At 38.4% G+C, this 144,179-nt stretch overlaps 1 protein-coding gene across 2 annotated transcripts; it reads right to left on the reverse strand.

Annotated features, from left to right (window-relative positions):
• Nucleotides 1-5,483: 5,483 nt before the first annotated feature.
• MMP16 (matrix metallopeptidase 16) lies at nucleotides 5,484-85,425 on the reverse strand. 2 transcript variants are annotated; one of them, XM_053467211.1, is made up of 11 exons: nucleotides 85,026-85,425; nucleotides 42,330-42,478; nucleotides 39,569-39,583; nucleotides 38,464-38,586; nucleotides 34,274-34,578; nucleotides 28,236-28,397; nucleotides 25,545-25,762; nucleotides 11,524-11,662; nucleotides 10,655-10,805; nucleotides 7,629-7,744; nucleotides 5,484-6,914 (listed from the first exon to the last, which is right to left on the reverse strand). In XM_053467211.1, the coding sequence occupies exons 1-11, from the start codon at nucleotides 85,149-85,151 to the stop codon at nucleotides 6,580-6,582; spliced, it is 1,839 nt and encodes a 612-aa protein (XP_053323186.1). In that variant the 5' UTR covers nucleotides 85,152-85,425; the 3' UTR covers nucleotides 5,484-6,579. The 2 variants fall into 2 exon arrangements, with proteins under 2 accessions (XP_053323186.1, XP_053323187.1); XM_053467212.1 differs by lacking the exon at nucleotides 39,569-39,583.
• Between the last annotated feature and the right edge of the window lie 58,754 nt (nucleotides 85,426-144,179).

Raw genomic sequence — 144,179 nt, forward strand, 5'->3', positions numbered from 1 at the left:
CTGTAGTGGAGAGAGTCGAGACGAATGCCAACCAGAAGTGTGTTGCAGTAGTCAAGACGGGAAATGATAAGTGAATGAACCAGAGTTTTTGTGGATTCTTGGGTGAGGAATGGGCGGATACGAGAGATGTTTTTTAGGAATTAAACTGTTTGTGCAAAATGGACTTCTGTATAGCAGGAGATGTGCACTTGGGCTACATATAATCTTTCCTGGTGTGGCAGCCTTTAAAATGATAGCTTTTTCATATATGTTATCACAGCTTCAAAAAAAGTTCGAAATTTCATTCATCTTGGGAAGCATAATAGAATATTGGACAGATTGCTTAGGTTCCTGATCTTTATGAGAGGACTGGGTCCTCCAGATTTATGTCTTTATCAACAGGTGACAACATTATCTTACTCAATACTAAACCGGGTCAAATGAGTTGGTAGATATACAGTAGAAAATAATACGAGAAGCACACACAGGATAGATGAGTTGCTGTGGCACCCAAAACAGTTCCAACCAGCTTAATTTGATAACATTGAACCTATCAATATAATTATGGGATGAAGCTGATTTATCTAAACTACAAAAGGATACACACCATTCAGAACTTCGAGAAACCTAATACCATATGTAGATCTACCCATATGGCTGGAGAAGTGGATATGAAGAATTGGCAAGCTATTCATGGTAAATAATTTTATTCAGTTGATCATCAATGAATGACTCATTAACAAGAAAATTATATTTCAATGGTACTGAATCCCAGACAACTTACATTGTATGTTTCCAGCTATACCATCTACATGTTGGAGGGAATGTGGAGAAAAGGGTACACTTTTACAGATTCTTTGGACTTGCCACAAGATTAGACCAATACGGGATACTATGCTTCAATTAATTTCTATGGATCCTCCTGGCTACACCAAAGGTGGCTTTACTAGGGTATATATACCAGATAATATTTCTTACAGATTTCCTAAATGATTAGGGTACATCTTTTTTTTGCTGCTAAAACATCATTAGTTAGAGAATGGAAGCAAATTATGAGTCCAGCCATCACTGTTAATAAATGCATTTTATTAGACATTAAAAATATGGAATACACGACACATTCAATTAATAACACATTGAAAATACAACTATTGCTGACGGAAAGCAAATAATTTAAGTGGTGATTCATCTCGTGTTCCTTCAATTTACCTGGAATCAGAAAGAATATATTAAGGGGGAGACTTCTTGGAATACGTTTTTATGTTAATGTACCCATGTCCGGGTTACCAGCTGATTAAGTCACCCAATTTAACTGCATATCTGTGACCAGTAGTTTCTTGATTTATGTACGTGTTTGTTGTATCTTCTTGCTTTCTTTTCTCCTTCGTGTTACTTATACAATTTTCTAAGTATTTTGACAATATGACCAGGAAATGAATGCATGCTCTTCTTGTTTAGGAAAAGATAACATTTTCTTAATATATGTAGAGTTGTATTCTATTCTTCTCTGTATGAACTCAACTGAAGATATTTCAACTTTGTAAATAATTTCATTGTATATTTATACATTTTGTTTTCTCAAAAAAAATCGGACTAAAAAATAGAACATTTAGGGCTGTTTCTTTCATTCGGTACATACTGCTTCAAGGCTGTTCATATATACACTCAGAGCAAATTGACATACCATAGGACTCTTTTAACAGTAAATTTCATTTAAATGAATAAACATAGACAGGGTGGGATGGAAAGGCTGGTTACATTCATTTTATCTTACCTAACTTTATTTTATATGTTTTTGTGAATCACTATGCACCCAAAAACCTGAATGTCATTGTATGCCTAAGAGAATAAGGTTAACTAAAACCAATTTGATTATACTGCTGAAATCAATGAATAATCAGGTGGTTTTTCAAATAACTTATTACAATCTTGAAAGGTCTGCAGATGTAGCTGCAGAAACACATGCATTCTTAATGCAGGTGGCATAAATCTTATGTTTTAGAATGGCTGAACGGTATTTTTTGTTATGATAACACAATATTAATAGTGTAATAAATGATGATGTAGGTGTCTTTTTCTTTGCATTGGTAAAGGAACTAGAGAACTAATTTGCTATTCATTCATATGAGAATGAACATACACAAGTTAGGCAGTTTTAATATATCTTCTCAAAAAAGAATGACAAGAATTCAGATGCAAACATAAAAAATGAAAGTAATATCTTATCATAGTAATCATAGTAAGTCATTTTTTACATTAGACAATCACCAAGTCATATGGTGACTTTTTAGAACTATATGAAAGGCCAACAACAGTAAATGTAAATGTAAATACATTTTGGCAAATAGGTATATATATATATATATATATATATATTGATTGTTGCTCTATGAAAAATACAAAAATCTGCCATCTTAGAATTAAGTCGCTTTCCCTATCTCTTGAAGGTGAAATGAAATAAAATCACTATTATGTTATCCCATCCTCTGCATCAAGGTGGTGATGAGCTTACTTTCAAGTGTTCAGTTTTACGCGGGACAGCTGTAGATAATGGACCCGTTAGCTATCAGACTATCTCCCTTTTCATGTCCACTGAGTTGTGAAATGATCGAGGTCTGTGCTTTTGATTCTCAGCACCATGGCCACCTCTTGGTGTACTGGAGCAGGGCACTACAATAGGACATTATATCTTGGCTTTGTACTTCAATACATCAATACGCAGGTGGCTGGACAGCTAAGGTAGGTAGGTAGCCCTGATTCTAACCACTCCCCAGATAAAGAGATATAATACACCAACGATCACCACCAGGAAATGTAAATATTTCTTCTTTATTTTTGATCCATATTCAAAGTAATACATGACCGGCCCCCCAGGACTCCTACAGCCTCACGAGCTTTACGCTACAGCCCTTAATCATAGGCAGTTTATTTGGATTCTAATTACAACACAACAATGGAAATTACATAAGATGCAATAGTATAAAAAAGCCATTAGACCCTTCCTTCAGTTAACACCCTTATAGCTGACATTTTCCCCGCCCCAAATAACACCCTTAAAAGAAACATAAAATAAATATAATAAATAGAACCAAGTCACTGTACAGACTTTTCCGCTTTGCTGTGTAAAAACAAACACTTTCAGCTTCTTTAAATGTTCCCAAAGGAAACTCACAGCATAAGATTCAAAGAATCAGACCTTTGAGTGCCAAACGAAAGTGCACTTCTGACTTCATCTTCTGACTATGAAATGGTTAAAACATTGTAAACATTGCACTTGAAATGGTAAATCATGTTTTACATTAAATTGAATGAATCCATGACCCCTGGACCATGATATAATATGACGACTACAGTTGACATAGATATTTATTGTATAGTATTTTTGTATTAATTTACCCATGCAATGACTTTAGTTAATAAAATACCACTTTTGCGTGAATAACATACTGTTTTATGCATCGATTAAAAAGTCCGATGTAAATAAACTCAGTCTAAGCACCACAAACCCAGTTAGAACTCACAGTCATGAAACGATTAGCACCATTTATTCAGCCTTGCATTTGCACACAAATACGTTTTGTGTTTGTCCGTAGAAGAAAAAATAGATTATATCTAATGGACCTTAGAAGGTGAATATAAGACATGTCTTATGCTGGAAATTTTCCTGCCTGTTTATTACACTACAAACAAAAAGAGTGAATATTATTCCCCCTACTATATGTGTGTGTGTGTGTGTGTGTATATATATATATATATATATATATATATATATATATATATATATATATATATATATATATATAATCTATCTATCTATCTACACACGTATATATAATATATATATTTTTTTAATTTCCTTTTAAAATACCACTTTTTTATATTGAAAACTTGATCTAAATACCTTGGCTGTTCGCACATAAAAATGGTTAACATTTTCCCAAATCCTTTTTTTCAATATATATATATATATATATATGTTAGTGAAACAATTAATTATCATATAGAAATGGATGAATAGCAGATTGGTATAATAGGGCCACATAATAATTTCACTTTTACCCATCTCCCGACATGGCTGCAATCAAAAAGCAACATTTGCGCTATAGGAAAGAATAATATTCCTTAATATATCTCTACAAGCCTGAAACATTTCTTTACAACTATCATATTGGACTGTATGCTTGGCATTCAAATTTAAACAATAAATATATGGGGTTTTGTATTGTTTATGTTTACAAAATACTTTTGTAAAGTATTACATAGTTTTTTTTTTTAAATAATTTTTAAAATGAACAGTATTCTTAACATAAAAAGTACATGTCCCCCAAATGGTTATAATGTATTATTTTAATTATGTACATTCGTGTTTCTGTAAATTTGAAACTTTATTTAAAATATGTGTTCAACAGTAATGAGCGAGTTATTTGCATTTCACCTAAAGAACAAATGTTAAACAATTTTACAGAATAAAATGTGAAAAAACTACACTTTTACGTTCAGCAAAATAAAACATGGGGTACCCTTACTACTAATTACTCAATATACATAATAAAAAAAAAAAACATCGACATGTTTGTGATCAGATGCATCACTTTGTCTAAAAAATTTGCTCTAAAAATTCAAGTACTTTTGTAGTTTGTTTAATAAACACATGACAAAAGAAAACGTTATGTTTTATTAAACTCATTTTTAAGTTAATGAAAAAATGGTTCTTTATTTATACTATTTAAAGAAATTGCTAGTTATAGACAATATCTTGTTAATTTAAGTTCTGCATAACACCATAAGTATACTCTGTGAATTATTTTTTTAATAGTTAACTGACTCTCATCAGAACAAATGCAATGTACAGACAAAATTATCTGCCAACTTCGTAAAGTTACTCTCTCTCATACTGACTTGCAAAAGAAGTCGGCCTAAATAACCTCGGGCCTGCATTCTGTTCGGGACTGCATTCGGTTTTGACCGCCTCGACGTTTTTATAGCACTGTGCCTATAAAATCCTAACCGCAAAAGGCAGTTTTTTAGGTTTAATAAAGAGCTCTGTCAACTTTTCTTTAAGGAAAAAAAGGCTCCTGCTTTGCAGGTCACACAAAGAAGACAACAGCACTTTCAGTACATAATACGCTTGACAAGAAAATGCTTTGGTGGTCCTTTGACTCCATAACTGTTCTCGAGAATCTGTCACGTGTCAAAACACTAACTCTCCCCTTTGACAATTATAGCAAACATGCATAGGGGTGACAAATAATGTTCGCTACACGCAGCGGACAGATTGTGGGCTGACATTATGCCGACCTGGATGTACTCATATAAGGCAATTAGTGCTATCGAGGAACGTAATCTGAGATAACAGCAGACACATTTTATAAAATGGTGAAGATATTTTTTTCGGTATCCAGTCTTTTCTTTTTTTTTTTTTGTATACCCATTATCTGAAACCAGCTGAGAAGAAAAATAATACAGACGCTTGGAACTTACATCTGGTACAGAATTAAAGCCACTTCTGGAAGCAGATGAATATTTATTTTATGAAACGTACTGTATTCTGTGTACTTCAATTCTTGTCTACTATTTCTCAACATTCATATAATCTAGAAACAAGCAAGCTGAGAGTTAGTTCAGAGTCTGAAAACCGGTACAGTTGCACTCAAAGGGTTACAAAAAGGTAATACTTTTTAGAAATTTTCTTCACAACATGACAGCCATTTCGCAGGCGCTCTTTGCAATCCACTTCAGAGACATACAGATTCCCGCTAGGCTTACAAATGAGTGTTCCTGATAGACCTGCTAAGGGCCCCAGGCAAATTGGATACAGCTTGTTTAAATATGATTCAAACAGAAAACAAACAAAATAAAACTTATATTAAAAAAAAGTTCGCTTTCAGTATATTAATGACTATAAATGTTTTTCAAACATTTTGGACAAAGCTCAGAAAAAAGTTGTAGAAAACACAAGATGACAGTATTATTAAGGCTGTTACTATATTGCAGATATTTTGGCCCCTTGTAAGCTGGAAAAAGGCTATCCAAACAGTCTCAAGGTCCTGCGTGACAATGCTTCCCCACGTATCCATGGTGGGTATCTATCCATAGCAAACAGAGAAACAATCCTCTTTGGAAACAAAGCTGTTTGGGGTCTTCACACTCTCCTGGAGCTTAATTTTGGGTGTTTTTGTTTCTTTTGTATGCTGTGTAATATTGAATTATTTAGTTCTATTTGTACTTGCAGCACATGACTTCTCAGAGGATCTGGAGTAATATATATATATTTTTTTGGAACGAAAACAAAACTTTATTATCACCGGGCAATGTATGTTTTTCCTCTTCGTTGTTCACTCGTGAAAGCAATTCAGAGTAGAGAGGAGAGGCCTCAAACCGAATGACAAAATAATACAAAAGGGGTGGAGGAACAGCAGAAACCGCATTTCATGGAAGCTTCCCAGGTGATTGAATCCCCACTCAGGTGCAGGACACGAAAAACCTCTTTTAAAGGTCAGCCATGACCCTAGCTTGCAGATACCTGCCTCTAGCTGGAGAACAGCGTAATAGCTCTGATGTTTGAATCTCAAGTAACCGCATCAATCTCAAGAGTTTGAATCACACCCACTCTTGCATAGAGCGTTTACAATACAGTATGTGGCGGGGTGTTCCTTTTCTTTTGAATTGAAACACAGTGTAAACCAAGACAAGGAGGCACAATGCCAGGATACAGGGTATAACAATAGCTATGGCTTTCACAGTGCTGGCAGTGTTATCCAACTTGATGACAATGTCTACATCATCTTGAGGACTGGTTCTGTCCTTGTCCTTATCGGCTGAATCGTCACATCCCATGAAATCCTTAAGGATAGATCTGGGGTAACCAGATTCCACCCTTAGTCTCTGATTGTGGAATTTCCAGTATTCTTTTCCTTTATAAAAGTAAGTAAAGCCTGAAAAATATAATTAGGATTTTTATTTCTAAGCATTTGTGATAAATAAGAACTAAAATTGCAAATATTTTATACAATGATTAATAATTGCAGAAACACTTACTGTATATATGTTTAATTTTGTAAAATCCATAATGAGGTTTTATGATATAGTTAAATATATTTCTTAAATAATACAGTTATATTTATTTTGATGATAAATTTAAGAAAATGACATACTAGCATTTTTAACAATGATCATACGTATAAAAAAATTAAAAAAAGGAAGTGACCTTTCTTCTTTGGAAAAAAAGAAGCTTTTGCATATAGTATATAGTATATAAAAATATAGTATTTGTTGAAAAACTAGAGGGAAATGAAACTTTACAAGGGAAGTTTGATAATTGTTTGTGCTATATAAATTAAAAATGATAATATTAATAGGAAAATTAATATAACGGTATTGGTCCAAGGAAAGATGGCGTCTTCAGTTGACTTTAAAATCATTCGAAAACACACTGAACAAATGTGTGCCTAGATTAATTCAACCTGTCATGATGCAATTCCTACTAGTTTGTCTTATTTGAATTAACAATTGACAGAACCCCACAAGATGTTGGTATTTTTTTGCCATTGAAGTGATTGAGACGACCACTTGAAACCGAAACCAATATCAAAGCTTTTTATGGACTAGGAACTATTTCTGCTAGAATGAAATCTTTAGTTTTTGCTTACCGTTCTCCTTGTCAACAAAAGCTCCTTGTGGAGATTCAGGTATCCCTCTCCAGATTGAGATTAACTTTGGATAACCAGGATCCATTACTCTCATGTCCTCACTATAACGCCAGTATCTGCAGAAAAAAATAGAATCAGGAGTTGAGTTAAGCTTTCAACCTGAGTTATATCTAGTAGATGTACAACAAACAATATTCAGTATTTTAAGCAAAATTACTTTTAGATGGGTTTGGTCATCTTTTGTACATATTTTATTGGTGTGCAAAAATCCGTGAAGCATTTATGTACAAAATGCACCCGTTTCCTAGTCCGAGATATCTATAAATTACCTATATGCTGCACAGAATGGCATAGGAACCGAAGGGCTTATTGGGGTGAAAGCTTCCAATTAGTTACTGCCTGCTTCCTTTGCCTTGCAATAGATTTACTAAAGAATCCTCGCCGATGACAGATTGTCTAGACTAGAATTATTACCAAATTCATGGTCTGATTAGTGGCATATTATTAAATACTTAGAACGAATGTCAGACGAAATTTAACAAATCTATTTGTAACAGTGGAAGTCATGTTTTTTTTCTGTACCGATTCTCTTAATATTATTTCTGTGGATTAATAAAAGAATGTAGCTCAATTATCAGCGGTACCACTAATGACTTGAATATGTTCTTTGAAACCTCGTGCGCTACCGTCGATTCTATTTTTGGAAGAGCATGATTGCCGATATGATAATTATGGCTGGAGAATGATTATGTTCACCTTAATGACTCTTCAAAACATCTACATAGATAGCTACTTCATATGCCAATAAATGCTTATTACTTTAGATGAAAATTAAATTTGAGACATCTGTGTAAAGCGTAGAACATCTTGATTTAATGAAGAGATTTAATATTATCTTGTCCCATATGTCATTCTTGGAGTGCAGCACAACATGTTGCAACACGCTGCAGTGACACGGACCTCTGTAAATCGTTGAGCATCCATAACATTTTTATGATCACACCTGAATAATTATATATGAAAACATTCACAAAATATAAAGTGCTTTATAGAACAAAAAACCTAAATCTTATATATTGTTTGGATTTAGTTTAGTATTTTTATTATACTTCACTGTCAATGATATGATGAAAACATACACATAATGTGAGCATAATGTTGTGTAGAAGGTCCAGTCTGTACTGTCGAACAAGTAGGTAAGAATCAGATAAGATAAGTGTTCTTTCTTGGCATGACTGTCCCTTTAAGGCACAACCTTATGCATGTTTAAAGCTTGACGAAATAAGTGAAAGCTCTAGTCACACCTGTTTCCTTCCTAGATAATAACTACAGACCCAGGTGACTTAAAATGTATTTTATGGTGAGCTGCTAAACAAATTAAAAACCGGCTGCAATGATCAGCACTGGGGCTATCTGTCCTTTGACATCCACGTTGAAGGATCTGTTGGCACTGCATGCTGTGGTGTTGCTGTGGAATAAACTAAACAGATGATCTGTCAATTCCAGCATAATTAACCCCTTAAGGACAATGGGTGGTCCCTAAACCCATTGAAAACAATGCATTTTGAGCCCGTACATGTACGGGCTTTGTCATTAAGGGGTTAAAATTGGTTGACCTTTGTAGAATAACTGTGTCCCTCATCCATAATCACTGTCCTTTGGCATTAAACACAAACCCTGTCATTCTATCTTGACTATAAAGATAATGCAGTGATTATTATACTTTTAACGTCCAAGCCACCTACAATCTTCATATATTTGTGGTATACATGTACCACGGGACAAATTACTAACAAGAAAGGGATCAGGCAATTAAAAATCTTTTCAATGCCGTACAATTGGACTACAGTGTTTTATTTAACATATTTACCAAGTGCTATAACCCCCTCCTCCTCATTATGTCAAAGAACTCCCTCTTATAAGAATGATTAACTAAGGTTTGTACCTGGTTATAAAGGTTTTCAATAAAGCCTAGATGTTCACTATAAAAACTTAGGGAAGGTCTCCTTATCCAAATTGGATGATCGGGTCACTTGGCTAACCATGGCTTCTCAGAAGGTGACGCTGTAGTTGATCCAGCTAAAACTCCATACCCCCATTCCGTCTTTGGAATATCCAGCGGGCTCAGAAAGAAGCCTGGCTCTGTGTGAATCTGGCTTCTGACCACCATGATCAGTTCTCTTACATCATTCGGCAAAGTAACTACTGCAACCTAATACTTATTTAATGTAATTGCTCATAATTTGTCCTATAATGTGTAGTTAATGAATCTTGACAACAAGTAAGGAAATCCAACATAATCTGGATAATCTGGATAATGGAACCTCTGTAATTAGCTAGAAGTGAGTTTAGTGGCACTATAGTGATAGAAAACCTAAAACCTCTTCACATCTAGTCCTGAGAGGCTGCAAAGTGGCCAAGAGGTCTGTGTGAACAAGTAGTTTAATAACTGAAGTGTGTGTACTCTAGACAGTAGAATGTCCAAAATTGTGGCCTGTTTGTGGCCCTCAAGGACTGTCTATTGGCTGATTTAATCCTTAATAGGACCATCTTGTAAACCTTTGGTGTACACACCAAATGTATTATCATGCAAAGAAAACCATAACTGAAGTAGAAAAAGCTGACATGAGTCAGGCTTCAAATGTACAATTTTCTAAATTTCAGGAAAGCCAAGCATGCATACCCAAACTTCTTCCAAATGTAATACCTCAATTTAAATGATATCAGCTGCCTTCCATCACACAGACTGTTCTTTTACCTTGGGCGTGAAACATGAGAGATTCGCTTTCCATCAGTGAAACTCTCTGTACTTCACAGTAAGTAATGGGTGAAAAATGTTGCACGTTTGATTTAATAACATAAAGTTTCAGAATAGAAACAGCAAGAACGTTCCAATGCTTTGATGCTCTTTTTCCCTATAGTTGTGACTCCGCTACAATATTGCAATCTGTTCTTAGAAGTACCATGTTTTAAATATATAGCCTTTTGGAAACACGGCTATGGATTTTTATGGGGGGGGTTCTTACCTGTCACCTTTGAAAAAGTACGTTTTCCCAACATCTTCCCACCAAACAGCTGTATCTATTCCATGAGGGGGGATACCATACCCCAGGTGAACTAAGTCATCAGGGTAACCAGGCTGAAGGGTTGTGTCTTTAAAGACCCAATATTTGTTACCTATAAAAGGAAGTCATGTCATGTTATTTTCTCATGCTATAATATTTTGGAATATAAAGTGTAAAATATGGTTTTTGTACATAATATGTTTTCACAAGAGGCATAAATATTCAGACAAAATCTACAATTGAACAGTTGAAATATGCCTATTTGGTCTGATTGTTTGCCGTCTAAAATTCTCCTTATAGCATAATCTTTTCCATAGATGTGTATTCATGCTTACCCCACGCAGTTCATAAATAGCATGTATGTTAAATAACAAGTGAATAGGAATTAGCAAATGCTTAGAATCAAATGCACATTATCCTTATTTTGGAAAAAATGGCAGATTTATCGTATACACATTTTCCAGACGCAGGAGACATTGTTGATCGCCTCCCAACAGTTTTTTTAAGCAATGGTCGTTGGCACGTACGGTGAATACTATTGCTCCTAGAAGTGGTCTTTCAGGATCCCTACATTTTTTTCTGGTGTTGTCGATGCCAAGGCATTAGAGCAATACTAGCTCAGTAAGGTAATTGTTGATTGCTTTCTATGCTCGTTTAACCCCATGACGCAAGGATTTGAGAGCCATCGAGCACCCGCGATGGCCTGAGGAATTGGGGTGGTTCTTTCTCAGTGTTGGACTTTACCTGATGTGGACACCAACTTCTTGACAGATGGGAGAATAAGCTACAGCTCTTTAATATATTCTATGTTAGTATTAACAATATCTTACCTTTAAAGAAGACAAAGTTTCCCTCACTGTTTTCATAAACTGCATCTATACCAGTCGGCAATCCTCTCCAGAAGTAGGTGATCTGCATTGGATATCCATCCATAACTTTGTTGTTTTTGACACGCCAAAACCATTGATCCTATGGAAGTAGAAAAAAAAGCCTTCAGTGCCTGGTGGTTGCAATCAAGAACCGGTTGTGCAGTTGTAGAGTTTGCTGATGGACATAGGTGGAAGTTTGGGGCACCCAAAAGTCAAGTTCTGGGGCTCCAATAATTAAGTCATTCTGGGCCTCCTACCCTGCTCATAACCACCAAACTTTTTTGAGTTCACAGACAAAAAGGACACCAGGAGTGGACAGAGGGATTTGGGTCCCAAACAGGGCCCCTAAGGGAGGAGTGCATAACATTGATCTCTGACGATATGCCTGGAGGAATAAAATATTCTTCAACACATTAAATACTTTGAACCTGTAGAAGGGAGATGTGGCAATATAACATAGGCACAGGGGTTTAGAGGAAACGGTTACTACAAACATATTTGTTTTGAGTATTTTTCAAGGTAAGGGCAAACATGTTGAGTCAACCATTCCATCTTAATACATTTCCCAGAGCTGTTGCAATATGCATTACTATGATTACAGTGTTGTCTTTAAAATGTCACACAGCACTAGCTGCAAACATCCTAACCTTTGAATGAATTAAGGTCAGATGTAACTAGTTAATATAGTGCAATATAGATTTTGCTTGATTTTCCATCAGTTTGTATATAATCTATAACGCAGCGGAAAGAGCAGTAGGTCACATTTCCTGGTTTATAAACTACAGGAATAAAAAGGTCGCGGTTTCAACAATAAAAGGAAGTGTTCTGTGGAAGGGTGAGACAACCAAATTAAATGACATCCTTTAAGTGAAAATGGAAACATAACAAAAACAGGTATGCCCTTTACATACCATATTTATAACAGCTGAAGCTACCAATGTACCACCCTTTACTTGCCCTTTTCCAAGTTTATATAGTTTTCATCCAGTTTAATTCACTATGCAGAATGCAAGACTACATAAATAAGTATGGGTGTTTATATGGCCAGCTATCAAATTCCCCCCATGCTGGTAATAGTCAGAAACACTGACAAGTATTCCGGTCAGCAACTATATAAAACAAAGGGAACAAGCGGGATAGTTGATAGAGTTAATCCAAAAGCTTTAACTCCTTAATGACAAAGCCCGTACATGTACGGGCTCAAAATGCATTGTTTTCAATGGTTTTAGGGACTGCCCATTGTCCTTAAGGGGTTAAAGTGTGTGTAAGTAATTTCATTTAGGACAGATGTACTTTGAGATCAATGCTTTTTTCAGAAGAGCCGGGATTGACCAAAGTACACTACGTGCGCATTACATGGTGTCATCAAGTTTTGTTTTCTGGGTTTGTTGTACCCCATAGGCATGTGAATATAATTAATAATTATAATTAGTAAGGGATGCTGGATAGCTAAGCAAAATCTTGGTCATGTCAAAAGGGACCTCCCAGGAGTTTATGTGAGACCTTATTATAGGAATGCATTGGCCTTCTAAGACACTATCTCCTTTGGCACCAATCCAGCACTATTTATTTCCATAGCATAATAGCTAAATCTAATCAAGAACACATCCAGCAGCATGGATATTCAGGTTTGTGTTTATAAAAACTGTTAATTTAGTACAGCAGTTTAGCACTTGAGAGTATAATCCAATTTTCATAGTTCACTGGCCTGCAAGAAACAGTACATCTAATCCATGCTGTTAATAAATGTGCCAGAACCTTTCCAGTGACATTTAACCTGTAGAAAAGAACAATTTATTTGAAGGCATAAAATGTTACCATCCAGGAATGTGATTGTAGTAATAGATCTTGCTCATTTCTAATCAGAGCTGCGTTAGCTACCTCTTTACATTGATTTGTTTTGGACCATCTGATTCGAAACGTTAACATGGTTTACTGGTACTGATTAAATGACCCGCAAACTAATGTGTCAAGCCATGCAAACACCGAAACACTTCAAGGAGGGTGCGATCTCATGGTCACAAATGGCTGTTTTAAATCAAATGCTGATGTTAATAGAGGTCATATTATTCGCACTTCACTTGTATAATTCAATTGTTCATTCTATAGAATTGTTTTTTTCTCACCTTTATGAAAGAACAAATCAAAACAAATTTTATTGATAGTGGAAACTATCATGTTTACTATTGTGAAAATGTTTTGCTTGAAGCAGCCAATCAGTGGCAGGAAAATTATCATTAGACCTCCTTCCACCAGAAATCTCACCAAACCAGTGCCGGAGTTACCTGGCGGTAAGTATATCACATAGGAGGAAATGTGCTCGACAGGACATAGTTCCTGCAACCTAAACAACTGGATGGAGGAAAAGGGTCAAATGCTTAGAGGGGAAATTCTGCATAAAGCCTCCATCCATTTGGAAGAGGGACACCTTGAGGGACCATTCATTCAAGTCCATATGATGGATGGAGTGTAACTATTACATGACAAGAAATGTTTCAAATATGTTTCTCCATTATATTTAACCCCTTAATGACAAAGCCCGTACATGTACGGGCTCAAAATGCATTGTTTTCAATGGGTTTAGGGACTGCCCATTGTCCTTAAGGGGATAACATTTAATGAGATTTAACAAAGTACATAAGAGATTTTAATAAAGTTTACTTGAAAGGAGGAGAAATGGGCAGACTAGATGGGACGAAGGGTTCTGATCTGCCGTCATATTCTTTGTTTCTATGTCCAGCACCATCAAAATTCCTCGTTTAGTCTACAGAAATTTGTCTACTTAAAATCATTTATACAAATTAGTCAGAAAGGCATTTGGGAATGTCAGCCACTCTGTCGGGGACCTTCACTATGAAAGGCAATCAGTTATAATTTGGTTTGAAATCCATGACTTTAATTCGTGTAACTGCCTGCATGTCATGAGTTCAGTTCGATCATAAAATAATGAAGTCGTTTTAGAAATGTAAACATACCTCCCTATGGAGCTGCTTTATTTGGTTTCAAAGACATTTAAGTAGTCATAAGTGCATGTTAGCAAACATTAGTTTTTAATTAGCTGTGGGTGGTTTACTTTTTGTCACTTGCAGGTAGGGATCTTTTAATAACCTTCATCTTTGTAGACCAGGAACGCTATAGTCCAGGTCATTCAATGGAAGAACCGTTCTTCACAATGGGACAGTCTATCAGTTTGCATGCCCCTTTCCTTCAATATTTAGTGAGGCTTTTCTTCAAGCTGACATTTGTAACTTGGGTATGTCTACATACAAAATATCCAACATGTTGCTTATGGAAATTTGTATGACATTTTGCTAGCCAAAGGTACATTCTTTTTTTATAATATAATCGGTGTGTTGGCTTGCATAAATTATTTTCAAATTGTGCTCGAGGGGGCCACCGGTAGTCTTAAGGACCATTAGGTTTCTCCTCAACATAACAAAGAAGTGTGACGGAGAAGGTATTTGCTTTGAACAAAGTCTTTATATTGAACCTTCAGGTATCTGAAATATTGGAATAGATAAAAGACAAAATAGATTTTTCACAGCACAGATGGCAGAAAAAAAAAATTCACCACCGATATGCAACTCCCATGCAATTTGAATAAATTTTAGCCTTCAGAATTTCCGCGTTAGTTGTTAAATTGAAAGAATTCAAGGATGGGAAGGTAAAGCTTATACAGACAATGGTTAGGAGTAAAGAGTAGTTTACATGTCAGAAAGCATTCATTTTATTAAATTCAAATTTTCTCCACAAAAATGATACCCAAGAAAGTGTTTTAACAGTCTATGTTGGTTTTACTTCGTGAAAAGATGGGGTTAACATTTTAATCACCGCTGCAAGCTTTTAGTCAACATTAGTATGGCTTACAACAGTAAAATTACAATGGATTTTTGTCCCTGCCTTATGTGCGGCTGAATAATATATATTTTGTTGGCTAGGGGTTTATTTAATTGGTGCAGGTTTTAATAGCTCAGTGGGTATAAATTATGTTTGTTCTGTAGAAATTCACACACAGTGGCTTTAGTTGTCATGCCATAAAAACAAATGGTCCATTCTTGTTCTTGATCAAGTAAGAACAATTAATGAACATAGCAGCAAAAATATCTTTAAGGGTACAAAGCAGAATGTATATAAGTGTAATTTAGTACTGAATTTTCTTTATTTAATGGAGTATTTCACACTTTCAAAAAAATATATAAAACTGCAAAATAAATTACTCTAGTATATTTGTTAAAATAAAACATATTTTCCAACAACATGGCTCAGAAAACAACTCCATTTTTAAATATAATGCATCTATTGAAACAAGAAGGGTTTCAAATCATCACACACAGCACACAAATAGAGAATGTGCATATAGTCACAACCTAATTTACAGCAGTAAACAAATAATCCATACAGAATAGAAGAACACGACTACTTAGAATAACTTATCATTGTCTATACACATTTAACTCTCCTCTATTGTCCAGTTGTGTTTTGTAGTCCAAGGCAAACCTCCCCGTTGCTCTTGGAATTTTCAGGCACTGTCCTTCATTCTAGGTAGCTGCCCCACCATCCAACTTTTATAATCATGGGGCGATGCCCGCTTCTGGTGGCCCATTGAAGGGGCCAGGTCTGCCCCTCCTCACCTCTTGACATACACCCTGATTTGGACACCGAAAATGTTGACATGGTTACATTTTGTTGGGACCAACAATCTTTTGGGTAAAAGTGTGGTGTTAACTAGGATGGAGACTGATGAGATAATGAAACTTGGGAAATAAAGTTATTATTATTATTTATTGTTTTACATAGCGCCATTATATTCCGCAGCACTGTACAATGGGTAAACAGGACATAACAAGTACTGTATAAAAATAAGGAGGTTAGGAGGACCCTGCTGAAACTAGCTTACAACCAAATCATTTACTTACTTAAAGTGTTGATCCTTCAATGAAGTTACATTACAAGGCTTATTGCGTACATAATTTTTCAGGCAATTCACATACATGTTTCATAGGATTCGTATGTTTGCCAAGTGTGTAAAATAAGAAATTTGTTTGCATATATAAGGAAAAAAAACATTGCTTATGTATTTCACTGTAATTTGTGTGTACATGACAATATTTTCAGAAACAAATCCTCTGGGGTCTCATTCAGCTTCCATAGAGCTTGACCTTTAACGACAAAGGAAATGCCAAAAATATTATGACGCTATCGTCTGATAACTTAGAACGACTCGCTCATGCACTACACAAATGCCTGTAAGTGCCACAACACATTATCATGTCATGTCTATTAATGTAAGCAATTCATCCAGTAAACGGCTGCAAATGTAATGTCAACAAAAGGTTATCCGGAAACGCTCGTGGCACTATCAGGATATTCCGTATTATATGTGTTAGTTATCGGGACAAATGTTACAACGTCAGTGAATCATCTTCATTGATTGTGACATGGGAAGCAAAAAAAACTGCATTTTTGTTGCAGGTTGGGGCGCAAAAACAAATTGCTATTCACAATCTACGTTGTGAAATATGGTTGCAGCACATGGCTACCTTGTCTAAGGCAGGCCCGGTCCCTCCACATCATCGCCGGAACGTCTCTTTAATGTATTGTAAGCCAAGTGTGACCTTTTCTATTCGGCATACTTACGGCATCCTAGATTTCGTAGTCATTTTGTGTGATAATATATTTCAGTATAGCTGACTTACTAAATATTAACTCTCTTTACACATCATGCAAAATCATTATTGAGAGAAAAGCAAACGAATCAGCAAATTATTCCGGGTAAAATAACGCAACTTAAAAAATTTGTGCCAATGGGTACTTATGGGCTCATTGTCCTTTGGGAACATAAGACGTAATTACATAATAACATTCCCATAGAGTGATGGACTGATGACTTTCTGATATGGAGTGCTGCAGTAACAATTAGAACAGTTTGAGGGCAGGTGATATATTAATAAAACACATTGGTTATTACAGTGTTAGTGAAGTTACAGGAACATGGGTCAATATATGCCATCTATATGCAACTAAGACACTGTGTACAGGAAGTATATATATATATATATATATATATATATATATATATATATATATATATATATATATATATTGTGCACCCTGTAGCATGAGGGCCATACATGTCACATTTAGGGGTCATAAGCACAGCTTGTTGCAAAACTCAAACCATAAAAAGAAACACCTAGCTCCCAATTGGAGCCCTCTCTAACTGAACTATGCTGGTCCACACTGACCAGCCTAATCACCCACTACCCACCCTCAACCTCCCAGCCAGACCCAGCTACGCCAGGCTCTGGAAAACCTTCCCCAGACAACACACAAAATGTCCAGGCAGGTATTGCCTCACTTGGCTCAGGGATGGTCTTCTTGTTCAGGGCCTCTCCTTGCCCTGGGAGCGCAGGGAAACTTCCTCTTCCCCCAACAGTCTCTCTGAGTATCAGGCTCCAGGGGTTTTTAATGTCCAGCACCTGTGCCCAAATGCCACACTAAGCATCTCCCTGGGGTTTACTCAATATATATATATATATATATATATATATATATATAAACACACACACATGTGTCTCGTGGATTTTAGTAAAACTTGTATAACCTAACTAAAGCTTACTAAAGGTGAAATTAGACTTGGAAGGCAGAACGTGTAATACAAAATATGAGTATAGCAGTTTATCAGGACCTCTTACACTGCGGGCAGCCTCCATGGGCTCATGCCTGCCATTTAAGAGCGGCGCTGACGAACGTGACCTCACGGTAAAAGCTAGGCTGCACGCTTTTCTACGTGTGACCGTGACCGGGCTGCCAATGTAGCTACAGAGACAAAATCTATTTTGATTCTGCACCTTCACTGGTGGCTGCACAGGCCCACAGGCACACATTTAATTAAATGGCCCACGGGAGGCGGCCTACCGGGAAATCTACCAGTACCCCGGTAGGCCAGCCTGGTCCTGGTTTTATGGAAGGATCCGGGATTTGACAAAGCAAGACTATATTCTGGCTGAACTTTATATGTTCACTTAAATCAAGGACTCTCTGTGGCCCAGAACCTCCCCACTGAGAAATGGTCTGAGTTAGTAAATTGGCGCCTAAAGTCTTCAATATCCTGTTATAATCTGCTTTCTGGTTTTTTTTTGCATGTTTATCTCACTAAATCTCCACCTCTATGAAAGTGTCTACACACTCATTTAATGTATGCATCTACTATTAACAGTTAACAATTTAATAAATGGCAGGTACAATATGTGCAGTCATAGTGCAGTAGTCCACAGACATTTTGATCGGGGTGCAATAGGTATGACTAGGAAAGGCGGCCCCTGCCCAGTAGAGCCTATAGTCTAAGTAGTATTAAGGAACTGATTGAGATACTGATATAACCTGGTGATGGAGGCGGTATAATGAACAAAAAAAGGGGTTAACTTAATCGCATTAATTCCACTTGATATGTCAGGCCACATATTAAAGAACGTATTTGCAGCATCTGTAGGATTATGGCTACGCGAATAGGTTTGAAGATAAATTTTCAGTCTGAAAAGTTATGGTAATATTTGGAAGAGACTATTCTAACTTCTGGAGGTTATAAAAAATACATCCTATCCTGTCAGCACAGTAGCCCATGTCAAGGATAAATATCTGGGATTCCATCATACTACATGTCCAGCCCTATCCAATTCTTCTTGGCTATATTGCTTACAAAGGAGTTTTAATAGGACACAAATGAGTTCCAGAAGCAGCCAGGCCATTATTGACAAGCCTGACCATTATTGACAATGCACCAGATGAAGCGATAAGCGAAACGCGTAGTGCGTGTTGACGACATTGGGAGAAGGAGTAGAAGTAGATCAGAGGACTAAGACGGCGTCTCTTTGTGGTAGCGCTGCTACAAAGTTTGAAGCCTGGACTCATCCAAAACAGAGGAAGACAAGTTTGCCTTTCTTTTATACATTAAAATTATCGTTTTTATCTACTCCCCTCCATCTTCTTTATCTACAAGTACCGGTGTGCGATAAAGAAACTCCTAAGGAGATCACCATACTCTATGTATGGGCATATTTATGCCCTTTAAATTGTAAGGGTCCGATCTGCTTAATACCATTTTTTTTGAGACCTACTTTGAGATACTATACCATAATTGTTTTTCTTTCTTTTTTCTCTTCCTTTTATATATGAGCCTTTTTGATACCGTGTGTGGGAACTCTCGCTGGAAGGGCATCTTTGTACATATTATTTTTGTGTTGCACATATAATTTACTCCCTTATTATTTGGGTGGGCAGACACTTTTGTGGTTTTGATTGTATTTAATTTGGAACATTTTGGGGAGTTTGTTCCGGTGTCTTTGCGGCACCACCTCACTATAAGGTGTAATACTTATATTTAATTAGAATATTGCGCTTCACTTTTTTGTATTTTGAGTATTATTGACAAGTCGTCCAACAGGATCCAAAGCTCTTGCACTCAATGAACTAATGTGATGTCTATATACTGTATTGCTTAGATGCACTTGCCCTGACTGTTCTGCCTCAAGTTTTTATATTGGAAAGATATTAAATACATTGTTTTAAAGTAACTGATCAAATATTATAAAATAACAATACTGGTACGCATTACCTAGCTAGAATCCCAATAAAATTCCTAGATTTATTTATTTTTTCATTTTCTTGCAAAAATAAAAGGTACTTATTTTTACCAGTTAGCCATGAACTTGAATGTTTTTAATCTCTGCTAGAAGATTTCAGAGCGTGTGTGAAATTAAATAGGTCTGTGTTTCATTATTTATAAAATGGCATATTCAGAAGTCAGGAATATAAAAAGTCCCCACCATCAAGATGAAATGGCATACCGAGTTAAGCTTTACTGCGTTACAAATTTAGCAGTGAAAATTTAATGCACAGACCCAGAGCAACACATCAATATTCTTAATTAATCTAAAATATTGCAACCATAAGTAATTGAATATTGATTTCAAAAAATTCAGCATGCTTTATCCACACAGCTAAAACCCTGGTGTCTGTATATAGTCTTAAATCAAAAGACGAAACTTGCTCAAAACTCTGCCTTGTTATGAAATATTGCAGGAGTTATTAACTTTTTCATCAGAACGTGTCCTTAGCCAAATAATAATTCACCCGCAATACATTTTGTAGCCTTTAGCGAATGCAAATTAATTTACAAATGCAAATAAATTAGAAATGCTTCCTGGACACACAACGTATAAAATGATTGAGCACATGATGGTCATGTTTTGTGGTTAGCTCCTCGTGTATTACTTAAAGAGTTCAAATGATGTAACATATTTCATCATCTGTCAACTATACATGTTAACATACTGTATCGAGGAGCACCTTTAATATAGAAAGGTAAAGGGATGTGCCATTCACCTGGATTCATTGGACTTTGAGAGCTGTAAGGTGCTAAAGCAGCTTTTAAAATTGTTTGCAATGCCAGAATGATTTAAGTTTCCACAACATGCTCCTCCTGTGAAAGGAGGATATTTTTGTGCTTGATTTAATTGCTGGTTTTAAATGTGGGCAAAAGGGGCAGCTGCTCAGGGCCCAGGCTTACGGTAAGACCCCTTTAACAGCCATCTAAGCTGGGGAGCTCTCCTAATGCTTCCTCCCTTGAGTCCTGCACACCACCTGATGTAGGATAGCACATGGCTATGATGTCATTTCCTGGTGCCCTAGGATTAGATGACACGCAAACCATGTATAAAGTGTAAGAGGAGGGGTCTGTGCCCGTAGCTATACAGACCTCTGCCTGGGAGATTTTCTCCAAGTTCTTTCATGTTCAAGAACAGCCTTGGCATACAGAAATGGCCAAAGGAGGACACTTGTTTCAGCAGGTGTGGTACATATAGAAATGGGGCTGACCTGTTGAGTAAGGTATTGAGCATAATACTGATGCATACAGTGGGCTGTAGAATACACTAATACCCACCAAACATTCAGAGTTGCGAGCAAACAGGGGATCAGTGCAGGAAACATGGACAGAGTTATTAAGGTCCCGAAGACAGACACTCATCCTTAAATGGGACACTATGGAGGTATAAAGACCTCTCAGAGTTTGCCTCCATTCTCATTATTATAAACTGGGAAACTGGTGTACCCAAATACCAGCCCAGTGTAGACTTGGTGTCTCTAGTAGGCGACACAGCACTTCTGGTCTCATGAGGACCATTTAACCAGTTGAAGAACTTGAATTATGCAATGACTCTAAAAAGAATAATACAAAATATATGTATTTAAGAAATACTACAACTACTTAGTCAAACCTCTAATATGAATATGAAATATATGGAATTTATCAAAACACAGCAAATATGTTGTCCACTATGTAGTCACTGCTGGGAGTGCCATATTAAACCTAAACCATAAAAGCATCAAACTAACTTTTATATTTTTCCTGACCCATACATTTTGTTCATGCTTAGCTACAACGTGAACCTTGGGTCTCGCAAGAATTAAAAGTAAAGGAGCCTAGGTTCATTTTATAAAGCTATAGACCAGAGGGTCTCCAACATCCCATTTAATAGGAGCTTCTAGAAAAACTAGAAAAATGTAAAGGGAAAATGTGACTTTTAAGTTCTTTTAAGTATATATTCTAGTGCTATTTTACTCTTTGATTGTATTTTTTTTCTCATGGTTAGTTGCTCTAGAACACCATTCCTCCAGATGCGAAGTGTGCCAGTCACTTGATAAATATTTAGAGGCAACCAGAGAGCTATCAATACTTTATGGGCTGCCCGTAAGAGACACCCGCTGCAGAAATTTACACCTTATAATTGCACTCTATATTAATGTAGAGAATGTTAAAATGATTTGAATAAAAGTCTCATTTTATTTTTATTAAAAGTGCAACCTTTCCAGGTTCTTGTAAACATTTTCCATTTATGCTCCACGCAGCTCCGTCTGGCACATTTTAAGTATTTTCATCTGAGTCTTGTGAATGTTTGCTAGTTTTAATTTACTTCCTTAAGGGATCTGCCTCGCCAGATCTGGACTCTCACTTAAAGTCTCAGAAAATAAGCCAAAAGGGAAGAAGCTCATTGCTGAAAACATCAAATCCTAAAATGATTTCACTCTTCTCCAGTAATATACCCCCAAGACTATTTTCCTTCAAGGACAGATATTTTTTTTTCTTCATATTGTATAACTGAAAAAATGCATCTTGTTTAAATTAGGTCTAGCTGGAAAAAAGAACGGAAAAACTATGAAATCCATTATTTATTGATAATATGATTTTAAAATACTACCAAAAGAAGCTATTGTTCTAAAGTACAGAATAATTGGCCGCAGTAGCATTGCACATACTAATAAATAAAATAGGTTTTTAATAATAGGTCGTTGGTATCAGTGCCACATTGATGAACCTCTTTTAGGTCGATGACTAGTATTGGGGTACCGGATGGAAATGCTCATCTCAGTCTATATCTATCTATATCTTTACATACTTCATTTCCACATATAAAAATGCTCATAAATGTCCAAGTTATATATATATATACTGGCTGTGGAATTAGACACGCATAAAGCTGTCATTCTGGATTACCAGGAAAAAAGAATTATATATTTTTCATCAGAGCAAACGAGTATGTTACTCTTGACTTTCTTTGAGCCTAACTTTGGAAAAAACTAAAACTAACTGCATTGCTTTTTACCTAGACCTCTGTTGGTTTTTTTACAGTTCACCTCCATTGGCCTCTGTAACGTGCTATTTGATTTTTATTTATCGCCTTTTCTCTTTTAAATTCCCATGACTTTGACCTTTAGGAACACATCATTTTTCTGCTGTCATAAATACACTGTCATGGCACAAATACAAATGAGAATAAGAACAAAAGTAAAAAAAAACAAAACAAAAACAAACAACAAACTAGTAAAAAGCTAAGAAAAGGGGAATAAAACATGATTACGGCGATTTTTCGATAAATTATAAGACAGTTTTTATCAATGTAAACATACATATGATACAAGGTATCTCTTTTTGACAATGGCTTTTTTGTAAACTCACGTTACATGTGCTTCATTGTTTGAATATGCCCTCACTGACCATTGGCACTTAATTTTGTGTTTTAAAGCTTTGTCTAAAACAGCAGGTAAGGGATTAAAAAAACATATACCGTGTATTTTAGACATGTCCAGATTATCGTAAATTATATTTTGCATACTCTGCTTTGTACAGTGGAGGTTTTTGTCACTGTTGACCCACCTTAAGAACATAGAGTTGTTGGTTTGATAAAACAATGGGGTTCCAAAAAGGTATTTGGTTACTTTATAGCACAATTCTCTTTGCCATATGTAAATTCACAAATTTAAACTCTTTTAAGTCCATACTGTAAAAAGTCATACTGATACAATTACTCTACTGCGCTATGGATTGTATTAAATTAAACCGAATCCCCCAAATCCTTTATCCACCAAATGCTCAAATCTAATCCGTATTTCTTTCAACTGAGTAGCGGAATAAACACCAAACCGTGGACAAATATTAAAAAGGAAGAAAAAAAGATCAAATTCATCAACTCTGGAGTCCTCACAAAGAGATGTCACAAAGCAGAGATTAATTGTAAGTACATCACAGTTTCAAAGGCAAAAGAGATATTCTTATTGTGTGCGTATGTAAGAACTTTATCTCAGCATAACACACAAAATATGCTGTTTCTTATATTTCTGTATTAGGCAGTTTACATTTAAATAATGGCTTTTTAGATACCCTAGACAAGTGGAATTCTTCAGTTGTGCATCAGAAATTCATGGGGATTGTGTATAAAAAGACATCCTGGTGCGAAGTGGCAAAAATGGTAGACTCAACATCAGAATCAATGGAATATACACGAAGACTACATGGAGATTTTTCCTGGATACCTACTTGTACATTTTGTTGTTTTGTGCACCATTTCAAATGTTCTATCTATTATTTTAAGAAATAGTAATCTTTCACCAAGACCAGTCCTCCATGTCAACTATACTAGAAGGATCAGACAAACTGAATTAGCACATGGTCACTCCATCATTGAATTAACGCCCCACCAAGGCTTCAACCACTTTTACTGTACATTCACACATTTTGCACCATTCACACAAGACATTGCCAGAGTAGATATCAATAACTCCAGTCTTGTATACTAAATGGCTGAGCACAATAGGAACTGTAGTCCACAGTAGCTAGAGCAAAGTCAGCCATTAGGGTTGCCACCTTTTCTTTAAAATAATACTCGCCATAGTCACAGGTCATGATCAGTCCATAGAGGGGAGAGTCAATCAGCATTAGGTGTCTGGAGCTCAATTCCTGCCCGTTTAGACAGTGTATGTAAACATTCATATCTTAAACTCAATCCAGACTGTGCATAGATGGCAGTACTGATAAACTGACAAACAGTTTATCAGTGCCATATTTATACCCAAACAGCTTGTCAGTGCTATCTTTAGTCCACAATGAGTCAGTTTTGTCCCCAAACAGTTTAACAGTGCAATGTGTTTCCTCAGTTCCACAGTGCCATCGTTGTCTCCAAACAGCTTGTCTCTACCATCGTTGTCCCCAAACAGCTTAACAGTGCCATTTTTTCTCAACAAACAACTTTCCAGTACCATCTTTATCCACAAACAGCATTTAAGTGACATATTTGCATTAACACAGTGTATCAATAAACAGCTTGCCAGTGCCATATTTATCCACGAACAACTGTATCTGTCATTTTTGTCCCCAAACAGCTTAACAATGCATTTTTTCCCCTCACTTTAATAGTGCCATTGTTTTCCCCAATCAGCTTGTCTCTGCCATCTTCATCCCAAACAGCTAAACAGTGCCATCTTTGTCCCCAATCAGCTTAACAGCATGGCACAGGCCACGTATTTCTGATAGTCAAGTACAGGATATAATCAGCAGTTATTCCAGGGATTTGCCCAGTATGTCTAAAGGACAGTCCCTACATGGGAATATATACAACCATACATGAATAACAATACCAAAAGCATACCTTAAAGACAAACATTTCCCTGCGCAGGATAGCCAGTGTGTTAAAATTCCCATCACAGATGTTAGGTTTGGTTCCTGGATAAGATGGCTTATCTCCAGTAGGGTTTCTGGGAGGTTTGGGATATCTGTCGTTCTTACGGGGGTCAGCTGGTGGGATGGACCGGTGTGGTGGCACTGTAGAAAGAGGCTTTGTTGGTGTTGGTATCTTCTCAGGTGGACCTAACCAAATTATGTAAGAAAACAAAAGTATTAGAGTGACAATGTTGGTAATGATACGATTAATAATTTGTGAAATATTGATAGGTGCAAACAAATACACAGACTAGTAGAAAGTACCCATCTAGATACAAAACCCCCATAAGATTATGTTAACAAAATGCTATAGCACAAATAAGCTCACCACCACACAACGGAAGTCCTCATTTGTGTCCATGTGGATCAAAATACTTAGCAACAGGAGGTGTATGAGTTGGCTTTGATTAGGCAACATAATCATTAGAAGGAGCCCTAAGCAAAAAAAAGAGTCCTATTGTCAGGACTTCAGGTACTGGGTCTGGTAGGAGTCTCTGTGCAGGGATAGCTTCAGGATCAGGACCCTATGTGCGGCAGGCAGGTGTAGATACACCTGGATGCAGATGGCTGTCTGCTGCAGCTTCACTGGTCTTCCCAGCCGCCATCTACAGGCACTGAGCAGGGAACCCAGGAGACTGAGGAGACTGGCAGCAGAGTCTGGGGAGACTGGCAGCAGAGTCTGGGGAGACTGGCAGCAGAGTCTGGGGAGACTGGGTCAGGCAAGCCAAGGTCATTACACAATAAGAAACAATAGCGTGGTACCAAAGGATAATCCAAAGAATAATCACAGTCCAAACCAAGATCAGGTGAAGTACAAAGGGAACCAAGTCAGAATTGGCTTGGGGGTCAAAACCAGGAGATTCACAGCACAATGTCACGGTGTAAGGTAGATGAGGTGGATCCGACTATGCAGATAAGCAATGTTCAGAGAAGTCCAGTAAACAGTCCGTGGTCAAGGGCAAATAACAGGCAGCGAGGTCAAACTAATCTGAGGTCAGGGCAGGTAGATCAGGTGCAAAAACGATTAAACAAGTCCGGGTTTGTAGGCAGGCAGAGTAGAATCGAGGTCGGTTAACAGGGAAAAGGTCGGTACACAAGGCAAAGATATACAAAGGTCAAGAAACAGCACACCCAATAAGCTAAATAACGCTTAGAATGGGAAAGATAGCGAATACAAATGGGGTTTATATAGGAGACAGGTACTCACGTCACAGGCCGCGCCGCTGCGTGGACCGTGTGCGTCGGGTGTCGTCGGGTGTCATCGGGTGCGTTGTTAGGTCGCGCGTGCACGGCAGTGGTTGAGGGGGCAGGACCGCAACGCTGGCGTGCGGTCGCGGCGGAAGCGGGGGCGCGACGCAGACGTGCGTGCGCGGTGTAAGAGGCAGAGGCGGAGCTGACGGCAGCGGGCGATGCGGTGTGAGCGGCAAAGGTGAGAGCCGCGGCGGCGCGCGTGACACACACAATCAATCAAGATCAGTGTATAATGATGGCTGTTATTCTGTACCATTGTCAGTGTTTGGCTCGCTATATAGTGACAGGAGTTATGCTGTATCGTATATGTTCAGTAAATGTTATTTATTTAAACTCATTTAATTCATTTTTTCAGATTTCTAGTTTTTTTTCCAGTTGACATACTGTTTACACATTTGTGCATTTGTAAGGTGCTATAAAAATAAATGGTAGTAATAATAATAATAAAATGCATGATACAAAAGTTTAATGGAGTATATAATTAGTGATAACATTAATATGAATTAATTCATATTATTTAATTCATATCTACAGGCCTGGAGCAGTTGGCATATTACATACCTGTCAGCAAAATGTTTTTCTTTATTTCCAAAGACTACAAATTACACTTTCACTCACAAGAGGGGGAGGGGGCTGATGGCTTTTAACCCCTGTGGCAAGAATAACACATTATAAAGACTAAAGGAACTAATAAAATTCTAGGAGATGGAAATCATTAAGGCCTTTAAGTGAATTGTTTTAGAATTTGACACAAAACAGAGAGAGGCAGAGCTCTGTGTTTTGCTTTGGTATCTTCAGTATTTTGGGTTTACTTAGGAACACTGCAGATTTAAAGTCTACAGGTATCACAGCCTGTTACTAAGTCTCTGGGTGGGCAGTGGCATCTATTTGTCCATTCTTAAGCACCCACCCATGCCACACATTTGTACGTAATCACACTTTTTGGTTGATTGTGTCCCCCTTACAAATGCATTGGGGTATTTGCCGGTTTCTCCACTTACTAGATGTGTTTAGTGTTTACAACTCCTAATACGTGATATACTTGGTGCCAGTCAGCTTTAGAGCTGCCTCATCAAATGCTCCATAAAGGGGTACATGCTACAAGCATGGCCTGAAAGTACTACCATTGACCTAAATGGGAGAGCTTTCTTGCTATTGACTGGCTGCTTCAAGCCGTCAATCAGTGGCGTAAAACATCAGACCACAAAAGGTGCAGGAAGCTGCCGCTTTGGAGCTGTAACTTCTCCTGAAGCTACTTACAAAGTTCTGTTTAGGGGCTCCCTGGTACGGTTCGGTGTCCATTTAATGTAATCCCTCAATAGCTACTAAAACAAATAATGAAAATAATAAACAATAATATAAAAAGTACCATATATTTTCTGGATTCCCTGTAAATCATCTGTAGGTAGTTTGAAATTGTCAGTTTCCATGTACTGGTAAAATGGAGCCATGATCGCAGTCGGGTCATTGGAATGTTCTAAACCCAGCGCGTGGCCCAGTTCATGCACCGCAACCAAAAATAGATCATTACCTAAAAAAAAAAGAGGGAAACATGTCAGAGAATGTTATGAGCATGAAGCAAAAAAAGTTATCTAAGAAACTGTTAAAAACTTATATTATTTTAAGTTGTGTTAAAAATACATTATTAATAATAAGTGTTGTCTAGCCTGAAGAAAAAACATTCTTTCTAAATTTCTTTCAGGACCTTTAAAAAAACCCTTATTCTAGCATTTTTAAAGTACTGGTTTTCAAAAAGCATCATGGTGCATTAACTGTACACATTTTATGGATCTCTCTAAAAGTAAGCAGGCTGTTCTTTCATTAACACAAACAATTCTTTCAATCCAAGTTCATAGGATTGCATTTTAAAATCCATGCTGTAACACTGAGTCTCCAAGATCAATATGAGAAGGGGTCTTCCAGGGGTAAAAAGGCTATGTAAAAAGTAATAGAATCATATTGCATACCAGGTTACGCAAAAAAAAACACTGCGTTACATGATTATTATTAATATAATTAAACTTCATTGACTAGGAGTTAATATGTTGCTCAGTGCTGTACAATTTAAATATAAGATGATTAACAAGAACATAACAAAAATAAACACATACAGATACATCAGAAACGTAGGTCTCTACAACCAAGTGAGCTTACAATCTAGTCTCATTTCTATCTTCATTCTAAAATGAGCTAAGGATCACTGTTCATTACACTAGAATATCTCCCACACGTCGGAGTAAAGGAGGCACAGTCCCTCTTTCCTCCCGTTTATTGTAGTTTTTGGGTTTGAGTGCATCGGGGCTTTACAATAATGTCTATAAAATATCAAAAACCACATCCATACATTCAATTGAGCAAGTAAAATGAATTAATCTATAAAAATAATTATAAAATTCCTGCCCAAATAGTTATCAATAGATGATACTCTAGTATGCTAGAGTGCTCCTCTCTATCATGTTACAATTTCCCTTTTTTAAGTTAATGAGAACACTGTATCGAACACATAATTCGTGTTATTGTTTAAATATTTACACTCCATATTAAAATCCAAGGTGTTTAACAGATAAATATTCCTAAATAACTTTAACTAGTTAATGTCCACAATATTCAGTTTCCAATGCACCTAATTAGAGTTGTGTCAGTAGGTATGCTCAAGCAACAGCTAACCTGCATTACAAGTGGGCAGAACAGTATGAAATATTTGTGTTAAATACATTTCTAGCTTTTCTCCTTGATCCAAAATGAAGTTTCATATATTGGAATATAAAAAAAAAATGAAATTAGCAGTTGGAATACAGAGACAGGCACTTATGCCCAGGTGAATGACAGGCACTACTTGTAATCAAAAGACTGTCCTTAAAACCTCCAGGTAATTACCAGTTTTCAGATGATTGGCAATCAAGTAATTAAACTGTACTCGCTGTGTTTCATCAACATAAAATGTGTTAGTTGTTGAGAAGAGAACGGTTGTGAGTATTCTTTCCACTGGGAGCTAAAGTTGTCAGCATATAGTGAGAGCCAAGCAATTAAAAGGCATCAAACTGTAACAAGGCATGAAGCTGTGACATTAAGAATTGTCAGTCTACTTCATTGTGACTTCCCAGTGATAATAGTTTATTCTTTTTTGGTGGTTTAATCCCTCCAGTACTTTGTATGCAGAAAACCGGAGCAACCGTATACAATTATAAAACATATATCACATGTTCACACTGTGAATAGTAATACATGTATTCAAAAACATCAGTCTACGGAAAAAAACAGGTTTTGTGCGGTTTTAAAAATGTAAAAATAGATGGCATTTTCTAAAATTGAATGACCTTATCTTGTCTGACAGATACAATTATTTTGAATACTAGGGAGTGAGTGAACTACTCTAATTTGCCTCTCAGAGAAGAAGACAAAGCGTACTTTTGGCAGTCAGAAGCATGGTTAAACTAAGCATGAAATATCATTTAAAGCGGTTTCTATTGAGTGAGGACTCATATCGGTCTGGAGGCCTCTTTTTCAAGATGGTTTGAAAGGACTTTCTTACTTATCTGGGTCTCATAGCTTATGTCTCAGCAACTAACAGCATGGGGGGTCCAATGTAAATTCTTCTCCTTCTATATCAGTAGGTCTTAGCGCTGTCCATGTTATTGATAACAATGTATACTGTTAATTGTAATGTTATTATTGGTCAGGGTCCGTCCAGCCCTATTATAATGTTAAATGCATACTGGAGCACATTTTGCGTGGACATCGATGGATGTAACTACATGCAAACAGGTGCAGACATCCTTTAGTTATTGGGCCTAGAAAATGAGGCTTCTGTCTTAGTACACGTCTTCCCTGGCTGCTTTTACTAAAAGCAAGAAGCATGTGAATCACTCAATATTATCAATAGAATCGAGTAACAGGCCTGACCATAATGGTAGAATATTCAGAAGTTCCTAAAAAATATATCATATATTAAAAAAATATCAGTGAAAAAACTTGAAATGATCTAAATAGCACCAGCCTGTGTAATGTAATGTAATAAATCTTGTATAGATATTATATTAAACATTTATACATCAAAAAGACAATAAGCTAAGAGCCTAACACTAGCTAGATTGCAAGAGAGAGCGTTCTTTGTACTTTATTAAGTCATTCTACTGTTTGGTGATTTATTGAGCAGGAAAGCTCCAATCAAGCATATGCCATTTTATTTCAACAGACTGCGTGGCAGATGCTCCAAACAAATTGAAAACAATATTAAATGCAGCTGGCTTTTTATTATTTTTTACTTTGCAGAAAATTAAAATGATTCTGGTATGATGTTCTCGATCAATAACTATATCCCACAGAGCATCATAACAGTTGTGCGTTAATGAGTGTGTTTAACCGCCAGTCTACAAGATATGTAATATACACAATACGTAATGACTCAAATCCAAAAATTCTTGTATTTTTATATTAATTGGACAATTCACCAATTCCGTCCATTCAGAAAACGTCAAGACCATTGTTTGTTATTGTGCACCATGACAATTGGATGATGTAATTAAGTATTGGTTCAGGCATGGACAGACGTTATGACATTAAATACAAAGGTGGTTGCGGCCAGCCAGGCACATCAGACACAAACGGTCAGGTAACGACCAATGACGTGTCTGGCACGTCATTTCATTAAACAAGCTTATAAAGTGATTTACGATCACTTTCTTCACTTAAACGGTTTTGCTGGCATTGAGCAACACCGAGATCGGCATCAGGGGCTATGTCCGGCCCCTCCCCGGGGCGTCAACATCCGCCATACACTGTATGGTGTTGAACAGCCGTTTTAACCCCTTCGCGACCTTTGCCGGTTCAGGACCGTCATGACAAGAAGGTCACTAAATGACCTTTGACGGTCCTGAACCGTCAAAAAGTTAAATAAGCTTAGAAAGTGATCAAGGATCACTTTCTTCGCTTAAACGGCCTTGCTGCAATGCCTCGATGTCGAGGCATTCAGCAAGGCCGAGATCGGCATCGGGGGCCATGTCTGGCCCCTCCCCGGGGCGTCAACAGCCGCCATACAGTGTATGGCGGCGGACGCCCGTTTTAAAAGCGTTTAGGAGGCGATCAACGATCGCCTCCTAAACTTAAATGGTGTCGCTGGAATGCCTCGATCAGGAGGCATCCAGCGACACCAAACACTTACCTTTAGGTGGGCTGTGACCGCTCCGGAGAGCGGTCACAGCCGCAGCTGCCGGTGATCTTCGCCATCAAGTAAGATGGCGGCGGCCCGGGAAATAAAACAAGAGAGACGAAAAAGTTCGCTAGAGGGTCTCCAGACCCTCTAGAGAACTGGCTCCACTTGCTGGTTGAATACAGGTACTGCATTCAACCATGCAAGTCAATGGAGCCCAGCTTTCTAATCACTATGTGATTAGTAAAATATTAAAAAAAAAAAAAAAAAATGGAAAAAAAAAAAAAAAAAATGTGCTAACATTTAAAAATAATTATGCAGTGATGTCACTAGATGAACCATCCAGTACCAGCAAAATGTGTAAAAAAAAATATAAAAAAAGTATTAAAAAAATAAAAAAAAATAAAAAAATAAAGTTTATTATTTTGAGCAAGTGCTAAAATTTCTCAAAAATCTCAAAGAGTTAAAATAAAAACACTTCAAATACCCAAGGGGTGTCTAATATATAAAAAAAATGGCTGATGGGGTAAATTGGAGTGGCCTAGCTCACAGATAGGGCATAGGTACAGACTGACCAAAATGGAGAAAAAAAGCGCACTTCCCAAATGTGGCATTTTAAATCTGAAACAACCCGACAAACCCATGCATGTCGGGTATCACTGCACTCAGGAGATGTTCCTGAACACATATTGGGGGGTTGTTTGACAGTGACATATACCAGAACCTGTATATCTATAACTAAAGTACAATTTGTGTGAAAAAAATTACTATTACAAAGTTTGACAAAGTGTAGTTCTATAATTGGTGCATGGAAAGGGTTAAAATAACAGCATTCGGAATACCCTGGGGTGTCTAGTTTTCCAAAATATATGGTTTGAATGGGTTAAATTTAGTTAACCGGCTTCAAAGATATTCCAAAGAGGAGATGGAGGCAGAATGACCAAATGACCACCTGAATTACGCATGCCCCAAAAGTAGCCTTTTACCAGCCAAACAATCTGACAAACCCATGCATGTGGGGTATCGCTGTACTCAGGAGATGTTCCTGAACACACATTGGGGTGTTGTTTGATAGTGACATATACCAGAACCTGTATATCTATAACTAAAGTACAATTTGTGTGGAAAAAAAAATAAAAAAAATTACTATTACAAAGTTTGACAAAGTGTAGTTGTATAATTGGTGCATGGAAAGGGTTAAAATTACAGCATTTGGAATACCCTGGGGTGTCTAGTTTTCAAAAATATATGGTTTGAATGGGTTAAATTGAGTTAACCAGCTTCAAAGATGTTCCAAAGAGGAGATGGAGGCAGACTGACCAGATTTGTTAAAAAAGATTTGGAAATCATAAAACGCTGCTTGTACTTATTGCCCTATAACGTACAAAAAACAGCAAAAAAACATAAAAACATTGGGTATCTCTAAACTCAGGACAAGTAGTAGAATCTATTTAGCTAGTTTTTTTACTTGCTTTTTTAAGTGAGTAAAATATTTTTCAAATAAAAGTCATAAAATGTCTTTTTTTTCAATTTTTCACCATGTTTTTTTTATTTTTTTTATAGTAAATAAGATGATACGATCAAAATAATGGTATCTGAAGAAAGCCCATCTTGTCCTGAAAAAAACAATATATAACTTATGTGGGTACACTAAATGGGTGAGGAGAAAATTACACCTGAACACAAGCACCACGAAAGTGTCAAAACAGCCTCGGTCCCACAGGGTAGAAAACGAAAAATGAGCCCGGTCCTTAAGGGGTTAAAGGAGTTTAGGAGGCGATCAATGATCACCTCCTAAACTTCAATGCTGTCGCTGAAATGCCTCGATAGCGAGGCATTCAGCGACACCGAACACTCACCCCAGGACGCGTCTTTTAAAAAATAACAAAGTTGGGAAAGTTTGCTAGAAGGGTCTCCAGACCCTCTTGAGAACTCTGGTAACCATTAAGGTTGCTGTTCGCCCTGTTTTCTTGAACTTACCACTTTTATAACTAGATGTAGCATTCAAAACATCATCCACAAAAAGCATGGTATACAAAGATGAACAGTACCTTTTCTGCTGTCTAGACTGTTTTTATCTGATAATAATATAAAAATAATATTCACAAGCATCATTAATTTAACCATTATGGTACTTATCTGCTGAATATCTCCAGCACTTTGTGTGATCATTAGTGAAATCGCTATTGTTAATGCAGTTGAAGATAAGACATTGAGTCGATTTGACTATGCATGAAAATAATAGGAATTGTTCTTACCATCATGGTTAGGGTTTCCTAAGGTCCAAGGCTCATCTGAATCAAAATGTGTGTCTCCCCCTATTCCAGGTCCTGGAAAATAAGCGTGTGCTAAAAATCCCCCCTCTCCATCAAACGGAGAACTGTCACCATGAAATCCAGATGCAAATATAATTGTAATGTCTACTTCTCTTTTTCCATTTTCCAATTCATGGTAAGGAACTTCTTCGAATGTCAGTGGAGTTACATTCTGCCAAACATCAAAGGCACGGCGAATGGCTTTACGGGTTTCAGTGTCTCCTACTTTTGGAGTGACGTTCTTTATACTAGAATAAAAATAAAAGTGTCAGGAAGAGTTACTTAATAAAAATAGTAAGCTGGAAAGGCGAAGAACTTTGTTAATTTATCATGAGGAAAATCAGTGTTTGTGATGCAAGCGAATAAAGTAAACTTTAGATAAACGGTTATCATTGTTTCCAAGAAGCAATCACTAGACGCTAAATGTCTTTCTACAAAATTGAATCTTGTTATGTGGCACGATCAATTTCATCAGACTACAGGAATCAACGAATGATCTGTTTGACATAGTTGGTCTGCTGGGCAAATAGATTTCTGGAGATTTTGTGTGTGGCATGCTATTAATCAAGCAAACACATGAGACGATGAGCCTACAAATAAGTAGGAGCACAGATGGACAGGCTGACTAAGAGAGGTCCTTTTTTATTTGGGTATTCTTCAACCGAATCTGGGCAGATATAAAATAGTTAACATATCCGTCTATATGACATTTTAATATTTATAACTGGTCATCAGTTATTAAGGGGACACATAAACATGTAATGAATATGACAGCTCAATGCATGTAGGAGTTTACCCGACCCCAGCCCCTTGGCTTGCAGTAGGTGCCAGATTCTCCTTTTTACAGTGAACAACATCCATGTATATTCCATGTCAGTCAGCTCCAACGCTGGCTCACATGAGAACTCCTGGGTGTCTAAAACCCTGTACCACTTTCCTGCCATTGGTGTTTTTTTCTGCAAAGCACAACTTTATGTAGCCTACATTTCACCGCTTTTTCTGGACCACTAACCCACATGTCCACACTTTGTTTACATGACCCACCTTGGGCACAAATGCATCAACAAGCATGACTTTTAATGTTCCACCAATGTTGAATGCATTTGTAAGTACTTTAAAAGGCATTATTTTACCTAGAAGAAGAACAAAAAAAAACTCATCTTGGTAAAACAATGTAGCTCTGGAGCCCCATGATTTTTAAGGTTACATGTCTGCAATGTGGGTGAAGGATGTGGAGAAGAGGTTTCACAGGTAGTCCAGGAGTCCTCCTTCCTCAACAAATCACTCTCCTAAGAGTTGACTCGCTTAACAAGTGCCGCACCCTGAAGCCCTTCGTATCAAGCCACAAATCATCAAACTCTACGGACTGCATAATCTGTGTTGAAGGCCATGCTTTAATGTCTCATTCTGCATACTGCATAGCTGTGATGAAGATGTCCTCGTGCTGCTGGAAATTTGCAGCGACATTTGCATGTTAACTTTTCACAGCGAAATGAAAGATTAAAAGGCGCTGTTATGCACAGCTTTGCGATGTTCAAACACCATCCTCCGAGCGTGTCTGCCGAAATACATTCAAATCCAAACTCACATGCAAACAAACCATCCTAATCAGTTAATTAGTGAATAATGCATAATTTGTCAGGGTCTTGTAAAAATAAAAAAAGCTAACAATTCGGCATGATTTGTTACACCTGAACCTTTTCATTCCAGCTGGCATCAATCAAAGCTAAGCTGAAAAAAAGCATCTCCCCATTTTGTCTCGCAGTATGGTTTATTGAAATAAATGAATCGCTTCTAGTCAAATATAGATCCCATCTTCTGCTTTTCCTTACTTCGAGACACTTCGCATCGGCGTATTTTATTAATCCGTTTGCGGTTTAAAGCATTCTAGGCTTGCTTTATTGATTTGTCACTTTATCGAACTTTACAAGAGACGTTCTTGTAGTAGGTGACCACGTTATATTGTGGCACATCTCTGCCAGCCAGTTCTTTTGGTGCCCCGCTAGGCGTATCAGCGAACTCTCAAGGTTTAACCAGAAGTCTCTGGTCAAACCTCAAGAGTTCCCTGATACGCCTACCGGCCCAAGGGCAAGCACTGCTTCCCCGGGTTTCCAGATCACTGCTTACTTTCTACGGGCAGGAGGAGAGTTGTTCAAGCCAAGCTCAATCCCCACCTGCTTTCCCTCCTAGCCAAGACTGTCTATCCATTCCTGTCCTTACATAGTTAGCCATACCCCATGCAGGGCTAATCCAGCCTATACAGCTGGTTTATTTCTCCTCCTTGCAAAGTCTCTCCTCCAGAAGAAGGGCTCCAGGTAGCCTACCCAAGGAAGTTCCAAGTTATGTTGGTAGGCCCGTTGGCCCTGACCACCTATGGTCCAATCACACTTTTTAAAATACATTTCTTAACAAGTAAATGTGGGGTGTAATTTGGTTTATAAGGTTAGATAAGTAAGTACAAGGCAAGACAATAAAGAAGGAGATATTCAAAACGGACTTATTTTTTAATTTAACTCGCCGTTTAGTGAATAAACCTTACTGCGTTGATTATTATCCTTGTCACTGGGCTGGAAAATTATGAATAAATACAGTGTCAGTTTTATAATTTTCCTGTCTGAACAAAGCAATTGTGTTTCATCATGCAGAATAATAAAGTCTGTTTCTCTTAACTGTTTCTCAAGGCCGCAGAACATTTAAGTCGCAGGTGAAAATGCTAAAGTTAATGCTAATTCTAGTGGAAAATGTAATTACTGTACCCAGCCTAGATGCATGTTTCTGTTTCACTGGTAGACACCATACTGGCTATACGTGGAATCGCGTCCTGGGAAGAAACTTAAAGAAATCTGGATGAGGGAGCTCTGAGCCAATTATTCAGGATGACTAAAACCTTTACCTAGTTCGTTCTATAAGGGACTGCCCAAACAAAAGCTACAATAATAAATTAGACTGCCAACAGCATTTGTAAAGAACAATGTTTTATCTATTCCTTCATACTATATTGGCTGTTTATGGGCAAGGGGCATAAATATGTCAGTAGGGCCACGTCCCCCGCTATGCCCCAGCGTAAAGGAACAATGTGTGTTATACATGAGTTGTTTAATTAACGTGATTATGCTGCACACTGTGTCATATACATACATTATAAATTTTATATATATATATATATATATATATATATATATATATATATATATATAGTCAAAGTCAAGCATTCCTTACAACTGTAGGACAATAAATATAATATAAAAGTTCCTAGCCAGGGACAGAGAGAATCTGTGAGAATGCATACGGTAATCACACTCGGAAACCTGCATTTGGCACGGTTTAAAAGACTAATATAAATGTGAATAAAGATACGCATATTTCTAATACAAATATTATGTAGGATCTTAGATCACACACAGATCATTGAAATGATTTCTCTGTAAGGTTTTGCATTCCTTTATATTAAATTCCCCTTCCTACCTTTACTTATATGCATTAATATGTAAAAGACCGTTTTATATTCCCAGTAAGCAGGGGACGGTGTTCCCACGCGGGGATATTGGCAGCAGGGCTAACCCCTGGACTGCTCTAATTTAAAGATAATGGGCCTTTGCCAAGCTCTATCGCGGGGAGTTGGAACGATTTACTCATGGGCTGAATTTTTTTTGTGTTCCTGTTATGTGTTTTCATGCAATCCCTTTCTGTTAATGTATTTTGATTGAATAGTACCCCACGGCATGTTGTCTTTCACATGAGCTACGGGCTGCTTTGTTACTGGGCCAGCTTTCTGGACTTGCCCTTGGGCTGAATGTTCTCAATGCTCCCCTGCCAATGAGGGACCAACATATAGCATATTTATGAAACTGAGTAATGTATTTTATTCTTTAAAGCTCATTTAAAGAATTTATTTTGTGAAAACATTTTCTTCTGCTTTTTAAAGATATAATTGCATCTTATTTTAGTTCTGTAGAACACCATGGGAGACATATACCCAGCAAACACATATACACTGGGTGATAAAGGTGGAGAAGTTTCCCAATGGAATGATTCTGCTTGCTGCACTTAACACGAGAATTACTCTTTACAAAGAAGACTAATTTGTAATTAAAAAGCAAAAGGAACATTATTAAAGCTTTCTCTTTGTCTACCTGTAAGTGATATGTTTGTGATGCCATTTCTGCCCTGTTAAGGCATATCGCTTCCGTCGAACATTAAATCTTGAACTACCTCTTGCTTGATCGGGTACTCCACATCGCGGCTTCTTCATCCAACTAATTAAAAAAAAAAAAAAGAATTAGCTCGTTTCCAAAGCAACAACATAGTTTAATAAAGAAAAAAAGAGGTAAAAATACACAGACAAAGAAAATGGACATGCATTAAGAAAAAAGTAACACCCTCAACCTCCTGATATCCTCAACTTGTATCTTGAAAGAAGCCATCCATCCTCACTCCTTTGAGATCTACACACCGCTAAACTTCTCCACATCACCAATCATCCCATAATTAAATGTCATCCAAGCAGTCCCTCATCTTCCCCCTCAACTTCATAAAATATTGTAAGCTCACAAGAGTATAGCCCTCTTTTACTTCTGTACCAGTATGTCTTAACATGCAATATGTATGTCACATGTGAAAGCCTTGTTAGAGGATTTATAAAGGGAATCACATGAAAACCAATACCATCTAGTTCAGTGGTGTGAAACTTTTCTTTATATGTGACGAGCATAGGATTATTACCCACCAAGAGACCCCAAAATCAACATGCCATATCCAGAATATTTCCAGGTATGTTTCCTGATATAGCAACACACAGGGCCGGCCCAAGACTTAATGCCGCCTGGGGCGAAGTTTAAAATGCCCCCCCCCCCGCCGACGCCGGGGGGCGGCATTTTAAACTTCGCCGACGCCATTATCTACCCTAACCACCCCCCCCGGTACTTACCTTTAAACAGTCCTGCGGCGAGTCTCCTTGCTCTGCCACGGTGCCGGCTTGTAATGCTGAGCGCCGTAAATTGACATCACTTCCGGCGCTCAGCATTACAAGCCGGCACCGTGACAGAGCACAGAGACTCGCCGCAGAGGAGAGAGAGAGAGAGGGGCGCCGAGCGGGTAAGCGAAAACCACTCGGCGCCCCTCTCTCTCCTCCGCTTAAAAAAAAACGCGCTTGGGGCGGCAAAGTGCCGCCCCTTCAAAAGTTGTAGGGCCAGCCCTGGCAACACAACATGATACTCAATAAAGATATATTTTTCTCACCTCATTGTGTTTTCACTACACCAAACAAATGAAGCATAGGGATAAAACAAAACATGATACTATTATAGTTCAAAACCGCAATATATTTATGCATGAAAAACATTTTAAGATGTAAACGGTGGATTTGCCGTCAGAGACTGTCCATACTTTCCCTCACCAAACAAAACAATACATTTACAGTGACAAGATTTACTGGGTTATGAACTGTTTTACCTCTGCGAAGATGTGCTTTGTAAAATTATTCAAAGAATACATTTAAACAGAAACAGATCTAGATGGATCCAGACTTCAGGGTTTTGGAAGGATCCAGATGCAATTAAGTGTATTATGAACAATTAAGTTAAAAAGTTAGGACCACTTCCATGCACGGCCAGTATAGCTTCAGGCAGGATAGGCTGCTGAAATACATGGCAGTTGGAGATGTAGAACAGTTCAAAAAGACTTAGACCCATGCTAACAGTACGAAGTCACCATCAGCTTCAAGTATTAGCAAAGGTAAATGTAGGGCGTATATACATGTGTGAGAGGGGTGTATGTATGTGTAAGATATTGTACATAAACTTGCATATGTAATTGCTGAAGGACATTTCAGTACACCGTGCTGCATAGTGATCTTTTTAATTTCCACTGAATTCAATTTTAGATTTTAATGCTTAGTTCTTTCACTACCCTCATGTGATGACATCACATTATGGAACAGAACATGAGCATCTGGTGTCCACATGGATATTCCCGGTAAGTTACATATCTTCCTGGTGTCTCCTTTAAGAAAGGTTTTACTGCAGAAACGTTGGGTGAAAGTTTCCATTATCCTAAGCATATGGTAATTTGTTTTTTTCAGTGAACATTTTAATTTTGGATTTAAAAAACTGTTTTATTGCTTCTATATTTCTATGAAATTCTTCAGTGGATACCAAGATCCAGGAAGGTAATGTTCCATAGCTGCCTAAGACCTGCACTCCTTGGCTTTCTCTACGTACTATCACATGTACTTAGTATAAATGAATTTTCGATTAAATGCCAGTTTTTGCCAATACTTTTAAGAACATTTTTGTTTAATAAAAGCTCATCTTGTTAGATGCAAACCCACACAAGCTTGCTTGTTTGGGAACAAAATGTGTATCCGACAAATTATTATTTTTTCTAGCCAGTGATAAATCTGACCATTTATTCAACACTAAATCATCTTTTCCTTAGATAGAAATAAAAGATTTTCCACCTTACAAAAACTGTTTTCATAAAAGCATTTTTTACTGACAAGCTTTGACAAATTAGCCTGGAACAATCTAATGTATTTGTCTACACTGACATAGCAGTAGTTTTGGTAAAGCAGATGGGAACTATTCATCAACTCACTGACCAGCGTGAGGGGAAAAAGTGTTCTTTTTTGTGTTCTATATAAAAAAAAATGCTTACTTACAAGCACCCAAGAGAAATGTTCTTATGTCTGCTAATGAATACAAACACTCAATCACTGGCATAAGTTTTCGTTATGAAAAATAAACAAGCTACATCAGAACTTTAGAAATGCGTAGGGATTAGCTGAATAGCATGGGAATTCTCACGCTGGACAGAGATAAAAGCAAAGTGAACTATAACTGGGACTTTGCAGGATTTCTTGCCCTGGGATGACCAAGAATTTGCACGTTGAAGGGTCTGCAGGGTGAGGGGCTGCCAGTTCGTGCTGAGCACAGTGGGGGTTAGACCAGATATTGTTGTGAGGGGGAGTTCTGCTGGATAGTGTTCCCTGGGTGTGGTGGGCAGTTGAAGGTCCTGCCAGATAGTTGTGTATGGGAGGGGAGGGTGGTGAGAGGTTGCAGGATAATGTGGTGTGCAAAGAAGTGAGAGACTACTGGATAGCAATGTGTGTGGGAAGGAAGCAAAGGGTTTCTGAAAAGTACTGTTGGGGTGGGGGCTGTTGGATACTCTTGCTAAGAGACAGAGAAAGGGAAGAGGAAAAGAGAAAGAGAAGAAAGAAGGGAGAGTAGAATACAGGAAAGAGGAGGAGAAGCAGAAGAAGAGATGCCTGTTTTCATACAATTTTCTCACATTACTGAGTTACAAATAATCATAAAGTGACTGTAGGTGACATTAGCTTTATTTTAAGTGTTTTAAAATTATATATCATACATAATGAACTTTCAATGCACTGTCTGTAATTCAGTAATATTATAGATTTGGTAAGTGGGTTGAATACCATTGCAAGCCACTGCCATTATTCCATTTCTACCTTTGGCAGCTATATTTGCTTTAGCAGGTCGCGACTGGAAGTTTCCAACCTACTTTTGTGCTTATTAGTTCTCATGTGGTAGTTACTAAGAAGCAGGGTTTTCAACTTTCTCCCAACTCTACTTTCCAATATTGCATTATTACCAGCCAAAAAAAACTACAGTAGAATTTCCTGACCATTAAACATTCTAGATACAGGAATTCTAGAACCAGGAAAATATTGGAGATTTAAGATATCATGGCGCCACTGGAGTGACTACAAATGACTACCAAAGCTTTACATTGTCATTGATAATGGCATACTTCTCTACTTATAATATCCTCTTACCTAGGACTCATGTTACCCAATTATACCATTGTCACGTTTAAATAAACAATTTATATAATGAGTGTATGCATTTTTTATTTCAATTAATTACAATCAGGTTTCTAGAAGTTTGTGGTATCTTGAGCTGCATTTTTATAAACACAAGTACATTCAAATTTGACATCGTGACACTAAGTAGCTAATTTATTAATTTAAACTACTTACTCAATCGTGTATTTGTCAGCTGTCCTTGTGATATTGATTCCATAAAATTGCTGCATAGCAGCTATAGCGGATTGCATGGTTTCTGCAGAACGCAATACCGACATTCTGGGGTCAGTTGGTGGAAGGTAGCCGTATTTTTGCAACCACACCTGAAGAGGTAAAGAAACAGATTTAGACATGTGTAATTCATCTCATATAACAAACACATGTATGTACATATTTGTTTATGTTATAAAATCTACATATCAGACGCAAATCCACCGACAGTAAATCTGATAGTTTCAGGTCGAGAAACACTAGGATAAGAGACATATAGACCACGTGTGTTATTCTATTTCATATGAAAGTTTGAGATCACTATACCTGGGAACACTTTGGCCTTAACCTGGCATCACCAGGTCTCCGGGTTATTTTAGGATAAGGAGTGTTGTTTGGGAATAATTACTCTCTGCCCATTCCCTCCTACTAAAGGCTAATTGGGGGGCTAGGCATGCCCCTTCACAAAGTATTTGTTACCTAGGCATGTATGAAGACAGAATGCCCAGGTAACACAAAGGACCATCCCAGCTCCACTCACTAAATGCTTGATTCCAGTTCACATAGAGCTTGTTTTCCTATCCTTATCCTTGTAATATATTGATATTTGTCGCTTAAAAAATTACAGTGCTATGTTGGTCACTTAAAGGAACAATCATCAAGGTTTTTTTGGCTAAGTTCCTAGACTGTTTATTGATCGTTCCTAGATTATTAATAATAATCAGACTCATTCCTTGATCTGCAAACATGTTTCTTGGTCATCGTCACTTTGGGCAGTGCTTGCTCCTAAAAGCCAGCATTTTGCCTGCCTTCTTAGTATAACATTTTTAACAATCTTAGATTGCCAACCTTATAATGGAGGGTATATGCTCGGTCTGATGCAGTGACACGGGATGCTACTCGTTTTAACACAGAAATATCACTAGGCATTGTCTAATACCATTCAAAAGGGTATAAGCGCTCTGCAGGTTACTGGCTGCCTGCCTCTGACTATTACAAATGAGTCTGGTAATTTAGTGACTGGTTTTCACTTCAGCAAAAACTGCCTTGAACAATATTACATTACCTGCTATAAATCTTATTCAGCACTTCCCTACTCCTGCTACACTGACCCAGCAACTATTTTATTACCAAGCACGTGTATAACAGCTATTTATTACAGCTGTTTAATTAATTGCTTTATTGGAAATTCTTAAACAAAAACAATATGATTTATATGTTCATGAACAATAACAGCTGCTTATCCTTCTTCATCCCTATTGTGTTAAAATACTCTTATATCTAAAGATTCCGCTGTAGCAACTTAATACCAATACTCAATACCATATTTTATTGGTGTTCTCAGATTTAATAGAATGGAGAACAACCACTGAGCTACTTATATAAAAATTCACTTAGCAAAAGTTCTTAGCATGATGGGACAGTCATGCAATGTCTGGCTCAGGAGGTCACTATTCACTAAACCAGAGGTTTGTTGTCTCACTGACACATCACTATGCATTAAGAAGAGTAACATCATACATTTCAGAGGTAATCCTGCTCAATGCACAGATCAATGATTGAAATGACCTTCGGGAAAACCTCCCCACTTTAACTATATGCTACGCAAAGACCATGCCACTCCATGCTGCAGGAGACGTTGACCTGGGATGGCCCTTCATAATGAGTGCTAATGGAGGTCAACTTATAGCTCAGGGTTAGGGAATATATCTTACTATGTACTCACAATTTAGACAGGTATAAAGAGTTTCTTGGACAGAGAATAACGTGATGTCTAAATACGGCAACAAAATGGGTGGAGCGTACCATGAGATCACCATGTCCCTCATCATGATACTACCAGCATAGATCTGGCCGCACACTGTAGCAGTGTATGGAGGAATGTTGGCTAATTGCCTGGTGTCGGATGGCCAGTCCGGCTCTGGTGTCCGATGTCCAGCTACATAAAGAGACACTCAACTGTAGGTAAACCACGCTAGGAAAACAGTACCAAAGGAAGCCCTGGGCAAAATTCTATGTATGTTTTCCTGCTCCTCCTACTTAGCCCAAATTGCTAGGTGCCCTACTAACAATACAAATGTGACAAATACAGGAACAATGCATAGAGTTCTACTTGAACACCAGCATATATATGTCAGACATATGATAAGGGCAGTTGACCAAACAAAGAAATGCTGGCACAAGTCAATTCTTATTTCTTACTACCACGTCCAATACACGCAGATCTTTGCATATGAGATAGAAAACCGAAAATGATTTGAAAATACAAACAGCAATTTATTGAGTGAAATATAAGTCCAAGCTCTGCAAAATAAAATATATAAACAAATTCCAGATGCCACACTAACAAATTTCACCTCAGCGGTTGACGTGTGTGCCTTTTGATATATGGCATAAATGGAACAGTATTGTTTGCCAATGTAAATTATTTCCTGACTCAACACTGGTGTATTTAATCTTTGGAATGATGATATGCATATATTGCTCATAAGGCCTATAGAAGCAAGATGATGGATTGCCTTTTCCGAATATCAATTTTCAATAATAAAATGTAACGTGTATTATAAAGACAAATTACAGTCGCACGTTATTTATTGTTGCAAAAGTAAGTTTACGCAAGTTTCTGTGTTTTTTGTCATACAATACATTCATTTTGAAAATAAGAGACATTTCCTGAGAGGTCTTCGGAATTTTGATAAAATATTCATATTGTTGATAATGCATAAACAAGATGCATTTAAAGGGGAACTGCTACCATTTTTTTATTACTAGTAACAGATTAAGAATACATTTTCAAACAAATTGTGCTGTTTTATTTAAAAGAGTCCTAGTTATTGCATGTTTATTTTCAGGCAGCTGCATATTAGTTATTTGTGAGTTCTCTGTCTATGTAAGAATGGACTTCATTGGCATTGCCATAAAGAATAATCTCAGTGCAGTGTTTTAACAGGGAAAGGCACCCAAGATATCACATAAAAACAATGGCAAATATGACAAATGGATAGAGTTCTACTTTTTCATAAGAAATCTTGTGACAAATGTAATCATACTTCTGTAAGACGTGTGTAAGTGTGTAAGTGTGTGTTAGTGTGTCAGTTGGTTACAAGGGGGGCACTCGGCACTCCCTGCTAAACACCACATTGAGCTGAACCTTTATGGCAATGCTGTATGTCCAATGAAATCCTTTCCTCTATAGACTTTCCTTTGGGTGTCAGGCTGGTTGATTAACAATAAGCCATTCTATAGTCAGATTGCCTACTGGCTTGGGCTAAGACAACATAGCTAGAACACATACAAACGGCAGCTGCTGAAAATACTTTATGCAAAAAGCACAATATTTTTGAAAACCTGTCTTTAGTACTACAAAAAGGTGGGAATGGTTCTAAACGCAGTCTTCCCTGTCTGCTCAAGAACACATAGCCCTCTTCTAGCCCCTCATCCTGGTAAGAAGCTCTATGCTGTGAATGAAATGCATTCAGAGACGTCTGATAGGATTTTACGGCAGTAACGATCAAGGTTAAATACTCAGCTATAAACTTACCTCTTTGCCTGATTATAAATTACATGTGGAAGTGACAGGGCTAATATGTCCCCCCACACCCCAGAAAAAAAAGTATTTGGATGCCCATGACTGCAGGGCTGCATTAAAGGCTGAAGAAGCTCAGAGTATGTATTTTATGAAATTGTTAATTTAACAAGTTCTGACAGCCAACCAATGCTTTTGAATGCTGTGTTGTTAAAAAGCCGAGCATTAAATCACTGCCTTAGAACATGTATTCCTGGGAACTGTATCCAAAATATGAATTCAACACAAAAGTACAAAATTCCTCATAAAATAAATAAATAAAAAATAGCTGTTTAATTATTTATACCCTTTGCAGCCTTTAAAGAGTTTCCTATATTTAATTAATATTTATTTACAATGCAAAATTGTGTTTTTTGTATCTTATTTAGTTCAATAATTGTGAAGCAGAATAACATCACATGTGGTAAAACCCACCTCCAACAACCTTCCCTACCAGGATGAACCCTTTCTGTCTTTCTATCTGGATACATGTACTCTGTTCTGGTTTTGCTCAGAGAGCCCTTGAGTCAGCTGGTGTTATTTTAGCTGAACAAACTAACCATGCACCCATAAAGACATTTGTTGTTTATTGGTCATTAAAAGTCCATGACACATTTTGAAAGAAAAAAAGCAACACTGCAGGCAAGACAAAATAACTAAATGAATGCAAACCAAACATGATGAAAACCTTCACTGTTTCTACTGCGTGGAACAAAAACAACACTGCTAAAAGCGCATAGGACATACATTGAAAACACAAATCAGGTTAAAAAATAGATATATAAATGTTATGTACCTAATTAGTTAAAAAATATCTTTTTTATCAAATTTATGATGCACAGCATATGGCAGAGGGTTCATAATTATAGTTATGGGTGCTCAAATCAAGCTTGTTTTTATTTTAAGAATGTTTGGTCCCAAAGAGAAAATGCGACTTTAAGCCACCCTAAGCTGTAATTTGAATGATCAGTCAGCGCCTTGGTGAAAATATATACCCAAAAAATGTATAATTGATTTTGTTAATTGAGAGATAAGCTAAGGATATTAGCAACGCAGATTATATTTGTTATAGTCAACAACCCATAAAGAGCATGCCAGTCAACTGCACATTGAAGATGTTCTGATGTGTGAAGGACCAACAAGGTGCATGCACTGATGTGTAGCAAATACAACGATGGCTTGCATAAAATTGATAATATTTGTAAAGTTGGGTCTATTTCTCTTTTCAGCTACACCTCACAGTTATAACTAAATCCCTCTGTTGCATCATCGAGAAAGATGGATCCGCACAATAGTTGTGAAAGCCCCAAGTGATGAGACCTGATGCTATTGAAAAAATTAGTACAAGTAGATGACCTTTCCCTGGCAAACTGGGAATTTTACAGCAGAGCACTGGGTGGGGTAGAAGAGGTTATTGAAGACTTTACGGCAGGTGCCAGAGATACGGTTCACCTAGAGAGCTAGAAATCTCAGGGTCAAGAAGGCACTACAACTTTATTCATGGACTGAAAGGAGGATTACAATGCACCATCACATCTTTTATTAGAATTTCTGTTGATCTCTACACTGTCTAGCAACTTGGCTAGAACATTCTAGAAATAGTTTTTATCTGTGAACCTAACAATTGCAGAATTGCAGTTCCGCTTTAAAAAAATAAAAAGCCTGCCAATTAAAACTGCCATGCTACGGACAAAAGTTAATAACCACAGAAATAAAATAATTTCCCATGAGATTCCCTTTACAGCTAAGCTTTAATTATACCCAATAATAGTAAAGGTGCCGCTAAACTATTTAAACTATTTATTACTGTTAAGAAAACCATTAAGTGAACTTTACGGATATTAAAAGTATCACTTTAATGCTCCTTGGAATGTATTGCAAAAAAAGTGGTTGCATGAAATGGATGATGGTGGGCCAAAAACTGATATTGTTTATATTTTACAAATGAACAATAAAATATTTAAAAATGTTTAAAAAGAAAAAGTTGAAACACATCTAAATACTCATGGGGAGAATACACAGAAACATAGGGCAATTCTCTAAAGTACTGGAAACCTGAGCCATGTTAGTTAGTAACTATGCAGTTTGCAGTTAGCTCATGTGAAGAAATAGGACAAGGTCAGGAAGGAAACTACTTAAAATTGGCCTGTTTCCTACATTTAAGTTTTTTATTCTATTTTTAGAGCAGGCAAGTAACAGTAACCTTTGCATCTAGAGCAGTAAAATCGAGCCCAGTTCATATACTGTTGCCAATTAGGGTTTTGTTACGTTGACATTATTGTAAACTGTGGGATGTCCTGAAGTTAAGATTAAACGATACCTATGTTTCCAGAAACGTCCATGACATATGTGGAAATAAATAATTACTTGGGAGTATAGATATACTATCCTTATGTCTTACATGTACACTATTCTAGCTTGTATCAATGCTTGTCTGTCCACCCAGTGCTCTCCTTAACAAAATGCAACATGGTTTCTCAGAGAATCTTAAAATGTTTTGGATGGTCTCATCAGGGGTGAACACCAGCATCAATGCATCAATGACAGCTTTGTTGCAGTACCATGGCGATTCCGTGGAAGTGTGGGGTAGTTAATGCAGCTGCCTGGCTTGGTTTTGCCAAGGGTTTGGTTCTGCCAAGAGTCTGGCTTGGTTTTTGCCTTTATTAATGGATCCATCTCTTCTACCACTTAAGGCAACTGAAGACATATAAGTTAAAAAAAAATGGGTCACCATCAATAAGAAACAAAACAAATTGTCAAATCCGACAATTAACAGAATTTTACATTGTTTTAGGAGGACTATTATAATCCTTAGCCTGTCTTTCCTGATATTTAATGGTCTTGACGATATTATTTTCATTTTTACTCCCATGGCAATCAAGGGGTTTAAATTAAATTCAAACTCATTTTCGTGCTGGCTGTTTTTAATCAAATAAGACTATTTTTAGAAAAGTAATTTAGGCTGTACCAGGTTATCAGCAACAATGTGGCTGTAAAAGTGTTTTGTATCAAAAATCTTTTTTGATTAAAAGGTACTGGACCAAGGACAAGATTTGCTTAATACAGTTTTCAGTGTTTACTGCCACCATCTTCTTTGTCTATGTACTAGAAGGTAGCAGAAGGAGTTGTTTAAACTGGGCTGGCTTGGCTTTGCCTTGCAGTGCTTCCTTTCTGATGAGCCAGACCTGGCAAGGCATTGGATTTGAAATTAAAAGAGTTTTGCCCACTTAGTGGGACAACAGGCTCAGCCTGTTCTCCAGGTTTGTGGACATTTCTAAGCTGGCAATTATGATACACAGGTTTCTAATACATTGATGATATTCTTAGACTTGACAGACCACCACTATCTGTACTGTCAATAAAAGGAGTGTGAGTACTGTGTGAGTACTTTAAAATGCATACTTACCCGACACAGTGTTGCAACCATGCTGCAAAAGCTGCCCTCTAACCCCATGGGGCATTTCTTGCCACTGATTGGCTGCTTGAAGCTGTCAATCAGTGGCATGAAAGCATTCCCATTGAAATCAATTGAAGAAGTACACATGAACAGACCGGACTGGAGGCGAGAACATCTTGTGGGCATTTAGCTAGAGAGTGGGAAAGGGGTAAAGGCATTTCCAAAAAGGATCACACAAAAAAGTTAAAGGAACCACACAGCTATCATATCAATTTACGTGGATATTATGGCTGAAGTGCCCCTTAAGCACAGTGCAATCTCTGCTGCCGTTGTTGTCTTCAGCAACAAGGTATTCAATTGCATTATTATTTCTAAAATACCTACATATCATTCAGTTGCTCATATCTTTCCATAATAGAAGATTGTTGACCTGGAGTAACCCCATTGAAAATCTCCACTAACTGCTTTACCAGGAAAGGCTCAGGAGACCAGTAGAGTCAAGGTGATACCTTTATTTGCAGCAACATTCACCTGAGGGCAGGAGTGGGGCTGCACTGGTGCCAGAAAATCTATAGCTATTATACTGCGTCTAGAATAGGTTTCACTAAAATGTTTGACTTATACATCATTTGCATCAAAGTGATGCACACCGTGGACAAACAAGGGTCTCCAGTCCACAGCTTTGTTTTGAAACAGTGTGATGGTAGTTAATCGTTACCTGTACGCAATACAATAATAATAATACTATGACTGCAAACAGCAGATGGAGGGAGAATACCTATGGTTTCTTGGGGATGCACAGTCGGACAGTTTCAAAGTACACCAGAGTAATAACGTATTCTCATCACACATCTTAAAAGTATTTCGCCAACAATGCCTTGTCAGCTGCCAACAATGTTTCTCTAAACTACCAGCTGCGCAGATGGTAAAACGTGATTCAGCCTGGCAGCTGTAATAACTGATTTTACCACGGTCAGCACAAGTTCTGAATCACACCACTAGATCTAGGTCAAACCTACAGAGGCCTTGTGATGTTATATGATATATTACAGACAAAATCAATTTTAATTTACAATCGAAAACAGAAATACGATCCCCCACTTATAACTACATTATAAATAATGAAAATGGGATTACCAGTTGAGAATCGGCACTAGAGCATTACATGATACATGATTACTAGATTCCATGATAAAGTTACACAGAATATGGGTAACAACAGAATTTTTTTCTTGGTCAACATTTTAAGTAAATACAAGAAATATTATTTTATATATACACGCACACACACACACACAGAACACACACAGAACACATACCACACAATGCGTCTTCCATCAGACACAACTGCTTCCCTACGTAATACATTGCGTGCAACCTCTGGCCAACAGGGGAGAACTGGCAATGGTGCTGTCATTGATATGGTCCACATTTATTGGGTATATTTATAATAAGGTAAGGCTTGTTAGCTAGACATCATCCTTTTAGCTTGGAGTCCTAGGCGATATGTAGACCTTAGGGTTGCTCTTCAGTGTTATCTGTTATGGACTTAACCTTAAACAATTGTTTAGGCTGTGCATGAAAAGATTGAAAAGCACCCATTAAAATGGTTCCATGGATAAGACCATTTCAAAGTAATGAAGCTTAGCACACAAATCACTTTTCACACATACAACATCTAATTAACATCTAATTAAGTTGAGATACCTTACTAAGAATTCTATGCAACCACTATCTCCTGTGACCTCCAAGTTATTTACCAAGCCAAGAAGAGGAAACCTTGCCGAGTGGGCTGCTGCTATTTATAGGACTATTTATTTGATTGCTGTTTTTATTGCTCTTAGCGCTTTTACCTTCCTATTTTTTGCTGCAAGAATTCTATGTGGCCGCTCATCACATTGGAAGTTGTTGAATTCATTTTATTTTTATAACCACTTTTTATGGTTAAAACATTATAAAACATTATACAAAACATGAATAAAATAACATTATATAACCCAATAGACTATGTCCCATGTTGCCCCCCAAGAGCCAGCTTTCTAATTTAAGATTACAGATTATATATACCAGCCTTCCAGGTGACACTTCCTTACTTCCTTTTCTACCAGGATCAGGACCTGGAACTTTCCCACCATCCCACCTGGAATGGATTGCTAAGAAGACTCATATTGGTATCTCTTGGAGTATTCTTTGGGTGTAACCACCTGGTGTGCTAAATCAGCCATCAGATGGCAGGTTGTTAATGTCCTCCAGTTGGCCTGGCGGTGACTATTTGTCCAATAAAGTTGTGGCCAAGCCCTTGCCCATATATTTGTGTTTGGTGTCTTACTGGGGAAGAGTGAAGTTATTCTACTGATACCTGTATGGATGTCACAGGCAGTCATGTAGATGACACCCTTTGATTTATATAACATTTATGGTAAATCATATAAGTTGGACTACAATTGACATTTTGTCTGCTAGGCTATTTGCTGTCATAATGGTAATTGCTAATGCAAATATTGTCTGCAATATAAAATAAATAACAAAAAAAATTACCAGCCGATTCAAAATAGTCAATGTGGAAAAAACAGGCATAGAAAGAAAAAAGGATAGAATGGTTATTGCTGTTCGTAACACATCTTGATGCAATAGAGGGGGCTCTTATAAACCATTAATAACAAAAGATAACAAAAGCACAGAAACCTTTTTGAGATATTTGATGCTTCATTAAACAGAGCAGGCACTGGCGATATCACACAGTGACGACGTCCAGTCCGCATATCTGCAATGCTTTATGGTATTAGAGTGTAAGCTTGTTTGAGCAGGTCCCTGCTAGCCTTTTGTTTCCATAAGTCGCAATTTTTAGGTGAGACATGACTTGTTTTGTCCTGTTTATCCATTATACAACTCTGCTGCGTATAATGGTGCTACATTAATCAATAAATAAAAATATAATTGCCACAATTATATGCTCAATTTGTTGCATCACATGGGCAATGCCAAAGAATCCACAGGATACCCGAAATCAGCATGGTGTTGCACACCGTCAGTGGCTTCAGAAACCTAGTAATGGTCAATTAAAGAGGCTCACACTGTATAGCGTAGGGACAAAACAAAGAGAATACAGTTGTGCTCAAAGGTTTGCATACCCTGGCGGAAATTGTGAAATGCTGGCATTGATTTTAAAAATATGACTGAACATGCAAAAAAAAGCAGTGTTTTATTTAAGGCTAGTGATCATATGAAGACATTTATCATCACATTGTCAGGCTCCTTTTTAAATCATAATGATAACAGATATCACCCAAATGGCTCTCATCAAAAGTTTACATACTCTTGAATGTTTGGCCTTGTTACAGACACACACGGGTTAAAACGGCAATTAAAGGTTAATTTCCCACACCTGTGGCTTTTTAAATTGCAAGTAGTGTCTGTGTATAAATAGTCAATGAGTTTGTTAGCTCTCGCTTGGATGCACTGAGCAGGCTAGATACTGAGCCATGGGAATCAGAAAAAGAACTGTCAAAAGACCTGCGTAACAAGGTAATGGAACTTTATAAAGATGGAAAAGGATATAAAAAGATAACCAAAGCCTTGAAAATGCCATTCAGTACTGTTCAATACCTTACTAAGAAGTGGAACATTTGGGGGATCTCTTGATACCAAGCCAAGGTCAGGTAGACCAAGAAAGATTTCAGCCACAACTGCCAGAAGAATTGTTTGGGATACAAAGAAAAACCCACAGGTAACCTCAGGAGAAATCCAGGCTGTAAAAAGATGGTGTGGTTGTTTCAAGGAGCCAATACGACAATTCTTTAACAATGACCTGCATGGTCGAGTTGCCAGAAAGAAGCCATTACTGTGCCAATGCCACAAAAGAGCCTGGTAACAATATGCCGACAACACCTTGACACACCTCACAGCTTTTGGCACACTGTAATTTGGAGTGACGAGCCCATAATTTATGTTTATTATGTGTTTATTATATTTATTTATGTTTAGTTATTTTATTTAAAAAAAATAATTTTTTTTACTGTTCATTAGTGTAAATCTTTACCGTAATCTTGTTCAAACGTCTATCTAACCACTGTGATAATTTTTCGAAATTAACAAATAGCAGTTTTATCTGCTCTAAGGAGATAAGGATATTAATATTGCCGGATTACAGTCTTCCCTTGCCACTCTGTCACATGCATTTCTGCATCTTATTAAATACCATATGACTGATTTTTTTTCTTTATTTGCATGTATTTGGATATAAGCTGTAACCTAATTTCTGCGAACTGTTTAATGATGATAATTTTTTTTTTTTACCTCTAAATGAAAGCACAGCTTGTTTCAACATATATTGGCTGGATCTCCACCTTGAGTAACCTTATGGATTCTGGCATCTAGAACTAAAACACTTGGGTACATTCCGTTACAAAATCCAAAATTACGTGCACAGTAGCTCTAATATTCATGAAAATGTACATCTTAAAATCTACATTTTATGCACTAAAATCAGTTGCTGCTCTGTTTTAAATTTGGGTTGCTTGGCTTTTTTTTTTCCAATTGGCTCCACATCAGCATATTTTTTGTTCATTATGCTAAGGGGATGTTGGGCACAAATAACGCCTCTTCTCCATCTCGAGTTCCAGAGCAATAACAACTTATGAAAAAGGCTTACTAATTAACTTATAATATCATCAACCAACTTTACGTTCTTTAGCACAAGAGATAGATGACATAGTAAAGGTAAGTCTGCCTTAGAAATCGAACCATACAATGTATCTATATTTTTATTGCCTAATAAAGTGACTAAACAATAAAAGCCTGGTGTCCAGGTTGTGGTGATGTTCTTTGGTTTGTATTGCTGTCTCATTTGGTTTTCCTGTCCCAATAAGCTTCTGCTGCATAATGTAAAGGTATATCAGCCAGAGATTCTCCTCACCCCTTTAAATTATCCATTATATGCAAAGCCAGCTCAGCCCTGTAATGAATAATTAAGTAAGCGAGTTGGAACCACAACTCTTCTGTCAACTCTCCTCTTAGTGAATAGACTTCAATGATGTGTTCCCCAAGTGATCAATGTCAACTCTCCTCTTAGTGAATAGACGTCAATGATGTGCTAAAAAATGTTCCTTGATTATAGCATGACTTCTAGGAGAGTTTGGACATTCAACAGCACTTGGAATGATGTTTCTCATACAGCATTAAATTACAATATTGTGATATTCAGGTGAAGAACATCTTCAAATTAAAGAAACAATCATGTCTATTTTTATTCCTGGAAAACTAAGTCCTTTTCTGAGGAGTGTTTCTATGTGAAAGGGATGCTTGGCATCAGTCACATATTCTGGACCAGCATGGCCTGGTCTTGTGCACCAGCTCCTGCATATGGCAGCCTCTCTCCTTCCTTACCCTTAGCAGGTGGTGGTCCTCAGCTTAAGTGTCTTGTTGGGGAGAGCAGAGATTTCAATTGTAACCAGTCCATTTATACGGCTGCGGTCTGTGATTTGGCAATACTGCTGCCTAACCTTATGAGGCGGGGAAAAGATATGATATCATGGCCCAGGGCTTTGCCCAAAGAGGATGCGCAACTTTGTCTACAAGGTACAGTTGGTCTAGGAGGGTCAAAGCCCCTCATGAATACTTATTCCTTGGCACCTCTTATTCCATTCCTCACAAATGGCACAGACGAATAAACACAGACGCTAAGGCAAAACTCATTCAGAACTTATGAATGTCTGCTGCCAAAGGCCGTACATGATTTGAGTTTATCGCATGATTTTGTGTCCTGATATTAAAAGGTTTCTATTTATTCAGTTTATACTCGGTGGAACATGTCACAGTGCTAATTGACAGGAACTTGCTGTGCAATATAGGTCTATGTAAGCTCTAACTGGTGTTTCATTTAATAAGGATTACAGAGCAAAGCATTTGACCTGATTATAGCTCAAAAAAGGTCATGTATATTCTTGATCTAAGCAGTCGTTGCACAGCAAGTGTGTTCAAGCTAATTAAATGAGTATCCAAAATGCACATTTTAATGATTTGGAAAATTCCTGCTAGGGATTAGATGAGACCAAACAGGTGCAGATATTTTTCATGACAATAATGTAAGTTGAATACTAATAAGAATGTATTAAATAAATTGGTATTAAAGAACATTTGGGATGTTTCCATAGAATTTGTACATAAACCACTATGCAGTGTATAATGTATAAAAACAGAATTTCATATTATACACATTATACATAATAATATGACATATACTACAATTTAGATTTTATATCCCCATTATATCCTATTACATGTGCTATTCTATTATTCTGCAGTTTTAACATAATTAGGAGGCTTAATGAATATATTTGCACACTCGCTCGTAAATTGGTAATCGCAATGCGTACATCTTTTAAAAAAAACCTAATAGATATACAAATAAATATGTTTTCTGAATCCTTATCCAACCTTTTTCCTGGAATTTTTTAGTATATATATATATATATATATATATATATATATATATATATATATATATATATATATATATATACACCGTATTGGCCCGAATATAGGCCGCACTTTTTTCCTCCACTTTAAGTCTTTAAAGTGGGGGTGCGGCCTATATTCTGCCTGCAGTCCCGGGCGCTGGGCAGGCAGCGGGGTTAGGATACAGATTCCCCGCAGCGGTGCAGGGGACCTGCATCCTACTCTCTGATACGCTCAGACAGCCTCCCCTGCCAGCACTTTCCACGGGGGGGGAGTACCGGCACGGGACATTGTCTAAGCGCCTCCGCTGCCGGCACGTCTGCATGATGTGCTTTAACAACCCCCCCGTGGGAATTCCCGGCAAGGGAGATTTTGAAACACATCTTGCAGACGTGCCGGCAGCAGAGGTTGTTTATGCTCGCATCGCCGCTGCCAGTGAACATCTGCGCGAACAATCTTCCTTGCCGGTACTTCCCACAGCGGAAGTGCCGGCACCGGAAGCTGAATACGCGTTATGCGTAGATGTCCCCCGCCGGCCCCGCAAGACTGGAGTCTGCACCGGTAAGTCTGGTGGGGGGGACATCTTGGGGACAGAGTGGCAGCATATCTCGGGGGGGGTTAGAGTGTCAGCATATCTCGGGGGGGTAGAGTGGTAGCATATCTCGGGGGGGTTAGAGTGGCAGCATATCTCGGGGGGGGGTTGAGTGGCAGCATATCTCAGGGGGGATAGAGTGGCAGCATATCTCGGGGGGGATAGAGTGGCAGCATATCTCGGAGGGGGGATAGAGTGGCAGCATATCTCGGGGGGGGCAGAAACTTTTTTCTTTAAAAAAACACCTAACTTTTAGGGTGCAGCCTATATTCGGGTGCGGCCTATACGGTGTATATAAATACTAGGGCTGCAACTAACGATTATTTTAATAATCGATTAGTTGGCCGATTATTTTTTCGATTAATCGATTAATCGGATAAAAAAAATGAATGTAAGTTTTTCATTTATTTAAAATAATTTACTAAACAAATGATGTTAAATACAAACAGCAGAATAAAAAAACTTTGATAATACATTTCTTGTCTTTATTTCCCAACCAGCCCCCCAATATATGCACATTTGAGCCCAGGCTTGCCACGCTGCCTCCCAGACATGCCATGCTGCCCCCCCCACATATGCCACGCTGCCTATCACAGCACTCCACGCTGCCTCCCACATCTGCCACTCCACGCTGCCTCCCACATCTGCCACGCCACGCTGCCTCCCACATGTGCCACTCCACTCTACCCCCATGCCACTGTGCCTGATACGCCTTATACCCCCTGAAACACCACTCCATCCTCCCCAGACATGCCACCCTGCCCTCCCCACATATGCCACGCCATGCTGCCTCCCACATATGCCACGCTGCCTCCCACATCTGCCACTCCACGCTGCCTCCCACATCTGCCACTGTGCCTGATACGCCTTATATCCCCACTCCATCCTCCCCAGACATGCCACCCTGTCTCCCAGACATGCCACTTCTCTACCCCCAGATATGCCACTCTACCCCCAGATATGCCTTATACACCCTGATACACCACTCCGTCCTCCCCAGACATGCCACACTGCCCTCCCCACATATGCCTTATATACTGTATATGCCTTATACCCCCAGATATGTCACTTCACTGCCCCCAGGATTTAGATTCCCCTAAATTAACCCTAAACTCCCCATTAACCATAACTGCCCCTAAATTAACCCTTAACACCCCCTTAACCACAGCATCCCCTAAATTAACCCTAAAGACCCCATCAACCACAGCATCCCCTAAATTAACCCTAAACACACCATTAACCACAACTGCCTCAAATTAACCCCAAACACCCCATTAACCACAGCTGCTCCTAAATTAACCCTAAACACCCTATTAACATAACTGCCCCTAAATTAACCCTAAACACCCAATTAACCATAACTGCCCCTAAATTAACCCTAAACACCCCACTAACCATAACTGCCCCTAAATTAACCCCCACCTCCCCTAACTTTCAGTAGCCCAAATACATATAATGTGTATGTGTGTATATATATATATATATATATATATATATATATATATATATATATATATATATATATATATACACACATACATACACATATATATATATATATATACACATATACTTACAGTTAGATGAGTGTCACAGCCATGTGGTTCTGGCCTGGAGAAGGAAGGGGCGGGGCCAGTTGTCACAGTGATTACAGGGAGGGGGAGTAAGTAGGAGCTGCTGCTGTGAGACGGTGAGTCAGACTAAACGGATTATATAATGAGGGGGATTTTTCAGAGCGTTTGCTCTGAAAAAACCCTCATTTTATAATCGATAATAATCGATTCAACTAATCGATAATGAAATTCGTTGCCAACGAATTTCATTATCGATTATTATCGATTTTATCGATTAGTTGTTGCAGCCCTAATAAATACATATAAATATGCCAGTTCTCCCAGCCTCCTCTGGCATGTGTTTTGCATCCTAAGCCCATTTGTGTGATGGCAAGAGAGTCTGTTCAGAAGGCTAGTGCATCATTAGCATGAAATAGTGCCATCCGGTTCCCTAATTCCTGTGCGCTATGATGACCAGATCCACCACATTTGTTTCCAGGACACATCTACCCGTTTCTCATGCTGCTGACCAAATCAAACAATGTTTGGTCCTGCAGTGTGTGGAAAGTATAACCTCACAGAGGAGAGTATAATACTATGCTACATACCCTGCGTACTAACTCTATACGCTAGTGAAAAGCATACATTTTCTTTAAAAAAGATCATGGGTTTAGTCAACTGTCACATACAAGCATTCATTCTATAATGGCCTGTCTTGATGGCATACAGGAATTTTGTTTCAGGAGCCTGTAGGCTGATTAAAGCTTGATCATTAGCGTGTAGTGTTCAGATTCATTAAAAATAAATCAATAGTTTGCTTTAAGTGCACTCTGTTTTGAAAAGAAGCATTTTCTCTCTAAAGAATCCTTGTAATATTGGCTTGGCTAATGGCTAAAAACATTTGTTTCTAAATACATGAATACGTGTCAACCCAATATATATATATATATATATATATATATATATATATATATATATATCTAATATGCATTTGACTTAAAAAACATTTTATAGTTGTAGCCCATGAACCTTTAGGACAGATATCTAAAACATGACTAAGGGTTTATTCACCAAAGTAGGAATCAGTCAGCCCTACTAATATATGTGAAATGTATTTCATCAGTTCCCTTAATTCCGGAGCTCAGAAATTTGAATTGCCCACTAACGTGATGTACCACCAAAGCTGTCAGATACTGTATCAATTAATAAATAAGTGCTACGCGCTATGGGGAATACAAATTGCCTCTTTATGGTATTTTTACACAGCAGGTTTTATTTGTCGTCTATATTGAAGACAATTAAACAGATTGAAGACTAGAAGAACATACAAACAAGCAACAAAATAGGCCATCACTTTGACTGTTCGTGAATTAACCTGATTAATGCTTCACGGAATTGTAATGCAATTGAACACACAAGTGCTAAGCTTCAACTATCACCTTGACAAAGTCACACTGGAGAATGTAAATTCAAATGAAAATAAAAATGTTATTACAATATAATAAAATGTACATTAAAATGCCACGGATGCCCCCTTTCCCTCTTCTCTATACAGTGTGATGAGGGTTAGTAGCTATTTCTACATAGATAGATATTTAATAATATGATTCGGCTGTGTACAAATACTGAAAGCCTAAAAAGGATCTTTAGCTGCTATTCTAACTATCTCTAAAACAGAAAGTTTAAATGTAAGCAGTAACGATAACAAATGATATACACTATAGTATACAGAGTGAGGTGATCCCTCAGGAATGTGTGTTTGGAATAACTGCTTCTGAATACATTTCTGGACACACTAACAGTCATGCAGTATTTACAACCGATGTCACTGTTATAATGACCCGGTCATGATGACATCATCAGAAATGAAACAAATCATTACCAGGCCCCTGTGTGAGGAAGAACAGCAAATAAACCAAGATTTGGTAGAAGGGTGAGAACGTTGAAAGGAGAAGAATCTAAGTCTCTATAAATCTTTAGTACATTAATACTCACAAACACCCACGCTTGGATCTTGGTTTTCTTTAAAATAGTATTTCACAAAAATAGATGGCTGTGTTCCTATCATTTTGAAAACCAATTGTAAAATGTATCTAAGCAACAAATTATTTTTCCTTTACCTTAAAGAGCATCACTTTGTATAGCAATTATCAATAGTATGCAATGATACAGTATATAATGTGCCAGTTAACTTGCTAGCATTTAGTTCTTTGAAAGTTTAGAGCTATTCTAATGGTTTGCCATCAGACTCCTCTCTTCGATGTCGGAGGCGATGCTATAGGGGCAAGTGTTTAAATTTGCAACAATGTGTATATATATATATATACACATATATATATATATATATATATATATATATATATACACATATATATATATATATATATATACACACATATATATATATATACACACATATATATATATATATATATATATATATATACACACTACTGTTGAAAACTTTGGGATCACTTAGAAATGTTTGTTTTTTAAAGAAAAGCTAATTTTGTCCATTGAAATAACATGAAATGGATGAGAAATACAGCGCAGATGGTGTTAATGTTGTAAATGACTATTGTAGCTGGAAACGGCTGATTTTAATGGAACATCTTCCGTAGATGTAAAGAGGCCCTTTATCACTCCCATCACTCCTGTGTTCCAATGGCACATTGTGTTCGCTAATCCAAGTTTAAAAGCTAATTGGTCATTAGAAAACCCTTTTGCAATTATGTTACAGCCAGAAATGTGCTTGTTTTCCATGAAAAGTGACCCAAAACCTTTGAACAGTAGTACATTATATATATATATATATATATATATATATATATATATATATATATACACACACACACACACACACACACACACACACACACACACATATACACACATTTTCACATAATTGTGTGTATATGTGTATGCCTCCATCAACGTATGCGGAAATCTTATGTTGGCAAATAATAGGGAACGTTTTTAATTGTGGTTAGAATTAAACAACAGTAACAGTCGTTGGGTGAGGGGGGAAGATAGAGGATAGATATTAGGTAGAAAGTTGAGGGAAAGGGAGTCTAAACACCAATCACAGGTGTGTAGTGTTATTCCTACAATGCCGAGTTTACGCATGTGTCTAAAGATAAACCAAATGCAAACAGACCAACCTATTTTTGTCACTGTATAACCAGTTAAATCTAATCTCTATTATCTCTACCAGTGTGAAACAAATGCTGCAGGGTGCCCTTACCCCCAAGGACACCTATGTTAAATATTTTTCGTTACACAGACACTGCAGTCATTGTATGCACTTTAATGTGTATGATAACGGAGTGCACAATCCCCCCCCCATATGCAGTGTGGCCCTCCCACAGAGATTTGCTGTATTATGTATATATCACCAGTCAGCTGGCCCAGGGGGCGTCCATTTTGAAAAGATGCATGCTTCGTCAGTGTCTCTGACAGGGACATTGTGAGGATAAAGGTGCCATGGATTATTTGTTTCTGCCCTCCAAGGACAACCACAAGAATTATTGAGTTCCAGAACTATATCACCTGATAACTCCATTTATTTCAATGGAATTAGCATTGTCTAGCAATCTCTTAACTAGGGTCACAGTATCTGTAAGTGCGTAAAGCTTAATTTTTTTGATAGCTCCCCCTTAAAAAAAAAAAAAAAATACAATAACAGACTTATGGGGCTATTGTCTTTAAAATAAGGCTAAAACATTTGATGGCATTTGCGAGAGTTGCTTGTATACCGCAGTATTATTGAAGCTGTCAAAAACAAATCTCCTTAAAGCACAAAATCAATGCCTGTCCCATCTGGGATGTGAGTTGTCATTACAGATAAAGTCATATCTAGAACGATCATGAAGGGTGGCTGGAATACCTAAACAATGAAAGCATAGCAAATATATACTACAAAGAAGGGTAGCAAAATATATACAGAGACATTTCAAGTGGTAAAGTCTACCAGCCAAGAGTTACTGGATTTCCAAGTTTAACGTTCACAGATGTATCTGCCCGATATTTTAACATCAAAGAAGGAATCCTACTTTCATAAACAACTAACGCTTTCTGTCAACCGGACCACCATATCTTAGTTTCATGCCCTTGGTACATCCCTTTCTTTTTTTGTGTGTTTTTAGGATAAACACTGCAAAAAATCATCATCAATCCCAAAAAGCAATTAATATGAAACCCCCGAATATGAATATCTCTGGTTAAAGGCAAATGGTTAAAGTTCTCAACTGACACAGCGATGTCTAAATATCATTTCAAAACAATTGAGAAGAATAAAAATAATGATAGGATTTTTCACAGTTAATGTATATTCGATCTAGAAAATAACATTGCTGGATTAAGTGTGTGGGAAGCTCATTCCTCATATCTACTATACTATCAGTGATAAAATACTACCGTACAAAACATTTCATCTAAGCTTTTAGACTCTGTCCTTCTACCCTGTACTTTGTAGAATCACATTATGTATATAAAGGTTACTTTCATACCACTTCTCTCTTTGTCTTTCTGCCAGCCTATACATGTCAAGATTAATTTTTTTTATTATTATTTATTTTTTTTTTAGAATGTATAGTGAATTTCATATACAATTTCGATTTGAACTGATTGAAAAAGCTATGAAATTATGTCTTTTTCATTATGTGCTGCTATCTTGTTCTGAATTATTTGTGTTTCTACCATTGTCTGGGAAGAATACATTTCTGAAGTTATGAAGCTCCATAAAAAAGTTTGACAAGTCAATAATATTCTTTAGAAAATCATATGTTTTAAAGAATGGTGGCAGTAATAAATACATTTTATTATTTATTCAACCGTGTTTGCTGTATTTACTTTTGCCGTATTTCGTTTTTTAATTGTGGTTCGAAAAGGTGAGGAAAAAGCGCTAGTAGAAGTCATACAAATATACTATATATGTAATATATATAAGTAAATATGTCTTTTAGCCAGCAGGCATATATCATTATTATTACGAGGACTGATTCACTAAATCTTGAGTTCCCACATCATATGAGCAGAGTGTTAACATGACAGCATGATGCCACCACATGACATGACATCACATCTTAACCTACAGAACTATACCACAGTTGACATCATCATACAGCACCTCCCAACATTTATATTATATGTCATATTTTGGGGCAAGCTTATAGCCAGACTTATATTTAAGAGAAAGACTAAGAATATTACTAATTTATAAAGAAAATTGCTATTTTTTAAATACTAGTAATCACCGTGATACACTTATATACATAACAAACAAGGAACATGTATATCTGATAAGATAGAGGGACAAAGGAAAGTATGAAACTGGAGGCATTCCGCCTGAGGAGCAACCTTTAGGAAATACGTGTAACAGGATAATAGAAAATAGTATTCTACAATTTTTAGAACATTTTCTTTATAAAATGTTTCAATATTTTTGGCAAAGCAAATCAACATCTTTATAAGGGAGGGGTCACAAGGTTCCAATTACACTTCAGGAAATGCACACTCAGCAAATACTTGTATTAATACAAGTGAATTTCTTTATAGGAGCAGGTTATTTTGTGAAAAGACCGGTCTTTTTGTTTTACATTTTACAAATCACAGAACTACAGCTATAAATGGGAATTACAAATATTTTATTTGATAACTATGCTTTCTTAAGCAGATAAACTTTGATTTTTCCCCATCATCATTAATGATGTACTTCATATATTTCACTTTTGACACTTCAAGGCTGGTGGCATGTGGCTTCCTACTGAATAAGTGGCACGCTGCAAGAGCATGGCACACAGACTTCATTTGGCGGCCACTGCCCTTAAAGTGCCAGGGCCATTTAGGCATCCGCAGTCAGGCCCTGGTCGCTTGTATCAAGTGGCTTCACACTCAAGAACCAGATCATAAGCGAAGAGTAAAGATGGCACTGTCCCAGTGGGTGCATCACTAAACATGAAAAAGGGGAAATCATGACGAATGAATATATAGTAAAAAGAAAAAAAAAGCTATGGTCACTAGGATGTCAGAAGATATATATCGTCTGGCTCATAATACATGTTAATTTGTAATGCTGCAATATAAAAGAAAGTGCTAATAAAAAAGAAAAAAAATTAACTGCACTAAGACAACCATTCATTCAACAGAATGAAATACAGCAGACAAACACAATTACTGCAGCATAATGACAACGTTCTCCATAAGTCAACCTTCACAGCGGCAATATGTAGTCAGCATTACTCTACCAAAAGACTCCCACATATTGGCCTAGCAGAAACAGTACGAAAATAGTCAGTAATCTCATTTAGCTTTAAGCACAAAAGCACTGTTGTGTATTTTTCTTTTCAGAACAATGTCAGAATGCATCTAGTTCTTTCGCTGGAATTTTGTTTGCTTTTTAATGCATTATACTTCTTGTTTCTTGAATAAATTGCTAACTAAATGATAAAAAGAAAAGTATATTTTCATTACAGTTCGACCAGTACATATCAACGTTCCTCAGACTATATAGGAGGTATGTTCTTTAGAAAAAGTCAATTAAAAATATTGGGCATTCTATTGGAGCCATTTAAGAGTATTAGCAGGCCACTATAATCAAATCTCTACTAATGGTCTGTTAATATATATTTATGGCGATCGCTTCCTGGACCTGACTCAAAAGAAAGGTCTCTTTCAGAGTGTCTTGTGTGTAGAACTTTGGGACGTGCCACCATATCCCAGCGTTTCATCTAAGGACAAACAACGCAGAAGAACACGTACAATAAAGGTCTAATTTCCCCATTGAGCAGCGGCACACTAGGGAACCTGATCACTCAATATGCCAATCTGGCCCTGGTAACACAAGGGCTTTCTGGTCAGATTAGGCCAGAATACGTCACTGATTAAAGAGCCAATATTTGAAGAGTCTCAGCTCATCTAGAAAGTTCCCAGTCCTTCACATGGCTAAACATTATCTGATATCAATATTCAATACCATTGTTTTGAAAAATGGTACTGTTTAGCCTTTACAACATAGATACAAATACAAAAACTTAGATACAAATAGTTTGTATCTTAAGGAAGACTGTAATATGAGCTGATGCAGTAGACACCTTTGCTACATTTTGTAGGATTCATTAGTTCATCCATGGGGCGCTCACAGGATTCCATGCTTCTTCCTTATGTAATAAAATTAATTCCATGGTTTCTGCTGTTGATCTTAACACAATTTAAAACGCTCAATGACCCTTCTTAAGTCATTATTAATGGAAAAACATCTTTTTTTTTTAAATCAAATATTTCACTTTAATTCTACTTATTATTACCCTTTAGGAAGGCAGCCCACTTAGTCAACTTTCTCAGGGCTTGAAGGATAAAGTTCCGGCAAGTGCATCGTTTAATACAAATATTTAGAACATCATAATATTTGACATATCACGCAAAGCTTGCAAGTATGGCAGTATCAGACAACATGTCCAAACAATGTCTACAAATAAGAACAGAAGACGCTCAATTCTTAGTTATTTTGGTTATATTAGTTCTAGGTCACTGACGTACGTCTCTGCCCTGCTCGGTTACTCTCTTTGAGCCTGTTGCTATATTTCACTTAACTGCAAATAAATAATTCATGAGGGCATGGTGTTTTGTGAACAGTCCAAGCAGTGGGAACTAGGCCAAAACTAGGGTCGCTATGGAGACTTCTGTGCACCTAGAGATTCATTCTTCTGAGTTGGGTTGAATGAAGCATCCGTGATAACATGAGCATAAAAAAAGATCCCAGACACTTCTCTTATATGGAGCAGAGTAATGAAGAAGACATTAATATTATTTCAGGTAACTGAAGCCATCATATATTAAATAAAAATGTATTTTTCCACTTTAAGGAGTAAACATGGAGAGAGTGAATATTTTCTTCTCTGGCAATGAATTACCTTCTTTGAGATATATGTAAATGATTCATATTTCTTAAAACAGAGAATGTTAACCCCTGTGATCTACACTACATCAGAAATATTGGAGGCTGTGTTGAAAAAGAAATTAGAAAAAATAAAAATAAAAAGTAGAGTGACCAGCAGACATATTCCATTGCACCACTTATACCACTTTACACCAAAACTGCTCTTCATACGTAACTTCTATCATATAGTAATAACCCAGAACAAAGTAGACCCTTTGCAACATCTCTGAAATGACCGTGACACTTGTCCCAATCGTTCTAAGGTTAAAGGGCCAGACTACAAAGGTTCAAGCTGAAGCTTTCTTTATGCACTGGCAGTTATCTTGGCTCATCGCCATCCATGGCTCAGTGTAAGGGGAATAAATTGCTTTATGTTTTTAGCTCAGCTTGTGTTCTGGCTCTAAGAGCAGAGGCTCCTTTAAGTAGGTTTACATCAAGGCTGCATTTAAACCTGGGTTGGCGATTTATTTTTAATAGGCATCCAAGAGCCATATGCTTCCCCTGAGAGTCAAACCCTGACTTGTTAGCTGGCGTTACTCTGCCTGTGAAGCTTGCCTTCCTCTGTTCCACATGTTCAAAAACTCAAATCTTGCATGTTACTCCTACAGGAATAAAAAAAGACACTCCAGGAGTAACACCCGGATTATTGAGCAGTATTCATTTATATGCTCCAGATCTTATCCACTTACTAAACTCCTGCCATCATCAATAGTATAACCCTAGTGTTTACTGTCTAAAGGGTGTGTCTTTTTACATATAATGCATCCTCTATTGTGTGATTTTCTTTCAATGTCTTCAGTACTTAAAATTAAAATACTGCTGCATTTAGTTGAAATTTCAGGCAAACACAGTTTAGCTGTATAAAGGATGATAAATACAATAAACACATAATAGTAAGAAATAGGGTAAGAAAACATATGAAACATATTACAATCCAACATATTTCACTGTTCCCCGGCCAAAACTGGCATGGAAATCAGATGGACGGGGGCGATGTGTTGTTGCTGTGGAGCTGCAGCTTCTTCTAAAGGTAAGTGTTATTTTGAGCTAAAGAATGCATATTAAAGTACTTAAAAAGTAATTTAATATGGTATCTTGTTTGGTGGGTCTGTATGAGGCACTGGAGTGTTCCTTTAAGTACCTAAAAAATTGACATGCTTTACATTACTTAATGTAAAAGCTATGACTAAAACATCCGAATGGAAGAACCAAGTTAAGAAATCTTGTATTGTGGATTAAATATCACAGTTAACCGTTCTTAAAACCCATCCAATCCAGGCTATAATGGGAAATACCTCATTCAATGACCTCCTCTATTTTGAAGGGTATATTTAATTTTCATCCACTGAAGCCAATATTTATCCCGTTGTGTTGATTCACTGAAGTGGAGAAAGGGTGTATCTGTCAATTTTATTATACCTCGGTGACAGCCTTTCCTATTTCACAATGCATTTTATAGCCCAGTGGAACTGTGATAAAATACTAAATGGGTAATGCAGAATTGTGGAAAGTCTAAGGACAAAAATCCCAATGAAAATACGGACACGATGCTTTCACCACGACAACAATATTCAAAAATACACATAACAAAACTACAGATTGTAAAAAAAAAATGCTGTTCTGAAGGCAAAGGGAGGTCACAAAAATATTGATTATTTTAGATTTTTCTTCTCTTCACTTACTTTGCATATTGATAAAAATAAACTATTAACGTGTCTATTTTTGAAAGCATTCTTACTTTACAGTATTTTTCACACCTGCCTAAAACCTTTGCACATTTAAGTATTGAACTGAAGAAGAACAATGCTTTAGGCAGCCTCTCCATTCATTGCTCAGCCTAATTCAAACACAGAAAATATTTTAAGCGGGAGAATCTGTTTAGGTGGTGCCTGCCCTGTACCCTTTCTACTGCGCTGTGGAGTCTTTTCTCAGCTTGCCACGATATACTTTGCCTTCTTTTAAAAGATTAATCAAAAGGGATTTGAAGGAAGGCTGGATTTTTCTTCGTGGATTTATTTTTTGATGGCGAGGACCATAGTTGCTGAGCCTCTGAAATCTCTCACCTGTCATTCAGCTATCAAAAAGGAATCAAATAACAGAAGAGCTGTATGCCTGCTGCACGGAATCCTTTTGTCGGTGTGCAAAATGCTTTAATGGGATACAAAATTCTACTCACAAGGTTTGGCTGGGACACAAAAAAAAACCCTTTTTTCCATCTCATTTCTCTACTGAACCATTAAAGAGCCACACGTATTAATAAATTGAAACCCCCCCACACACACATTTACATATAAATACGAGTTCCCCATGGTTTTGACAGTAAAGCACATTAATGTTCTATGTACAACTGGCATAAAAAAAATGTTGAAAGACAACAGCACTTAAAGACCAAGCTTTAAATTTGTAATGAATGGTTTACAAAGAGAACCATAGTTTAAACGAGTTGCTTGAAAGATTGGAGAGTGAGAGTGGATATGACAGAAACATTTGAAGAGACACTCCAGTGTCCAGGGGAGGGCTGGCACCCTTTGGCCCCGGAGGGGAAAGCTACAGCAAAGTGGCCACACGGCTCCTCCAGTAACACACATATGCATACACACTCATTGTCACACACACTTACACTAAAACATACTCACTCCACAATACCCCACTTTATCAATCATACCCCACACCTCACTCTCTTACACATCAAACCCTTGCTTGGAACTATTCCTTATAGCTGCTCGCATACTGTGCGAGCAGCCAAGGTATTACTGTGGGGGTCATGTAACATCATGTTGCGTAACCCTATTGCTCTACTCCTAGAGAGGGCCAGTTCAACATTGAAGCAGCCAATCAGTAGGAGGAAAGTACTCCCATTGAAATCAATTGGAGCGCTTCCCTCCCATGTGCATGGGGGGTCTCAATATTCCTGCCTTCACTGTTTACAGAGCCAGTGCTGGGGATGACTGGAAGTAAGTATATCAGTTGCAAGGAGATGTGTTTGCCTGAGCATATCTCCTGCATGGAAAGTAGATATGAGATGGCCAAAGGAGCAAATGCATATGGGTTATTCTGCAGTATCCCCCTGTGTATTTGCAATGGGGGTACCATGTAAGTATAAAGGGACTTCTCAGCTATCATATGCATTGAACCCATAGATGGGAGAAGTATATTTCAACGAGTGAGAAAGTTAACTGATTTAAACTTGAATGTCAAAAGTTTTAACTATTAAAATATACTCAGATAAGTTCTGCATCATGTAGAGAGAGAGAGAGAGAGAGAGAGAGGCAAAAAGGTATCTGCCATTTGCTTGTCTCTTTAATGCTCCTTGTCATTTAAAAGATTATTCAAATACTATAGTTAGTTAACAAGAGAACCCCCTCCTATGTATTACATCACAGCAGTCTGAACAGCCACGACCACCTGCTCATTCACGCCAAACTAAAAAACTTTACAGATCCACATTTACACAGTGACGGCCAGTGATTGTGATTGAGTGAGGTGTCCTGTGTGATAGGTGTGATGAGAGCTTAAAGGTAATGCCTCTTCTGTGATGTTAGAGATGGGCAGGTTTAGCAAATTTATAATAATATTTTTAACATGAAAATACAGCAAAATATTTAAGATTAATTCCATATTAGTAGGTAATATTATAAAAATCTAGGAATGTTGGGAAAAAATGTCTATGTGGAATGGCACCTTTAATGTTAGTATTTTTTGACTGAAAGGGTGGTAATAGCTGAGTCAGTGCTCATACTGATCTCCAATATAATGTATAATTCTTTTTGACACCATTATAAGAGTAGTAGAACAGCACCGAAAAAGACCTACTAAACCTTGAAAATAAAATTGCCTTATTTTATAGGAGGTACAATTTTTAAGCTGATCCAGGAATTTTGAGAAAACATCATGTACTTTCTGAGATATATGGGTCTTCCTTCGCTGACCAGATCTCCCTGAAACAGATGAGCAGCGCAGCCGTAACTGTTTTTCACAGCTCCGGCAGCAAGAAAGCCTTATTTTTAGATTTAGTGAATGCGATTTTAAGTATCCCCACTCTGTTGATTATTCGAGAAAATATGGGTCTCTTACTAAGGGGAGCCATGAAAGACTAGCGGCGCACTTTATCCTCTCTGTATTCTTGTCTGTGTGATTATGGTATTAGTATGCCCCTCCGAGAATAAGGGAACAACACCCATTTATCTTGGAAAGCATATGTAGCTTCCTGAAAACTCCATCAAAAAGGACTTCAGATTCCACCTATACTTATATTTAGAGTTGAGTGGTTCTTTAAGGATACTTTACACCTGCCTTTTTATGTTTGGATGGCTATTATGATGTTTTTGAACATATTTCGTACAGGACGTAAGAACTGTATAAAACTGCTGGATTAAAGTACAGAAAGGTAGATTGAAAAGAAAACGAAACATTGTTACACAGTAAATTAGTTGCTGGAATGTAATTACTCTGCGTGTAAGAGTAAATTAAGTACAAATAAAATGAAAGAAAATTTTGGTAAAAATAGATGCTCTGTTTATTCCTTTTGAGCGGGTAAATGGAAGCTTATGTAGCACACGTGATCATCTCAACTTTTATTTGTGTGCCTAATGGCAGAGTAATACTTTATAAACAGATAAAAACACGCTTAGAAATTTGTTCTCATTAACTTTCAGAATCGTAGGCACTTTTACAAATGCGGAACATTATATTTCTGCGATTTTACACAGTGTTAACAATGTTAAGGAAGAGCATGAAAAATAAACTATATGTTTACAAATAGACGGGATAGAGAATAATTTTCAGTAGACAGAGCGCCCTCTTGGGTGATTAGGCCCCCAGTGTCACGCTGCAAAATGGGCTGGTTACAATGGAGATCTTTGATCTCCCCGACCTATTTACACCATGAAGACTGTGGTCGCTCAGACTCCATAGGCTGCATTAAAAGGTGCTGTGAGCCTTTTAGGAGAGCTATGCGCATTTTTAAGGATTCTTGATGTCTACTGCAGGGTGGGGGGCTGCAAAGGTAAATACGCCAGGTTAATTAACTGTGAAAATTCAGCAGATAGTGTGAATGGCAATTTTAATTACTGTATTTGCTTGAATATAAGACATGGCTTTTTTCAGAGCAAATGCTTGGAAAAAAAAATTCTCGTCTTATATTTGAGGTTGTCTTATAATCAGACCTCAAATAGAAGTCTGACTACAAGGCTAAGATCCAGATCCCTGCGGCGCTGCAAGGGACCTGGATCCTGCTCTCTGGCAGCAGGTAGGTGTCTGTGCGATGCGCCAAACAACCTCTGCTGCTGCTGGCAATTCCTCTAGGCTTCTATGATGGACGCCGGTGTGACATGACCTTCCGATGCTCCACCATAGAAGCCCCGGCGGAAGTACCGGGCAGAAGCGGAGGTTGTCTGCTCGCATCGCACAGGGTGCCCCCACTAGACACCAGGGAGTCTGGAGCATGGGGGACAGAGTGGCATATAGGGGGTATAAGGCATATCTGGGGGCAGAGTGGCATATAGGAGGATATAAGGCATATCTGGGGGGCAGGTTGGCAAATAAAAGGAAATAAAAACAAGACATTTTTTTCAATCATAACTTTTATTAAATATAAAAGGATAGTTTACATGTGAATTAATATTTACTAGTAAAACGTTTTTTCCTATAGGAAAGTCTTATATTCAGGCTTTCTTTTTTTTCTAAATTAACATTCAAATTTTGGTGGGTCGTCTTATAATCGAGCAAATACGGTAATTATCAACCTTTGAAGCAGTTAATTTGTATATAGTAACAGACCCAGCCTGGTCATCTGGTACACTGGGCACCTACGCAGCTTTTCATCGTCAGTCTGGTCCTGGTGCTAAACATTTGTATTGTTAAAGGGCCATATATACACACACACACACACACACACACAGCGGGCATTAAGAGTGGCTTCACTCCCTTCACTACAACACCACAAACAAGAACAATATACTGCACCTAAATTATATATTCAAGAAATATAACCCAAAGTGGGCCACTCTGGAATGGCAAAAGAAATGTAAGCAAGTGTTTCTTTTCTAAATATCGAATGTATTTCTTTTCAGCCAAAGAATGTTTATACAAGTTTGCTACTTGCAGGATTGAAATAGCTCTCCCTGCATTGCAAAAATATGAATTTGTTTGGCTATGCATTTTTAAGCGATTTGGCTTTTCTGGATGTGTGTTTGCTGAGCTTGCAAAACGGCAGACTCTTTCATTTGTCAAACAGCAGGCAGTTTGCAATTCATCCAGAACGTTCCACTTCTTCATTTAAGAAATTATTCTATTTAAAAGTAAAAAATATCTTTGAAAGAACAGGCTTTTTCGCAAAACATTTCAACTCCAGCATAAGCAGTATTATAGTAATAGATTGTAAGCTCACAAGAGCAGGGGCCTCTTCATCCGTACCTATATTTTCTTAACGTGGGTCAATATTATCATCATTTTTATATTTTGTCATGTTTAATGTAATTGTTAATTTCAATGTTTCTGTATTGTAATAGCGCTACAGAGTTTGCTGGCACTGCGTAAATAAATATAATTCTAAATATTATAAGCTACTCTCATTGTCTGCTGTGTTGTTTTGTCTACTTAGCCATGAGTTAAGACTTGGTTCCTCTTGAGTGTCAAATTCCCAGTGACTGAACAGCACAGAAGAGTTGTGTTGACTTTGTTGCTTTAAAGCAGTCCTAGACTGGGGATGATGAAGCAGCCCTGGCCCTTTAGGGCCAAAGGCGTCAAATGGCGTACGTGCGGCTGATGGCTGGATGTGAGAGATCATACGTTTTTATGCTTGTGGCCAGACATATCCAGCTGGTGGCCACACTGCAGCACCAGATCTGGGGCAGCAGATCGTGTCAGTATCGGGTGATCCCAGCCAGCGGCCCCCCAGGCATTTCCCCAGTGTGCCAAATGGCATGTCCAGGCCTACTCTAAAGATAAACTCCGGCGTGCAAGTTAATGGTGGGTTTATCCTGATTTTACATTATTCCTCAGAGGCAGACAAGGCAATACAATGTGGCTTTGTGTACAGGATAATATGGGCCTTTATTATTTTTAGAAGGTATAAATTGTTCTGCCAGGACACCAATATAATGTTTGGGTTTGCCATTATGTAACTCAAGGGACATTTTAATGGAAGATGACTTCTTCAAATGTAGGAAATGAATGTAAAGATCTTTAGAATGCAAAAAAATACAACTTTTTTAATACAATTTTTTTCAGGGGATAGAGGTAATGTTTTAAGAGCTTGAATACATTTAAAAAAGCATATAGTTCATTAAGATGCACATGTTGCTTTTCGAAGAAGCACACGTTTCTTATTTCCCCTTCGATGACCCTTTAAATGCCTTAGCGAATAATCAATACTTTTAACTACACTGCATCCCAATGTCATAAATGCTCCTAGAAACAGCAAACTTTAGAATGTTTTCAATCTGATTATGTTACGTATGCTAGATTGAAAGAATTTTACAGCATGTCCTTTTCCTAGCTTTGAGAGGCAGCTTTACTTCCTCTTAAAAATTAGAACAGTTAATTATGCATTTTTTTGACTAGATATACCTTCAAATTGTATTTCATAAAGGAAAGTACAATAAAAAAGATGCACATGGTTCCCTGACTTGTAACATTTCAGTTTCCTCTTTCTTTCCCATCACATCACTGTTCAAGGAGACATAATGGAACATAATGATCGCTGAAGTCTGGGTCTACAACCTTTTTTTCTGAGCCCCCTTACTGATGCTTTTAGATTAAAATCAAAACTCTAAAACTCTTGCTTCTAGTCAACTTTAAAAAAAAATTATAGGAAAAAATATATTTCATGCTCACAATTAGTTTATGGAATATATTAAGCTGTTATACGTGAACAAATCTTCCATACCAGAAAAATAAATGTATCCCGGTCTCTTTTTATTTCTATTTTATTCTAACAAACCCAATGCATCGAAGACGTTGTTTTTAAAACTATGGCCTGTTGACCAACACTGGTTTCCAGGACCTTTCAAGGTTAACCTAAAAACATACAATTTAGAGAAAGAATGTTAAAAAAAACTACACTAAAGTTTATTGGATTCTTCGGTTCATTTTGCTGCATCCTCGCCCTTCAGTTAACTGCATATCTCTAACTCGCAGAAGGATATGGGCATTCAAATTTCATTCCTAGGCTCTACTTCACTACCTGTGACAATACATCCACAAATAATGCAGAGCGGCTACAACTGATAGATGTCACAGAAAGGGCATCTGTGCGAACCTAAAGCTATTAAATGTCGTCTTGATAAATTATTTCTCGTCGTCGCTGTATAATTAGTATCAATTGCTACCCAGACTAAAACATAACTGATGCTACAAAATAAATGTTTGTTAAATGGGGCTAAAATTCAAAACCAATGATATAATGTGCCTTCTACTGGATATACGGTGGGTAGAATGTCTAGTGTCTCGTCTGGCCCAACGGCAGAATACTGGACACTACTACATAGTGTGAGGCCAAATACATAGTCTAATTTATGTGAGCTTTCTGTGATACTTCTAACGCCAACACCAAGGGCATTGATCCATCTGTCAAAGCAAATTTCACATAGGTATCAATGGCTTAGCAGTGTGCACTGTGCTCGACAAACATCCTATACCCATTATAATCAGCTAGTAACTGCCCTACCGGACTGTAGTTTGAAGCCAGTAAATGATTGCCAGAATGGGGATAATACATAAAAAAATTCTGATAAAGAGCATGAAAACAGGAATTATTACAATTTCAACAACTGGAATGTTCCACAGCATCGGGGAATATACAGTATGGGTCTAATGCGTATTATTATCTGCACAGTACAAATCTGTGATAACAGCACCTGTACGTATGTAAGATTCACATCTATTCAGATCAATAAAATAGCTTGATGCGCTTTATTGCAATCCATAAATAACAATCTACGAAAAAAAGGAATTTGACAGCAGATAATAAGCATTGGACCTATCTAGGCTGCCCATTTTTCCTGACGTAGACACTCAAACCTCAGTCTTTGATCTTGTTTTTGATTCAGCACAGCTTTATGTCTAGCCTATGTATGTATTTTGTAATTCACTCACTGTATTAGCCTCTACTGCTTCTCCTGGAAGGCTGTTCCATCTACCTACCACTCTTTTAAAGTAAAACTTCCTTACATTACATCTAAAGCTCTGACCCCCTAGTTTTAGACTATGACCTCTTATCTAGCAACGGTTAAATAAACTTCCCTTCGATACTTTATTAAATCCCTTTATGCATTTAAATGTTTTTATCACATCTCCCCGCTCCCTTTTTTCCACCAAGATATATATTATTCTTCTATTATATTATTATTCTTCTATTATATTATTATTATTATTCTATTATATTATTATTCTTCTATTATATTATAGCTCCTTTAGTCTTTCAGGATAATTTTTAAGCTGCAAAGCATTCATCGTTTTGGTAGCCCTCCTCTTCCGGCTACTAATGCCTGTTCCTATACAACCCAGCACCCTGCTTGCCTTTTCTGATTAGGGTTCCAACAGAATCTTCACCGAGAGAGCACAGGACAAGAGGGGACAGCTGCCGCCAATGTCCTGGCTATGCTTCTGGTGGAGGTGGAAAATGTAAATCTGAATAAACATGCTAAACATAATAATAGCTTTAGATGCGTTTGAGTGTTCTTAGCTCAGAAATAATCCTTTGTGTGATGTTATTAGCAATGGCAAAAGGTTCTTTACAAAGAAAATGTCCTTCTTTAGCAAGACAAGGGGAGTATGAGGAGAGACTACCAGCACTTGGTTGAATGGAAGTGCAATTAGCTTTTAGAAAAGGAAAAAACACACATTGCAGTGAAAGGGTTATGGCTCTCCTCTATTCGCAGTTTGAGTGATTCACAAATGTCACTGATGGTGAGATGTTAAATAGCTTGTTTGTGTTAGATCCATACTTCCTACATCCTAGCTACAAATGTTTCTTTTGAAGTGCAGCATGATGTACCCTTTGTCACCAACTGTTTGGGTGTCAAGTTAATTTGATCCCAGGGTGTTTTATGATCTTCAGACTGAAGGCTGTTGAGTTGCAAAGAGGTGTGAAACAATTTGCAACACAAACATTACATTTCATTTATAGCGGGCCATCCGGCTCCATAGCACGGTTAGAAAAGGTCCTAAACTAACATTAGAACCAACATTCCTAACAAGTAGAATACATACATATTATGAATATACAAAATAATGTCACTGGACCAAAGTAAATGGACTAACATAAGTGAAAATAAAATAGTATGTTTAAGACATGGTCCAAGTTAAAAATATCACAAAATTCCTCCATGTCTGCTACCAACCCTACTGGACAGCTGTCAAAACAAATAATGATGCCCATACAAACATATGTAAAGTAACTGGTGTTATCTCACTGGGAAAACCAACTAGACAAGCTCATGAGATCCAGGAATGGGCAAAGAACAGTTGGGTTTTAAATCTCCCTTTCAACATCCTCAGACAAGCTTGGCCTCCAAAGAAAACATACTTGGAGACCTATAGTTTTAACAGATTTTCAAAATTCTCTTAAAATGACCGGATATTTTAAATGTATGCCCATTTTGAATTGGCTGGAATCAGAACATCAAGGGAACAGAAATGGTCTCAGATTCTTTGGTATTTGGGAACTTGGCAAGTGAACGGAGAGCTAGCAGTGAAATCTGGACGAATACGCCACTGAGTCATCTAGAACATGTTCCTCTCTCAGCTCTCCGAGTCAAAAACCTAAATGAAGTAAGCGTCGATCCAACATGACTGCACTAAGGCAATGCAAACAGAAGCTTGGTGAATAACGAATTTCCACAGTACTCATAGCACGTTCAGTCCAAATCCACCTAAACATAATTAAGCAAAAAACAAGTACAGACAGAAGTAAAACAACTATATTGAATAATCAATGTTGGGTATTGGATATTCACTAAAGAGGTTTTATTAGTTCTAGTCTTTTACCTACTTTTCTTAGTACTGTTTTTAATTAGTGTGATGCACTCTTATATAGTGGTTGGTCTCTAACTAAAAAAAATAAATAATTTAGGGCTCACAAATGACCTGCCTAACCAAATATTAGCTTGCAGATGCTTTCATAGTAATTGTGACTTTAAAACCACCCAGGACCCGGTAAAGGGAGAATTTCAAGGTAACCGTATCAATTGCATTCCCATCCAGCAGGGTTAGAGGAATACAATGAGATAAACCGATATATACACATGGCCATACGCTATACTTAATACAAGATAAGGCCAAGGACTGAATAAGGTTTGGGCAAAAATAGATAGATGGATAGATTAGGCCTCGTCTGCCTTCAAATTCAGTTTCCTTGTTCCGCAAGCTCTAAAACCTAAATAGTATTTCTTATACATCATCATTCTTGTGACATTCTAAACAAATGAATCCTAACCCTTTAATAGATTATATAGCAGACAGGCATTTAATGTTGGTTCTCACGGAAAAGCTAACTTTCTCATACTCGATATCGGAACAATATAACAATGTTGTATTAAAGGAAGTAGACATGTTTTTACATTATTTTGTTTAATAATAAAGAATACATAAATCTCTAGCCGCAATGTGCTCTGCTGAGCGTTCCTATGTGAAACACCCTACTGAGCTACTTCTCTTTCTCACCTTACTAGGGGAACATTGCTTGGAACGCATAGAACTAGGCATCGGTGAAGGATGAAAAACAATATTTTCGACTTAGTTCCTCTAACCACCTATTTAATATATTTTTTTCTTCCTTCGCTTTATATATATATATATATATATATATATATATATATATATATATATATATATATATATATCGTATTTGCTCGATTATAAGACGAGGTTTTTTCCAGAGCAAATGCTCTGAAAAATACCCCTCGTCTTATAATCGAGGTCGTCTTCTAATCAGACCTCATTCTGCTTCGACCGTGCTGCTTACCAGGCTTTGATCGCGAGCAGCGTCTCTGCTATTAGCAGCAGGAAACAGGAAGCTAGCACAGTCCTCACATAACTCTACCTCCCCCTCCTTCCTCTGGGGGCAGGGCCAGAGAAGTTGCTCGCACAGCCGGGACCCTGCAGAAGTCTGCGAGCGGGAGATCTGCAGTTCAGGTAAGGGGGTGGGGGGGTTTGAGCGTGTGTGTGTGTATGTGTGATTAATGGAATGAATGAGTATTTAAATGTTTGTGAATGAGTGTGTGTGTGTGTGTGATAGCATGGATGTGTAAGGGGGGTGGTAGCATGGCATAGGGAGGGTGTAATCACACTTCTAACATCCCCAGGTTCCAGCATGTACAGGCTGCCTTGGCTTGATAGGAGTGTGATTGCTGTTAGCAGTATATATATATATATCTCTCCAGAAATGCATTTTAACCCCCTATATGCCACTCAGCCCCATGATATGCCTTTTAACCACCTATATACCAGAGTGGCATATAGGGTATAAGGCATATCATGGGGCAGAGGGGCATATAGGGGGTTAAAAGGCATATCATGGGGCACAGTGGCATATAGTAGGGTATAAGACATTTCTGGAGGCAGAGTGGCATATAGAGGGTTAAAAGGCACATCATGGGGCAGAGTGGCAAATAGGGGGATATAAGCCATTTCTCGGGCAGAGTGGCAAGCCTGGGGGCAGATGTGCATAACTGGGGGTGGGGCACGTTGGCAAATAAAAGGAAATAATATATATATATTTTTCTCAATCATAGCTTTTATTAAATATGAAAATTAGTTTACATGAATTAATATTTACTGGTAAAACTTTTTTCCTATAGGGTCGTCTTATATTCAGGCTTTTTGTTTTTTTCCTAAATTAATATTTTGATTTTGGGGGGTCGTCTTATAATCAGGGTCGTCTTATAATCGAGCAAATACGGTGTATATATATATATATATATATATATATATATATATATATATATTGTATATATATATATACACACACAATATTTATATATATATATATATATATATATATATATATATTGTATATATACACACACATACACACAGTAGGGAGAAACAGAATCCAAACAAAAATACATGTAAACACCTGATAATAGGTCCAGAAACCAAATATTGAAATAATGTAAAGTTGATGTTCTGAATTGCATAAAATTAAACTAGAAGTCACTAGCAAAATACAAAAAATAAAAGTTGCCGTATGCAATTTTTCATACAATCATGCTTCCCGTCTATTTTATATTAAAATATGCAGAACTTGCACGTGACTGTATCTCTCTTTACATCAAACACACTATTATATACATTATATATATATAAAGGCTACATAGTCTTGTCTCTTCCATCTAATGGTTCTCTATGAAATATCTGGCTTCTGTGCAGCCAACATTCTTTCCGAAGTAAATGTTTTCCTGCTTGAATAAACATCCAATCAGAAAAGATATGTGTGCCCTTACAAATCACAAATTTGAACTACTCTAAACCCATACTCTGTAAAAGCTCACGGGAATAGCTGTAATACGAAGAGAAAACCAGCCTCATTCAGACATCAGCATGAATCCACTAAAGCCCACTAATCTTAAACAAAAGAGCATTTACATCTCCATTAAAAAGGGTTCACTGTCCGTTCCTTATGTACTGGTTCCAGGGACGGTTGAACGAGGACTGTTGAAACATAAGTTGAATATTTAACCTTAATCTGCAACACAGTAACGTACGGTATATACCTATCTGCGCAAAGCCATTTATACCAAGATTTATCAATGACAGAAAGGTACTACAGAGTTTACGAGGCAAAAAATAAACATCAAGGAATATTTTTTTGTAAAAGAAGAAAAGTTGAGAGATTTGCAAATCAGGAAAAACACTTTCAACAAGTTCTAAAAACCAACAGGTACTGTTAATATGATGCCATCAGCAGCAGCTATGTGACTTGCTGGCTGCCCCAAACATTGTCCTGATGTCTGCAGCATGCATGGAGTTTTCCAAAACTAAAAAAAAGACATTTAAGTTAACTCTTTGATAAGTTTTTCACATATAAAATGTGACTACTATTTAACTCCTCGATACTTAAATAGTTGTATTTATTAAATCGTGAGTTTCAAGTGAGTGGAACATTTCAGCATATCTTCAGCCCATGTTGAATGAGAAGTTCACTGAGGTTGGTCTTCCATAATGCATATTAAAATCGGTGAACTCAAATCCTCAGCTCACTTGCACACTCATTATTTATTGAATACACCCTAAGTTCTAAGTATATATTACAAAGTAGACTATAGGCTTTTCTTAATATCCAGGTATTCTATCCTCATGTAGACAACAGAGGCGTATTTGATATTTGTATCCAATTCATGTTTACACAAAAGAAAATAATATTTAGAAAACCTCAAAATATAAACTTCCATAAGAGCTACATGAAGGTTCTGTAGGGTGGTCCATGCTGTGGATGCCACGGGCAGGCAATTATTGCAGCTCAGTGTTAAAATAGGTGTTCAAGAAGTTAAAGAACAAATCACAACATATGTATCTAAAATATAAATGTTGCATGAGCTAAAATCAAGCATCTGTAGTATTTGGGGGGGTCCAGAAATCTTAAACCATGTAAAAATATTTTTGGTTTGAAAAGCTAAGACCAGATAAGGCAGTATTCCAGACATACATTAGAACCCCAGCCACATGCAAGCCAACAGTGTAGATACTAGATAGCAAATGTTCTCCTGTCCTTCTGTGGGCTCCATGTGCTGCTAGCAGCTGTTGCTGGGAACTAAAGACCCAGGAGAATATTCCCTGCCACCTTTTTGTGATATGATGAAGAAGCATTGGTTGTAGCCTTTACAGGGAAGGAGTCTATTCAGTTCTTCTCATTCGATGCATACTGAATCATTTTAAGATGTAAGACAAGCTCAAGGGAGCAGGAGACTGAGTTGTGGTTACAGATTAATCATAGAAGAGGTCTCTACTAATGTCATTTTGTCTCCAAAGGCCTTATAAACAGAGAATAACAGATAAGTGAATAAAATTATAATCAGTTATTCAGTGATCTTAATGTATGCTTTTGTAATATGTTAATATTATATGAAGACAATAACCACCATCTTCTTCCAGGACAATTTGTAATTTGTAAGGGTTCCCAGGTCAACATTAACAGAAACAAAATAATGATTAATGGGTAATGTTCCAAATTATGAGAGCAATTCTGAACCATTTATCGCAGAAGGACTCTTCAGTAGATAATTGTTAATTAAAGTCCTCTGTTGGTTTGAAAAAAAAACGTTCGATCAACCAGTTTCCATAAGTGATATTTTCTCCACATCTGATGTCATCAATCTAATAAATAATCAATTTTCTACCATAAGTGGCAAAAATTAAACCATAGCCTCTTCAGTGCTAAGAGACCATGCGTTATATTCTTCTCACAAATAAACTATCCAATCCATCTGATAAATTATTAAATAAAGAGAAAAAATAATAAGAATAAAACACATAAAATAAAATATATGAATCAGGGCTGGACAAATCCTTAATGCCTAACTTTTAATCCAATTATAGGTTTTAATTAAATTTTTATTTATTGTAGGGAAGGGCTAGAACCTTTTAGCCAAGTGGGCAAATACAGCTAAGTGGCCCTTGGACCCCCCACCGCTCTATATCAGCCTATCTAATCTGTGTTTACACATACAGACACTACCACTCCCATACTGACAATAATTAAAGTTTAATTTATCATGTCTGGTGCCTGCCCAGCTATGTGGACATGCAACCCAGAGGGGTCATCCCAGTGTTAGAGGTCATGTTGGGCCAGCCCTCTTAAAGAATTTGGACCGGTCTGAGGGGCAATTGCCTTCTGCCCCTCTGAACGAGCCCATCCCCTGAATTCTTGACTCCTAAAGATCCTGCTGGTTACTATTTTGCACATAATAATTTCCAAAATAAATATACTGTAACATTCTATATACAATATACTGTAAGGCATACAGGAATCTACAGAGGCTTATTTTCCAGGTCAGAAAATGGTAATCCTTTCCCTTTTTTGCTAGTAGAAGGTCTGGTAAACTTTGTAGAAACTGGACTGAAAATAATCTGGGGTTTTTTTAAACGGCCAATATCCTTAAACTGTATATATATTTTGTATGATTTTATGATATACAGTGTTTTCATGAATAATACTCTTTTTCACCTAAATTAGTGGTGCCTTCACCATCAGTCTCTGGATTTAGAATTGAACCCTGTAGCACTGGAGGTAGACGTGGTCAGTTGGCCATTCAGAGTACATTTTTGGCCACAAGGAGCTGCCATGTAAAATAAAATAAAAAAATGGGGTTCTGGGTGCTGGGTGTCTCACAGCTTCTACACCAGCCACCACAAAAACGAATGACTTTTTCACATAATAAATCATCTTAAAAAATAGTACATAGATTTATTTTATTAAAGACTACACACACATATATATTATAAACAAAGGTCCAGTCATCTACTCTTATCTTTCTAAGTGACACTTTCCAGAAGGCTGATGGATGTATCAGCATCACATGCCTACATTAACTGGTTTGAAAAAAGTATTATGGAACAAATCAATGGTCACAAGCCAAGGTTATGTGATGTGTCAGCTGAAGATGACTGAACCTTTCTCAGCATGCTTAGTGAAAGCTTTAGCAACACAAGTCAACCTCAAAAGTGTCTTTGATTATGAAAAAATAAAGCAATATGGAAAACATCATCCAAACTAAGAACTGTAAATGGGCAGTTTAGTGCTTTACTATTGAAGAAATACAGAAAGAGATGCCTCTTTGTCAAATACAGTAAAATGTATAGACAGAAGCAGTTACATTCACATAAGCCCCAAACCTGCATGAACATCGGGTGTCAACCTCAAACAGAAGCCTTATAAAGAATGAATGGACAAAGGTTGGGAGAAGGAATTGTAAATGTAACCAAACCCTACTATAACAATTTCAAGCTGAGGCACTTCATGTTCAGAGCATCCAGCATTAAATATCCCACTGACTTCAGTGATATGATTACTTAGCCCCAGGTAACAAGGAATAAAGTTGGAGGTCTTGGATGGTTGGTAGCAGATTCATAGCATGGGTAATGTGCAAGTGAAAGGTGATTAGAAGATTTGGGGATAAAGAAACCTAATGGGTTTCATATGACACAGGGTAAGTAATCCTGCTTTATACAAACCCTTATAAGCTTGGTTTACCCATGGAAATAGGCAGTAAACAGTTTTTTTATACCATATCCCCATATAAATGTAAAAGTCAGGTCTTCTTTACAATTTATTTAGGAGAAAATATGCAATCTCTATAATACTACTTAAAAAAAAATATGGACTTCGTGTGTTACCCTTCAGCCACCATTTAACCATATTGATACATGTACGTTTACACTACATACATTTATCAAGGTATATAATTTACATAACTACTAATATATTAGGGATTTTTGCAGTTATATATTTAATATGGTGTCAAAACATGGGACACGTTTCTTTTATCTAAACTGTGCTTCTTAGAAAAAGCACTAGAAGTTGGATTTATTTGTACATGGATGGTTTGCATGGAGTTATGATATGATTTGGTAGTCTTTTCCCATAAAATATCAAGCCATGGAATATTTACTAATGATAATTACACATCTTGCTAAAATCTATTTAACATACCCTCATAAAGGCATAATTACAACCAAACACATTATTAAGATACAATGTATCTAAACAAGGTGATTACGAAGCCCTTGTACCGGTTTTAGGAGAAAGTAAGATATCCATTCCACTAAAACCTTTTCTAAAAATGTGTATTTATTTATTTATTTTTAATTTTATATTTTTTTTAAACATCCAATGTAGTTCAATGTCAGTATATCATTATATTGAGAAAATATTACCTGCTGTTTCTATAAGAATCCTTTTCTCTCTGGTACTGTCACATTGTAGTGTACTGGTATGAAGATACTATAGTGTTCTTAAGTATGCCACAAGTTATTAAACTACCTGCATCAGCACAGAAGCCTCCACTTTCATTCATAAAGCAACCTACAGAAAACCTTTGACTTGTATGTCCTCATCTAGATTCCATGCCAAGCCTATCTGTATGTATCTCAGTAAAGCAAGTGCTTTACAACATATGCATAAAGTGGGATACTATGGTATATGGCAATAACTATTTTTTAATTACAGAATTACTTAATTCTTAATTACTGAATGCCACAATGATGGTACATTTAAACAATTCTGCATTCATTTAGAATGCTAGATTGTTTTTTGTTTCCTTCTGCCAGATAGACTGCCCAAGCTATAGCCTGAAGCTAAAGGGACTCACTGTGCCACACAAAAAAGCCATGTGGCATCATTTATGCCAATGCCAAGATTTCTAAGCACAGGCTGCATGATATAAATATATAACACACATTCAGTATCAATCATGTATCCACAGAATACATCAAATAGAGTACATTTCATGTTTTTTTTAAACTCATAAGAAAGCCCATCAGAGGCACAGGGCAATAACTGAAACCCGCTAGTATCCTAGTGCCTGCTGAACACAAATCCTCCAAATAGCTCAAGTTTCCTTCTTTCTGCTTTTGAGTCTAAACATCTTTTGCAGAACAAAGCCATCTGGAGTAGCAGAGAGTAACTGGAGACAGTGCCATGCTACATATTAAGCTGTTGATCCATCCCCTCTGAAGGATTCAGGCAGAGGGTGAATTACATGCAGAATAAAATGCCTCATTGGGTAGGGGCAGTTTAATTACACAGGCATGCCACCTATGCCAGATGTTGCACAGCATGCATCGTCTGGGGCTATGGCACAAGGGATGGGCCACCGGTTGCCTTGCAGCTGCAAGTGCACTCCAACTCTGATCACCCACATCCAGCCACAGATGGGCGATCGCAGTCTGGCAAACAGCTGCAGGGCCACAGGTTGTAAAGCCCTGTGCAAAAAGCCAACCTTGGAGGGCCATAGCCGTGTAAAGCATCACGCACTCCCATGGCAATAGAAGCGTTATAACACCCATCAGACGAGGGATGCTTTCCTGCTGAAATACGATCCACGGCTGAGGGTTTCCGAAATCCACCGGATCATCCGACCTCCCACTGGCCATAGACAATGCAATAACAACAACAATAATAATAATAATAATAATAATAATAATAATAATAAAAAATCTTACCTCTACATTAAAATACTGCTCCTCTGCACACACAGCACATACAATCCAAAGCAAGGTTTGCCAAAGAAAGAGCAATGAATTAAAGAAATCTACCGGTCTCCTAGTGCCTGGTGCGATCAATACCATCGTGAGCTGTGCTTTTCTTATGCAGGGTTCTATTGGGTTCCTTTAAAAAGTCTCCAGTGTTCGCGGAGAGAAGCCACGCAGGATTATCCAAGCATAAGGGATGCTTTGTTGTGATGGAGAAACAATGTTGCGCTCCGGAATCCCACAGAGGGATGAGATCTTATTCATAACCAGAGGCCAATGCAATCCGATACACAAGTTCAGGCTGCTCCGTGGACTCCGTAGACCCGGTGTCCCCGCTCCTTGCGTGGAGGAGAGAGGCCTGTTTGCTTTCCGTGCCTCTCCTCGTTTTCCCTCTGTGTGCTCTGTCTCCTCTACGGGAATGTCCATCCTTCATCAGCATAAGCCCTCCTCCAGAAGCCAGCCTTCTAGAGCTTAAAGGAGACAGACCCTCAATACGAGCAGAGGAAGGAGATCAATTGATGACAGCAACTGGGAAACAGTTCTAACATTTGCTTTTGTCTCTCAGGGTGTTGTCATATCCTTGCTGAGAAATCCAGACTGAGCAAGGTTCTTAATATATCACTTTCTAGAAACACAGATGATCTTACTGATGTGTTCAGTTAATAAATTACATCATAGCACATCTTACCAGATTCTGGCTGCTGTGACCTAATATTTTCTTTTGATTTAGATGATTTCACACAAAGCAGTGTCCTAGATAGGAACAAGACACCAATCAGCAGAGTATGGTGATTCATTAGTTAATATCACAGTGATTATGAAACAGCAGAGTTTACATTTTCTCTACATTGTTAAATGCTTTCTGAAATGGATTATGTCGGTAATTAAACTCATGCATGTCAGACATTAATGGTTTTTTACCACGTAAGCCTTTAAGTGCCCAAGTTCTCTATATAGATTTCTTCAGTTCTGCTATAGTTTGGGATGACAATCATATAACAGGTTACACATTACCTTTTCAGAACAAGTAAGCTATTTCTATATGTCTAGTTTAAGGCAAGCCATGTATCACCAAGTAAACCATACAAAAAAATAATTAAAACATTAACATTCTTCCACTTAGTAAACGTATCCAATATATACAGTATATGATCAGGGTAGGGTTTAGGAGGGGTTAATTGTTCTCTGGTCTACTGGGATTTTAAGATTTTGAGGCACTGCTAATAGCTTTACAAGTGTTTTCCTTGTACTTCCACTTACAGCCACTAGGGTGCATAGAGTGACAGAAAGAATTCATTGTATCATTTCACTGTTTCCTTTATGGATTTTTATGCAATATTATAATATATTTTTTATATAGTGCTCTACAAAGTGTAGACAGGACATAACGATTAATATATAACATAATAAGATGGCATACAGAAAGTGAGGAAGTTATTTTAATAAAATAATTTTAGGGGGTACCTGTTACATCCTAAAGTCCAGTCTCTGCATATTAACAAGGATCAGACAATTGTCCCCCGAATAATAGATCACTTACCTGCAAGCAGGTACTTTTATTTATGGTTTTTTCTAATAATACATATGGAGAACAGCATTTTTTTGATCTTTTATATCTTGTTCACAGTCTCAGACCCGATCAGTAGCATTCTGTTTTCTCCAATGCTCCTTTAGGATTTTATCTAATACGCAAGGCCTCCTTATATAACAAAAGTCTCCTGTGGGAGATCAATCTACATGAAATACAAGCCAAACATAGTGGAAATCCTGGCTGAATGTATGGCTGCATGCAGGGACGCCATCAGATGCTTTGGGCCCTGGCCCTTACAGAGCAAATGCCCCCCCCCCAATCCCCAAATGACCCTCCCGCCACAACACCAGGATTTTCTCTTCTCCTTGTGCTCCAAAGATGGAGCAGACAGGCTGTTTGGGGGTTCAGACAAGCCCTTTGGGGGCACTGGCAATCCATTTCGGACCGTGACAAGCCATTTGGGCACAAAGATGGCGCAGACAAGCTGTTTGAGCAAACAGACAAGCTGATTTCAGATGTAATTATATATCTATATGATAATATACACACAGCTATTACCAGACAAGAGAAGTCACAGGCAATTCACCCCTCCATTCTCAGACGTGAGTAGTCTCAGACAATTAACCCCCCCATTGCCAGACATGAGCAGTCTCAGACAATAAATCCCCTCCATTACCAGGCAAGAGCAGCCTCAGACAATGAACCTCCTCAATTACCATATATGAGCAGTTTCAGACAATTAACCCTCTCTGTTATCAGATATTACACAGGCATAATGTACACGCACAGTGGGTTTCTCCCCTGTACTGGCAGCAACTCTGTATTGAGGGAAGTTGAGATGTCTCTCCTGATAGGCTGAGACCTTCTTTACCCAAGTGAGTGCTCTTCCTCCTCCTCCTCCTCCTCCTCCTCCAGACCCCTCTAATAAGTGGTCCAGTGCAGAGCTTCTATTTTTCAACCAGAGGAAGACTCTGTCTTCCCCCCAGGACAGTTTAGCACCTTGCAACTATAATAATTGTGCCCCCCGAGATGGCAGCCCTGGCCGCATGTAATTTTCGTATGTCCTCTATACCATAAACCATATGTGGTATTGAAGATGGAAAAAAATCATGCCAAACATGTGGGGGATATTGCCATTCCTTTTTCATATCTTGCCTCCTTTGTATTTTCATACTGTACATATTGAGAAACTTTAGTCTTTCTGGATATTTTTTATGCAAACCATGCACCATTCTAGTAGTTCTTCTTTGGACTTCCACCAGAACATCTATATCCTGATGCAGATAAAGTCTCCAGTAAAGTCTCCAGACCTTTTTAATTAATGCATCTTAAGGGTCCATTCAAGGCTGTTGAAAAGCAACTAGATTAAGTTCGCTGTGACCTTCAGAACGTACATCATTTAAGTAATTAATCTTTGTAAGAGTCTCAGCTGTATCTTGTAAAATTGTGCACAAGTGAGCATTTAGATTGCATGACTACTGCAGAAGAGTATCTCCATGTGTTGCACAAGCCTTTGACACTGCAATGGTTAAACATATTCCAAATAATTTACACTCATATCAGTATATAAATAGACAGAGTTTCAGGATAGAGAGTAATTGATAAATGCTCACTGTTTTTTTCCTTATCCTCATCACAATTTAACAGCAAGCAATAAATCACATCAAATAGAGTCTAACATAGGAATATAAAATCTACAGTGCCCATTGTAGAATTAATTCAGCCACCAGTCAAGAGAAACAATTTACTCAGCCTACACTTCCGATTCAGCCACCTGAACATTCTCACTTAATTCTGTTTTAGTGAGCAGCAGCATTCAGATGAAGGCTGACTAGGCTTGAGGTTGGCAAGTTCCTCGGGCAACAGCTTGTGTCACCAGGCCTACTGGGCCATCAGGCTTCCTGATGCTCTGCTTCTCCATGTGCTGATTGGGTAAATCTCTTGTTATAATTTAATTTACACTGTAGAATAATTGTATAAATTATAATTATTCAATCAGAGCCCATAGTATTTGCAAATATTGTTTCCAAAAGCAGTTCTCTCGTAGTTTTCAATATTATATGAAGCTAAAAAAGCTGGTCCCTGATAGAAATAACCATAGACAATTAAACTACATGACCAAACATATGTGGATACCTGACCATCACACCTATATGAGTTTGTTGGACATCTCATTCCAAAACGGTGGGTATTAATAAAGAGTTGGCTTCCCTTTTCAGCTAGTTGGAAGCATACATGTCTAAACTGTCTTTGTATGCTGTAGTATTAACATTACCCTTCACTGGCACTAAGGGGGCCAAAACCCTGAAAAACAGCCCCAGACCATTATCCGTCCTCCATCAAACTTTACAGTAGGCACTGTGCATTCACCAAAAGATCAGACTCTAGACAGTGAAACGAAATTCATCAATCCAGAGAACAAGTTTCTATTGCTCCAGAGTCCAGTGGCCGTGTGATTTACACTACTCCAGCCGATGCTATTAGCATTGTGGATTGATCGTCGGTTTGTGTGCAGCTGCTCAGCCATGAAAACCTATTTCCTAAGGCTACTGACACATTGTGCTTGTCCTGATGTTGCTTCCAGAGGCATTTTGGATCTCTTTACACCCCACTCAGTGAGTGTGTGTGATCTACCGCTTTGTGGCTGAGCTATTGTTACTCCTAAATGCTTCCACTTCACAATAATAGCACTAACAGTGTACCGGGGCAGATCTGGCAGGGCAGAAATCACTGACTTGTGGCAAAGGTGGATCGTATGACAGCGCCATGTTTAAAGTCACTGAGACCTTCAGTACAGCTCATTCTACTGCCAATGTTTGTCAATGGGGATGGTTGCCTATGTGCTTTTATTTTAATTTACATAATTTTGGCCATATAGTGTATATTATAGACACATTTGGATATATTAATGTTGGGCGTCACTCTAGGCCACTCCCTTGAACTAACCTCTTTTGGCGGAAATTTCTGACACTTGCCACCAGCTAGCGGATGTGCAGTCCGGATCTCTGGGTTATGAGGCACAGAGAGCTCTGCATTCTCACACATGGTTAAAAATATCATATAAGCTTAACAACATTACCATCAAAATATTAGGTATTTAGCATTTACATAGAAAGCTCGATATTACTAATGCATTAAATGATGATTTTTAATGTAGATTAATAATTCATATTTTAGGACAAGCTTTCAAGAGCCTGACAGTTGACAATATGTTCTCTAACTACAGCTGGTACCAAATGACGCCTTCCATCTGCCCATGGATGAGTATTATAGGGCAGCTTTGCAATTATAGAAATAGTGGCAATACGTTATAGACTTGTACTATGTTATTTCTTTATTTGAACCGCCATGGATATATTCTCAAGCTGTTCCCACTGGAGGGGAGAAGACGTCTTGCAAAACTCATTGCAGTTGTAGCCTTCAAAAATGAAGCAGCCATGCAGGAACACACGGGACAAACATTCGGATCTAAATGGGATATTGATATGTAAAACTAACCCGTGTAAATCAGCCCAGGCAAGTCACATCGAAATCCCATAGGCATATGGTAATAATCCATATCAGCTTTATTTTGCAATATTGTAGAAAAACCTACATGCACTAGAAATGCCAAGCTGCCTATATATGTGTGATTTTTGTTTCTACAATTACAATGTGGAAATATTCACCAACAAAGCTGTCTTCCAAGCAGGGCCGGACTGGCGATGTGGAGGCAGCCCTGGCACTTCGGGGTTGAGGGCCACCTGATGTAAGTGATGCAATTGTTAGACATCTGCAAATGGGCCAATACATGATTTAGACAAAATTTTCAGTTTGGTTTTGGCCCATTGGTTTTCGGGCAATGAATTCTGGCTTCCTGCTTTTTGTGGAATATATAATGTAGTTTATGGGTTATTTTGATGTTTAGGGGTAGCTTTACCCCTAAAAGCATGATGGTTCTGCTGTAAACAAAATTTAAACATTTTTGCGCTCTGATGATTTGGGGATGTCTTGTGACCGTGTAACACACGTACATATGTTGTATCTGTGTGCTCAGGAGAAATGACCGATTCATTTCTTATGTTTTCTTTTTTTGTTCCAGGTAGCCAAATGTGAAGCATTCATCCTAAAACAAAACTGAAAGGTGAAAAGTTAGAACAAAAAGTTCAAAATTCTGTGTTCCAGTTAGATGCAGTAGTTGCAGTTGGTCACCTAGAAAGGTAACTGGGGTGTCTTTGAAACCTTCAAGGTGTGCGTTACCTTGAAATATGGGACCTTTATTGTATCTCAAATGAGACATGGGCCTAGTAAAGTGATCTGTCAAAATTCCAAGTTTAAAAATGCACATCTACCAATTTTAACCCTGAAAACATCTGAGAAACATGACTTACACATGCATGTGGGGTATTTCTGTATTTTGGGGGTGTTGCTGAATACAAATCAATAATTCAATTGTTCTTTTACATCTCCACTCAGAAACAAACATGGTGAAACTGCAAAGTGGATGTGAAGAGCGCTTTTTTTTGTCACACAAGTTTAAAAGGCATTGGCGTGGAATCAGCTGCATGGAACATACCTATATTTCCCCCTAATCAGATTCCCTGTGCTGTCTAGTTTTTGAAAATATATATATAGTTTTATGAGGGTTAAATTCACATATGGGACCTCTACTGTACCTCAAATGAGTCATGGACCTGGCAAAGTGATCTGTCAAAATTCCACGTTTGAAAACTAAAAAACGCATGTTCCAGGTTTGGCCCCACAACATCTGAGAAACATGACGTAGCCATGCATTGGAGATATTGCTGTACTCAGAGAGTGTTGCTGTATACAAATCGTAATTGTTTTAGTAATTGCACGCAGCCTAGGAAAGAAATGTACTGTACGTGTTTGTTAAGAATGGGAAAAATATGTTTTTACTGCAGAATGGCCCTAATTGGTTAAATAAGAAGTGGTGTCAAATGTTTGGGTTGTCAAAGATATTTGCTTTTGTTCAACAGTTTTGGTTTCTCTAGTGGCTATTTGGGTCCAACTCCCAGTGTATCACATTTCTAAAACAAATTAGTTTGTTATTTTAAAAGAAAGCCAATATATTTCAGGGGGGTGCACTAAATAAGTTAGTGGGAAATTACAGTTGAATAAAGACACAGAAAATGCTCTGGTTGTTTTTGGAAAACATTGCAAAATAACCCTGGTCCTTAGTGGGTTAATAGGCTTATTTACTGGAGTTTACACATTTAAAAAAACAATGCATATGTAGCATAAAACATAAAAAAAAGTTTATACAATGGGAACAGCAATAGTCATTTCCTGTTCCCTGGATTAAATTATTCCTTCACTTCAGGGAAAGTTGATATTTCTGGAAGTAATTCTAAGGGTGGAGTGAGAAATAAGATTAATGGATGTTACGGAATTATGCTAACTTTACTATCTTTTCCCACGGACCTTAGCTTCACTGCAGAAAAATACTCTAAAATAACCAAAATACACTATGCACGAAATCAGTTTAATGGTGTTAAAATGTATTGATGTACAGTATATCACAGTGAGTACACCCCTCACATTTTTGTAAATATTTTATTAGATTTTTTCATGTGACAACCCTGAAGAAATTACACTCTGCTACAATGCAAAGTAGTGAGTGTACAGCCTGTATAACAGTCTAAATTTGCTGTTCCCTTACTCAATAACTCAACTTTGGCAACACAAGTGAGTACATCCTTAAGTGGAAATGTCTAAATTGTGCCCAAAGTGTCAATATTTTGTGTGGCCACCATTATTTTCCAGCACTGCCTTAACCCTCTTGGGCATGGAGTTTACCAGAGCTTCACAGGTTGCCACTGGAGTCCTCTTCCACTCCTCAATGACGACATCACGGAGCTGGTGGATGTTGCACTCCCCCACCTTCCGTTTGAGGATGCCCCACAGATGCTCACTAGGGTTTAGGTCTGGAGACATGCTTGGCCAGTCCATCACCTTTACCCTCGGCTTTCTTAGCAAGGCAGTGGTCTTCAACCTCTGCAGCAATGCTGGCAGCACTCGTACGTCTATTTCCCAAAGACAACCCCTGCATGTGCACTCAACTACTTTGGTCGACCATGGCGAGGCCTGTTCTCAGTGGAACATGTCCTGTGAAACCACTGTATGGTCTTGCCCACTGTGCTGCAGCTCAGTTTCAGGGTCTTGGCAATCTTCTTATAGCTTAGGCCATCTTTATGTAGAGCAACAATTCTTTTTTCAGATCCTCAGAGAGTTCTTTGCCATGAGGGGCCATTTTGAACTCCCAGTGACCAGTATGAGAGAGTGTGAGAGTGATAACACCACATTTAACACACCTGCTCCCCATTCACATCTGAGACCTTGTAAAACTAATGAGTCACATGACACCGGGGAGGGGAAATGGCTAATTGGACCCAATTTAGACATTTCCACATAGCGGTGTACTCACTTTTGTTGCCAAGGTTTAGACATTAATGGCTGTGTGTTGAGTTATTTTCAGGGGAACAGCAAATTTACACTGTTATACAGGCTGTACACTCACTACTTTACATTGTAGCAGAGTGTCATTTCTTCAGGGTTGTCACATGAAAAGATATAATAAAATATTTACAAAAATTTGAGGGGTGTACTCACTTTTGTGAGATACTGTAATTATCCTCTTGTCAATACATAAAGCATTGTAGTCAGTTCTTTGTAAACTAAGGGTTAAATGCTTTAGAATATTTGCATTGTGAAATAAGTAATATTAACCATTTCTCTTTCAACTTATTCAAATGTCTTTAAGAAGACTTTGTAGAGCAGCCAGATGGTTTGTGGTCTACTTTTTATTGACTGCAAAAAAAATGCATTCATTTAAAACCCTTAAGACTACATGAGTTGTAGCTTTGAAAAATGTGCAGCCTGACCAGCCGCAACCTCATGCCATTTTATATACTCAAAAATAAGCATTTATTTATTATTAATAACCTTTGAACCAACTAATTGTTAATGCATCAGATTACATTTACACACACACCCAATATATGTCATCATGTAATATACCGATGCTGTATGATTCCGCTTGTGCACAGTGATGTATTAACACCTTGAGTGCTGTGCCAAGGCAGCACCCACAATCACACCTTCCACACCTTTATCTTTACTGACAGAATATGATGTCATACCCCGTCTTTTAAGGGTGAGTGTGGTACCTGGTACCTTCGCACTGGTTTTGTTTTCCAGTTTCACTTTGAATTTTGCAGATATATGCAACATTATATATTGGGCTGTTATAAGCAATTTCAGTACAAAAATGCTAATATTTCATTTTCCCTTTTTTATTTATTTTTTTAGAATTTTCAGTGTTTTGTTGCGATGGTGACCAAAATTTCCAAACAATTTAAAACATTCTTTTATTGGTCCTAATTAATACAAATCCCAGGGACATTTATGTCGTTTGTTGTCGAAAAAAAATAGCATATACACATTAGCATATCAAACATGCGAACATTTCCCGGATACCAATAAGTGAGCTTCTTCTTTTTTTTTTCTTTGTTGTCACTGTGGGCTGCAGGTGCATAGAACACTTCGCTTTCACAGTAGTTCAAGGATAGGTAATCTGAAAAAAAAGATTGTATAAGGGGAAAAAAGAAGGATTTTCATCCTGTCTCTCTTCTGGGGCTAAATGGCTCATTGTTTAATGAACTCTTTATGTCATAAGTTTAAAAAAAAACAACTATTACATTCATTTGAATGGCGGTCTCATTTAATTAAATCTATATCTAAACTTTAGACAACAATTTAAATATTATAAAAAATAACTAGAAACACCGCGGTTAGCACTCAACGTTATCTATGATCGAGTGTCAAATTACAAGCTAATTTATAGGCATATTTAATGAGATACATACACCTTAAACTTTGCTGTTCTTTGAGTCCTTGTAATATATATTTTTATCTATTGCATAAACTGACCTACTTAAGTGTGTGTTTTTTAAGAGCGCTCCAAAGAAAGGAGAGCTTAGGATGGTTCTTTTGATATCGCTAATAATAGGAAATGTTGCTATAGCTTCATTTTATTTAAACACATTAAGTACGGTAATCCAGATACTTTCTTACCAAAATCCTCTCTATAAACTAGGTTTTATGAGATCATTATGGTTCTGTATTGATTGGAAAACATCAGGTAAGAAGTAGCAACTGCATATGACATCAATACAGAATGATAAACAAGATAAGGGGAAGAATCGTGTCCTTTGATTACTAGCGCATAAAAGAGCTCTTAGTATCCGGGAATCAAGATTAAGTAACAGGGATAATAGAAGTAAATGAAAATGACTTCACCTTTAAAGCAAGACAAGATGATTGCATGTGTTAAGAGGATAGAATGTCAAATCTGTGAAATCATCACTATGGGAAAACATGGATGTCATTTAAAAACAAAGTTAAGTACACAATAAAGGAAAAAACATTTGTAATCTTATTTTTATTTACAGAGAGAGAAACATGGACCAGATAAATACACAAAAAAACATAATTACTTATTTTTAATCTATTTTTAATTTAGAACAGTGGGGGATTGGTACTTTTTGGCTAGGGTGACCACAACATCTTATCTGGGCTAGTCAGCAATATGTAAAAATTATACATGTCTTAGAAAACATAGCCTTCTGGCCTGTGAGGCAAGTAAAACAAAGCTCCCCCAACAGCTTTCCCTCTTATGTCTAAAACAAGTACTACTACTAACACATACACAAACTAACACACACTCCCTTTGCACAGAGAATATCTTCAGAACAGCTCACACGCAGTGACTTGAGCAGGCTGTCCTATTTGAAGACTCTTACAGTTGCCCATCAGGTACTTGGACCAGCCCACCCCTGTGCACTTATTCGAGACCCCTGATGTTTTTTCTATCCCAATGCCACACAATGTACAAATGGTATTTCTGCCTTTTACACCATGGGTTGTGTTTGTAATGCTTTACTTCATTATTTAATAGTGTATTAACTTGATCAAGGATGGCTGTAAGGTTATTAGTGCCCTGTGTAAGCAATGTGTCTACAGGGCATCTTTTTATTCCCTTGCTTGTTTATGGACCTTATGGCAACAACCTCACCAGCTCAGTGCCCAAGGCTTTGTTTGCCTGTATGATACGACCAACCATAAACTCGATACTACTATCTTAAAGTGGTGTAGTTGTTTCGCAGATGTCTCTGAATAATAATAATAAACAAAATCATTCAGCAACTACAGCATGTTCAACAATACAATATGGAAGAACAGTTTGGAACTTTTTCTGTGGAAAATAAAGACACCAATATCTTTAAGTATTGATGAAGGCTCTATAGCAAATGGGCTTGCTTAAATAGATAATCTCTAAACAGTATCTAAGAAATATGATGGTGTTTGATGCTAGGTAATTTAAATTAAACCATTTAACCAGGTAACCGGTTGGTTGTAATCCTGTCATAGTGGAACCCATGGAGACGTCAAGTCCCATTATGCTAACTTCATGTATTCTAGTGTTCATCCTCTGGTTTTCATTGAAACTAGAGTACTAAAAAGAATTTTATTTACATTTTTTGAAAAATATATGGATATATTTATAAAAATTGAAAATGTCTATGGAGTAATTAGTAATGGAGTCAAAGAATCAAGTAAAGAAGCGAGGAAGACATAATAAACCAAAAATAACAGATCCTTTGGAGAAATGATGATTCCAGCAAGGCTATGCTCAATCTCCTCTTTTTGCTTTAAAATGAGTCATGGGTAGCTTGAAAAAGAATGCTGCAATTATCAATAGGTTTTTCTCTCCACTGTAACAAAATAAATAGGCTGTGACATTTTTAAATCCCTTAAATTGCTGATGCAATTATACCTTAGCAAGCTTCAATGCCAAACAGAACATTTTCGGTAAATGCTAGTCATTCACAAACTCCAAAACAATTTATACCAGACTAGTACTTTAGGTCTTCAAAGGGTGTCATATAATTGTAATTATGCAAAGAGATAAGTTTGTTTAAGTTTAGTAGTAGTTTTAAAGTATAAAATAACTTTAGAGAGCATGGAATGAAAAATCTAATTTAAAATGTGATGATTTGGAAAACCAATAGCTCTCCATAACATTATGCCATATTTGTATGATTCCTTATATACAGTAAATGGTTACTCATTATCAAGGGGAACCCATAAGATTATATATCCCTTACCTCACACCTAGACCTCTGTCATGGTTCCACCCTGCTTGGCAGGCTCTTGTGTATATTATGTATGTTGTGGTGCTGTTTCCACTTTCAGCCTCTAGTGGCCACTCATCTGATTTTGGGAATTACGAATTGAGTCAGCTGGGCCTCGTTATCTGGTGCAGCCCTTCCCTTTAAATACATGTCCAGGAGCTATCCTGGCAAGCACCCTGTCCTCAGGGCTATTGCCTTCAGCCCTGTGTGTGAGTTTTCACTCTGTTCTGCCCGGCTTGCTAAGTCCAGTCCTGTTTGCACTTACCAGCCCAGCTGGTACTCTCCTATCCAGCCCTGTGTGTTTCATCTAGCCTGTCTGTACCTACCTGTTATTTGTCATGCATCGTGGGGTACAGACATTGTGGGAGTCCATCACACCCCCTGCATTTAGGCTCCTCCCTGATTTCCCTGCCCGGGTTGTGGCAAACACTATGTTTTTGTAGTTCTTGGTGATCCCACAACTACTGTCATTAGACTTCATGCTCACGCTAGACATTCTAATGTGGACCACTCAGACCACACCTTAAACCTTAGGGGCCCTGGCATAGTGTCTATGGTGCCAGGTCACATAAAGTGCAGGAGATGGAGTACTCTATGCAAATGTTTATTTGTACCATAAAAATGAAATTCAAATACCATCAAAACACAGATAATATTGATGACAACTCATAATTGCCAAAATTAATTTTCATATATTTCACATATAGACTAATGTCATTGGCAAATGAAACCTGTCTGTGTTGCTATTGTATATTGTTGGACACATGGCTTACTTTTAACAGTGTTATGTAAGAAGCTCTGCTCACCCCCTTTAATAATGTTCTGTTAGTATTTTCTTTCTGGTCTATGTCACCTTGGTCCAATAAGTAGTGACTTCAGATTCATGACTGAGGTAGTGCCCAAACGTGGCCCCCCTACCTTGAAAGAGCACAAAGACACTAACAGTGCTGTTAAATTTATGACGTGTCCTACACGTAAGCCTCAGGTTCTCAGTCACCACACCTATAGATGGTTAACCCCTGCACTGTACCTGCCTTTTAAGCCTGAGCACCAGGATCCAACTGTAGGGTGGGAACGTTTTCCTTTTGAGAAAAAGAGCCTTACTGCCCCCTGAGGCCTCAATTTATACCCCCTCAGAGGAGCACTCACTCACCCCCTCCATATCTGTCCCCATGTTAACCCTTCCCTTGCACTGGCACCCACATTAAATTTATTACATCTATAGTTCGGGTACCTGTTCTGCACATACCTTAGATCTCCGGGTGAAGCTCCGCTTCTCCGGTTCAACCCCCGAATCCTCTGGCCATTTTCCCTTTAAACGGGGTGTTTCCCGTGATGTGAGCGGGAACGCCCCCAACGCCAGCAGGAACGTCAGTGGGCAGTCCTGGTCGCGTCCCGCAAGGGAGCTAAGAAGTTCACAGGTGTGGTCCTGCACCTCAGTCATTGGGCCCCTCTGTCCCATTCTTTTCCTTCTGAGCAATTTTAATCTTGTGTTGCCATTGTTGGTCATGATTGATCTTTTGACTGGGCTGTCCTGGACTACCATCAAAAAACAGAATCCATATGTGGTCATCTTATTAACACTAAACCTACGCACAGCATTACACCTTTCATTTAACATGTGGTATAGTGTCAGTGAAAGTGTAGTCCAATAAAATGTATAGTAGTAGTCTATAAATTACTGAAGTAGGATTCTCCCATACATTTAAATATCAGGAATTCTTCAACAAGCCTTTTTAAATGTAATGCTTATTCACTAGGGATCGAAGGGTTAAAATAGGGCTATAATCATCGTGATTTATTTATAGAACACTAATTTGCTAATGATATACATATGATTTATTACAGATTTAGCACTGCAGTGGATGCATGTGCTTCTTTTTCCTGTTTTGATTAATACGTTTCCAGTAGCTTAATAAAATTACCTTTCATTTTGTGTAACTTGGTATAATGTCACGCAATGAAAGAAAACCGTGTAGTTAGCTTTAAATGGTGTATTTTATCCGCACGTCTAAAGAATAAGATAAAACTTGAGTATATTTAATTTTGTTTTTGGTCCACTCATAAAAATTGATAAACTATACAATAAAATTGTTTACAAAGTAGAAATATCTCAAGTTGATACAGAGAAGAATTAAATACAACTCTACATATGATCAGATAATTTCATCTTTTCCTAAACAACAACAGTTCGGTTTGTACGAATTTCAATTTTAACAGTACAAATCTCTGAAAAAGAAGAAAACGAAGCAAAGAGCTCTGAATTTTCATTTGACCCGTTTGTCACAACCAGGTGCTTGGAGGCTCCCCCTTTTGCCACAATTCACAGGGAGAAAGAGAGGCATTTCTGCTCCTCTCTTTCTCTGCGGATCTATCTGCATCATTCTGGTCTCTTTGTGTGAAGAACAAAAAGATGCAGGAGAAGAAGCGTAGCTGCCCAGAAAGGAGATATGGACACAGAAGTGGCCAGTGGGGAAACTTAGGGAGAGATTCAGAGCATGAGCGAATGAGAGTGTGAGAGAATGTAAATGAGAGTGAATGAGTGAATGAGGGTAGGTCTCCAAATGTAAAAAGCCTCCCAATTTTTCGAACTGACAAAGGGCAGGAAACAAAATTCATAGTCAGAAAACAAATGAACCAAAAACAAAAACCTTGTTTTCGGTCCTTTTGTACAAGACGTGTACGTTCATTTCCTAGTCCTATATTTAATTTCTTTGTGCCCTGCCCCTGATCATTATAACATAAAGGGCAGGCATGCAAAGGGTTGAGAAACCTGATGCAAAAGCCCAATAGAAGGATAAAGCTAGCTCTGATTTGAGTGCTGCAATATCTAAGGCTTTTTATGTCAATACTATTGAATGCATCACATTATTCACACACACATGATCAAGCAACTACAACTTCATTATAAAAAACATGTAGAATCTGCATTTAGTGTTAATGTACATGATCAAATTATATACCCTGGAGGAATATAAGACATAAAGGGGGAAAGAGGTGGCAGGAATGGATGAATATATAGTCTTAAAATCTACATACCTGCTTTCTCTTCCAGCACTATATGTATTATATTGACCTCTACCCCTACAATCTATTTTCTCCATGTTTTATTGTCCTCCTCCATCTGTTTATTTTATATTTTATGCACAATATTCTTACCTTTCCTGGCTGCAGATTTGGGCAGTAAGGGCAGCAGATCCTTCCACTGTCGTGAAGGGATGGGAAGCACGTGGCTATGGGCCCTCATTGCCCCCAAACAACCTGTCTTTGCCCCCCACTTACACATCCACGCTATCACATACTTACCCATACATGCATAAATAAATACTCATTCACACATACTTTACTCATTTACACTAACTCCCGCACCACCTCACCTGCAGATTTCTTTGTGGCGCATACACACTGTACAATCTAAGCTCACTCAGCATACTTTTAATAGCTCTGTATGGAAACCGTTGTACTACATCAGACTCAGCAGCTTTTCTTTGCCTGGATGTCTCTGTCAGGAAAACAACATTGCCACCATGTTTGACTTGGCCTGATTTTCTTGTCACGTCACCTTGCGAAGCCATCAGTGGACTGCAGGGGCAGGTAAGTAAAACCCCCCTTGAGAAAGCTTTCTGTTGCAGACGGAGCTCAGCTCACTTGAGTCTGCTTATCTCAGTGGTTAGGCTCCCCCCCTAGATATAATTATTTAAAGGCAAGATTGTTTTTTAGTTAACGCATACGTTTTCCCGCCACCACATTAGTTTATTCGGTATTTGGTTTGAACAAGGAAAGACAGACAGGCACAAAGGAATACACCACACGCAGAATTCCAGGTAATGCTATGTATTGTATATTATGGCAGGACAAGCAAATACAGGTTAAACAGTCTCTTAGCAAGAAAACGGACGTATAGCAGGAAACCCACTGGCAGGGCAGATGGCAGGAAGCCCTCTGGAGGGGCGCATGGCAGGAAGCCCACTGGAGGGGCGCACGCAGGAAGCCCACTGGGCAGGGCACAAGGTAGGAAGCCCACTGGGCAGGGCTGAAGGCAGGAAGCCAACTTGGAAGGGCTGAAGGCAGGAAGTCCACTTGGAAGGCCTAAAGGCAGGAAGTCCACTTGGAAGGGCTAAAGGCAGGAAGCCCACTTGGAAGGGCTGAAGGCAGGAAGCCCACTGGACAGGGCTGAAGGCAGGAAGCCCACTTGGCAGGGCTGAAGGTATGAAGCTCACTTGGAAGGGCAATAGGTAAGAAGCCCACTTGGCAGGGCAAAAGGTAGGAAAGCCCACTTGGCAGGGCAAAAGGTAGGAAGCCCACTTGGAAGGGCTGAAGTCAAGAAGCCCACTTGGAAGGCCTGAAGGCAGGAAGCCCACTTGGCAGGGCAAAAGGTAAGAAGCCCACTTGGCAGGGGAAAAGGTAGGAAGCCCACTTGACAGGGCACAAGGTAGGAAGCCCACTTGAAGGGCTGAAGGCAGGAACAATTCAGGATCAGGTACAATTCAGGATCAGGTACAAGTCAGGATCAGGTACAGGGCCAGAGCAAAACGGTCCTATAACTACAATGCAAAGGCACCTAACAAACAGGGGAGTGTCCAGATATAAGCCTGGTCATTAGGTCAGGTGTGAATGACATAGGCTTCAGGTGAGGGAGACAGGGTAACAAAGCCTGTTGGTAAGGTCAGGTGTGGTAATGGCATAGGCTTCATGTAGGGGAGACAGTTACAGCATAACCAAACACAGCTGAACATAAATACACAGAACATGGATTAAATACATAGCGAACGAAGGGTTAAACTTTATCCTGCAGTCTGGATAGAATCCTGACACAAAGAAACCCATAAGCGCACCATAAATATGACTCTGGCCTTATTTGGTAATATTAAGTTTCACTAACCTGAGAGTGGTGGATAAATAAGACAGCCTTCAATCAGAAGTTATAGAGGTTAACACAGTGAGGGAATTTAAACATGCATGGGATAGACATAAAGCTATCCTGACCAAGGACTGATTCAGGTCGGAGTCTTAACATAATGAAATATGTGCAGACTAGATGGGCCGAATGGTTCTTACCTGCCATCAATCATATGTTTCTATATTAACATGTGCAGTGATGATATTTCCCTTTAAATGGTAAAGTGGAAGGTGAATGAGTTTTTTCTGAAGTGTGGTTATTTATGGTTCAGTGACTTCCACTTCAATATTGCTCAAAGGCACTGCTAATCTTCGTTATTATCTTGATTTCGCCTCTCACATCTGGCAAAAGAATTGGATAATTACAGTTTACAAATTCATTTTGTGTCTTCATGCCTTTATCCAAATATGCTTCCTCAAAATGAAATATATTTTGTATATATTATTAAAAAAGCCCAGTGGGCTTCCTACCTTACTGCCAAGTAGGACTTCACATTTGCTTTTTTGCAACAGAAATCTTTGTGTTTCTATTTCCTCTGCTGTTGCCCCCTCATTCTGCTTACAATATTTGGTGTTTGGGCTTAGTGTTCTATAGCTATATACATTATGTGTATAAAAAATTGCAGACAACATGGTTGCATATACTTAACCTGAGTAATTAAAGTAATTAACTCCACTTAAAAAAAGCCTTACTCAATTACACAAATAGCTGTCAATAGATCATAAAATCACATATAAAGTCTTGGTAAAGCCCAGTGCCTAGCCGTACTTCTAACCCCACCATGTAAACCCAAAGTTTCCCTCTTTGGCTGAAAATATGGAGAGATATGGATGTTCCCAAAAAATGGCTTTAGCGGTCACCCTAGACAGCACAAAGGGTCTTTCACCCATTTCACTTAAACACTTGTCAATGAGAAGCCTAATCTATAAAAACAGAAACCAACAGTTGTTTTTTTAACTATATATTCTGCAACATACATCATATCCTTTTTTTCAGAGACAGACTTTGAATAAATCTCTGCTAATGCCTTGCGCGTCTAATATACTAGCTTTTTAAAGTAAACCCCCAAAGAACTATTCATTTTAAATTGCCTGTTGAGATTAAATGTATAGTCACAGGCTGGTTTTAATGTACAATTTTCCAACTGTGATCTCATGAACAAATAAAGGTTGTTAATTTTGGCTTGCATACCACTTAATGCAAGATGTGTTGGGATATTAATGAATGCAATATTAACTTATCCTAAGCCAGGAAAGAAAGATGATTGTTTTTCCGTATAGCTAAACGTAAAAGGCACAATAAAAATAGTAGCAGAACATATTTTGTAAGAGTTTCAAATAATGCAGTCTTTTTTTCCTGTTCTCAGTGAGACATCCTCAAAAATAAATATATATTTCTAAAAATAATGTTGCTTTGGTTTAACACTCTTAATGAGGAAAGTTTTTTTGTTTTTTTATAATTTTAAACAAAATATGGACTTTGTGCACCTGTCAGGAATACATCCTTAAGTAATTTCACAGCAGAAATGTATTTTAACACATTTCCTCAATTCATCAAAACTCTGCAAAATGTACTGATACATCCAAAGGGGCATCTTGCCTTACCTTTTATAGACTTACCGGTACGTCCCTATGGTCTCTCTGCTCAAATGTTTTAAGTAAATAAAGAGAAACCAGACTTCTATTTTCTAGAAATATAATATTTTTGAAACAGATCCTTGAGGATTCTGGTGTTCTGCTCTTTGGAATTGAAAAGGCAACTGACAAAACCATGTTTGAAATCAGCCCATCAGACTCAAACTTCAACATCCAAAGCCATATTACTATATGTAGTAAGTAGACTAGAAGCAAAATCATTATTTGGTGTGACCACCCTTTGCCTTCAAAACAGCATCAGTTCTTCTTGGTATACTTCTCGGCAGGTAGGTTGTTTCTCAAATCTTGTTGCAGAACTAACAACAGTTCATTTGTAGATTTAGGCAGCCTCAAAGTATACTCTCTTTCTTCATGTAATCCCAGACCGACTTGATGATGTTGAGATCAGGGCTCTGTGGGGGGCCACACCATCCCTTTTCTTCTTTACGCTGAAGATAGTTCTTATTGACTTTGGCTGTATGTTTAGAGTTGTCATGCTGCAGAATAAATTGAGGGCCAGTCAGATGCCTACCTGATTGTACTGCATCAAGGATAAGTATCTGTCTATTCTTCCCAGCATTGAAGAGACCATTAGTCGTGACCAAATTCCCAACCCCATTTGCAGAAATGCAGCCCCTTGCAAGGGACATCCACAGTGCTTCACTTTTGCACTCAAACACTCATTCTTGTTCTGTTGTCCAGCCCTTCGGTGAACAAATCGCTGTAGTATAACCACCTTGTGTCTTGATGCTTTACTCAGTCTTGCCACGGTACATGACTTTACATTAAGGTATTCAGCAACCTCATCTTGTTAGTGAGTTTGGCTGTTCCTCACCCAGTTTTATTCCTCCTACACAGGAATTCTGTTTTAGCTAATGATTGTGTTTCAACTAGACTTGGGCACCAGGGAGGTCTTCGTGTTCGTCTTCATGTTTGTCTTCATGAAAAAAAAATCTTTGTATTCTGTGAATATTCGCCCGTTCCTGTCTTCTCTTCGGGCGCATATTCGTGAACATTCTTCGTGTTCGTTTTTTCCAGTTTTGTAGAAGGGGTAAATAAGGGGTTAACGCGGTACAGACAACGCAGCAGCTCTGGCGCCAGGAGTTTAAATGTCCGTATGAGCAACTCTATTGGTCGCCCGCAGGGGGCTCGTCTGCCATCAACCAATGGTTGATTGGAGACGAGCCCGCAGATGGATAATCTGGTATGCCTCTAATACCAATAATTTAGGTAGAAAAGTATGGTCCCAGAATGCATGCAAACTTCTTCCCTGTGAATTTCACCTATACCTCTTTAAAAAGTATTTGCATTGGAGTTGTGAAGTTTGGCACTTCTTATCAGTCATTTCTGGATTGGGACTCTGAATCCAAAATATATTTTTTATTAATTGTCATTAACATAGGCATTGGTGTGAATTAAATCTCTGTAAACAACACTACGTGTTCTGATGGATTAGGAGAATTTTCAGACTCTCAGGATTTAGCACTCTGTCTGGCAAAATACAAAATTGCCACGTTTATCTCAAAATGCATTCGGAAATTCTATCACATCATATCTCTTATATTGCTGTAATAGCCCCTGGGGATTAGAGGCACATTTTGTACCCTATCTAAAAGTGTGACAATTTAACTTAAAACCTAGGGAATTGTAGATTCAGAGAGAAACTGATACCTTCACAAGCAACACATTTGCTGCCATGCATCAGAAATGCTTAGTTAAACCTGCAACTAAGCAACTATAAATTTCATCACATTTAATCTGCAAATTGCTTACTTCTTCCCATAATGTTAGATATTCCAGATAAATTCTAGTTTTCAAAATCATATAAAATATTAGCAAGGGATTCCTTCTGATGGTAAAGTCTATAGTTTTGTAGCAAGAAGTCTACAAGTTTTGTTAAAAATCTGCATGGATTATAAATGATTAAAAGGTAAATTATATATATATATATATATATATATATATATACATACATACATATATACATACACACACACATACAGTATGTCAGTATATATATATGGCCTTGGGCAAACCTGTATACCTTAAATCAGGAGGTGCCACTCTAAAAATGGAAGTATGTATGGAAGTTAAAAAAAAAATGAAAGGGTCTGTTCTTTTGGCTTTTTTAAGTTTGAAAAAAAATATTTACACCCTAGTGGCTCTTGTTCATAACCATTTCATGGGAGCTGACAGTTTTCCTCAGTGTGACCCCCAGACTGGTGTTTACTTCCTGCAGAAGATGCTAACTGGTGGTGGTCCTTTAAAATATACAATGAAGTTGGTGAGCTGAATTTGTAACCTGAACCCTTCAGCCAACTATCATGTTTGTCAATGAACTTCAACATATTATATTTCATTATAAAATGACATTTGGATTCACCAAATGGTGTAAAGATCTTTATTTTGTGTAATATGTGCTCAGGGCCGGCCCTACAATGGAGCCGACTGGGGCAATTGCCCCAGGCGGCACTTTTGAAGGGGCGGCACTTTGCCGCCCCAAGCGCTTTTTTTTTAAGCGGAGGAGAGAGAGGGGCGCCGAGTGGTTTTCGCTTACCCGCTCGGCGCCTCTCTCTCTCTCCTCTGCGGCGAGTCTCCGTGCTCTGCCACGGTGCCGGCTTGTAATGCTGAGCGCCGGAAGTGACGTCAATTTGCGGCGCTCAGCATTACAAGCCGGCACCGTGGCAGAGCAGGGAGACTCGCCGCAGGACTGTTAAAAGGTAAGTACCGGGGGGGGGTAGGGTAGATAATGGCGTCGGCGAAGTTCAAAATGCCGCCCCCCCGGCGTCGGCGGGGGGGCGGCATTTTAAACTTCGCCCCAGGTGGCATTAAGTCTTGGGCCGGCCCTGTATGTGCTACCTTATTTTGTCATTCACCAAAAGATAGGCTCTTTGACCAGTAGACGTATTCAGTATTTCTAGTTATTGTTTCAACATTGATGTTCCCACTGCTCATTGTTCATATACTAAACTCTCTGTATACTGTTTATATATAATTGTAGAATATCCTTCTATTGCGCTATAAAAAATATATATTTTATGGAATAATGAAATAATGTTTCAATGATTTTACCCACTCATACATTCTTGCATTGGATTCTAATGTGGCCAACTGGCTCTGTAACCACTAGAGGGCAATCATTTGACTAAATATACCTTACATGTGGTTTATAGTAAGTGTTTATTGATCAAAGATGTGCAATTGTAACATAACCTAATCGCTATGTGTTACAATAAAGGGGATTACGATAACAAATGTGGTTAAAATGCAAATACAGTATGACACATCGCTTACTGTATTTCTTATCTATAATGACATAGATAAAGATTTTACGGATGACTCATTTAATAAGAAGTTACAGTGAAAAATATATATATATAATACATTTTTAACATTGTTTGGCAGTGGTGTACTTATTTCTGTGCGTGTTTATAAACCATTTGGGGCTTTGCCATATTATCCTGTACCTTGCTTAGTATACCAAATGGATAAAAGAACTGGTTAAACCCTCTAAATGCTCAACATTTTCCTATTGTAAACCCAAATGTAACAAACTGTAAAGTTTAATTTTCAAATGTAAACACATTGTGTACTCTTGCCATGTCATCGGGTGCTAATGACTTCTCAGTTATAAAACAATCCAAAGGCTCCCTTTAATTTCCTGTTGCATTGTTTGCGGAAGCTGCTACCATGTTGTGGTGCCATGTTTTAATCTGTTGTCTCATCCTCTGGTATTTGTAATTATTGCCTTAGCTTGGAACCGCATGGCTGTGAATAACCTCTGGTTTTGGAGGCACTTTGACACTTTGCTACAACTTCACCCTTGGACCAACAAAAAGATTTCAATGCGATGTTCATTGGATGATTACAGGGAATGAAGGAAAATCAGACTGACATGCTCTGACTATGAACTGAAAAAATATATATCTGGTTTACTTAAAAGTGGAAAGTTTAAACATAATTACATAGTTTAATAACACACGGGGCATTTGAAGTATACCATTTTCTTGCTCATCTGTTCTGATTTAACCAAGGATTTATTTGAGAAAATACAAATATATAGTGTTTGTTTACACTGATCACTGCAGATCATACTAAGATCACACTAATATTTTCTAACCTTGAGGACCCATACCCAGAATCTGGTTGCATTATTTCTATACATATATGTACATGTATGCCTAGACTCAGGTGAGCTGGGGCATGGAATTAAAAACGTTGGTTTGGCTATGACCTTTCTGAGTAATATTGTAACATTACCAGCTCTCCCACAACTCTGTATGCCTCCAAATTGAACGTGCTGTTCAGATCGGATCATTTTTATCCAAATAACAGCATGATGATACCTGATGTGGTAGATTATTGCTCAATAAGTAGTGGATATATGTTTTGTAGTAAAAATAAATCTTCCGAATTTAAGAGGATGTCCCATAAGAAAAACATCTTCTGTTTCCCTATAGTTATATATTGTTAGTCTGAACATTAACTGAATATTTTCTTCTCATTGACAAGAAGTCCACTTGCTCTTAAGAGAAACCCAATTCCATAAATTAGGCTAGATTCTTAATTTACATGCAAACCTTTCACTGTAGATACAGTTAGTATAATAGAAAATTAGGAAGTTTGCCAGATACAGAAAGACAGGCGAAGTCAGAACACAAGAAAGGATTGTTTACAGTGATAAGAATGCACAATGAGCAGACAGAGAAAATAAGAAAGGAACTTACAGAACGATTGAACTCAAATGGGTTTTTGCTCAGAGTGCTGTGTGGATAGTTTTGAGAAAAAACAATTGGGTTTTTGCCTTTAGCCAAAAAACATAGCATAATGGATCAGTTATATAGTGGGCCAAAACAATGGCCTACTCAACGCACATTCACCAGATAGAGGATGCGTAGAGAGACCAAAATATCTCATCATTGCATAAATGCTGACTAAAGTCTATATTACAGCATAAACATTGATGACTATATGTGGGATAGCAGGTTAATCCTAAATATATACTAAATATATATATATAACCACTAAATATGCTATCTCTTTCCCCTTGTGCCTTTGTGTCTTATATTCCTCCACGGTATACAATTTGTTTGTATACATTAAATTCTACATGTGTTTTAAGTTGTAGTTCCTTGATCATCTGTATATGAATAATGTGGTGTATTCAATAGTGTTTGCAACATAATTGCAACAAATCAAATCAGACAATGGCGGCTTCATCCATCTATTAGACGTTTGCATCGTGTTTCTCAACTCAAAAAGGGATGGAGCATGGTGAAATTAAAATGATACCCCCTGCAACCCCCCCCCCTGTATACTGCTTTCTGTATAGGCATGAAATAGTGGATCATAGATACAAATTCACAACAGCTTCCAAATCTTCCTAAAAAATATTTAGAATCAACATTATATTATCAATGATGTTATATATACTTCTTTTAACTCTTCAATGTAATTATTGCAGTGTTATACATATGCATATCCATACATATTAACAGACCTTTATGAGTTCCTCGCTCACAAGATCCTGACAATAAAAAGGCTGCTTGGAGAAGATAAGAAGAGGTCTTACATTTTTCAAGAAACCTGCAGTACACTTCGCAAGAAATAATGATGGATAGCCTGAGGTCCATACCTTTACAGTGAACTTAACAACATCCCAGAGGGATAACAGCAGCAGTCGGAGGAATGGAATAAATCTTTATAATACAATAATAACACTTACTTGAACAGAAACCTTCAAACTATTGAATATTGAAACTAATGTTTTTATTTTTATATTTGCTGTATAGTATGTTTTTATGCTTTATTTTCTGTGCATGTTATACATGTGCATATGCACAGTTTTCATGACAAGCGCATAGTTGAGATTGTGCCCCAGGAAGATCGTACCCCTATACCCAAATAATGACTCAGACACTTTACTTGGGTGCAAAATATTTTGTCCACAGCTTTATTAACATATATACAATATTTAGAGGTCATTGTCAACCCAGCCACCCCGGTTAACATTATTAACAGTTTACGTCTTATTAACACTGACAATGACCTCACATAACCAATAAATTAACCATATAATGGCACCAACACATACCAGGTGCCTCCACATTAACATATTAACATATTAACATATTGACCACAATAGGGATGTACCGAGACACCCCTACCAGACCGTTTAACCAAATTATAATTATGTAGGGGCATACCGAGACACCCCTACACCACCGATTTAACCAAATTACCACTGCAGGGGCATACCGAGACACCCCCACACCACCAATTTAACCACACACCAATGCAGGGGCATACCGAGACACCCCTACACCACCCCAGGTTCTGAGCCACAGGCCAGCTCGAAACCTACACCAATAACTTGAACCAAGTCAAATTATTAACCAAAAACATAACAAAACGCCGTATTAGGCAATAATCCCCAACTAACCCCGCCGCTGTGACAAAACGGGGTAGTCACCCCCCACAACCCACCTTAAAGGGAGGGAGGGTGGGACAACCAGGATTTGGATAAGCAGTTAAGTGACAGTTACAAAATGGTTGCCACTTATATACCCTCTTAATAACCCCACCCATAACAACTCTAAGCCAATTAAATTAAAATCCTTCCTTTTTGCACACCACCTAGCTCTGTCAAGGCCCACTCCGCCTAAGCTGCGCTGCTCCATGGGCTTCATGACAAGCGCATAGTTGAGATTGTGCCCCAGGAAGATCGTACCCCTATACCCAAATAATGACTCAGACACTTTACTTGGGTGCAAAATATTTTGTCCACAGCTTTATTAACATATATACAATATTTAGAGGTCATTGTCAACCCAGCCACCCCGGTTAACATTATTAACAGTTTACGTCTTATTAACACTGACAATGACCTCACATAACCAATAAATTAACCATATAATGGCACCAACACATACCAGGTGCCTCCACATTAACATATTAACATATTAACATATTGACCACAATAGGGATGTACCGAGACACCCCTACCAGACCGTTTAACCAAATTATAATTATGTAGGGGCATACCGAGACACCCCTACACCACCGATTTAACCAAATTACCACTGCAGGGGCATACCGAGACACCCCCACACCACCAATTTAACCACACACCAATGCAGGGGCATACCGAGACACCCCTACACCACCCCAGGTTCTGAGCCACAGGCCAGCTCGAAACCTACACCAATAACTTGAACCAAGTCAAATTATTAACCAAAAACATAACAAAACGCCGTATTAGGCAATAATCCCCAACTAACCCCGCCACAGGCCAGACCTTGAACCCCTCAAGCCGTCTGAGCCCCGCCAAACCGAAAAAACAAAGCTTGGGTTAACGCGTCCTGAAAACCCAAATTCAAAAAGTCCAAGCCCACATCAGATAAGTGGACACCATCCTCCCTAAAATAACCAGGCAACAGGGACTCAAACTCCCAATGCCGTATCACCAGGCCACCACATCGCCTAATAAAGCTCGCCATGAGCTTATTCACCTTACCCTTGCACCGCGCAAGGGCATCCGCATCACGTGCATGCCTCCAGTGTAACCTCGGAACAATCTCCGACCATATCACCAAAACCCGAGGAACTAAAGCCCTCAACCTCTCAACATCCCGTTTCATCCGCCAAACTAATTCCTTCTGGGGAACCACACCTAAATCATTACCTCCCGCATGGAACAAAACAATGTCCGGAACCCCCTCTTCCCTCAAGAGTCGCCAAAGTTCCGCACACACATCATTCCATCCCGCACCGCGAAGGCCGATCCATCGCAGCAGCAGCCGATCCTCCTGAAAGCCCAGTTGCGAACACGTCCCACGAACTGCAGCTCTCTGACCAGCCCAATAGACGTAGGAATGGCCCATGATCCAGGCCACCAAACCTGAAAAACAAAAACAACAGTAAAGAACAAACCCCCCAGCCGAGCAGAGCTCACAACAGACCTTCAGGCCGGACATACGACCTGAAACGAACCGACTCCCAACGCCCCAACTTCTTGACCAGATCATCACCGAACCCCATCTGGGCTGCAACCGTAGCCGCCCCGATACGAAAAGAGTGTGTACCAAATTGACGCGGATCCAAACCCACGCGCTCCAGGCATACACGAAAGATCCGTAAAAATTGAAACCGAGATAAAGCCGACCCGTTCTCATGTAAGAGAAAAGGTCCCACCACAGCAGGGCGATGAGCCAAGTATTCAAAACAACCCCGAACTGGACACATCATGGACCCAGGCCACGGATACAATACGACATCACACCCCTTCCCAAGCACATCCGTCTTGGACCGCCGTAAACGAATAGACACCATGTCCTCGCTGACCAGCACGTCAGACCTCTGAAGACCCCCACCTCCAGTCCGACTCCTACTCACCAGCTCCCCTATCCGGAAAGCTCCGAAAAACGCCAAAATAAACGCCAACCCAAACAACCTGGACTCATAAACTGAAAAACACACCATTGGCAAAACATCCAACACCTTCTGCAACACCTGCACAGAAACCGAGCGCCTAGTGTCACCAACACCAACCCGCCTCCGAAATCCCTTTAAAGCCTGGCGAACCAAAAATTCCTTAGTATGATCCTTCCAACCCTTAAGTTTGAACAAAAACGCCAAGGCAGACATATTCCTTCCCAAGACCGCGGGGGAAGCCCCCTTTGAAACCAAATCAAACAGAAACCACAACAGCACATCCAGCTGTTCCGCCGCCGTACTTACAGACCCCACACAGGAAACCATCCTGTCCCAATCGGCCCAAACCTTACCATAAGCCGACCACGTTACCGGCGCCAACGATGCCCTCACGCCTCCAGCAAGCAACTCGTCCCTAATTGCCACATCTCGTCCGGACAAACCAGACCCGAATCCTGAGCCCCGGACGCCACCTCGCGGAACCGATCCCACTGAAAACGAGACAGGGAATCCGCTATAACATTTAAAAAGCCCGGAACATGCTCCGCCCTAAACACCACATTAAGAGACATACAGAGCAGAACAAACCTCCGCAACAACCGAACCACTGCAATAGAAGAAGCCGACAGCCGATTTACGGCATGAACCACTGCCATATTATCCGAGAAAAACACCACCTTCTTATCACGAAACGAATCGCCCCACAAGGACAAGGCGACCACCAAAGGAAAAAACTCCAAAAACGCTAAGTTGCGCATGAGCGGACTAACCCTCCAAGAATCCGGCCAACGTTCCGCACACCAATGGCCCTGAAAATACGCCCCAAAACCAACACTCCCCGAAGCGTCAGTATAAAGTTCCAACTCTTCGGCGGACACCGACTCCCTGCGAAAAAACACCGTACCATTAAAGTGCCGCAGAAACACCTCCCACACCTCCAAATCAGCTCTCATAGCTGCCGAAACCCGTACAAAATGATGTGCCAACTGGACGCCCGAAGTGGCCCTTGACAAACTCCGAATGAAAATCCTGCCCAAGGGTATGGCCCTACACGCAAAGTTCAAACGACCAATCAAGGATTGTAACTGCCGCAGGGTTACCTTCCGAACACCACGAAACTCGTGAACCACCTCCCTAAGCGCCCGCAGCTTATCTTGCGGCAGCCTGCATTCACCCGCAACCGAATCAATTTCCAAGCCCAAAAAACTCAAACAGGTAGTGGGACCCTCGGTTTTGTCCGCAGCCAGCGGGACACCAAACGACCCGGCCACCCACTCCAACATCCGTAACAAGTAACCACACTCCCCAGATCCGCACGGACCCACACAAAGAAAGTCATCCAGATAGTGAACCAAAAACCGACTCCCTGCCTCCATCCTGACCACCCATTCAATGAACGAACTGAACTTCTCAAAATAAGAACAAGAGATGGAGCAACCCATAGGGAGACACAAGTCGACAAAGTACTGACCCTCAAAATAACAACCCAACAAATGATGACAATCCGGATGAATCGGCAACAAACAAAATGCCGATTCAATATCTGCCTTAGCCATAAGGGCATTAGGGCCCGCCTTCCTAACCAACTCGACAGCCTGGTCAAATGATGCATAGGAAACGGAACACAACACCTCATCAATGTCATCGTTCACCGACAAACCCTTCGGGTATGACAGGTGATGGATCAACCTGTACTTCCCAACCTCCTTCTTAGGAACCACCCCCAATGGTGACAAACGTAAATTGTCCAGAGGGGGAGAAGAAAAAGGACCCGCCATCCTGCCCAAAGAGACTTCCTTCGCCAACTTGTCCCTCACAACCTCTGGAAACTCCAAAACCGACTTCAAATTCCGATTACAACTTCGAAATTGCCGAACAGAAAAAGGAATGTAAAACCCGTAACGAAAACCGTCAAACAACAACTGCGCCGCATCACGATTACCGTAACGGCTTAGCCAGGGCAGCATCGCGTTTAACCTCACCGGGGTTAGCCCCAGAGGAAGCGGCCCCGGACCCGGAAGACGTAGTTCCCGATACCCCCCCAGATTTTCCCTTCTTGAAACACTTCGTGAAACTATGGGCACCCCCACAACCGGAACATTCATGCTTGAACTTGCAAGCAGACCCCCACTTACAATGGCTGTCGTTGAACAGCCAACAAAAACCTTTCCTATTGACGGCCGACGCGGAACTGTGCCCGCCCGCGCCGGCCCCCGACTGAAAGGGCTGCGCCTTCTGCGCCATCATAAGCTTCATCCATAATGGCAGGTCCATCTGGTCCCACCGCATACCTGGATTAGCCGACAACCGCTGCCTAAACTGCTCGTCGTATTTCCACCACGCCAGACCCCCATACGTCCTATACGCTTCCCAAATACCATCCAAGTAACAAAAAAGGGGAGAGCACAAATTAGGCGACTTCTCCCCAATAACACTAGCCAATATACAAAATGCCCTCAACCAGTTACCAAACGACTTAGGAATCTTCCTATAACGCTTTTTCTTTTCCTCCTCCTCCTTCTTAGCATCCTTCTTATCCTCCTCTTTCAAATCTATAAACTCCTCCAAAGGCAACAAAGAAAATATCTCCACAAAATCCCCCTTCCAAATCTTATCCTTAACCTCCTGCTTCAGATGAACCCCCAGGGGGCCAGCAAAAGAAACATAGGCATTCTGCCTAGCCGAATCAGGAATCCCACCTGTCAATTCTGCCCTCTCGACACTAACCGAAGAAGCCCCCGAGACCAAAGCCTCACCACTATCCACTCCTTCCACTGCTGGCACAACTACCGCACCGCCTGCTCCCACACCAGAGCCAACCGGAGACCACACCTGACCACAACCAGAACCCACCTGAGACCCCTTCTGCAGAGACCCCAACAAACCCTTCAAACCGTCTAACAATTTTCGTGTTTCAACCATAGTGCTAGACTCACCACCGGAACCTCTGGCTGTAGCTCCAAGCCCCGAGGCTGCATCCTGGCCGCCGCCATCATGAGAATCTCTTGGCAAGGCCGCACTCCTATCACCCCCAGCCGCCGCAGAAGGACGTCGCTGAGGACCCGAGCCATGACCTCCGTCTGCACCACAAGACCTAGAAGGAGATAAAACACGAGGCACAGAAAAAGATTCCCCACGAACAAACGAACCACGCCGAACAGGAATCCGAGATCGAAAACCACTAACATCCCCAACCTCCCTCCCCGGACTCCTACTGGGAGACCTAGACCTATCACAAGCCCTACTTAAACCCCTACCTAAACCCCCCGACGAAGACAGCGCCTCAATACTATCCCTAAGAAAAGCAACATCCTGCACCTGACTCTCCAACCCCAAAGTGCAGCCACCACGGCCCACCTGCCTAGAACTAGCCTCCCCAACCGACAACCCAACATCCTGCGTCACACGCTGCGCCCGGCCCAACGAAGTGGCCGTAAAACCAGAGACGGCACCACGGGACCGCCCGAAGCCCGCCGCGAAACTCTCATCACCCCCAGTCAGCTGCTCAGCCGCAGAAACGGCACCTTCACCGAACCGAAGGCCCGCCGAAAACGCTCGGGGGCTGCCACTAACCCTCAACGCTGCAGAAGCCGCTCCCTCCTCCTCCGACGAACACGACGGAGAATTCCCGCCACTGCGCACCTCAGGGGCAGACGCACCACCAACCACGCTGCCGCCTGTCTCACCCCCCGCTGACCTAACAGCACCCCTCGACCTCCCGGGGCCCGCCGCACTCGCTTCCGCATACCTGCCAACGTAGCCGCGACCCACACCAGCCATGTCGACCTCCAACCGCTGCTGTTCCGCCAGGGCCCGTTGAAAACCGCGGGGCGCCCGCGAAGTACCACTCCCACGAACACCAGCTCCGCTCCGGCCTCCAACACCCTCGTCGCGCCTGTCTCCCGAACGGCTCCGGACCCGACGTCCACCAGATGACAGCTCCGGACTCAGGCGCACCGGAGGCCGCGTGCGCCGCACAGGCCGACCCGACGAGGGAACCTCCACGGCGTCCAACACAGGTGCCAACTGCTCCCTCAGCCAACCGGTACCACGCTCCCTCGTAGCCATCCGAAGCCCCTCCAGAATCTCCTCAATTTCCCGCTCCATCTGAAAAATAAAGCAAAAGCCTCTCCGAACCAAATTGCTCAATACAGAACAACCAGGATTTGGATAAGCAGTTAAGTGACAGTTACAAAATGGTTGCCACTTATATACCCTCTTAATAACCCCACCCATAACAACTCTAAGCCAATTAAATTAAAATCCTTCCTTTTTGCACACCACCTAGCTCTGTCAAGGCCCACTCCGCCTAAGCTGCGCTGCTCCATGGGCTTCATTATTGTTATAAACAGGGCCACAGTGACAGCTGTTGGAACAACCATACAACTGGACATGCAACTGTTGGCAGGACTGTTAATAATAATAAAAAAATATAAATTATTATTATTTATTATTCAAGGAGCTGTTCGAGACTATTTTTACTTTTAATAGAATTGTAATATATCATACATCTCAAACAATATATTGCAACATTGCTGAGGCTGAGATGCTAAAGAATAAATGAGCAGAGGTTGCTGTAGGGGCCCTAAGCCAAAAGAGTTATTGCGCCTCATTATATTTAACCCAAGTAATAAAAAATACTTATTACACATACATTAAGGGAGTCATTGGGCTACAAATGAGTTCCTTAATTAAACAGAAGAGAGAAGAACAAGATGCGAAGAAGCAGAGCTTTGGAAAAAGACAGGGACATGAAAGAAGACGGAGGAGAAAGTAGGGAGGCAATGATAGAGCATGAGATAGTGAATGAGAGTGTGAGACAGAGTGAATGAGAGTGCGAGAGAATATGTGAGAGAGCATGGGAGCTTGTTAGAGAGCTTGAGTGAGGGTGAGCGACAACGACTTTCCTTTCCGCATGGACAAAGCCCTCTGAATTTCATTTCAATCGAATGGGCAAGAAATGGAATTTGTTGTCCGAAAACAAACAGATAAAAAAAAACTGAAAATATGTCCAAATCGTTGTTGTTCCATTTGTATCACAATTCTATAAAGAGCTTACTGTGAACATGTAGGCTAACCCTACTTTTATGGTAGCACCACCCTCCCATGTGAGTATGATATCACATGTGGGTTCATATACAATATGTGGGAATGTCGTGCGCATTTGTGTTCCTGCCCACAGAACTCCTTTTTTTCGCGTGTGTTGCTGAAAAACGATTTTTGCTTTAAAACAAGAAAATGGGCAAGATTTACATTTTACTGTACCTTTACGCTAACTTTAGACTATGGTTTTGGTAACCACCATACATGGGAACTTCTGGGCTCTGGCTACCCGGAGCATTCCCTTGCGGGACGCGGCCCCTGACGTCGGTGGGTGGTCCCGCTGATGTCAGTGGGAGTTCCCCTGACATGACTGGGTGGTCCAGCTGATATCAGGGGCGTTTCTGCTGACCTCAGGGGCGTTCACGCCGATGTCAGCGGGGAAACCCCCCCCATTTAAATTGAAAAATGGGCTGGGAGGGGGGCGTGTCAAGATCCTGCTCCCGCGACTCGCAGGATTGGGGTCTTGACCCGGAGAAGCGGTGCTTCATCCGGCAATCTCTGGGAAAACCCAGAGAGTTCCCAGGTATGGTAACCACATAGGCCATGTTTTCCAGGACATAAAAGTTTAAAAGGTAAACTGACCATTGAAGGACAAACAATCTATTCGCTTATATTGTTGACCTTTACATTTTTTTTAGCTTTTAGGTTAATAATATGTTGCGTCACAACTTGATTTTAAAAGTGACCCTTGTCTATTTGGTATGACTGTTCAAACGTCAATAAACCTTTTAGTTTATCCGCAAAAGTACCTTTAGCAGCAACAAACTAAAATTATCTCAATAATGATATCATTTATTTGAACAAAAAACTAGACGTAATTTACCTTAGAATAGCAGACTGCTCTTGAAAACAAAACTCTCCCTCTGTATAGAAACAAACTGTGCAAAGCAAATAAAAGAATAAAATCAAAAGGGCACAATATATACACGCATACAACAATTGCACCATTTGGTGCCAGGGCATGTATATTTAGATTAGCAATGTGCACAAAATGTTAAATATGAGGATTGGGGTGAAAAGTAGTAAAAGAAAGTCTGTCTGCCCTTAAGGATATAATCCAGAGTCACTTTTGGGGATGATTGGTGTATATTTCCTGTCCACAACACATTCCAAAAAGAGAATGTACAGGATCCAGCCATCATAGAAATGCAACCTAAAGAACCTTTAAAGCTAGACATCTTGATGGCCATATGTAGAATTGCTATAAAACACTCTCTAAATAGGACCAGCCCAGGGTTTTCTTCCATGACTCCTTGCCAGCCCTCCCCTGGTCAAACTACTTTTTGAGACCGCAATGTTGCAAATTCAAAGTCATTCGTCTGAGAATAATGCCTAACTAACACATACTTTTTAATATATCATGTTTGAGTTTAGATAAAGGCTTTAGAGGTAAAATATGTTAATATGACTTAGAGGTGAGATATATCAACATAATCTATAAATTAAATTGATCACACAACTCATGGTTTGCAATCTCATAAGTGGGTCTATTCACTAAGAAATTATATAATAATAATAATCCAGAACCCCTTATTAACAAAGGAGGGTAATGATTACCCTCTCTTTCCCACCATGTATGTGATGTGGGGTGATCAAATAAGGCTGGGGGGTATATTATACACTCCTGGGGTTGATTATCTAAAAAGCCCTGTGGGAGGCACAGAGCCCTTTCAGCTCCCCACCTGTTCCCAGTAGGATGAGGGTTAAACCCTCTGTGGTTGTCAAGATGCAAAAGTTGGAAACCTATAAAGTGTTTTTTTCCAACTTGCATGAACTCACATCTTCTGTATGCAAGTGTACAGTATGCACATTGGCTTTAGAGAAATTGTTGTTATTTTTGTGTAACAGGAAAGCCTCTGATGCTCACGTTGTTCCTAAAGTCAAAGTATATAGAAGGGGAGATAGCAGGCATTCCCATCTGGTGCCATTTGACATCTTAACTAATCTGAGCAATTATTTGGTCCGACTGTTCTAGCTGATGGGTAACATAATCGCCCTATGTCACCAACCCTGTACGCCATATTGTAGAAGGGAGCAACTCTTGAAGTTGCAACTCTATCAAATGCCTTCTCAGCATCTTAGGCTAGAGTTAATAAAGGCCGATTTTCCCTACTAGCAGAATCTATGGTATGAATTATTCTTCTAGTGTTGTGACAAAAACTATTTGGTCTGGGTTAATTACCGTGTCCAGGATTTTCTTCAATCTATTAGCTAGTATTGTTGAAAACAACTTGATATCGATGTTGATCGGAGAAATTGGTCAATGGATAGAAAAAAGGAGAGAAAGAAATGGAAAAAATCCATCTTTCTTACAGATTGAAAAGTATTATAAAACCCAGGTTTTGTTATATAAAGTTCAAAATAGACATCAGTAGGTTCAAAATGTATGAGATATTATAAAGGGCCTCTCTAAGGCCCAGAAACTTCTTGGTTTCTTGTATGGAGTACATCCCCAAGTTCAATTATTATGAATAATAATAGGTACACTCAGGGCTGGCGCCAGACATTGTGCTGCCTGGGGCGAAGTGTGAAATGCTGCCCCCCCTTCACTCCGAGTGCTGACGTGACGCCTGATGTCACCGCGCTCTCACCCCCATGCTGCCACGCGAGAGCTGAATCACGAAGGAGAAGACGCTCTGCGCAGCGTGCATTAGGTCCATAGACTGCAGGACTGCAGACAAGCTAATAATAGCTAATAGGCTGCGGCGTCCAAAAGCATTTCTTGGGGCGGCAAAGTGCGCCTCTTCAAAAGTGCCGCCTGGGGCAATTGCCCCACTCTGCTCCATAACAGGGCTACACATAGTAGTATGGAGTCCCTATCAAAGAGCCCATAAGCTTCAGGGTTTGTAGAAAGGGTGTTATATTATATCAATGTTGTATTATATTATATCTTGATAGAGTCCTAAACTTTGGAAATTATTATATAAAGTGCATTCAAACATTCAGACATTAATAGATGGGCCATAGATTCAGTGGGTTAGGATTCTAAGATAAAAGACAGATTAAAGAGCTACCACCTATTATTGTATATTGTATGTAACTTAAACACTTGTGAAAGGAGAATTTGTAGGACATAAAATAAGAATGTTAGTTTCCTACCGTCTAACTCCTTGAGGAAATATAGCTCCTTGCTTTGAAACAAAATAATTCCGAAACCATTATACTGATTAAAAAAAGAAAAAGCACAATCTAGTGATAATTTTAATAAATACATTTAGTTGTGCTGGAAGCTATGACAGTTCCCCTTTAACCCGTAAAGCAAGTTATAAGAAAAGCTAAACAAATCGAGCAATTTCAGTTATTTTTTCCATTAACAGTAAAATAGGGGACTTAAGTAACACAAAATGGTAATTTCGTAAAATGCATTTTGTGTTATTGGAAATAAATATTTTAAATAAAACACCAACAAAGCAATTATTGTAAATTTTTGTCCATATTTAATAATTTAAATAGAAAAAATTAAAATGTGAATGTGAATGCTAGCAAATTAAACTAAATAGAAAACTAAATAGAATACTAAATAGAGATTCACTTTAGTTTAGTCAAAACAAACAACATCAAATAATTACGTAATCATTCTATTATGCCATATTCTACAGGAGCAAACACAATTAGTATTTGTGTATTCTGAATGTCTTTTTGTAGTTTATATGTAGTTTATATGGTCACGACATTCTAGGAATCACCATTCCCATTGCCAAGATACTGTATCTAATAAGAATTGCCCATGTTTTCAAAAAGTCAGTTATGACCTCTGTTGCCACAAATATTCCTTATGTCCTTTATTAGTTGTAACTTTGCCATTTTGGGGCCCTAAGTCCTCTTTTTGGCTTGTAGGAAATTATTATAATGCCATAAAGCCCTATAAGTCACACTAATGTGTACACATGCAGAAGAAAATGTTTTATTTATCAATGGGTTTATTTTATCAAGGTACAAAATAAAAGAACTCAATGGATAATATTTAACAAATAGTCTATGTTTAAGATGCTTGCCCTACAGTGAATACCAACTCAGGAGGGCCTCACGTTTTAGCTCACTTGTGCCATCACAAAGGGAAATCTCCATTAGAACATCAGACTAATCCTACACACAAGCAAGGCCGGACTGGGGATGAAAAGCAGCCCCGGAAATATTTGGACACCAGCTCCATATTAATTCGATACTCTACTGGAACATCTGACTCTGTATTCTTGTCCAGCCAATCATTGAGAATGGTGAGACTCTTGTTGCACTAACCGAAGCTAAGTAAATTATTGTGTTATATTTTGACATAATAAATCACATTTGATTGCATGAACCTGTGTTTGTTGTTATGTTATGTCAGCGTCCTGACTTAAGGCATTTTCCTGTCATCTTACACCCTCCCCACCTCAGTGCTCATACCCATCTACCTTCATCCTTCCTCCAGTGTCCATACCCCTCTGCCTCCCTCCTTTTTTCACCGTAGTTCATGTAGTGCTGGGTAAGCCTGGATTTATTTTATTAAGAAATGAAATAGGTGCTAGCATTTCAAAGGGTAGTGTGACAAAAATCTGTGTTTGGTTTATATGCTCAGAGTGATTAACTTCTTAAGATTGAATGTATTGTGTGGTCCATGTGTCATTGGATGATGACTAATTACGGTCCATGATAACCACAGTTATTTTGCCTCTCACAAACCCAGTTTAGGGTAAAGTAATTATGGGTGACCTTCCATGTGCTTCTTAGTGATGGCGCTCATAAGCCTCAAAAGACATAATATCCAACTTTTCGAAAGAAAGGGTCATCTGCTTCAGGTGTCTAGAGCAAAATAATGTAGGTTTTCGACAATCAAAGTGAAGTAAAGTATTTTCACTGTATAATATTTGACTTTTTATACTTTCTCATTATATCATGATCAAATAGATTGTGTTATTGTGTTTGGCACAAAGGAAGCTTCCATTGGGATTCATCATTTATGAAATCACCAGGGAAAGTGAAATGCTAATAACATCAGCTAAACTCTTCTCAGAAAGCTTGAAATCACTTTCCCAGTGAAATCAGATGGGATCTTTATGTGCATCATGTTTCAAGGTCTGCCCTTTACTTTAAAGACAAAATGTACTAAGAGCTGAAATTGAAGCCTTCTAAAACAAATGCTTTAATGCATTTACTAATCAAATATAATGATTGGCATGACACGTGTACTGAACAAAAATCACAAATGTGTATTTTTCATGTGTTTAATTCTTCATGCATTATTACTCCCGCAGTTATCCACTTTTTTCAGTATGTGTAAGTATCTAAAGACTCTCCTTATGTATTAGAGTTCCCTAGAAAACTGTAATAATAAATATATATATATATATATATATATATATATATATATATAAATTAATATATATATTCATCAGATTTGTGCATTAGAATTCAACGCTACAGAAACAAACCCAGACCCCTCATGAATCGGACGATTCATGTTTTTTTTTTAGGACCTTGCTTTGTGCGCTGGAGCACAATCATGCTGGAACATAAATGGTCTTTCCAAAACTTGGTATTGTGCATAGTGATCTTCAGCTTTTGTGCAGCTGCTCAGCCATAGAAACCCATTTCATGAAGCTCCTGACACACGGTGCTTGTGTTGATGTTGCTTCCAGAGGCAGTTTGGAATTCTATGATAAGTGTAAAGTCATGAGAACAAGGCCCGCTTCTCCTTTTCTACCAGTTTGTTACGGTGTGTGATTTTAAATTATTTTACTGACTTTGTTGTGAGAGCGCAGTGGAAATCGACTAGTGCTAAAAATAAATGTAATGAAAAAGAATGGTGTTAATAGCCAGTAATAGCTGACCGTATATTATGGGAGCTGTAGTTAGTGCTTAGTGTAGGCCTTATTGTATATCCCCCCAAGCCCAATCTACAGTTAGAACTGCTATTGCCGGCGCAACATCATGGGAGCAGTCAAGAATATTGGTATTACAAAAATAGACAGTTGTTAGGGGTTAATAAACTAATGGACTTAAATGCTTGGAACCAAAACAGGACACTAGGTAGTTTTCCAGAAGTTGTAGTAACTGTTTCACAACTTATTTAAGCCGCTTTTCCTTTGAAATAAACTTTCCACCTGTAATTTGTTAAATTCATTTACATACTTAAATGTTTCATTCATATCCCTTCTCTTTTCCTTCTTCCAAGCTATACATATCACAAATATTTTGTTCCATTAGATCTGACTTCACAGATGGCATTATCGACAAAACTAGCCAAAGCATTAATCATAAATTCCAAGTGGAAAACTTATAATTTTTCTGATTTAGATTATAACACATTAAAATAAAGAAATATCTTGGAGATTTTTAAATTATCCATGTTGACAAAAGACTAGGTTAGATTTTTCGAAATTTAGATTTTATATAGATTTACATAGATTTTATAGTATTAATTACTGTTTGTGATAGAATTTCTTGCATATGAAAGCACATTGAATTACATAGATCAATAAAATGAAACCTTATGTTAGTTTTTCAATGTATTCATTGACTGAAAGAAGCCTCTTAGAAGTCCACCTGGTACATAAAATGTAGATGAATGACAAAAATAGTAAGTTCCTGATATACTGTATTAATCTCAGGTGATTTTGAATATATTTGTATAAAACATCCCAACACATTGGAACATAATGAACTGATACAGAATACAATAATTTCAAAAAGTAAGCTATAACAACAAAATGATGTCATGTGATCATTTAGTCCAAAACCTTTTGGTGTGACCCTGGAAAAGAAAAAAAACAGCTATTACGTCTATAATGTGCCACTTATCAAAGAAAAACATAACTGTTTCCATCTATGAATCCCTCATCTGCAGTTATTGTCACAAAATATACTCAATAGAATGTTTTCATGGTGCCGTTCCGAAGCAGGAAGAAGGAGCTGCTCTCTGGGATACAGTGAAGCTACTGCCATTAAACCCATGCTATGGCTCCAAAATAACGCTCATGATAAGGTTTTTGGCTTATATATAAAAATTAACATAGTTTGTTTCTGATTAAACAGTTGTAAGGATTGACCTTTAGCTCTTTATAGCGCTTCAGTTACCGTATTCTGTACTAGCTACGTTCTTTAGTACAATCATCCCATGTTCTTCAGGCATAGAGATGTCGGGTAAGTGGCTTTAATAGTATAAGTCATACATATCTTAATAATTTTAACGATTAATATGTAAAAATCTTAATAGAACACATTCTTTGTTGCTATATTTCGTTCTACATCTTTATCGTTTTCCCCTTAACTCCTTGGATGGTTACCAATGCAGGTATAAAGATTGCAATCTTATTCATTAATACAGAAATGAAAACAGAACCCCAAAACCAGACACAAAAACGGTAATGTCACTTTCACTAAGTGTCTGGATAAACAATGCGACTGGCATCAAAATTATCTTAAAATTATTATCACTAATGTATTATGGGCAATCTGAAAAAAAAGTCTATGAATCTTTCATCTTTAACGCATTAAAATTCAAGGGCTGTACAATCTGTAAGTTCTTTCTAAATATTAATGATAATGATAAAATACTGAATCTATATTAGGCTATTATTTTTTTAACTTGCCTCATTGGGTTGTTTGACTAATGAAAATCCCATACTCTGATTCTAGTAAATTATTTAAATTAAAACAATGGGGCATGTCATTCATATGTTTAAAATAAAACTGTGATAATATATAACAACAAATAAAAACTGAACATTGAGACTCTTGAAATGTTCTGGGCTATTAGTCATGTATCCAAACACATCTATTTGGAGATTTATCAGACACTTTATCAGAAATTTAATTCCAAATAGTTTACTTTGATTGATTGTGATTCTTTTGGTGGTGTTCGTTTATTCTGCACTTATCTTTTTTCGATCTTTTAATGGTCTTGACAATCGCCATTCATCCATCAATAAAGTTGCTCTTCAGCTTACAAATAAGCTTTTGAAAAATGATAGCACCGGTAATGGGGCACATGTCACTGCACACATTATACAGGTTCAAAGTCCCAATATCAAATAAGCTCCTCCAGTGAGCAATCACACAAATTAAGGATGCAAAAAATTAACCCCTTGTATCAGGAGAGGTGATGATGGTATCATAGAAACAGAATAGTTCTTTTTTTATTAATGTTGCAGAGTAGGCCCATGCTGCATTAACAAAATGTCAATATTTTCTCAGTCAGTGGGGTCTATTTACCAGTTAAATGATCGGTCGAGTTAAGGGTTTACTCTACAGACAAGACTCAAGTTTAGTTCCATGCTCTCACATGCACATTTTTTATTTGCAATTTTAGATGAGGGCATGTTGAGCTTGAATGCCTTTGTCTATAAACAAGTATACATTTTGGTACAATTCAATGAAAGCCTACTAAACGGTCAGTGAAGTCAATATTTCATATTGTTTATCATTGTATGTTATGTGGCATATTTTCGTTTTAACTTTTTGATAGACATCAGAGATTTAGCAACGTCACAATTGCATGTGCAGAACTTTATGTAGTAACATCAGTGACATATTTAACTTTCCTATGTCAGCATCTCCAGCAGCTGGCCCTGGTGTCTTCACTGTATTAAAAGGCACCCTGTGCTGTTAAGACACAGAGGGACGGGATATGATGTTGTATTCCGGCCTTCTAATGCAGTTTATGGTGCTGAGCTGGCCCAGCCTACATAGAGTATATGGGCTGGTTGGGGAGATCAAATATCTTCCCCTGTAACCAGTCCATTGAGCAGCGGGATACTGATGAGGGGCCTGATTTCAAAAGTCGTGATCTGTCACCACAAGTTTACAGCTGGGTGACTGCAGATTCCTGGACTTGCCGCCTCAAAACAGTCAGGCTGTCTCATAACCATGAGAAAGACTGCCCATAAACAAATGCATTTCCAAACATTCAAGCTGAAATAGACAAAAAAAAAACCTGTCACCCCATAGTTTGTAGGGTACAGACATAAAATGGTTATGATAAAAGTAACAAGGGAGCAGGTAATGGATAGAGATTGGTCAAAATGAGCGGATAGGGCTACCATTAAACACCATCCATTTTGCCTCCTACATCTCTACCAAAAACATGGTAAGTAATCTCCCAAGTGGGAAATCCTGCCTTGAGCTTGATACGATTTGTGATATTAATCCAAGACATATTGAAGTCGTGGATCAAAAGGTGGTGATTAGTCAATGCAACTACATGACCTCTGAAAATAGTTTTTTTTCCCCCAGAACATTAATGACCCTTACCTATATTCCTACTACACTGACTATTTGGACCTGTGACTAACTTACAATGTAGGATACCAGATTGATAACACTTACTATACACTGTGATAAACACTAATACTTACTGTAAAATGACAAATACTCCTTTACATCTAAGGGTTAGTGTTCTACTTCATAGTTATTATTATAAATGTATTGCATCAGCACATTTTATCACCACAACATAAAGAAATAAACAACACTAAAAATATATGTAGAATATGTCAGGAATTAACTTCCTGTCACATTTTATGTGTTACTTTAAAAAAAGTTATATCTGTAACTGTTATAACATCGTTCAAAGGAACTTGACCATGAAGCAGAAAATATTTGTCCCAAAGGCAGAAAACAACTCAGAAAAAATAAAATTACATAGTATATGTAGTGAAAAAATGACAGTGCCAGTGACAGCGAAACCACGGCTTTATATTTTATATGTAACTCTCTTGTGTAATTTGGAAGAAATAAAAATGCCTCAACAACGAAGGCCAGTATTATTGTATCAGCTGAACTGAAGGTCGGACTGCAAGTCTTGAAGCAGCTTCATGATATAATTGATTCTGAAGTGGAAAAGCTTTAGATGTATAACACATCTAAGACTGATGCCAGATGCAATCAAATCACAGCCAGTTAACGGATAAGTTGCTTTGCTTTTCATTGGAAATCGTCCAAGAACCGCATGGTTTTTCTTCAGATGTCAAAGTCACTCCTCAACTTCATCAGTGTTCGATAGTATTTGTGAAGTGCAAGTCTACTATTGTCCAAAATTCTATCCATTTAAACATTTGTTGACCTCCTAAGTTGATTGACATTTTAGCACATTGGAATGCTTGTTTGTAAGGAAAGTATTGTTTTGTAATAGAGTTCATGTGTTTTCTTACAGGACACTATACTTGTCTTCTTATAAGTTGTTCCGGTGCATCTAAAGCACATTATGTAATAATTACTTTTATGTGGTGCCTTATTGTAGACATATAGTATCTGCGAAAACCCAGAAACATAGAATTTGATGACAGATAAGAACGGTTTTTCTCAACCAGTCTGCCTATTATTCCTGCTGTAAAGACTCAACACTTGGACTTTTCTTATATTCAATACAGCCATATGCCAAATTTATCTTATAAGACCTTTTGGCACCACATGCCTATACAATTGAATTAACCCCTCTGAAATTGGCCATACCATCTCTTAACTTGTGTATGCACTACATAAGTTGGTGTGACAATATGCATTTATACTTTTTTTTTACTTTGCAAATAAGCACAGTGTTAAACATTTCTATACAGAAAGCTTTTACTTAAACCTTAGAGCAAACATACAGTATAACTGTGCAACCTAAGTGTACAATGAACTTTGGAAAGTAATGGACATACAGGCATAGGTGTATCTGGAGGCAAAATTGAAGAGCTTCACTTGTCTGCTTTATTTTAAAAAAGGCAAAACACTTTCCATTTCATTCTGGTGAGGAACCAAACTGCAATTGCAACAAACAACCGCCATGTGTGTTCAGCACATCAAGCATAATAAACAGCACAAGCTGTGTTTAGGATTTTTGGCAGCATTCCCAGAAAATGTGGTTAAGGGTGAAAGTAGGTACATGTGTTAAGCATTTAGAGCCCAATAAATCTGTCAGGGGCTGCTTATTAAGTTTTAGTGAATGCAAACTCCACGTGAAACAATCAATGACAGGGTACAAAAGGTTACCTTCAACAAAAAAGGCTATAGCAATGCCAGAGAAAATTCTATCTCAAATCACTCTAAAATGTTATTAAAAAAAACTTTTAATAATATCTTTAAAAATTTCAGCCAAAACACCATCTTATATTAGAGAGGTGCAAAGATGAGCAAAATAAAAACAAAGATCTCAGGGTTTTCTGTGGACCTCAAGGTTCTTCTGCTTGAAGGCTGTTATCCACCCCCCTCTCATTAAAGTAAGTCTTGCTTACATTAAGCAAAACTTTATTACATTAAATAATCAGTAAAAAACAAACTGAAAAATGTGTCCGACATTATTATTTTGGACATCGTGCAGCAGCTACCACTTCACCCAGGTGGACCACACCATTGAGGACCTCAAAATAAAAGTACTGAAGGGAAGCTTTCAAAAATGCTGAAATAAAGATGATTAACCTTTTCAACCTTTTCAAGGACACAGGATTAAACATGGACATAGGATTCCCGTAACTTTACCAGAACTTTATAGGACATTTCTATGACTTTATTCTAATGTATACATTCTCCTCATTTAACAGACCTCACTTTCTTTGTCTAAAGATATATGTTTGATTTTTTTTGTTTTAACAATTCCTTTATCACCCTCACTCCCTACTCTTCCAAATTCTTTTCACACTGGCCAAACTACCATATTTGCTCGATTATAAGACGACCCCGATTATAAGACGACCCCCCAAAATCTGAATATTAATTTAGGAAGAAAAGAAAAAGCCTGATTATAAGACGACCCTATAGGAAAAAAGTTTTACTAGTAAATATTAATTCATGAAAACAATTTTTTTGTTTTTAATTTCCTTTTATTTACCAACCTGCCCTCAGTTATGCTCATCTGCCCCAAGTTATGCACATCTGCCCCCAGGCATGCCTTATACCCTCCTATATGACACTCTGCCCCATGTTATGCCCCATGTTATGCCTTTTAACCCCCTATATGCCATATAGGGGGTTAAAAGGCATATAATGGGACAGACTGGCATTTAGGGGGACACTTACATACCCAGACCCTAATATACCCACCCAGACACTTACCTACCCACTGAGACACTTACCTACCCACCCAGACACTTACCTACCCACCCAGACACTAATATACCCACTCAAGCACTTCACTCACCACGATGCCTCAGCAGGCGCTTGCTGCAGCTCCCACGGGATTACGGCATGACGCTGTGTGACCCCGCTAGGCCCCGCCTCCTCCAGAAAATTGAAGAGGTCTACTGGATCCGCTCTGGGACGGCAGAGTGCCGCCGGGTCCCGGTCCTGTTTCTGGAGCAATCTCCCCAACCGGCTCTGCTGGTGATAGACGCCGGCAGCAGCTGAGGTTAGCATACAGGAGGATCCAGGTCCCCTACAGCGATGCGGGGGATCTGGATCTTAGTCTAATAGTCAGACCTCATTTGAGGTCTGATTAGAAGACGACCCCGATTACAAGACGAGGGGTATTTTTCAGAGCATTTGCTCTGAAAAAAACCTTGTCTTATAATCAAGCAAATACGGTAATTTAGGACCACTTTAAACTGCTGTGACCTGTGTCTTATAAGTCTCTATCCTTCTCTTTAACCCCGATAATGCTGCCCATATCTCACTTAGATGTTTTATGGTTAGTATTGGTTTTGAATTGACAAAGGGAGGTTGATACACTTAAAAGCTTGTCCTTAAAAATTTTGGAAACATACTTACGATTTAAATAAAACAAAATAAGCTTTAATTGTAAAGGAACACTACAAATCATTTTATATTGTATTCAGGAAAAAGCCCATGCTGTGGAATATGATTTTTCACTATAAATCAATAAATAATAATGTCGTTATCTAAAATGTCAAATATTTATGATTTTAAATGTAATGCATTTTGTAAATGAATTGGAAATGTGATTACAAATAGTGGAATACATGAATGCAAACTGTGTTGGTTAAAACAACACTGAACAAAGTCACCTAATTATGTTTCTCTGCTGCACTACTTGACTTGATCCATAGATTTCCAATCACCTTAAAAGCATTACTTTTGGAATATCTCCAGAATTGTTCCATTGCTAACTGCATTTATGTTATGCACATCTTCCATATTGCAGACATGTCTGCGATTTCACTTTTGTGATATTATATTGTTATATATCTTTGTGTTTATATTAGTTTAGAAGTTTTAATTCTGTTAAGCGCATTCTAAAGCAGATTTGAAACAGAAAAAATGTACAGTATTGAGCAATACCTAGAGCAAAATATATATCAAGATTTATATAAAATGTATCAATGTAGGAAGGGACGGTATAAGGAAGGGAACTACATTTTCAGATGGAAAGCGGGGCTAAGGAACATGGGAGGAAGGGCATCAATGCTTAAGATTGTAGTCAATCAAGAAGTGGGTTTTGAAGGATTTTTCTAAAAGGATCAAAGGCAGGGGGAAAGACGGATAGACTGGCGAAGGGCATTCCAAAGAATAGGTGCATCCCTTGAAAGATCTTGCAACTGTGGCTGAGATGGAAATCATCAGATGAGCGGAGAGACCAGGATGGCAGTCTATTTAGAGATGTAAGTAGGGGAATCGCTATGAAGAGCTTTGAAACATACAGTATAGTCAGCCAGTGAAGACACTGACAGAGAGGTGTTAGTAAAGAGATGGATGAGGAAGATAAGTCTGGCAGCAGCATTTATGGTGGTTTGTAGAGGAGCCAGCTAAGACAGGGTTACAATAGTCAATGTGGGAGATAATGGGTGAATGAACAAGAGCATTAGTGGCATCTTGTGTTAATAATGAATGAGGGCAATGTTTTTAAGATGAGAAGGCAGATTTTTGAGACAGACGGATGTGGAGGGTGAACGATGGTCAAGGGTGACACCAAGGCAGTGAGTATGAGGGGGCGGGAAGATTATTGCACTATTGACATTGAGGGAAATTGTTTAGGGAATGCTAGCATTGGAGGGAAGGAAGATTTGGAGAGATTGAGTTTTAGGAATAGTGCAGACATCCAGTTAGAGACAGAGGCAAGCCAGTTAGTCACACAATCTAAGACAGAGGAGAGAGATCAGGAGATAATAGGTAGATCTGTCTGTCATTGGTGTACAGGTGGTATTGAAAGCCAAACATTGAGTTTGCCAAGTGAGGCAGTGTAAAGTAAGAACAGAAGAGGTCCTAGAACTGAGCCTTGGGGTACACCAACTGAGAGGGGAAAAGGAGGGGAAGTGTTACTGAAGAGAGACAGACACTGAAGGTACAATCGGAAAGGAAGGATGTAAACCCTTGTCTAGTTTTTCAGGACTGATCAAATAATTGTAGACCATAGACTTAGCAACAAAGTGCGGTGCCAGTCAGCAAATGCAAAAGCCAGTAAGGTATTGGCATGCATATAGTATTAAATAGTATTAAATCACGAGATGAAAATATAATTTTACCTCTTTATAAAGCAAAGGTGAGACCTCACCTTGAATATGCAGTGCAATTTTGGGCACCTGTTTTTAAGATCGATGCTATAAAGCTGGAGAGGTGGGCTACATAGTTAATTAGAGGAATGGAGAATTTTAGTTATGAAGAAAGACTAGAAAAACTGAACTTTTTTCACTTGAAAAGAGACATCTAAGAGGGGATCTGATCACATTGTGCAAATACATACAAGGTCAGTATAAACAGCTCTCTAGTGATCTATTCACCAAGAGGTCTCTACAAAGGACACTGGGTCATCAGTTGAGACTTGGGGAAAGGAGATGTCAGCATCAGCATAGGAAAGGGTTCTTCACAGTAAGAACAATAAGAATATTGAACTCTTACCTCCTAAACTTCAATGGTGTCGCTGCAATCAAAAAAACAAAACAAAAAAAAATTAATAAAATAAAATTACTGGTGGTAGAATCTCATGCATGGAAAGGGTTAAAATACTAGCATTTGAAATACCTAGGGGTATCTAGTTTTCAAAAATATATGGTTTGATGGGCTAAATTGAATTAGCTGGCTTCAAAGATGGCCCTATTAGGATATGGAGGCAGTCGGACCAGATGTAAAAGATCAAAGTTACAAAAATGCGCACTTCCTAAATGTGGCATTTTGCTTGGGTGGTATCACTGTACTCGGGAGATGTTGGGGTCTTGTTTGAAGTGATAAAAAACACAAAATAACTTACTACCACAACATTTGACAAAGGATGGTAATAGAATTAGTGCATGGGAAGGGTTAAAACACCAGCATTTGAAATATCTTGAGGTGTCTAGTTTTCAAAAATATAGGGCTTGTTGGGGTAAATTGCATTGGCCAGTTTCAAAGACACCCGAAATAGCACATGGGGCAGAATGACCAGATTTGGAAAAAAATGGTTTTGAAATAGCAAAATGCTACTTTTACTTATTGCTCAATAACTTGCAGAAAAAAAGAAAAGAAAACATAAAAACATTGGGTATTTCTAAACTCAGGACAAAATAGTAGAATCTACTTAGCAGGTTTTTTCATTACCTTTTTTGGATGAGTAAGATTTTTAAAATAAAAATGAGAAAAAGTGTTTTTTTCACCATATTTTTTTTTATAAAAAAGGAAATTAGATAATATGATCAACAAAATGCTATCTGAAAAAAGCCCTTCTTGTCCTGAAAAAACAATATATAACTTGTGCGGGTACACTAAATGAGTGAGGAGAAAATTACATCTAAACACGAGCAACGCAAAATTGTTAAACAGCCTCAGTCCCAAAGGGCACAAAAAGTAAAAAAACAGCCTGGTCCTTAAGGGGTTAATAAAGGTGGTCTTAGTAGAATGTCAAGTCAACATGCTGCTTTTAAGAGACAAATGGGGTCACTGTACATTCACGCATCCTTTTAAATAAGGAGAAAAAAAGGAGGCGGCGGTAATATATTTTAATATGGATCATCATATGCAAATTGACTACAAAGATTACAGCACTGTTTTTATGATCTAGCAATTGTCACAATTGTGGAACTAAACAATTTGAAGTGATTTATCTTTACAACAATAATGTATTGGTTTATATCCACATTTATTTCGCTTATGTATATATTGCATTGGGGAAACCATGATGTCAAATCCCAGCGCCCTGCAGTGAAATTAGGCATACCATGATGGAGGCCTGAAGAATAAGGACTTATTTATATGATCTATACCTTCAGTGCTGAGTTTGCTTGTGATTTTTCAGTTGATCTATACCTCCGAGGGTGTGTTTCCATTTGGCGTTTTTTGATATACTGTATAGCTGAACTACATGGGGGAGAAGTGAAGCACTGCGAAGGAAAGGACAAATGGTGTCTTGGGGGGGCATGTATATGATCTGCTCATCTGAGCCCACTTCAAGGGCAAGACACAAAGGGGGCAGGAAACAATGGAGTCAACAGGGCATAAACCCTTGGACCAGCCGTGGCCTTGGCTGATTAGTTTCTAAAACCATTCACATAAAAAATAAATACAAAACTTAGATATGTATATTCAATATATACATTTTGAGTCAATATAGGACTTACAATGGCTATAAAAGGACTAATTGCACCTTACTGAGAAGACCTAGGAGAGGCTAAAAGGTAACTCTGGGTGGATGAATCTCCAAAAAAGGAGACATTGGCCAATGGAGAAAATGTTGCAAACTTCCCCATGGTATACAAATAGGTATAGATTTCTGATATATTTATTGCTTATTTGAATGCATGGACACAGTTATGTGAGTTTATTTCACTTACACAAAGGATTTTAGGATCATACTAATTTGAACACCATCACAACTCTAAATATAACAAAATCTATTTATTACTACATGTAATTTGCAGTCATTTGCCAATTAAAATAATTGTTTTGGCAATATCTAGTTTAAAAGATAAACTAATTGAAGCTGAAACTAATGGCAGAGCCAAGATTATCTAATCAATTTCCTGTCCAGACAAACAATTAGAAAATTAACATTGCGTTTTTAATCACATGACAATTATTTCCAAAACTATACAAGGTAAAAATCATTAACAAAAGTTCTGATCAATTGACAGTACTAGGAATAATATTTTTAATGCCGCAACCAAAGTAGAGCAGGTGGAATAGCAAATTTAAAGGCATATTCCTGCATTAGCATAAGGAGGTTAAACAGACACTCCAGCCATCATATACACATACTTTTATACATAAATTAAAATTGGTTTTACAGTGGAAATGCATGGAGGGATTCATCAGAATCTCATTCTATGCATTTGCATAGATGTTCATTTGCCCAGCTTATTCACCTCCATCCAGCTCCACCAATGGGTCACATGAGGGTTCTCAGCTCGCTATTTAGCAAGTTTCTTGCATCTTTTATCTCAGGCTATGCTGGACATTATTTGACCTTCAAATAATTAATACAGTGCAAAGTATCTTCATATTAAGATATTCAAATATAATACAAGGGTGGTCTTGGAAATACAAGTATTTTTACTTAGGCTCTATAGAGTATTGTCTGATGTCTTGTTATAAGAGATACCTGTTCTGTTGACATTGCAAACATTATTTCCACGTCACTATTAGATAGAAACATAGAACCAAAGAAACATAGAATTTGATGGCAGGTAAGACCCATTTGGTCCATCTAGTCCTGATGTAAGGGAATTAAACCCCTATCAGTTCTTGGTTTGGTCCCATATTGAGGATAACTTTATGAAATGGGGTCTCCATACTTAATAATACATACATAATACTCTAGGTGAGGCCTGACCATAGATCTGTAAAGTGGCAGAACCAGACATATCTAGCGGTTATATTCAGAAACACAGAGGGTGTGAAGGTGAACAATTTACATATTGTATAAAACCTAATGAGACTTATTAAAAAATAGCTTATGCTGAAGCTTATTGTTAAAATGGAATGTTTTCCTGTAATTCAGTGAATGATGATGGCATCAGAAACTGGGGTATTTAAAGAAGACAGAGCTGAGCTCATGTAATAAAGGGCAGGTATATATTACTGTATTATGTTTCCTGTAATAAAAGGACAGTAAGAGACTGAAGTCATTTAATAAGCAATACAGAATAAACAGGCAGCCAAAGTATGAGAGAGGTACTGATTACTTATGTTATTAAATTTATCTTGTTTAAAATTGCATCTTCTGGTAAATATTGAGCCTCTATTGATTTAGCTATTCAATAACACATTATTGTGCTAACAAAATTCATTCCCAGTAGTTGGATAATTTAGACATTGTATCATTTGAACAAAGTTTAACCTTTTAAGAGTTTAAGTTGCATGGTTTGATACCTTGAGACGGCACTTTAGTCTGCATGCAGCTGTTCTTTCATAGTTTAATGGATATAGTATTTGCATAGTGTTTTGCACATGGGGCTTGCTGGTCTAGGGATAACAAAACGATCTGTTCCACAGTTATTAATCTGAAGCTGTCCTGGAACATCAGACTGTGTATTTGTGTCCAGGGATTCTGAGCTCTTGGTCATGGGTGTTAGATGCTCACAACATGCTTACCCTATGTTGCTAATGAAACCAAAGCTAAGTACATGCTCTAGATATCTTTTAACGTAATAAATCATGTTTATTTGCATGAAGTTGTTTCTGGTGTTGTGTCATTTCAGGATCTAAACTAGTTTGCTAACATAAGGTATTTTCTGTTGGCTTACACTTGGTACCAGGAGTGGGGTCCTGGACTTACCAATCATGTTTTTTAAGTTTCGGAAAGGGGAGAGAGTAGCAAAAAGTCCTGGCTACTCCCTAATCGGGTGTCTACTTCCGGACCCTTGAAACCTATAGCCCAGGAATGTAATAAGTATTAGCAGCACTGGCAGCATCTGCATGACCCCTTACAGGCTGCTGTCCACTTAGATCTATCAAGATATTCCCCTGTGGAGCATAAAGTCGTTGCATCTGTAGGGTGGTTATTGCAGCAGGCACTCTAAAGGTCGTAAGGACAAATGGTCAATCTTCAACTCGAACTACAGGCCCGTCAAGAGAAGTGTGCCATTTTGCAGTAGACTTGTGCATTCGTCTTCGGGCGAACATGAAAACGAACACGAAGAGTGCGTTTTCGTGTTCGTTCCAAAGACACCCCGAAGAGAAGACAGCAGCGGTAAAACGTAGGCGAAGACGAAGACACACACCACTAAGATCTTCGTGATCGTCTTAGTCTACAACTCTCCCCCCTTCTAACTTACCTTGGCATCGCGGAAGTTCACGGAAGTGGAAATCTGCAGGTTCACCATCACGGGTTACAGGGCAGTGCGAATGAGCCTATTGGTCGCCTACAGGGACCTCCTCTGGCATCAACCAATTGGTTGATGCCAGAGGAAGACCCTGCAGGTGACCAATAGGCTCACTCGCACGGCCTTTGTAACCCCTGACAGCGAACCTATGGATTTCCGCTCTGCGTTAGATAACGGGAGCGGAAATCCATAGGTTAAAGGGCCGTGCAAGCGACCAATAGGCTCACTCGCATGGCCCCTTAACCCCTTACGGTGCAACAAGTGCACCAGGAGCCTAAAAGACAGACTTTAAAAAGTTAACCCCTAATGAAGCAGTTAAATGTCGGTACGAACGACTTTATCGGTCGCTCTAATTAACCCTAAACACAGCATCAACCACAACTGCCCCTCAATTAACCCTTAAGACCCCATTAACCATAATTGCCCCTAAATTAACCCTAAACACCTCAAACCATAAATGCCCCTAAATTAACCCTATACACCCCATTAACCATAACTACCACTAAATTAACCCTTAATACCTCATTAACCACAACTGCCTCTAAATTAACCCTAAACACCCCATCAACCACAACTGACCCTAAATTAACCCTAAACAACCCATTAACCATAACTACTCCTAAATTAACCCTAAATATCTAACTAATCATAACTACCTCTAAATTAACCCCCATCTTCCCTAACTTTCAGCAGCCCAAATATTAATTTTATACTCACAGTTAGAGCCGTGTGGATGCTATACGGAAATGGGCGGGGCCATGTCACTGCAGGATTGCAGTCAGTCACTGGGGAGGGAGGGGAAACTCTGGTCTGGGCGGGGAGTGTGGCTGGGAGCTGAAGGCTGGGAGCTCCTCCTCCTGTTCGCACAATGAGAGGCTCAGCATTGAGCCAAATAGGATCCTTCTGCCTACCGCACGTGCGATAGGCAGAGGCATAGGCAGGCTACAGCAGGGGACAGGAGGCTTCATGGCATGTGAACCCCAAAGCACAAAAGGAAAACAAAAATTGCAAATGTCATCAAAAATCAATTTTAATCTAAATTAGATTAAAATGGATTTTTTTTAATGAATTTTGTTTTTTTTTTCCTTTTGCGCTTGGGGTTTCACGTGCGCATGTGCGCCTATGGAGGAGCCTCCGCTGATCCTATGACTGCTTTGTTAGGAGTTCCTAAATGTATACATCGCCCAAATATAGTAAAGAACTTGTACATTAATGGTATGTAAAATTGTGTAAATATATATGCCACCAAGGGCAAGGTCTCTCTTCCATCCTTCACCTTCAACTGTTTAAGAATACTGAGCCTGCAGTTGGCCTTAGTCAGAGTGGAGGGAATGATGAACAGTTCCAAATACCAGGCAATTTTGGCACAAAACCTTCAGGCATCCGTTCGGAAGTGAAAAATGGAGAGGAAAAATGAAAAATGAAAATGGAGAGGAAGTCCACCTTTGAGCACAACAGTGACCCAAAGCACACATCCAAATCCACGAAAACATGGCTTCACCGGAAGAAGATTGACGTTTTGGAATCTCCCAGCCATTCTGGAATCTCCCAGATTAACGTTTTGGGATCTGTTTTGCAAGTGCATTGTTCATGTTATAGGTCACATGATTTATCTTCATTCTTTTAACATTTTAACAGGGGTGTGTAGACTTTTAATATCCACTGTACGTGCAGTAGAGTAACATTTATGGATTTATCATGCTGTTTTTTTGCATTTATATACTCCAGACTTTTTAAAATATTTATGTTTGTACAAGTTACTAGACTTAAACCTGCACGTAATAAACATTTTCATGTATGTATATTATTTTTTATGTTAAGTTTTTGTGGATCACAGAGTTGGGAGACCATATGATATTATTGCACCTAATTTTGCTTGACTGCAAGACTATTGCACTAAACTATTGCCTAGCTTCTTTGTTAATCCATCTCATAATATGTTGATTTTTGATTAATTATTAGAAGCAATTGAATGTAGAATAAAAACCATGAGCTCCAGTAAGGAACTCTCCTGCAAAATCTCTCGACAACACTCCATTTAGTGAATAAGCTCGATTTTATTGCATTTTATTTAGAAAACAAACAAATTATATAAAATGCACAATAACATTTTTTTCATAGTAAGGTGTTCTCAACACACATTTACATTTTCTCGTAAATTTCCAAGATTGGCTTTGCTTTCATAATGTTTAAAACACATTTGCAGAAAAGTAGTTGCACAAACACCACGATGAATGAACACTAGCTACATATTTTTTAAAATTAGACTTTAATACACAAGGCTTTTTTAGTAAATCAAATATAGGAACATTTTCATAAGTGTTCTGAAAGGGAAGAGTGGTGACCTTATAAACATTATAATGGCAAACATGTTCATGGTGAAATTCATGTAATGCTGTTGAAAGCATAACTCCATTTCCAAGTTTAGTTAAGATCGTCTCACATCCTGGATGAAAAAGACTTGTCAGAGGATTTAAAAGCCTTTTCATTATCTGATGTACCTATTACACATGCCTATAAAATAGTGTAATAATCAGTTGTAAACATTTGGCTGTTTAATATCAATGGAAATGGAAAGGCTTTCTAATGTGTGTAGGGTGAGCAGGTTGTCCTCAATGCATCTACTGGAACTTTGGCAAGGATGGATTTTTTCCTTTTGCATTAAAGTAATATCCATTATATAAAATTGATTAAGGGTTTGAATTTGTCCTTAACAGAATACAGCTACAGAGAGATAAAATTGTGTTTTATCAGAAAAACTAAATTTGTACTTATATTAGATATGTGGAACAGCAGGGGAAGTTATTGTTGATATTATTGTGAACGAAAATGAACTCCTGTCAGTATTCTGTGCGTGACATGTACTGATGTAGATATAAATATTGCAAATATAGACAAATAAAGACAATTGGGTTAATTTACCAAAGGTCAAGTAAGTAGTCTAGGCGTGTTTGTAGGAACATGCATGAGCTGGACAAAATACCCAACTTTATTTATTAATGCCAACTCCCATGTGACCAACAGAGCATCAAGTAATTCGATAGTTACAAGGTTTTGTAAATCTATTGTAAATTTACAATTTATTGCAGAGGTTGGGGGAATGTATTCAGCCAAGGAAACCTATGATATTTTGGCATCAGATGATAAAATGCACACTACATCAGATTTTGATGTAAGTCAGTTTAAACGACACTTCCAGCATTCTGTGTCCCCAGTGAAGAAGAGGTATACTACACCAAGTAATGTTGGTACCTCTTAATTAATTTTTTTTTCTTTCTAGGATTTCGCTGTTAATCCAGGAATTAATCTGGGTGTCACATTGTCACCTACCAGGTTGCCCAAAAAGAAAATGACTTTTTTTTTTCTCTATTTTATTTATACCTTGTTTCCCCTAACTATACTTTTTTAGTTGAATTGTTCTGGAGTTAGTTTACAAATGTGGTTAATTATTAGCTAGAGGAATTAGTAGCATGAAGAGGTGGTCCTGCCACTTTAGAGATCTCTGGTCAGACCTCATCGAGAGTACTGTGTACAATTATTATTATTTATCGTTTTATATAGCGCCATCACATTCCGTATGTGCTGTGCAATGGTATATAATATAACAATTTGACTTACAGAAACAATCGGTGATAAGGGCCCTGCTGAAACAAGTTTACAATCTAGAGGGAGTTAGGGTGTATTACACAAGAGGTAAAAGTGTCACTGTTAAGGATGGATCAGCGACACTAGTATAAGTATTGCAGGAGAGGAACGAGGAAAGGTGAGCTAATGAAAATGGAATACATCTCCAGAAGGATTTTGACAATCCAGAGACAGTTCAGAGGATGACTATTAAGATGGTGACTTGTCTGCTGGATAAAAATGTATCAAAGACCAAGGGATCTCAACATCCGTTGCTAGGAGAAAAGTAAAGAAAAATGAGATATGATGTAAACATTTAAATACATAAAGGGATTTAACAAAGTATAAGAATGAAGTTTATTTCAAAGGAGAAACTTTAGAACAAGGTCATAATCTAAAACTACATAGTCTTCGGTTTCGATGCAATGTAAGGAAGTTTTACTTAACTGAGAGGCTAATATAGAAAGGGAATTTAAACATGCATGATATTACCGTGTTAGGACGTACCTGGTCTGGAGGTTCGAGACCGTTGGAATCTTATGCAGGTAGTCCACATCTTGCACTGCCCACTAGTGAGTCACTGGTAGGGAACATGACTGGTAGTAGACCGAGAAGGACACGGTGACAGAGGCGTATCTACTGAAAATAGCGCCTATGGCAAGCACTGAAATTGCGCCCCTGTCCAAATATCTAAAACCCATTTACTAGCCCCTGCTGCCCATATATATATATATATATATATATATATATACATATATTAGACCCTGCTGCCGATAGCGGGTATAGATCAACACACAAACCCAGATCAATTGAAATTCACTTGTGATCTCATCACTGAAGGAATATATACCCTCCCCCCACCCACTATATACCCTCCCCCCTACCCACTATATATCCTCTCCCCCCCTACCCACTATATATCCTCCCCCCCTACCCACTATATATCCTCCCCCCTACCCTCTATATACCCTCTCCCCCCCTACCCACTATATACCCTCTCCCCCCCTACCCACTATATACCCTTATACCCTCTCCCCCCCTACCCGCTGTATACCCTCTCCCCCCCCTACCCGCTATATACCCTCTCCCCCCCTACCCACTATATTCCCTCTCCCCCCCACCCACTATATATCCTCTCCCCCCTACCCACTATATATCCTCCCCCCTACCCACTATATATCCTCTCCCCTACCCACTATATACCCTCTCCCCCCTACCCACTATATATATCCTCTCCCCCCCTAGCCACTATATACCCCCCCCCTAGTTCTCTCAACTTGAAGTCCAGTGACGGGAGCACGATGCTGCTGTCATCCTGCACCGCTCGCTGGTGCGCGCTGCTTCACTGCTGAGCGCCGTAATATGACGTCATATTTCGGCGCCCAGCAGTGAAGCAGCGGGCACCAGCGAGCGGCTTTTAAACGTTGTCTTCTTTTTTTTGATGCGGGGGAGAACGAGGGCCGCCGAGCGGTTGCTAGGTGCCCCTCTCTCTCCTCTGCATCAAAAAAAAAAAAAAAAGGCGACGTTTGAAAGCCGCTCACTGGCGCCCCCTTCAAATGGCGCCTATGGCACGAGCCATAGGTGCCATACCCTAGATATGCCTCTGCACGGTGAGCAGGATGAAAGATGAAGAGACGGTAGGATGCTGGCAGATGGCTGGACGCAGACAGATGACTGGACGCTGGCAGAAAGCAGGAGACTGGAGCAAGAAAGATTGTCATCAGCTGGATGCTGAAAGAGTGAAGTAGTTGTAGTACAGGCGGACAACCTGGGAGACAATTAAAGACCAAAGGGCAAGGCAAAACTCACAGTCAAGAGCGACTCCGAGGTTGGTACCAAAAGATCAAGCCAAGGTCATGAAAACAAGGTATGGTAGTAGGCTGGGAGTAGGAACAGGTATAGGTTCAGGGACAAGGTAGGATATCAGAAGTTGCGGCAGGAGTAGCCAAACTGAGCACTCTGAAAAAAGGCCAAAACCAGCCCTCCAGGTAACGCAGAAATTAAGGGGATGCGGCTGTCAGGGCCAGGTAAGTAATTTTCTTAACAAAATTTCTTCTTTTTTTTTTTTTTTTTTATTTGAAGAGCACTGGTTGCAGAAATATGGGGGCAGTGAAGTGAACACATCTCACCTATTAATATGAAAATTCTAATTTTTTTTACATGTTCCATTCTCTGCAAAATCTTTTACTTTTTATACAAGTGAAGTATACTCTATACTGCTTGTTAAACTTGATTTATTAATCCTTGAGTTGCATTCTCTCTCTTGCTTGGTATCTAATGAAGTGTAGATGTAAAGCGATAACATCCTCGACAGTAATCCCTTCAAGCAAGTCTTTTCACACTCTCTTCAATTATTTATAACAAGACCCCGTATAAACTCGTTTGTATCACCTTACTAACCTCAATAACTACAAAATATTTCTCTAATGTAAATCTGTTGATTGTTATTCATAGCCTTCAGGAAATTATAATAAGAGAGAAGATGCAAATAAAGGCTAAAGAAACTAGTAGCGCTACCACTGAATGCTGCAGTCACTAATTACCGTATTTATAGGCACTAACATCATGATAGCTCCAAACGTATATTTCCGTATCATAAGACTTCCAGCTTTGATCAGCTTGGTGAAAACATTACTTTTTTATCACCATGAGCATGCCCAAATTATTTTTTTAAAAGACAAATACTTGCAGAGGCCATAACTCTCATTGGATTGCAATGTTTGTGAGCTGTGCTTTTATCACAGTGTCTTTTATTTAAATTACATTAAATACTCTTTTGAAGCTATGATGAGGTCATAAATTCAAACCACTCTGCATTCACTACTACTATTTACCAGTAATCTAAAAAGGGGGCATAGAGAGAGACATATGACACCAGAGGCACATATCTCTCATCTGCCCCCCTAACAGTCAGTTATGTTGCTAGAGCTGTTAAATCATATCCTTATGACCTTTAGCGTCCATCGTATCACCAGGTACATCAGACACTAGATTTGTTTTATTCACAGGAAATTTAATGTAAGGGGTCTTGGATCAACAGCTGCAGTGCTTACAACGTATCTGCTATGACTGATTAGCAAAGTGGATTAGCAAACACTAAAAGATGATGGCTTTCTTTGAAGTTATCAACTACATACTTGTGAACTTCCCAGGTTTGGTTGCCTGTAGCTCCACCTCTCCTAGAGGTATAGCAATTAAAGTATACACATAGCATCCAGGGAAGGCATGAGAGGTGGTCAGGGAGTGAGTGTGAAGCAACCCTTCACCTGAAGATGGAGTTCCAAGGCATGAACATCTGATCTCTTAATTTTACAATGTGTAAGGAGTACTCGTAGACTCAATGTCCACCTAGATTATTGAAAGGCAGGGGTTATAAATTGCAAGGGTAAGGGAGGTTTACAGTGTGAAGGTGTTGGCATAGAAGTAGCAGGTGAGGGACAGAGCTGTCATCTAGCAGCCACTGGTCTTAAAGCTCAGTGAACTATTTTAATCCCCAGCAAATTGGTCAGTTACAATGGAGACCTTCGCAACCAACCCATTTACTAAATGGTAGTCCATAGACTGCTCTGCTTCCAGTAATCCAACAGAGGGGCTGCTGCCCCCTCCAGTTTGTGTCATTTTAGGCCAAAATATACCACTTCATTAAAATGTGTAAAAGTGGAGTGTCTACTTTAATATAAACACAGAGTTCATTAGTGCTCAGGTTTGGGAAAAACTCATTAAAAGTCTGAAGGTACAGTCATTCTATCAGTGACCAATGATGGATTAGACTGATTTTAATCATTTGGAACATTATGTGTTATTGGATTAGATTCAATATCAAATGTGTGTGAGACACACATTGCAAAATACTGGCAGTACATAAAGTCCGGGAAAGTACTTTTTCCCCATTTGTTACATTCTGGAAAGGCAATTAAAGTTATCAGGTTCTGGAATATATGTCCCTTCACTTCATTTGAAATATCTGTGGCCATCTAGATGGATTTGTCTCCCTGCTGTACACTGCATGCATGTAGAAATGAACAGTAAGGAAAATACTGTAATTTAAGAATGTCAGACACTCTCCCAGAAATAGCTCACTGTTTGCAATAAATCAGGGTCATCTTAAGTTCATCCGAAATGACAATTTCTATATCAGAACCATTGAATAACATTTTGTTCCTGTTCAGTGGCCAAACGCAAGGGCAAGTTTTCCATCCTTTATCTATATTAAGACTTGAACTCTCCTGAACTGAAACGAAAAAGTCCTGCTGTGCATCCCCGGCTCGGAGGATCATCAGAAAGTCCCATGGCCGCTCAAACCCAAAAGGCTGAGCCTTTGGGTAAAAAACTTTTCTGAGATTGTAAGGCTTTCTCTTGTGGGGACACAGTGTTCTATCCTGCAATAGCGTCTCCTGTGATACGCTGAGCGTGACATCGGCATACGAAATCCTTTAATTATCCATAATTATCCCTTATCCCAAGCATTTTGGGTAAGGGATACTCAACTTGTATTATTTTTACAACTGGCTGCATCATGCTTTAGATATATTGAATAGAAGGATTCAGGGTGTAACTAACT

The sequence above is a fragment of the Spea bombifrons genome, chromosome 5 (assembly GCF_027358695.1).
Source record: "Spea bombifrons isolate aSpeBom1 chromosome 5, aSpeBom1.2.pri, whole genome shotgun sequence".
Taxonomy (NCBI): Eukaryota; Metazoa; Chordata; class Amphibia; order Anura; family Pelobatidae; genus Spea; species Spea bombifrons.

What these genes read in the sequence shown, in the direction of transcription:
- MMP16 (XM_053467211.1), bottom strand. Translation starts at nt 85,151, where the DNA reads ATGGTATTGATCGCACCAGGCACTAGGAGACCGGTAGATTTCTTTAAT. An exon ending in CACAAACATATCACTTACAG is followed by an intron (nt 34,579 to 38,463) that starts GTAGACAAAGAG and finishes TTTTTATTCTAG; the next exon opens with TATAAAGAACGTCACTCCAA. An exon ending in AAACTTTGTCTTCTTTAAAG is followed by an intron (nt 10,806 to 11,523) that starts GTAAGATATTGT and finishes TTCCTTTTATAG; the next exon opens with GTAACAAATATTGGGTCTTT.